The sequence below is a fragment of the Glycine soja genome, chromosome 20 (genome assembly GCF_004193775.1).
Source record: "Glycine soja cultivar W05 chromosome 20, ASM419377v2, whole genome shotgun sequence".
Taxonomy (NCBI): Eukaryota; Viridiplantae; Streptophyta; class Magnoliopsida; order Fabales; family Fabaceae; genus Glycine; species Glycine soja.
In genome coordinates this window covers 48,306,154-48,447,717 of record NC_041021.1, presented here as the reverse complement: position 1 = coordinate 48,447,717, position 141,564 = coordinate 48,306,154, and the positions used below count along the sequence as shown (strand labels likewise).

General features: G+C 32.3%; 13 protein-coding genes and 1 long non-coding RNA gene across 21 annotated transcripts; 8 read left to right on the top strand and 6 right to left on the bottom strand.

Moving 5' to 3' along the window:
- Positions 1-16: 16 nt before the first annotated feature.
- On the top strand, positions 17-4,163 carry LOC114402842. Its single transcript, XM_028365531.1, has 6 exons — positions 17-375; positions 451-619; positions 692-868; positions 945-1,028; positions 1,819-1,900; positions 3,351-4,163. Exons 1-6 carry the CDS (start codon positions 152-154, stop codon positions 3,791-3,793), a joined length of 1,179 nt encoding a protein of 392 aa, XP_028221332.1. The 5' UTR covers positions 17-151; the 3' UTR covers positions 3,794-4,163.
- Positions 4,164-6,326: 2,163 nt separating this feature from the next.
- On the top strand, positions 6,327-10,970 carry LOC114401655 (granule-bound starch synthase 1, chloroplastic/amyloplastic-like). Its single transcript, XM_028364230.1, has 13 exons — positions 6,327-6,841; positions 7,498-7,578; positions 7,682-7,780; positions 7,900-7,989; positions 8,348-8,411; positions 8,502-8,602; positions 8,690-8,799; positions 8,915-9,158; positions 9,259-9,435; positions 9,537-9,728; positions 9,832-9,918; positions 10,000-10,128; positions 10,411-10,970. The coding sequence occupies exons 1-13, from the start codon at positions 6,515-6,517 to the stop codon at positions 10,525-10,527; spliced, it is 1,818 nt and encodes a 605-aa protein (XP_028220031.1). The 5' UTR covers positions 6,327-6,514; the 3' UTR covers positions 10,528-10,970.
- Positions 10,971-15,457: 4,487 nt separating this feature from the next.
- Positions 15,458-16,970, top strand: LOC114402286. Of its 2 annotated transcripts, XR_003664408.1 has the most exons (3): positions 15,473-15,626; positions 15,704-16,182; positions 16,757-16,970. It is a non-coding gene; the product is annotated as an uncharacterized LOC114402286 (long non-coding RNA). The 2 variants fall into 2 exon arrangements; XR_003664407.1 differs by lacking the exon at positions 16,757-16,970 and having other exon boundaries at positions 15,458-15,626; positions 15,704-16,316.
- Positions 16,971-18,227: 1,257 nt separating this feature from the next.
- On the bottom strand, positions 18,228-28,208 carry LOC114402285 (ubiquitin carboxyl-terminal hydrolase 9-like). The gene is made up of 14 exons (XM_028364799.1): positions 27,954-28,208; positions 27,628-27,832; positions 25,109-25,363; positions 24,505-24,649; positions 24,069-24,128; positions 23,860-23,958; positions 23,166-23,552; positions 22,890-23,030; positions 22,204-22,374; positions 21,569-21,826; positions 21,349-21,494; positions 19,400-19,942; positions 19,031-19,301; positions 18,228-18,905 (listed from the first exon to the last, which is right to left on the bottom strand). Exons 2-14 carry the CDS (start codon positions 27,777-27,779, stop codon positions 18,747-18,749), a joined length of 2,787 nt encoding a protein of 928 aa, XP_028220600.1. The 5' UTR covers positions 27,780-27,832; positions 27,954-28,208; the 3' UTR covers positions 18,228-18,746.
- A 12,494-nt stretch (positions 28,209-40,702) lies between these two features.
- On the top strand, positions 40,703-51,165 carry LOC114401213. Of its 2 annotated transcripts, XM_028363675.1 has the most exons (8): positions 40,707-42,379; positions 42,837-43,213; positions 43,744-44,820; positions 44,937-45,092; positions 45,237-45,588; positions 49,312-49,382; positions 49,497-49,619; positions 50,275-51,165. In XM_028363675.1, the coding sequence occupies exons 1-8, from the start codon at positions 41,182-41,184 to the stop codon at positions 50,614-50,616; spliced, it is 3,696 nt and encodes a 1,231-aa protein (XP_028219476.1). In that variant the 5' UTR covers positions 40,707-41,181; the 3' UTR covers positions 50,617-51,165. The 2 variants fall into 2 exon arrangements, 1 of the variants encoding a protein (XP_028219476.1); XR_003664238.1 differs by lacking the exon at positions 50,275-51,165 and having other exon boundaries at positions 40,703-42,379; positions 45,237-45,565.
- A 3,288-nt stretch (positions 51,166-54,453) lies between these two features.
- LOC114401705 (probable lysophospholipase BODYGUARD 3) lies at positions 54,454-58,685 on the bottom strand. The gene is made up of 4 exons (XM_028364281.1): positions 57,578-58,685; positions 56,974-57,293; positions 56,685-56,887; positions 54,454-55,112 (listed from the first exon to the last, which is right to left on the bottom strand). The coding sequence occupies exons 1-4, from the start codon at positions 58,191-58,193 to the stop codon at positions 54,776-54,778; spliced, it is 1,476 nt and encodes a 491-aa protein (XP_028220082.1). The 5' UTR covers positions 58,194-58,685; the 3' UTR covers positions 54,454-54,775.
- Positions 58,686-74,219: 15,534 nt separating this feature from the next.
- Positions 74,220-83,040, top strand: LOC114403936 (protein HLB1-like). The gene is made up of 14 exons (XM_028367178.1): positions 74,220-74,768; positions 75,053-75,175; positions 75,342-75,411; positions 76,024-76,137; positions 79,187-79,270; positions 79,465-79,515; positions 79,717-79,746; positions 80,601-80,663; positions 80,793-80,858; positions 80,971-81,099; positions 81,250-81,285; positions 81,619-81,738; positions 81,877-82,068; positions 82,771-83,040. Exons 1-14 carry the CDS (start codon positions 74,371-74,373, stop codon positions 82,879-82,881), a joined length of 1,587 nt encoding a protein of 528 aa, XP_028222979.1. The 5' UTR covers positions 74,220-74,370; the 3' UTR covers positions 82,882-83,040.
- Positions 83,041-83,135: 95 nt separating this feature from the next.
- On the bottom strand, positions 83,136-86,774 carry LOC114403935 (metal-nicotianamine transporter YSL1-like). Of its 2 annotated transcripts, none has more exons than XM_028367176.1 (7): positions 86,606-86,774; positions 86,035-86,445; positions 85,736-85,908; positions 85,343-85,437; positions 85,076-85,210; positions 84,680-84,984; positions 83,136-84,576 (listed from the first exon to the last, which is right to left on the bottom strand). In XM_028367176.1, exons 2-7 carry the CDS (start codon positions 86,411-86,413, stop codon positions 83,651-83,653), a joined length of 2,013 nt encoding a protein of 670 aa, XP_028222977.1. In that variant the 5' UTR covers positions 86,414-86,445; positions 86,606-86,774; the 3' UTR covers positions 83,136-83,650. The 2 variants fall into 2 exon arrangements, with proteins under 2 accessions (XP_028222977.1, XP_028222976.1); XM_028367175.1 differs by having other exon boundaries at positions 83,136-84,579; positions 86,606-86,769.
- Positions 86,775-103,576: 16,802 nt separating this feature from the next.
- On the top strand, positions 103,577-113,399 carry LOC114402553 (serine/threonine-protein kinase BLUS1-like). 3 transcript variants are annotated; one of them, XM_028365178.1, is made up of 19 exons: positions 103,578-104,433; positions 104,535-104,579; positions 104,830-104,911; positions 105,036-105,104; positions 105,497-105,667; positions 105,761-105,826; positions 107,111-107,179; positions 107,260-107,328; positions 107,402-107,676; positions 111,149-111,285; positions 111,393-111,487; positions 111,563-111,601; positions 111,693-111,752; positions 111,915-112,016; positions 112,139-112,190; positions 112,278-112,333; positions 112,515-112,579; positions 112,672-112,723; positions 112,898-113,399. In XM_028365178.1, exons 1-19 carry the CDS (start codon positions 103,889-103,891, stop codon positions 112,961-112,963), a joined length of 2,115 nt encoding a protein of 704 aa, XP_028220979.1. In that variant the 5' UTR covers positions 103,578-103,888; the 3' UTR covers positions 112,964-113,399. The 3 variants fall into 3 exon arrangements, with proteins under 3 accessions (XP_028220978.1, XP_028220977.1, XP_028220979.1); XM_028365177.1 differs by having other exon boundaries at positions 103,577-104,433; positions 107,266-107,328; positions 112,672-113,399; XM_028365176.1 differs by having other exon boundaries at positions 103,577-104,433; positions 112,672-113,399.
- Positions 113,400-115,948: 2,549 nt separating this feature from the next.
- On the top strand, positions 115,949-117,260 carry LOC114402527 (mavicyanin-like). Its single transcript, XM_028365133.1, has 2 exons — positions 115,949-116,331; positions 116,469-117,260. The coding sequence occupies exons 1-2, from the start codon at positions 116,139-116,141 to the stop codon at positions 116,861-116,863; spliced, it is 588 nt and encodes a 195-aa protein (XP_028220934.1). The 5' UTR covers positions 115,949-116,138; the 3' UTR covers positions 116,864-117,260.
- A 1,016-nt stretch (positions 117,261-118,276) lies between these two features.
- Positions 118,277-120,569, top strand: LOC114402739 (protein yippee-like At4g27745). Of its 3 annotated transcripts, none has more exons than XM_028365406.1 (3): positions 118,277-118,466; positions 118,569-118,692; positions 120,135-120,569. In XM_028365406.1, the coding sequence occupies exons 2-3, from the start codon at positions 118,600-118,602 to the stop codon at positions 120,360-120,362; spliced, it is 321 nt and encodes a 106-aa protein (XP_028221207.1). In that variant the 5' UTR covers positions 118,277-118,466; positions 118,569-118,599; the 3' UTR covers positions 120,363-120,569. The 3 variants fall into 3 exon arrangements, with proteins under 3 accessions (XP_028221207.1, XP_028221206.1, XP_028221205.1); XM_028365405.1 differs by having other exon boundaries at positions 118,552-118,692; XM_028365404.1 differs by having other exon boundaries at positions 118,282-118,466; positions 118,600-118,692.
- A 1,108-nt stretch (positions 120,570-121,677) lies between these two features.
- Positions 121,678-126,625, bottom strand: LOC114403530 (plant UBX domain-containing protein 10-like). The gene is made up of 4 exons (XM_028366548.1): positions 125,837-126,625; positions 122,850-123,020; positions 122,476-122,679; positions 121,678-122,145 (listed from the first exon to the last, which is right to left on the bottom strand). The coding sequence occupies exons 1-4, from the start codon at positions 126,521-126,523 to the stop codon at positions 121,915-121,917; spliced, it is 1,293 nt and encodes a 430-aa protein (XP_028222349.1). The 5' UTR covers positions 126,524-126,625; the 3' UTR covers positions 121,678-121,914.
- Positions 126,626-130,311: 3,686 nt separating this feature from the next.
- LOC114402562 (aluminum-activated malate transporter 10-like) lies at positions 130,312-133,235 on the bottom strand. The gene is made up of 6 exons (XM_028365187.1): positions 132,797-133,235; positions 132,548-132,688; positions 132,143-132,415; positions 131,860-131,978; positions 131,464-131,607; positions 130,312-131,041 (listed from the first exon to the last, which is right to left on the bottom strand). The coding sequence occupies exons 1-6, from the start codon at positions 133,110-133,112 to the stop codon at positions 130,547-130,549; spliced, it is 1,488 nt and encodes a 495-aa protein (XP_028220988.1). The 5' UTR covers positions 133,113-133,235; the 3' UTR covers positions 130,312-130,546.
- Positions 133,236-136,198: 2,963 nt separating this feature from the next.
- On the bottom strand, positions 136,199-141,162 carry LOC114402857 (transcription factor bHLH157-like). The gene is made up of 10 exons (XM_028365541.1): positions 140,867-141,162; positions 140,557-140,646; positions 140,286-140,382; positions 140,145-140,186; positions 139,863-139,922; positions 137,518-139,053; positions 137,222-137,323; positions 136,973-137,128; positions 136,749-136,874; positions 136,199-136,616 (listed from the first exon to the last, which is right to left on the bottom strand). The coding sequence occupies exons 1-10, from the start codon at positions 140,968-140,970 to the stop codon at positions 136,491-136,493; spliced, it is 2,439 nt and encodes an 812-aa protein (XP_028221342.1). The 5' UTR covers positions 140,971-141,162; the 3' UTR covers positions 136,199-136,490.
- Positions 141,163-141,564: the final 402 nt, after the last annotated feature.

Sequence of the window (141,564 nt, the reverse complement as noted above, 5' to 3'; positions counted from 1 at the left end):
AATAATTAATTGGGGAAGATGCGTTGTGACCGCTTATCTGGTAATCCTTATCCGTATCGGTCCGCAACGCAATTGAGTGAGAGTGAGGCCCTTATTTATCTCTCTCCGCCAAATTCTGGTTGGGATTGGTTCTTCTTCCACTTCCAACGCCATGCCTCTTTTTGGAATTTTCCAGATACCCTCATTTATGGACATAATCACTGACCTCGCCATGTTCATTACTCCGCTATGGATTGCGGTTATCGTCGGCGTCGTCGTGGGCTGGGCGTGGAAGCCCAAATGGGCCTTTCACCCCAAAGACGCTCTTCTCAAGTTTCGCTCTCCTCGCCCTCCCAATCCCCAAAACGACACCGCTTTTACCTACTCCGCCACCAGGTTTGCAAATTGCCGAATTCTAATGCTAATGCAAATGCAAATGCAACATCTCATAATCTTCATTTCTAATTTCAGTTCCTCCGCGCGTGAGAAAGACGCGAGTGGGAGTCCTGTGGTGACGGAAGACGATTTGCTGCATCTGTGGAAGTTGGTTGAGGAAAAAGACGGAGGGCGGGCATGGATTCAGATGATGGACCGTTCTACCCCGACCATGACCTATCAAGCGTGGCGTAGGGATCCTGAGGTACGCCTTACCTTTCATTCTTCCCTTTTGCAGTTTGTTAGAATTGAGTGAGTGAGGGTGTATGCTTGTTAGAGTGGACCGCCGCAGTACCGGAGCAGAACGGTGTTCGAAGACGCGAGTCCTGAGTTGGTGAGGGATTTCTTTTGGGATGATGAGTTCAGGTTGAAGTGGGATGACATGCTTATACATGCTTCCACCATACAAGAGTGTGTCCTCACTGGAACAATGATGGTGCACTGGGTGCGCAAGGTTAGTGGTGAAAGTTGTTTTGTGATATGTGAGTTTGTTGCAGTCTCATGTTGATCTTGTGCAATTCTGCCTGCAGTTTCCCTTCTTTTGCAGTGACAGAGAGTATATAATTGGGAGGCGAATTTGGGACGCAGGACGAATTTACTACTGTGTCACTAAGGTTCGAATGAAATTAATTGCTAATTAAATTCCTTCTCTGTTTGGATAAACTTTTCCATCAATACTTATTAAGGGAATAAAATAAGAAGGAAAAAAAAACGAAATAAGTTTTTTCATAAGTAAAATTTAGGTTGTGTATAAGTTTAAGTTAATTTGCAGACATTTTCTCATATTAGCTTCTCCAAAAGCTTATATTTACCTTATGCACAAGTTAATTTTAGTTCATGGAGAAACTTATTTATTTTGTTATTGGTCTCATTTTCTTCTCATATAAGTGCTTATGGAAAAGTTTTCCCAATTAGGGTGTAAGAGTTTGATTTTACTCTTTTCTTATGTCCATTCTGAAATTAAGGTTGGGTGGGTTAGCTGGATACTTAGATCTTGTAATGCTTCAATTGGTTTGTGTCTTTGGTTGAGTCCTTCATACTTGTTTAGTTTGTTTATTTGGACTGGACTGTGTGTTGAGATGTTATTTTGTTGTCTTGGTTTGTCCGTAAAGAGTTAACGAGCTAGTATTTGCTAACCTTTTCATCAGCCTTGTTGTAATGCAAAGACTTTAACGCTATATTAGTAGAGGTTTGTTTTTTAGGAACACTGCATGGTCATCTTACACTTGACTTGAACCTTAATTAAACTGAACTTATTCGAATTAAAGTAAGTTATTTCCAATTTGTAACAATAGCTGATTGGTAATTATGACTGTGTTCTCATTCTTTCCGGAACAATCTTTTTACGTTATACATATACTTCTGGTTTGTGATATTGACTTGTGGCTTGTTTTGCTTCTTCAGGGAGTACCTTGCCCCTCCATGCCAAGGCATAATAAACCTAAACGAGTTGATTTATTTTATTCAAGCTGGTGTATTCGTGCAGGTAACAGGCAGTTTGGAGCTAATTCTTGAAAGCACTCTTTATTTAACTGGCATTTCACGTGTTAAGAAATTAAATTGATAGGGCAGAAATTTGAATGATGAGTCGCCGGCACAAGGGTCATGCGATCTGATGAGTTATCATGAATAATCAAAGCAACATGCTGAGCTTGTGTTGACCTTTTATCTAATAAATGCATCCCTTCCAGAAGTCGGGGTTTGTTGCATGTATTAATGTGTACATATTGAAATTATAATCTATGATGTTAGAAAAGCTTACCAATATGTAGTTTGGAATCGAGTACTGAGACATGGAAGTTTCTTCCTTATACATATAATTGAGAACAAACTCAGTGACGGCTTTCAGATATTCTATTTGGAATGATTCTCTTGTCTTCAGAGACATATTATGGTTCTACTTCAAAACCTTGAAGTTCACATTCAACCTATGCTTGATGTATAGTTTACATTAGACATATTAGTCTGTTACCGTTTGCTATCTTGGTGATTTTGTTTACAACCAAGCCTTATCTCACCTTAAATGGATCAACTCAACGTCGTTGAGCTCCATTAAAAACCACAATTTTTAGTGAATCCATTTAGAGCAAGGTCATTTTGGTAGTTTCTCAATTTTTTTCTGAGGTCGTGTTCCATTCCTTTTAATTGGGCTGGCTACCATTTGTTACACTTTCTCTTGTTAACATTCATATCATTTTTTATTTAATTTTCTCTTGTATTTTCATTCATTTAGCTAAGAAGCCTCATCTCTGCTGCAAGTTTTATTTTTCTTCCTTTGACACTTCACTGACCAAATTTTGCTACCATACTTCATGTTGGTCTTATAGATGTGATAGAATTCTGATAGACTAGTTTCAAATTATATTTAAAACGTGCAATCTGTGGTTATGAATTATGATATAATCCCCAATTCTCATCTCTGTAATATTACCAGCTTGCATCTGACTGAACTCACATTCCATGTTCTGTCTACTACTACTTGGACTCAATTTTAGAATTTGTTCCTCTCTAATTATCAATTAAGATTTAAGACTTAGTTATTGTCTCAAAAGAACTTTCAAAATCTGGAATCCAATTGGGATTCAATTGAACTGGTTTTGGTTTGATATAAATGATGGAACATAATCTATACTCTGTTTATTTTCCTTAAAGTATAATTTTTAGCAACATGATGCCCGAGAAATCTTTATTGGGTTTTCTATTTTGTGCTTGTTGGCACTTAGTGTGAAAACATTAAATACACCTTATTAAATACTTTAAATTACTTAAAAATAAATATTAAATGACTGTATTTTTTTATATAATAATAAATACTTCTCATCATGTGCCAAGGGGAACATAGTAGAAAACCTATTTTTCAATTTTGTATTGTTTTCATTAATTACAGTTTTATAGACAGTAGAAACTTATGTGCATCTGTTGTGGTCTATATCCAGTTAAATCAAGAAAAGATGACCAGCTGACTTCATGTGAAGTGTTATTGTTTCATCACGAAGATATGGGAATTCCCTGGGAAATTGCTAAGCTTGGAGTTCGACAGGGTATGTGGGGAGCTGTCAAGAAGTTTGATCCAGGACTACGGACATATGAGAAACAAAGGGTTTCTGGTACCCCATTGTCACCCTGTGCACGTGCTGCTAAGATCAACACTAAAGTAACCATGGACTATGTGAGGTCTCTGGAAAACACGACCAGTGACTTGTTGGAGACTGAAAATCAGGATTCTTCTGACAAACCAGGTGGAAGGAACATACCTAAGCTTTTAATTGTTGGTGGAGCCATTGCCCTTGCCTGCACTCTTGATCAAGGACTACTGACTAAGGCAGTTATATTTGGAGTAGCCCGAAGGTTTGCAAAAATGGGAGGAAGGAGGTTGTGATACATTATGCTTTTTGCTTTGAGAAATTGCCAGGCCAGCCAATTCCCTCTGGCAGTAGAATTAGAAATTGAGATGTCACTTCTTGCTTTGGGGCAAATGTTTATTCTGGATCTAGTTGGCAGCCATGGTTCAAGAAGAATGGTATTATTCTTTCTCCATTTGTTTGATCTATGAGGCGGCTTTTAACTGGAAATAGCTACATTGTATCTTTATGTCATTAAAAAAAGATTGTCATGCTGCAGGAATAACATCAATATTCAGGTTTTTCTTTTAGTTCATGTTTTTTTTACTGTTAGCTCTCTCTGCCCTCTTCTTTTTCTACCGTTTGATTCTGAGAAATACAGTGAACAAGATATGGTAGCTCTCAAAATTTCGTTGCATGAATGTTTATTGTATTTGCCAAGTCTCTGTAGATAAAATGAGAAGACCGGCAGTTGATGAATAATCACAGTCAACACTTTGCAGTTTGCAGGGTAGGTGGTTGTTGAATTACGATTTAATTATTGGTCCTTTAATCGTTATAGTTAATATTCATTTTTAATATTGTATTAATCTATAACTATTATTATATAAGAAATAATCTTTTTTGATGTCATCTTTCTTTTGAATATTTTTACTTTTAATTATTATAAATTATTACAACATTTTATTTTAACTTCCAATAACAGTTATATTTTTTAAAATAAGTTACACCCATTTAAACATATAGGTAACTTTGAAGTTCAGGGGAGTGCTTTTTTTGCACTAGTATATATTTTAATAATGAACTTAGATAATAATAGAAGAATTGAAAGATAGATAAAATTTGGTTTTTGCTTCTCCAAATTTTTAGACTTTTAGTGACCTGACTGGTTAAAAAAAAAAAGTTAAATTGGCTATTTCCAATCATTATTTAATGTAAATTTAATTTGGAATAAAGTAGAATTAGGGTTCATTAGAAATGGAAATTTCATCACAAAGATATGTTAAGTTCAAATTATATATTCTCGCTTAATTTTTAAATAAGTATTTTAAAATGAATATATAGCTAATTATATTTATATAATTTTGGCCAATTCAAGTAATTGGAAAACTAAAAAATCTAATATGAATTGACCAACTAATTATATATATATATATAGAGAGAGAGAGAGAGAATTTGAATTGGCAAATTCATATTATATAATTTGAATCTATAGAGTTATTGGAAGATAGTATAAAAAAAAAAATCATTGATCGTGAATCACACTTTTCACATGATTTTTTTAATATATCTATAATTCTTTTGCTTTGAACTTTTGTTGTGTTTCATGATTTTTATGTAATGAATTTAATAGAAAAAGTTTCACATAAATCAATTGATAAATTATTTAAAATTATGTGTTAAAATCGAAGATAATTATTGGTTCAGAAGGAAAAAATCAATCCAAATTTAGAAGATAAATAACTAAATTAAATATTTTAAATGATAAATAAATAAAAAAATAGGTGAAGATATGAAAACTAAACAAATTGTAATATATACTGTCAATTTCAAAATTAGATAGCATGCATTTTTAAATTTAGATAACACATAATATATACATATATATGTCACATTGTCTAATAATCAACACAAAATAAACTATAATAGAAAATATATTCATTTTTAAAGTGTTTTATTTTATTATATAAAAATAATTTAAAAGGTATATTCTTAAAATTTTGAGTAAACAGCAAAAAAAAAAAATACACGAACTAAATTGGTATGATGTATCAAAATTCAAATTTATGAATATTACATATATCAATATGAACAATTTTAATATTAATAACTAGATAATTTAGAATAGATCAAATTAAAGTAAAAGCGTTGAAGGTAAGTTTGAAACCCCACCCTATACACCAACAAAATACCAACCACCGAGCCAATAAATTATTTTCTTGTATTATTAAAAATACGTTTAAATTGAAAACTGAAAAAAAAATTAAATTGAAATGACAATAACTTAAATAAATGTTTTAAGCATGAACTACAGGGTATAAAACAAAAGAAATTATATAACGTGAGTGTATATTTATAGTATTTCTTCAATAAAAAGAAACTTCATTTATATGGTTTATAAACAATGGGATACGCCTTGAAGTCTTCAATTAATTCATTCTGTGTTTTCCAGTTTCCTAGGAGATGTGGTCCTGCTGATAGACAATTAATGAATCTGTATCTCTTGGTGGGACTTTTGTTGGTCCTTTCTGCCTGCCACTTGATTATTTTTCTCGAAATCATAGTAGTAGTATTTGTTTTTCAATTTATGTATTTTTGAAAAGAAAAGAAAAATCAAAATCCGCATGAAAGAAACATAAGGTGGGGTTCAACAAAAGATCTTGGCAATTAATAACAAGTTTTTGACCATAAAAAACAATTACTCACATGGGATTCATCAGAATCTGGTATGGCCCACAAGCCACGATTTCGAGGTGTGTGTATGCATGAAATCCCTCACTGAATGCCACGCGTCGCGAGGCTCTGTACAACTAGTTTGTTGTTACTTACCACTACAACTCCTATCTATCTCACCGGTGAGTCACTGTATCTTTCTCTCTCAGTTGTTCAAACCCACGTCACCATCGGATCCTGATTTCTCGTTTACGCTCAAGACTAGCTCCCTCACACGCACACTACTACTGCAGTATATATAGTATTCACCTTCCCTTCACTTGTTTACATCATCTTAAGCTTCTAGGAGAAGAAGTAATTAAAGCATGGCAACAGTGTCTTATGCGGTGTCAGGAAGCGCGTGCCAGAGCCACCGTGGCGCGTCGAGAACAGAGGCCAAAGTGAATTATTCGGCTCAGGTAAGTCTCAACTGCCAGGGATTGAGATCCTTGAACAAGCTGCACGTGCGAACCACCCGTGCGGCCAAAACCAAAACCTTGCTGTCTGCGAAAAGTAACAAGAGTGGGCGTGAGGGAGTTTTGGGGAGGATTGAGTGTGGGATGAACTTGATCTTTGTGGGGACTGAGGTGGCACCTTGGAGCAAAACTGGGGGGCTTGGTGATGTTCTTGGAGGACTTCCACCAGCTTTGGCTGTAAGTGGATTCAATATTCTCTTACCTGTTATTACTTTCATCCTCATGTTACCATTTATCCCCTTTTCTTTTCACGTTTTCTCCGATTATTCTTCAACTATCATTAAACCCATTACAGCTTCGGTTAAATTGCAAAATAATACCAACAAATATTCATCAAATTGCTAAGAAATAAATTTATATCCCACAAGAGCATCAGTTGAATTCGATTTTCACTCCTAATGTGAATATTTTATGAGTTTAACTCAATTTACCTAAATTTTTATTATAAAAAAGTGCACAAAAATATATATCCACCTATCACAATTAAAATCATCACTAAAATAAGTCCAAATAACATACAGGATCTGATGATAAAAATATAAAAAATACTAATATATGAATCCCGCATCATAAATTTTATAATAAATATTTTTGTCATTTTTAGTCTCTTTCGATTGCATTACATTTTTGTGTTGACCAAACATTTTTCTTAAAAAAAATACAAGAAAGTTTGGTGTATCACTGTCATACAGAGGAACGAATCACATAAAGTTTGATTATTTATTTTTTAAAGTAAAAAAGTGCGATTTATTTTTATTGTTATTATTATAAATATAAAATAGATGTTTTCTTCTTCTTCTTATCTGACCCCTGTTTTGTGCTAATTAATATAGGGAAATGGACACCGTGTCATGACAGTGTCACCGCGTTACGACCAATACAAGGATGCATGGGACACTAGTGTGACGGTGGAGGTAACTGTTTGGTTCTCATCATGTATCGGTATAAATCTAGGTAATTCTTAGTAAATGATTTAACTGTTTCGTTTTTTTATTCTTTTCTTTTTTGTGTTGGTAGGTCAAAATTGGAGATAGAATAGAAACTGTCCGTTTCTTTCACTGCTATAAGCGAGGAGTGGATCGTGTTTTTGTGGACCACCCATGTTTCCTTGAGAAGGTTATATACTTTTGTTGGCATCAACCATTTCACACAATGGAATATTTATAGGACAGAAGACTGACTGTGACACCTTGAAGTTAATAAATTGACATTTTTCTTGCATTTTGATTTAAAAGGTATGGGGCAAGACTGGGTCAAAACTCTATGGCCCTAGTGCTGGAGTAGATTATGAAGACAACCAACTTAGATTCAGCTTGTTATGCCAGGTAGCTTATTGTCTTAATTTTTTTTTCCCTCCCTAACTGCTAATCATAAGCAATTGTCTCGATAATTGCTCAAATTTCCATGTCCTCTGAATCATAACTATCCATACCCTGTTTGTTTAATTGATTTAATTTCTCAACCAAATTGTAACCAAAAAACTTTCTCAAAGATATGGCCACGATTCTTAAGACATGTATTTCAGGACATTGCTGACTACATTTATGTTAGCTGGGATTTGAATGACTTTAATGTTTGTTGAGAGTACTCATTTGGTACTAGTATTTGATAACTGAAAATTACAACACATTTATATTGATTGACTCTGGAAATGACATTATCAATATGTTGAGCAACTTTCAGGCAGCACTTGAGGCACCAAGGGTTTTGAACTTAAACAGCAGCAAATATTTCTCAGGACCATATGGTATGGCTCTCTGGTTTATTCCTTGATCTTTAATTTCGGTTTAGAAAAAACTTTAAATTTAGTTTACAAGCTTTTTCTGTCTTCCCGCAGGCGAAGATGTAATTTTTATTGCCAATGATTGGCACACTGCCCTTCTTCCATGCTACTTGAAATCAATGTACCAGACCAAGGGGATTTACAAAAACGCAAAGGTGAGGATTTATTTACTTTATGCATGTTTGTCTTCATCAGTCATTCATTCTAGGGAAACTGACTTTCCTTTTGACCCATCATGGCAGGTTGCATATTGTATTCATAACATAGCCTACCAGGGTAGGCATTCCTTTGCAGACTTCTCTCTTCTCAATTTACCTAACAAATTCAAGAGCTCTTTTGACTTTACTGATGGGTATGACACCATTATCTGTTCAAAAATAACTTATAACATGTTTGTGGTTTATTAGTTTATACACTTGACTTTTATATATTCAACCATGTAAATATTTCTCATGTTTCGTTTTCAGGCATGTTAAGCCTGTCAAGGGAAGGAAACTTAACTGGATGAAGGCTGCAATATTAGAATCAGACCGAGTACTCACTGTAAGTCCATACTACGCCCAGGAACTTGTTACCGGAGAGGAAAGAGGTGTAGAACTGGACAACGTAATTCGTTCACGTGGCATCACTGGTATCGTGAATGGCATGGATAATAGGGAGTGGAGTCCAAAAACTGATAAGTTCATTGATCTACACTATGATGCAACAACTGTAAGTAGTATCTTTCCTGTTATTAAATATGGTTTACTCATTGATATTGAGTTATGGACCATAGAAATTAGCGCATGCTCATCAAAACTGTCATTATTAGGTCACCCAAGCAAAATCACTGCTGAAAGAGGCACTTCAAGCAGAGGTTGGCTTGCCTGTTGACAGGAATATCCCTCTGATAGGTTTCATTGGTAGGCTTGAAGAGCAGAAAGGTTCAGATATTCTTGTGGAAGCTATTCCAAAGTTCATTGACCAGAATGTTCAGATTATGATTCTTGTAAGTGTCTTGATTCTATTGTTGGTATCTTGTTAATCCATATTACTGATTCTGCTACCAGATCAAAGTTATGCTGATGGTTCATATCCTTTTTTCTTCAGGGAACAGGTAAAAAGATAATGGAGAAGCAAATTGAGCAACTAGAGAAAATCTATCCTGACAAGGCCAGAGGAGTAGCAAAATTTAACGGTCCCTTGGCTCACAAGATTATTGCTGGAGCTGACTTTATAGTGATCCCAAGTAGATTTGAACCCTGTGGTCTTGTTCAGTTGCATGCCATGCCATATGGAACGGTATAGACTATGCCCTTCTTTTTCTCTATTTCCTTCTCATCTACACCTTGGTGTTCCCTTACAACATTATTTTTACTCTTTAAACATTAAATGTCTGTGAAAGGTGCCCATTGTTTCCTCCACTGGTGGACTTGTTGACACCGTTCAAGAAGGGTATACTGGATTCCACATGGGAGCATTCAACGTTGAAGTAAGTAGAGTAGAAACATAGCCTTGCATAATTTTGATAGAGGAGTGAATCGGAAAGATTATAAGTAGTGTTTTTCTGTAGTGTGAAGCTGTTGATCCAGTTGATGTGGAAAAGTTAGCAACTACTGTAAAGAGAGCCCTTGGAACCTATGGTACCCCAGCCATGACACAGATGATCCAGAACTGCATGTCCCAAGACTTTTCATGGAAGGTAAGCATGCAATTTGCTGCTGTGTGAAACGTTTGTTTTGCTCACGACTGACCCATGAGTAAAACAACTAAAGTTTGAGCTTTAGGCTACCAACAAAAAGCTATTTTGCCTTCAGTTTTTTAGAGTAAAAAAGGATTTTTCTTTAGGCCTCACTTTCTGTTGGGTCGGTGCTGATTTTGCTTATAACTCACTGCAACAGAAAATGTTATACTTTATACCTCTAAGGCATGAGCCATGGAGGGAAATGCAGTTTATCTCATCATTGGGGTGATTCTGATGCAGGGACCAGCCAAACATTGGGAAAAGGTGCTGTTGAGCCTAGAGGTTGCTGGCAGTGAACCTGGAATTGATGGTGATGAGATTGCTCCTCTTGCAAAGGAAAACGTTGCCACTCCTTGAGCATCATCATTGATAACCTGGTTTTGAATATGGTCAATTGGTCATCGTGGTCAAGAACACTTGCCAGCATCTGATTGTAGACACCTACGCATAATTGGATTAATAAGTTCTAACGAGGGAATGGAACTTCAATTTCAAGCAAAGTATAAAGCTAATTTTCATAAGCAAGGTCTTGCAATCAGTGAAATTTGAAGCATCTTAGTTGCAAAATACATCATAAATGAATAAATGTCAATCTAAATGTATGCTTCCAAATCATAAGGGGCATGGCATATTTTTTATTTTCTTATGTTATTGGCATTAGGCTCGCTCTTTATGTACTCTGGAAAAAGTTTTAAAGATGTACACCATTTCGTGAGTTCAGCCTAGTGCAAATCAAATAAGTTGTATGCAAGCATCGAGATTTAACATATTTATATGGATGCTGATTTCCTTGCAGTTTATTTTAGGATGCCCCCTAAAGAATTTGACCATAAATTTTAACCGGTAATATACTTTGGAAGTCAAGTAGTGTAAAAATATTTTTATGAATAAACAAATTTTATTTTAAGCCTTTAATTTTATCATTTTATACAACAAAGAAATGTACCCAAAAAATACACCAAAGGATGATTTAATTTTGATATCTCTTTTATAATTCAGGAACCAGAAAGTAATGTCCTTTATATATTTTGAAAGACTAAAAATAAAATTATCCCCAAAAAATGGTATACGCTTTGAGAAACAAATTTTAAATATGTGGTAAGTTTATTAATTTAAAAAAATCTTTTTTTTTAATTTACAGAACAAAAAATAACTATTTTTCAAATTTAATAAAACATCTGAGTTAACAATGTTGTGTGATTTATATAACCAACCATCTTAGCCAGAAGGATAAGACTTTATCAATATTGTTGATTTAATTAAACAAGCATATTACAAAGTGCAGTAGTTATCATCTATATAATGAAGGGGGGATATTATATGAAACAGTGTAAAGTGTAAAGTGTAAACTCATAGTGGTGCCTGCAAAAAGAAAAATAAAAAATTGACACGTTAATGTTAAATGTTTTATTACAAAAATACAAAATAGAACTTGGAAGGATGAAGATCTCTCGGTAAATATATACTTATGGTTGGAGCAAGGGTCTTGGTTTTCGGATGAATCAGAAAGGACATGAAAGGTGTCTCTTCCGTTAGATTAATGAGCGGCAGTCAAACGGAAAGAAAGTTCACAATGCATCCTTCTGAAAATTCCGAAATCAGTTTATAAACTTTTAATGTTTGACAGCTACAAAGCATGTGATGTGAGTCCAACAAAATGAACTACAGTTTTCCTAATTTTCAACATTAATCTGGGCAAACAAGGCAAAATAAATTATAAAAGCATATCAATTAAAGGAATTCTCCTCCTCCCTCTGCTTTTTTTTTTTCTTAAGTCCATATTCCTATAGCATGTGGGATATTGTCCACTCATAAATTGAATGGGTTTTGTTGCTTTATATTTATCTCTTAATAAAAAAAAATTAGAGTCAGATTGACTAGATGCAGAGCCATTAAAAATGGCAGATAGAATCTTTGATAATACACTGTTGCACTGAACTATTTATTTCTACTATCTTTGGACTAAAATTTCAATCAAATAACAACGTAGAATCTTTGATGAAGTGGCCTAATTATGCGTTAAAATTTGGCCCCCTACCCATTTTTTCTTCGTTCGTCCCTGCCTGTGTAGTTCCGATTGCCAGATTTGATCATTATATAATACTACTAAGACTAGAGTAATAATGGGAAAATAATGAACCATTATAAAAGATATGATATTTCCTATGTACTTTATCTAATTTATTCTCCCTTTATATTTTTTTTTATCATACGCTGATTTTTCTTTCTTTATCACTTTTCTATATTGTAAAATATTCTGATTCGTTGATTTCTTTTGTGCAATATCAGACAAATAAGCGAAGGTTTTTTTTTTTTTTGTTTTCTAATAATAAAAAGGAGTGTTAATCAAGCTTCGTAGTTGTAAAGGCATGCATCCAAAATGAAAGGCATCCGTTTTCGGTTTCCCAGTGATTGGGTCTGGGAAATGTTGATCACCGTTCTCACAAATCAAATCAGTGTGAGCTTATCCTGAATTTATTATTCATTTATATGATTTTAGTATACTCGTGTATGTCAAACAATTAAAAAGTTAAGACCTAACTTACAAGTCACATAACATTTTTACTATCCTGTTTTTTTATAACAGCTTGCTTGACAAAAGGTTTGTGCTTGAAATTGAAGTTTAGGGAAATCGTTAATGTTACAATTTGATTTGAATCAAAATATATATGGATTAAATATTCCTTTTTGATGAAATTCAATTGGCTTCTAAAAAAAACTTTAAATTAAATATTTAAAAAATATTAAATATTCAAATTAAAAATATTGTCTATTAATTTTAACTTTGAATCGTAATATGTATTAATGTTATTAATTTATTTGAATCAATATATACCAATCATAATTAGATTAACTTAATCTAATTATATATTTTCTGAATTAAAAGGATTAAAGTAACAATAGAAAATTTTAACTGTAGAGAGAATAATGAATGAGATATTATTTGACATCTATCAAGAGAGAAAATAATAGAGTATGATGTATGAGTTACTATAAAATTTAGTGATATTATTTTAAATTTTTATGGATAAAAAAATAGTTAAATTTATTTATGCAACAAAACCTTATATAAATTTATAATACGTATATATTTCTATTATTAAATCAAAATAAAACTTATAAGATCTCTTAATTTAAATATAGTATAAATTTGAATATAAATATATACTAGAGTAATCAATTAATCTGAATATAAATAATATTGTACTATTATCCACTAGAATATTCAAATTTTGTTTGATTACGTAATTAAATATATCATGATTAAATAAGTTATTTTATTTATTATTTTGATCACTTGTTAATTGATTTCCGTAATTATAAAAAAAAGAATTATAGAAAATCAAATAAATTAATTGTCATAATATATTAAATCAAAATTTATATAAGATTCAATCAGTTAATTGATTGATTTAATCAAACACTATATTCATTATAATCCTTTTAATAATTTTAATTTTGTATTTTGTGAATAAAAAATAAAAAAATTCTATAATGTTTTAATAATATAATTAATAATTGATAACTGATCATGTGTATATCCTTTTTAACCCAAAAAATAAGATGGGCAGCAAATACTATTCCAACCCATTGGCGTATGGTATGGCCGCCAATAAAACATCCTGCACAGACTGAATAATAATTGTAAAATAATGATACTTTTACGCTTTATTTTTTAAAAAAGGAAAAGAATGATATTTGATTTTAATTATCTTGCATTATCAGTTTAAAAATTAGGCAAAATTGTAAAATTGGTTTCCCATTTTATCTTGAATTACAGATTTGGTCCCCCTATAATTTAATTCACAAATTTGGTCCACACTTTTATAAATCCTTGCAAAATTGATCCTGGAAGCCCGATTTGGACGTTGACCGTTAACCTTAGACGTTGACGGCCACGTGTCAATGTCACATGTGACTGTCACATGTCAATAACACGTGTCAACGTCTGAGTGATTCCCTGTAAATGTTTCATTTTTTGTAGGTAAAATTGTACTTTTGATCTCCCAGTTTTACTTCAATTTCGATTTTGGTCCCCCTATAGTTTAATTCCCACATTTAGTTCCCCAATTTTATAAATCTCTTTATAAATTGTTCCTACAAAATTGGTGTTTTGAATGGTTTAGACTGGTGTTAGAGACATGGTAGGTCTTGATAAATCTCGTACTTATTTTTCAGTAAGTTTTTCACTCACTTGGAATTCAGAGAAAAATCACTCTTTGCCTCTCTTCCACTTTCGGGTTGTTCAACTTGGAAAAGTGATGCATAAATCCCAACTTGGGTATGAAATTTTCAGATCTCTTACTTTAACATGTTTTGTAATAACCCCCTATTTTATTTTTTTTTGCTCCCTCATGCGGTATTATGTGTATACGACTGGTTAAGTGGCCTATTTATGACAATTGTATTTTTGTTTGAAATTTGAAATACAACTTCTTCCGTAATAAAATTTGGCTGAATTTATAAAGGGATTTATAAAGCTGGGGACCAAATGTGCGAATTAAACTATAAGGGGACCAAAATCGAAATTGGAGTAAAACTGGGAGATCAAAAGTATAATTTTTCCTAAAAAAAAATGAAGCCTTTACAAGGAACCACTCAGACGTTGACATGTGGCAGTTAACGTCTGAGATTAACGGTCAACGTCCAAATCGGGCTTTCAGGACCAATTGTCCTGGGATTGACAAAAGTGGGAGACTAAATTTGTGAATTAAATTATAGGGAGATCAAATCCAAAATTGGAGATAAATTGGAGAACCAAAAATACAATTTTGCCTAAAAATTATCAACTAATTAAAAATTATTTATAAAATATATTTTTTTATAAAAGTGAATAATTCATTATATATGTTAATATTTGATTGAGTCATAGTAAAAAAAAAATACTCAATATTTAAATTAAATTTATAATATTTTTTCTCATAAACAAGAAAAAAACGTATAAAAATATTAAAGTGTAAGAATGAAAACAGACCTGATACTTTTAAGAGTCACGGCACGGGTTTATACATATCATCACGCACGAATGCAGACTGAATTAAGGGCGTGAATGGAATGGACCCGATAAATTTTGAATTGAATCACAAATCAATTTACTAGTATTTTTTTGTGTTTCTTTATGAAATTTAATCCAATGAATTTTATTTTCATGAATTTTTTGAGTTTAATTATGCATAGATTAAATGGGCAATAAATAAAGGGATTGAATTCGTTTCTTTCCTCTCTTTTTTTTTTATGACAATTTTCTTCACTCTGATAAAAGTAAGCAAACCATGAGGAAGCATCTCATTCGTCTTGTTTGTAAATTATGGAATTTTATTGCGGCATCTTTCCCATTCTTTTCGAGCGAATATTTTCTTCTATATATTATTTCCTATCTAAAATAAAAATATCTATTATCTCCCATGTCTGCATCCAAAGATCCATGGAGCACCATTGGCGCTTCTTCATTAGCGGTAATTAAGCCAATTTTATTTTAATTTTACTCGCTCTTGCGGAATTGAAATTGGCAATGTCGTAAATTGTAATGCAGTTGTAGCTGTTGGCGCAAGGAGCGTTGCGTCTTTCGGAAGAAACTAGGGTCAAATAGCGAACAATCTCCCCTCGCAAGACGACGCGTTGCGTTGGTGAAATCCATGGGAGCAACGAAGGTGAAGCTCTACGACGCAGATGTGAAATTAATGGTAGGCCTGGGAAACGAGTACTTTTCTAGAATGAAAGATCCAAAGCAAGCCCAGGCATGGATCAAATCCAACCTCCAAGCCTACCCCTCCAGTAACCTCCACTACGATAACGTGCTTTTTGCACAGATCGATGCTGTGTATTCCGCGTTGGACTCGTTGGCTTTCCAAGGGGCATCTGGACGAAGCCGGTGCGAAACTCGAGAACGCCAAGAGCTATAACGGGAATCTTATTAAGATGGTTATGAACAGCACGAAGCAGAATCCAAAGGAAGACACCGGGGCATGGCAATGGGGAGAAGAGCAAAGGCAGAATTAGAACGGAGTAAAGGTAAACCCCACAACACAAGCTACATTATTAATACTAATTATTTATTTTTCACTTTGATTGTTCTTTACTATTGGAATTATTGTGACCTTTGTCATAAAGTGCCATATATCAAACGTCACCATCGTTCGTATCCATTCAAATTTTGAAATTTGCCTGTTAAGGGATAGTTACATTTGGATGCAAGCAACAAATTTGCAGCTTTTGATCGTTTAATCCCTGTGATTGGCCAACTCGATTTGTCTAATAAGTGTCTGTTTGAGTGAGAGTAAAATTGAATTTGTGAAAAAATTGGCAATTTATACTCCATAAAGTAGCTGGTACGTAGCAATAATTGGGTACCCCTAACCCTAATAATCATCAAGATTGGGTTAGGTTAGCATTGACGAACGACCATCTTAAGTAATTTGTTGCATGGTTTGTCACAAGTAGTATCATTATTTATTAGCACCGTTGTGGGGACAAAACGACACGTCTGAAAAAGGTAGCCATTAGCAAACAGACAGCATCACGCACTTTTTTTGTTGGCAGCATAAAGAATGTTAACCCTTTTGCTCTGATTCTTTTAATCTTGAAGGCAGTACACGTCGTCTTTGCAGTGCGATGTCGCTTACTTGCTGGTCTAGGAAGTAAAGGTAGTTGTTTGTGGACTTGAGGAGCTTTTGTCACTCCCCACCCCCGGGACTATCTATGTATTACAGGAATAGATACATTGATTGGTATTTTTATCAGACATTATTTCATAATAATGTGATACGGTCACATTTTGCTTTTGCAGTATTCATTTCTCATACGCAAGGCTCCTGCATCTTCTGAACGTAATCTTTTAACAGCTATTGAGGGAAATAGAAGGTAAACGCCTAACGTTCATAGGAGTTACAAAACACGTAGTGGGCTGCCAGCCTGACACTAGATTGGGAAATTGAAATTATTGTCGAAATTCTGGACCACGGAAGTTTCTCTATACAAGATGAACTTCGTATGCTATAGATAAGAAATAATGGGAGTGAAAATAAGTACGTGAGAAAAAGAAAAGAAAAAATGTGAGAAATAAGATGAAAGTACGGGTTGTTTGATTTAAGAAAAATAAAAAGTGTGAAAATAAAATTATAAAAGTTTATTTTTAGTAAAAATGCCATTTTACCCTTACTACTTTACTACATTTGGTTTTTTCTAAGGTTTAATGATTCGTGAGGGTAAGTCTGGCAAACTTTTACAAAATAACAATTTCTCCACTTCTCCTCTAAGTTTACAGATGAACTTCAACTGCATGAGCCCCAGATGCACTGGAAATAAGAGATACTAAAGAAAAGATCATTTTTAAGTTTTAAGGTAAGATAATCATATCATTCTTATACAAGTAAATTACAATGATACCTCGAGATTTCGTATAATTTTACTCATCATTTTTTTTAAGTCATTATATTCATCTACTTTGTAAGGAGTGTTAGTGTAAAATTTAAAGACATGAAAAAATATCAATGTAAATATTTTTAAACATATAAAGAAATGTTTAGTATAATATTTTCAAACTTAAGAGTTAGTATAAAAAATCAAAAAGAATAAAGCTATGTGTAATTTGATAATAATCTTAATTTATCATTTCATTTATTTCCCACTAAAAATTGTCAAAGTATAAAAATATTAGAGATGAAAATTTTGTTCTCAACCTCCTTTTTAAGCTCTAAAATCAAATTCCCAAACATACCCAAAAAAGGCAACATGGTTGCAGCCTTGCAGGGACTTCATTTTGCCTACAGCAGAAGACGGCATAAATTTTCAGTAGGTCAAGCAAACCCTACGGAAACAACCACCGCATAAAACAGGAATCAAACACAAACTGACGCCCAATCAAGGTAGATTAACAAGAACTCCAGGGTCTCATAGTTTGCAGGCCTCGAACTAGAGGCAGAAAACAGACTGTAGGTGTTCAAAATAAAAATACGACATTTGCTCAATTTGACCTATATTACCGGACAAAAATCTGAAAAATGATCCAAAAGATCCAGGCAGCTAAGTCATACACATAACCGAAAATGCACCAGATATGAAGTAAAGACAATACAAGAGAAAGTGGGCAGTCTATTATTTTAAAAAATAAACAAATAGTCAGGTGCTAATCATCTTTTCCACATGATACTGGGTACTGGAATCCTAACAACATAATAACAGGAGGGCACGATTCCTTTCACAAACACAAGCGTCGCCCTATTAGCACGACACCAATACATACAACTGTCAAACAGCAATTATGGTGAATTCATGATGATCTGTTTTAACCTCCAATGAAATGAAATAACAGAAATATCTCAAGTTCATAGACTGCCAAAATTTCTCTATCAAAAAATGATATCATTCATGTAGTGATTAAGAACTGAAAACTACCAGAGCCTCACCTAAACATTTTTGTTTAATTGCTCTTTTCACTACCGGAACATTTTGTCTCATATTTTACCTGGCAGTCTTGCACTGCGAAGTAAAATAACTATCCAGGACAAAAGCTCCGCTTTGTGCTAACTGCTAAGCATGTAAAATAGGCATCAAGCAACAAAATGCCCCATCATGATCTATACTGTATGAACCTGAGATGTCTCCCCTTCCATCTGGCCTTTAATTCTATTTCTCTGATAAAATAACACATATGCAGCTGAAGATTTAATTTCAGCTTCAGTAACAGAAGAGACATGACTATCGTCGAAATGGAACCATTTATTTTCATCGATCAACTGTTAAAAATTCACAGAACAATTAAACCCAAGGTTTAAAACAGAAACATCTAAAACAGCATAAAGAAATCACAAATTACAAAAACAAGACTCGGCATCACAGCAGGTGCATGTTATGAACTTACCTTACAATACGCAGTGTAATGCCCACCACCTAGACCACCATAATGGTTGCTGATTGCATAAAGGTCATACACATAAGACGGTCCATCCTTGCTTTTCACATATTTAGTTAAATCCAGATTGTGAATGGGAAAATTCACAAAAGTGTCAAGTTTGTTTTTCAGGTATCTACTGTATGAGAACCGTTTCAAGTGAAAAACAAGAATCTCCGGCAATTTCCACAAGTCAAGCTTCTTTGTAGCTTGTCTGTGTTCCTTGCATCTAGGGCAGTACCTAGTTATTGAGAAATAAAAAGTAAAGCAGCAATATCTCTCAAAACACAGTAGAGTCTAGTATGAAAGTCCATTTCAAAAGCATGAAAACAATCTTACCACATGTCATCTGGTCCAAGAGGTTCTTCAGTCAAGAATGCCTCCAAGCAAGAAAACAAAGAAATAGCTTCTTGCCGGGTTTTTTTCACAGTGAATCCAGTTTTGTGAACTTCCGGGAGATCCCTCAGGTAGCTAGCATCATATAATTCATGTTCTTTGTCAGTCCAGTCAAGAAAGACTCTTACAACTTGGTTGGGTTTTATAAAAGAAGCCTTCTCAATGGGTTCACAACTCAAACAGCATTCGTTAGTTAAAACAAGTTGGAAAGATGACTCCCCACAGGATGTTCCCTCTTGTTCTTTGTTGCCAGTTGTTAAACTCTGAGATTCACTTTGAGTATTGGAGATGTTTGATTGCTCATCACTGCCAGCTGAGATGAAACCATTTTCCTTCCCATCATGAGACTTACTTGAGGAATATGCTTTTCTTAAAGGTTCCAACATTTTATGTACAGATGCCTCAATGTTGGCTCCAAATTGAGGATCTTCTACCAAATAAGTAACCAACGGGGTCCCAAAGAGCTTCCTGTCTCCAGCCTTCATACTGTCCAGTGAACATTGAGGTAATTCAAAAATCAAATCAATCAGTAATAAAGACTTTGAAGCATTATCATTTTCCAAGTCAGTGCACCAGGAACAACTGGGTGAAATCTCTACAATTGGTTGAGGAACAATGCAATGGAAGATTTCCCTAAATGGTTTATTCATACCTTGAGTAGCAGGTACCAACTTGAATGGCACCTGCAAGACTCTGTAGTACTTGAAACGCCCAATAATGGAGAAAATAACCAAATCACCAGAAAAATTACAAGAAATGTTCAAATAAATATCCAAATGGTTTTGGTTTATAGAGTTACTCTATAAACCAAAACCATTTGGATATTTATTTGGCACCAAGACATGTGGCATTAATCACCATTAACAATCTCTGGATTATTCGTTCCCATTTGTAATCTGGAAGAAATTAGCAGGTAGATGAAAACTGTGACTATTAACACTGACTCTCTTGGGAAAATCCCTGTCCTGAATCCGATACTTTCAAGGGGAAAAACTATTTAACCAAAAAATTCTACAAGTTACAATAGAACTCAACTAATCAAAAGGAATACTTAGTTAAAAGGGAACCATAAGAATAAATTTATCAAAAACTTAGGTAGTGTTTGGTTAGGGAATCGCAAAAAATTAAGGAATTTAAAATGAATGGATATTCAATTGCTTCAGTTAAATTCTTTTCATTTTCAAAATATTTTGTTTGGATAAAGTAATTCAAATTCCTTCTAAAATCTTTTTTGGATAAAGTAAATTAATTTCCATCATATGTAAAATTTTAGCTTAAATATTTATTTTAGAAAAGGGTGTGGAACAAGAGAGGGGGTGGGGAAGAGGGAGGGAGAGAGATGTGTGAAAGAGAGGAAGGAGATAAAAGAAAGGAGAGGTGTGGAAGAAAGAAAGGGAGACAGATAGGTGCAAATATGCAGGAGAGGGGGGAGGGAGAAAGAAGAGCAAAAGAGACAAAAAGGAGAGGAAGGGAGGTGAATCAGAGAAAGGGGGAGAGGGGTGTGGAAGAGAGGGACAGGAAGGAAGAGGGAGAGGGAGCAAGGCAGGGAGATGTGAAAGAGAGACGGGGGAGAGGGAGAACAGAGAGGGGGAAATGGAACAACAGAGATAGAGGGAGCACCAAAACTGAGAGAGTTGATAGTGAGACTTTGAAAAAGATAAGGAATTTTCGAATTCTTTCACTTTTTTTTACATATGATATTTTAAATCCACTTAAAAGAAATTCCTCTCTCAAAACTCCACATCCAAACACATTGTTAAGGAAAAAGACCACTATAATGCATCTTACGTAGATGACAAAAACTCATAACACAACCATGACTTTTTAGAGCATTGTGCCCTTTTAGTGTATACAGTATATCACACAGCATTCACCAAAAGAGGTCAACTTACTTATCCAGCCATCGATGCATTATTTCAACTTTTGTTTTCCTGGCTCCACTTTTGACTCGATAGGCCACAATATGCTCATCGTCCTTTATTGAATTCAATGGTTCCATCGGATTCTCTAGATATCGATAAATTTTATGCTCATAAACCTAAGGGAGACATATAAACCATCAACCACCAAAATCAAATTCAAGAAGAAGCAACTTTTATAAGAAGCACTTACCTCTGCAAGCAAAAGCATTTCATCACTCTTCAAGCAGCATGCAATGCCTAATGCTTGGCAAAGATCTCTACAGCTACCATGCTTCAGAACTGTCACGGTGTATGGCATGGGAAGACCACTCCCATCACAATAAAAGACAGTTATTGTCATTGTGCGAGTGACAGTGGAAGGCAGTGGTAATGATAAGTACATGAATGGATCGAAAGTAATTGAAATTTTGCCACATACTGGACAAACCAATGTTGACTTGTATTGACCCTGGGGATTTTATTGCAGAAAAATCAAAATGCCGTGCTTAGTAAAGATAACCAGAATGAACTTGAAAGTTGAAAGTCCATCTTGTCAAGCTTTTAAAGAAAATCAAGTTAAAAAATTTAGAGAAATCAGAGAAGGATTATTGGAGAAAGTTGAAAGTCCATCTTCTCAATGGGTTCACAACTCAAACAGCTTTCATAACTATAGGTTCTTCTCTTTCTTTTCTTCTCTTTTCCCATTTTTTTGTGCCAAAAGGGGGGAGGGGAGCATAGAAACAATAAGGCAGAAATTTTAGTTATTCAGCTTACCAATGGCAGATCAATTATAATTCATGGCTTCATGCAATAAGTGTCTATGACACAACATGTACATATTCTCACCTGGCATACATCAACAATCAATGAATCATTCCGAGCCATATGATTTTTCCAACACTCAGATGCAACTTCCTCATCTGGCCTACCATCCGAGTCCTTCATTTCAATGTAAGGCTTTTGTTTCACACGATTCAAATCTTCATGCAATCCATCCAATAAAAAGGCAAGCAATTCCTAAAAAAACAAATACATTACTCCAAGAACAGACAACACTCATAAAAGGACTTAAGTTCAATGACTTCTAAAATTTAGTGGTGAAGGTCAATTTTAAAATAACAAAAATCTGTCACTGAGAAATTCAAGCAATAATCAAATTTTCTCTAGTCCAATTTTAACGCAGACCAAACTCTCATTGATAGGACTACGATTGCTACATCTGCAAATGTAAGTTAAGCAAAGGCAAAAGATAGATTACATAAGAAAACAAAATTAACTGAGTTACTCTCAAATTCAATGATCAACTAAGGGTTGAAACAGATGTAACCAAAGATGGTGTACTGACAGAGACAATGAATGCTGAATAAAAGGCATTTCATATTACAGGAAAATCAGCGGAAGAAACCCTAAAGTTGTCTAGATGTTGCACAAGGAGATAATGTTCTGGTATTAAGTAATAATAACAGCACTTGAGTTTATTAACTTGACAATAATTTCAAAATTAGGAACTTTGACAATTTTCATAAACTAACCTGAGAATCATGCTGGTTATAACCACTGAATTGTGGAGCAAATCGGGCCAATTTGCTCTTGAATGCACGGGGTGCAATAGCAGTTCGCCCTGAAGACCACAATTTCCTCAACAAGTCACCAAATGCAAGTGCTAACTCACCCTGCATATCAGACACTAGTTACAATTTCAAAATTAATTTAAATTGCCTTCAAAGTAAAGCAATCATGGTACGCCATTTTATAAACTGTTGAACACTAGAAAAAATACATATAAGCCAATGGAAATGGTCACGTACACACATTCCTAAAGGATTGTCCATGTTGATTTCATCACTGTAATCTTGTAAGAAATATTCAGAAAGTGGTGGAGTGTGGACTAAACATTGAATAGAACTGTTCATGAAGCAGGTATTCCCCAAGTTCTGCAGCCCTGCCAAACCACCCCTTTCACCTTTATAGACATCATATCTATCATCCATATTGGTCAACGATGAACCTACAGAACTTCCCTGATACAAACTAAAACTAGACCCAGTCGAGTGACCATTTGACATGGTAGGTCCCCCAGCAATGGACATAGATGACCTTGAAGGTTCTAATGGCACCAAAGCTAATTCATTTCCCATTGAATCCATGCCAGAATGAGAAGAGCCATCTCTATCAAGTGATACTTCTAGAAGAATCTGTGAGCAAGAGATGAATCAGGAGCAACAATATAGAAGAATCAATACCAAGCAAAAAGCTAGGATGTCTTAGTATCTAAACATAAATTTAGAAGAAAGCCAAAAGAATATTCAGTTCATATCTCTACTTAAATATAGCCAAATTACCATATATTGGATGTATGTTCCTTGTAATGGAAAACCACATTTATAGCACTTCATAATACCCACTTTGTAGGCAAAAGAAGAAATTATTAAAGCTTTGGAGTTCTATTTCCAGCTTGAAATCAATTACAATTAAAGGCCTATACAACTCAAGATTACTCACATCTTGGTCCATTATCAAGTTTGCATCCTCTAATGTCTTCGGGTCTGAGACTGTCAGCAATGATTGTTTGTTCAAATTGAAGTAATCCCAAATACAGGCCTAATTGACAACCAACAAAAAAGGAAAAGGACAGAAGGAGAAGTGTAAGATTTTATAATAAAAAAAAAAGAAAAAAAAAATAAAATAAGGAGGCTAAAAAAGACCAGCACCTTGTTTTGTTCTACTCCTTTAATTTTGCACACCAGCTCATGAAGTTCACCAATGGTCGCCTAAAATATATTACAGGAACAGAAAGACAAGAATGTTACAACCAAACATAGCCCTAATCCAGATTAGAAGCACAATGTGTCAAGACACCAGCATAAGCATGTATATGTTATCATTTAATTGTATGGTATGCACTTACAATTTTAAAATTTTTATGGGCATTCCTCAACTAAACAGAAAAACATATCAGTCTTACATTTCTCCTATTCCAAGTGAAATCCCATTTTTGATGACCTTATTTAAACATAAAATTACAGGAAATAAAAATTGATTATTTTAAAAATGCATACAAATAAATGAACTAGCACCCTTTCTAAACATTGGCCTTACTGCAAAGCTAACTAGAACAAAAGAGTCTGCAACAAAATCAATCGGTACCTTTCTGCTTAATTTTACAATTGACTGCCTCTTATCTCTCGCATCAGTCACCTTTAGACTAAGTGGGTAAACCTCAACATTGTATTGCTTATGTTCATGACCCTGAGAAATTAACTTCCTTGGTAAAGCAGGTCCACCTTTGTACCTAGACAATTGAGACACAAATCTATTTACACACAACACAAATCAAACATTTTTTCCATGCCCAAAATGCCAAGAGGTTTCCATATATCATGCTTAGGTTAGCTTCAAATTTTTAATATTAAACCTAGACTTGTAAAAAAATCAACAAAAACAAGAGTATACTGCCTATGAGGATTCAGGGGAAATTTTTTTAAGTTAAACATGTTTTGGCTCTTCTTTCACTATGTTCCAAAACCCTGTTCATATAAACTACTAGAAAATTTCTTCATGAAACATAATTTGTGGTACTAAATCTGGGTTCTCAAATTATCCGTTGCATAAAAGATGGTTTTATGCCTCTTTCTTCAAAGAATACAAGATCAAAATAATTTATGCATTCTGGCTCTTCTTGTAGCTACAAATCACAAGATCATTAATTTTTTCCAAATTATAAAGCAACATATTTATATAATAAATTTACCATTCCAACAGCCTTTCCCACACTTTTTCAGGAACTAAAACATAGTCTGTACCCTCTTCCAACATTCGATGAATATCTAAATTATTGTTGTCACAGCTATTTCCCTTAGAAATAATGTCAGAATTATCAATAGGCCCAGGTCTATCTGCAATCTTTGGGTGAGTCATGTTGGCATTATGGCCATCAGAAGATTGCTTGTCGACTGAAAGCATACCAACACAAGGCCCAACATAACTCTGCCACCTTGAAAACCACCTGCATGGGGTAGCAAAAAAACATGATTAAAAATAGATACATGAGAAAAGTAATACACTATAGGGTGCATTTAGATAAGCTTGTGGCAAAAAGCACTACTATCATATAGTTTTTTTTTCATTACTTTTTTCAGAATCTACTCATTCTAGCTTATGAGAAAAGAACTAAGAACATGTCTGGTTGAGATTTTTTGGGGAGATATAATCACTTATTTTTCAAAAGTTCTCTAAACTGGCAAAAATAAGTTGAATCAAACATGCAATAAAACTGTTTTTTTATAGTTTTTAGCTTCTTTTTTCAAAATAATAAAACTAATTATCTTTTATTTTTTTTAGACATTCTTAATTAAAAAATTAAGAAGAAAAAAAACAAATAAATGAGCTCATAAAACCACAGTTGAAAGTTTGTTGTTCAAATTTATGGCAAGATCAGGATGCAATACAAAAATGCACAGATATGCATTAATACTTTAACATAACAATCCGTAAACATATTATGTATAAGGAAAAACATCATGTGATTTATGAAGGATGGTAGTAGTCAATCCCAGACAGCAGGATAACTATAAATGCTCAAATATTAAAAAATTGCCAAAAATTATATATTTACCATCATTAATAATTAAAATGCAGATACACAATCAGCATCAAACTAAGTCATAATTAACAAGTCAATAACAAGATAAGGCTGAAGCTGAGGAGCTGTGTTGGGCTGGTTGTGACTGAGACGATGCCATCACTCCACCAAAGGGGTCGGAATTAATAATTAATGGCAAAAAGAGACAGTACTAAGGACGGAATCATGGAAGAAGTTGCAGCAAAACAAGGAGCAGACCTGCAAGTATGAACTATGAGCAGAGTCTGGAAAAAAAAGCAGACTCATCCGAGGTTACGGGGCAGCCAGAAAACATGTTGGGGCTGCTGGAAAAGCAAGAACTTAGCCAGGAAATGCATCACCTGCCATACAGAGTAGCAACCTAACATGCCATTCTTTGAAGAATGAAGGATTTGGAATGAACCCTGATTCATTTTGAGGGTGGGGGCAGGGGCATAAATGTCAAATACCATCTTAAAAATCTGAGAACTTGCAAACAAAGAGGGGACAAAACAAGGATTGAGTAAGATTTGTTGACCATAGTGGCTGCAATTTGTCCACTATTAGCCTTTAATTCAGGCCGCTGCCTCTGCTCCACAATTGTAACACAATGCCCCTTTTGCCACAGCCAGGCCATATGACAATTGACACATCGCTATAACCTGCTATTAACTATTCTACAAAGGATCCAATACACAACAATAATAATAAGATGGTGATTACTCTTGTACCCATTCTTTTTTCTCAAAGGATTTGGCACCATTGTGATTTGTCAAACATTTATTGCTTGTTGGTCATATTCAATCAAACTTCAAACATTTATGATAATACCCGCCAGAGTAGTTAATACCATGTGATAGAGACACTATTGCACCATCACATCACATTGCAGGGTCACACCACTCTCTTCTCTGTTGCATCACCCCTGGCCATCACAACTAGAGCAGCGCAATTCACGGCCAAGATCATGCCATTTTGCAGGCGTCATGGGAGCGACTGGGTTAGACGCATCTGAATACCTCCGAGCCGTAGCTCTGTTCTGACTTCTGCACACCTCTTTTCTAGCCAATCTTCGGCATCCCGCATCTGTTACAATCTCTGGCCAATCTCCAGACTTGAAACAACAATGTCCAGCAGCTGTTACAATCTCTGCTCAATATACCGCCTTGATCATTAATGAGGATTTAGGGCTCAAAATAGCAGCCATCCTGCTATAACGTTTTTCTGGGACTACCACTGTGTGCCACTATTTGAGATTGACTACTAATGATACCAGCAATAATCAACAAATATTTGACAACTCATCTCAGCTCTCAGGTGTCATAACGCTACCCTTACAAACCCCATAGCAACTCCCTAATAAGATTTTCAAAAGAGCAACCCTAGCAGATTTTTTTAAGGAGGGTGAATCCAAAAGAATAGATACATCGGAGCAAACATACAATCATATACATGTCTAGGCACAAGCACAACACACGATGATCCATTCACTCCATGATAGAGACACAAATTAATTGACTACATAAAAAGTCCAAAAGACCAAGGGGCGCAGGCGCCAATCATCATAGATTTTAACACGATAATTATATCCGAAACCATGACGCACAACATAGCATAGCATAGATTCGTTAAAATTAAAACAACAAAAATAAAAGAAATAAGATTCAGACCTGTTAGAAATAACGTAATATAAGTTGCCTTCTTTCAAATTAAGCTCCGACTCCTTGATCAACTCCGACACGATCCGGTTTTCCTCCTCCGGCGGAAGCAGTATGCAACTGGCCACATTATCCATCGGAAAAACTGAATCGGCGATTGTCATGGTGGATTGTATTTGTATCGACGCGACGAACAATAAAGATCTCGAATAAAGCCCTAAATCGTGGATATTAAGTAAGCGATAATGCTCAAACAAGCGTTAAATGGAACAGCGGGAATCAAACAGAAAGCCATGTGAAGAAGAAAAGGAAGAAGGTGATTGAAGCACGGCAAGTACCTGAATTGAACAGATCGAGTGGATGAACAGTGACAGGGAAACCAAACGAAAGAGATGTGTAAAAAGGCTAATAAGGCACGATACAGTATATTCGAAGAACCATAGATTGCAGGGAGTGCGACAAGGACAGGGAAGGTAATGTGCAATGTAAACCAAAAATGAATTTTTATGATCCCATTCACTGCACAGACCTTTACCGTCTTTTCAACGGCTGCTTCTCGCTTTTATATTCAAGTTTAATTCTCTCACCCATGTAGAAATTTTCCTCTGCCATGGTATCGTTTTAAAAAGCTTTTACTAAGATGATTTGCGAATTTCTGGTTTGGGTAAATTAATAATGTTTTTAATTAATTGTTGATTTAATGTTATCGATTCTATCAAACTTGTAATCTCCAAGCGCCTGTCTTGGTTTCTAACTTAATTTAGCATGAGAATCAACTAGAATGGCTCAAAAAGTAATAAGTGATGTGATGGAAAAAAAGAATGAGTGTGCATATTTATAATGTTTGTATAAATCAAATTGTTTGGTTAGAGTCGAAGAAAAATATTAGAATTTATCCATAATAAAAAATATGTAGTAATTTAAAGGAGTATATTTAATCAAAATTATTAGAATTTTTGAAGGAGAATAACTAAATTTAGTGGATTTTTTTAAAAATAGATTTTAAGTGATTTTTTAATAGGATGTACCACATCCTTTAAATAATTTGGCACAAACCATTGAGATGTTATTAGACTCTCTTTTTTCTCTCTCGTTACACATTATTAATTAATTTTTTATTGCAGGCTGTATAAATTTTCAAGTGAACCAATGGACTCTTTTCAAATGCAACTCAGTTTACACTAAGCTCGAGCCATTCAAAGCATATACATGGGTTAAGGCTTTGTGATGTGATGTTAACTGACTTTGTTACAACGCTCAACATAGGATCTCTAAAGATGGGATTTTAACCCCTTCACAGTGATGCTAGGGCAACCGTGCCGATGATAAGCACATGAACCCCAAGACTAGACATGTTCTTAATTTATTTATTCTTGTTATGTACCGTAATATTCATATTTATAAATGAAAAATAATTATTATATGTGTGTTAGATATATAAGGTTGTTTTGGTAATGGAATAATAATAGCCCTTTTTTCACCGCTAAAGGGTGATAAGAGGTCATGTTAAAAAGAAAATAAAGCATGTACAAGACTTATTTTTATACCCCTTTTTTTGTAAGTGCAGGATTTTAATTTCTTTCAATACTCGAAGAGTGGTAAGGGAATATCCTTTGATAATGGAAGAATGTACAACAAAGAACAAGATGTTCCCTTTTGAATATTATGAACTTAAATATGACATATAAGACGAAAAAAGATAACATTTTAATGCATATCAGATTCTAGACCATGTTTATGTAATTTAAGATATCATGCCTTAAAAACAAAAGGAGGCTATGATTCGTGCACCTTGTATGTTTAAGTTGTGTCTATAGTGCACTCGTTGAGACTTCGGTTCACTAGTTTAAGTTTAAATTTTCAAACTAAGCAAACCATGGAGCAACACGAATAGCAAAAGTCGTGTTATGATATTACATTTTGTTCGACCCTTGCATTTAAAATGAGAATTATGTTTTGTTGTTAAGAATTGACCTGTTTGATGAGGCTTAGTTTCTTGATAGATTTATGTTACCATTCTTTGGAATGTTTTGTATGGTACCTTGGGTATTCTAAACACTGAGAATTACAGTGAAATACCGGAATTGTTACTCTATTTTGATGTTTTTTTTATGGAATCATGTTCATTTTTACTTAAATTTAAATGTTTAGTTTAAGTAACGCTTGTTGAGGTGTTACACCAAGGGAGACATTAATTGCAACCCATATTTGGCACTGAGACAGTTTGGGTATCCTATAACGAGACCACCAACAAATTATGTAATCACTTGTTTTGTCTCATGCAACTTTGAGGCAAGACATATTTAAATACTCAAATTAATTTAACAATCACAAGAGAAAGTCATTTAAAAAGGCAAGGAACTCAAAAAAAAAAAAAAAATAGTTGTGATGTTAAAGATGGTTACTTAGAATGACTTAAATATGGTATAAGATAATGGATTGTCATTTCAGGTTTTAACTTTACTAATTGAAACAATATCAATAATGTCTCCTATTGACACTAAAAAAGAAAAAAAAAATTGGAGACATAACTACAAAAGAAGATAAAAGAAAGATTTAGTTGGAGTCGAAAAAGACTCGTTAAGTGTAACACCCTTATACCTTAATAGAAACATGATTTTATATTAGCTTTGATTGTGTTAAATTGACTTGTAATAAGTCATTGAAAACACCTAAGATTTTTTTAACTTAATTGAATTCATGTTCAAAACAAAATAAAAACTTGTATGCCATGAATAGAATCTTACAAGTGGAATGTTGTACTTCATAAACACTTTTTTGACAAGAGTGTTAAGTGATTTATGGTAGAGACATTTGTGAAGTTGTGGTAGCCGAGAAGCAATATGACGTGATCCTGACTAGGAGCGGATCGCTTAATACATGCTACGGAGATTTTGGATGACGTCACTTCCAGTGAAGGAAGATAAGTCAGGGTAGACGCCACAAGGATTACCTTTATAAGTCTGAGATTGGTTTAACAAGGAACCCAGAGAGAATCTCTCACCAAATTTTATGAAAATGCCAAAAGTTCCTTTATTGAAAACAAAACCAATACTTATAGTGTATCTGAACAAAAGATAAAAATAGGCATGGGCTTTCTAAACAGTTTGGGCCCAAAATTACAATAAATAAAAATTATAACTAAAAATCATATTTAATTTGGACCTTCAAATTAGTTTGGGTCTTCAGCAACAATTAATAGTCTTGGTAGTGTCTATGCCTCTGGGCCTTCATCTTTCTCCACTTGGACCTTCAATCATTATCAATGGCAGCTATACAAATGACCAGCCTTGTCTCTATGACATGTTGGGCCTGTTTTAGTCTGCTTCTAATCATGGGCCCTTCAAGTGCTTCATGGTCCTTGCCCTTAGTTGTGTCTTCATCACTGTGTTGGGTCTGTTTAAGTCTGTCTCTGGTCATAGGCCCTTCAAGTGCTTCATGGTCCTTGCCCTTAGTTGTGCTCTCATCACAATAGGGGGGCAGAGATTCGGAGAGAGGAGTCCCAAATCTAGGAGGGTACCGTAATTATTGTGGTTGTTGTCGTTGGCGATGTAGACCAGGGAATGGTGACGTTGGAGCAATCATCTAGCAAGCAAATGTGGAAGACGACAATCTACTCCTATTTGGACTCGTTGGCGTTGATGGGAGGGAGGCCGCTGAGGTATTCATCGTCGTTGGTAGAGTAGCAAAACATGTCATCAGTGGAGTTCTCATGCATAGTGGTTGAGGGAGACAAAAGAAAAGAAAATAAAATATTTGGTATAGAGACTCCACCTTATTATTGTGTACATCAAATGAATATAAGGGTGGAAAAAAGTTGTCCACCATAAATCACTTAATCCACTAGTCCACCCAAAACATCATCTATGATTAAATATGAAAGTTAAAACTTAAATTGCCTTATTCAGAATAATTGAAATTACAAGATATGAATATAGAAGATACATTACGCGTACAATGGTGCTTACGAGCTCAATCAAAGGTCTAATAGTGTACCTTTAAAGGTCAAAGTACTGCCATTATAACCTTGACAGTGAGATATTGTCCTAGACAGTAATGCTTCACTTGCATAGAGTGAAGTTTCCGCTATGCATTTTGATGTGGCCATCAGAGGTCTAGAAGGATATTTGATATCTTTATGTCCTACCTTGTTATACCACACATTCTCAGTCACGAAGATTACTCTTGAGCTCGCTAATATTGCTTTGTATCTATGTTTATTTTGGCATATAAAGATGATAGAAGAAAGACGTTAGATAGTGGTGATAACAAAATGTCATGAATAAAAATCAATAAAATAAGATCAAAGCATTTTGTTGATACTAATGTATTATCATCTTCACATCTAACACAATCATCATAATCAATTAGCATCAAGTTCAATATCATAACTAAACCCAACACACTAGGTCTATCACAAATACTTTATGGAGATTGACAATGATCATCACCAAATGAGCAATAGATAGTCCATACTAGTAGAACATGACAATTGTGTTGGCTCCAATATCAATATCATGATCATTTTTCTGGGATTTCCACAACAAACCTCTAAGGTGTGTCCTCCATAGTGACAACAAAAGGCAAGAGTAACCTGTCAAGATAGTCAGGTTCCGATAAGTAATACTACCTAGAATGTGGCCATATACATCGGACCACTTAAGCATTCTCATACTTGACTTAGCATCTCTAATACCATAAGTAACCCCCACTGTGTGCACCAATACATGGCTTATCTATCCTCAATTCTGACAATCATAATTAATCACCATTACTAAGGGATTTGTTATAATTTAGACTTAAGTATATTTTTGGTCTCTAAAACCTGAAAGTTGTATTTTTAGTCCCTCAAATTAAAAGTTACCTTTTTTAGCCATTCAAATTTGCAAAATGTTTTATTATTCATTCTTGGACGATTTGTAGCATTTTGAATGCATAATTTGTGACAAATTTTTTTACAACGAAAAGGACTAAAAAAATATTTCCCAAATTTGAAAGACTAAAAATATATTTAAACTTATTTTAGACATGCATTCAAGTTTTGGTAACATGACTAACTTATGGTTGTGTTTGAGTGGAAGTGGTCTATTTATGAGTATTCTAAACTTTTTGCATAATGTACACTTAATTTTGATTGTGCATGACTTATGTTTAGTTAGCTTTTGCATATTTAAATGCTTTAATTTTGAATTAATTAGGTATTTTAATTTTCCAATTTTTTATGATTTTTTTTTAATTTTGACAATTTTTAATTAATCAACTTGATTATCCAACCCAAACCAACTTGATTGAAGTTTGGTCGGGCAATTAGGTTGCTTAACAATAAAAACACAAAAAAAAGATAAATGACCCAATTAGGTGTTCATTGGGTGAGTCTTAAACTATATTAATGAACTCCAACAAATAAAATCGTATTGTCATGTTCCCAACATAGAGCAAAGTAAACAATGTCGCTTCTCTATGATACTAGTTGTAGCTTCATTGAATTTGCTTCATTAATAAGATCACAATTCGATCCGTTAAAACGATTAAGCCAGTATCCTGATCAATCCTGTGGAACCTAATACAGGATCTCGTTTGAGGATCCTCGGCATTCTGAGTGGATGCATGATTCTTGTAGAAAGCCCTAACCCATTAATCACAAGAGAAATGCATCAGGACAAGCGAACCCAAATCAGGTTACTTAAAACCCTAATAATTAAATATAATATCTTCATATTCAAAACCATCATTTATTATAATAACAACAACAATGATAAAATATATAGTTTCTTTCAGATTACAACAGATTTTACAAAATAAGCAACCCTACAAACCAAAGAGTTGAAACAATTTAAGTCAAATCCGATCCATATCGATATAAATAATATTTTATTAAGACCAACCCAACCCTATGTTATGCTACCATGCCAAATCAAGCCAACTTGACTTGATTTAAAAACGAATAAAAATAATAATTTTAGATAAAAAAATGGAAAATAAAATAAAATGCATCAACATGTAATACAAAACCAAATTTCCATTAAATATAAAATATACAAGTTAAAGAGTTATTTTATTAACTTTAATAATATTAAGTTAAAAAACTCAAAGCTTGATTTAAAGTTTCATAACCTAGGAAAACATAATTAGAATGTGTTGAATAAGGAGAAATATTAGAATGTGAGTAAATAATAGTGCATTTAATAATACGTTTCTATTATTAATATTAAAAGTATTATGTAAGTTATTTTTTTATTAATATAAAAGTTTCTACTTATTCAATTGACATTATTTTTATGTCTAAAATATTTAGTGTATTTTTATGAGTATATTTAGTGTATAATAATATTATACATTAAACACTAAATCTAAAATTAATTTTGTAAATATTTCAAAAATACTGTGATTTTTTAACCCTAAAACATGGACAACCCAGGGAAAAAAAAGAAGAATATCAATAATCATTATTAGAAGTAAAAAAGAAGAATATTCATTGACAAATCTTTTATAAGAGAATGATAATTTTATAATGTAATAATATTTTAGAATGAACAAAAATAAAATTATAAAATATTCAACCAAAACAAACATCTAATATTTATTTTTTTTAAAAACAATTGTTAAAAAGAAACAACATATCCTAGTATGATCATCCAAATCAATATCAAATTTGTTTATGTTATCTTTCTTAGAGTCACTCATAACATCCAAATAAGTTATTTGTTCATTGAGTGTGATCACTCCATCGTCCCATTAACATTAATTGTTTATTTATTTATTGACAAAAAGAAAGTAAATTTTGAAAATAAAATATACATCTTGACATCAATTTTAAAATGAAACATTATTTGCCTTTATTTCAAATATATAATATTAATTTAAATTTTTATTTAACTCAATTAATGCCTATTAATGCACATGTTTTGATATTTTTTTATTCCATTTTTTCTCATCCATTAATGCTTATTAATGAATATGTATTGATTTTCTTTTCATTCAATGACACATTAAATGCTTATTTTTTTTATTCATTTTTTCCCATCAGTTAATGCTTAATGTATATTTGGACATCAATTTTAAAATGAAATGTTATTTGTCTTTATTTCAAATATATAATATTAATTTAAATTTTTATTTAACTCAATTAATGCCTATTAATGCACATGTTTTGATAGTTTTTTATTCCATTTTTTCTCATCAATTAATGCTTATTAATGAATATGTATTGATTTTCTTTTCATTCAATGACGCATTAAATGCTGCAAAATATATTTCCACAAATACTCCATCTAATAATTATTTTTTTTAAAAAAATTTAAACAAAAACAACATATCCTAATATGATCATCTAAATCAATATCAAATTTGATTATATTATTTTTCTTAAAGTCATTTGTAATATATAATTCAGTCAATTGTTCATTGAGTGTGACCTTTCCACCGTCCCATTAATATTAATTGTTTATTTTTTATTGACAATAAAATGTGAAATTTGAAAATAAAATATATATTTGAACATCAATTTTAAAATGAAATGTTATTTGTCTATATTTCATATATATAATATTAATTTCAATTTTTATTTAACTCAATTAATGCATATTAATATTTTTTTGTATTCACTTTTTTCCCATCAATTAATGCTTATAAATGAACATGTGTTGAAAATATCTTCATCTAATAATTATTTTAAAAAAAAAAATTGTTAAACATAAACAACAATTTTCTCATATGATCATTCAAATCAATATCAAATTTGTTTGTGTTATTTTTCTTAAAGTCACAAGTAACATCCAAATCAATTATGTGCTCATTCAATGTGACTTCTCCACCGTCCCATTAACATTAATTGTATATTTATTTATTGACAATAAAACATAAAATTTGAAAATAAAATATATATTTGGACATCAAATTTAAAATAAAGTGTTATTTGTCTATATTTCAAATATATAATATTAATTTTTATTTTTATTTAATTCAATTAATGTTCATTAATGCACATGTTTTGATATTTTTTTTCCATTTTCCCATCAATTAATGCTTATTAATGATTATGTATTGGTTTTCTTTTCATTCAATGACACATTAAATGCTCCAAGATATATTTCTACAAATATCTTCATCTAATAATTATTTTTGGTGTGATGATTCAAATCCATGTCAAATTTAATTATATTGTCTTTCTTAAAGTCGTTAGTAACACATAATTTAATCAATTGCTTAGTATAACCTCTCCATGGTCTCATTAGCATTAATTATTATTTATTTATTGACAATAAAACAAATTTTGAAAATAAAATATATATTTGGATATTAATTTTAAAATGAAGTGTTACTTGTCTATATTTAAAATATATAATATTAATTTCAATTTTTATTTGACTCGATTAATGTCTGTTAATGCACATGTTTTGATATTTTTTTTATATTCACTTTTTTCCATCAATTAATGTTTTTTAATGAAAATGTATTGATTTTCTTTTCATTCAATGACCCATTAAATGTTGTAAAATATATTTCCACAAATATCCCATATAATATTTTTTTTAAAAAAATATTGTTAAATAGAAACAACGTATCCTCGTGTGATCATCCAAAAAATATCAAATTTGATTATGTTGTCTTTCTTAAAGTCATATTGGTTTGAGGCGCATGTTGACACATGTGCACACATGAGTAGATATTACTGAGTCATACTTGGTGCTACTCAACTTTGAATGGTGACCTGATTGACTTGACGAATCTTGCAATTTTGAGTTTTTTAAAACAATTGAATAACATTTCTTATATGAGAAAATTTAATTTATATCATACACTTGTGTTGTTTGTAGTTTTGCTTATATTTTTTTTACCAAACATAACCTCATTTAAAATTTGAGATGATAAAATTGTCGACACTTTCAATTTTTTCTTGGCTAATTTTTGTGTGTATGTGTGTGTATATATATTAGATTATGATTGACAACGTATAATAATGATAGCTTTAATAAATAGAGGATAACAATATATTTTAAATTTTAACTTAAGATTGTGTGTACTGAATTCTAAAAAAATGTTATTTTCTAAAAAATTTAAACAAGTTCATAATTACACTTTAAAATATGTTGAGTTTTGTTAAAGTTTAAATATTCAATGTACAAGTTTATAATTTATGAAATTATTTATTTGTTTTAACATAGACCGAATTATACAAGTTAACTAATGATTCACTGGATCGACCCATGATTCAATAAACTAGTGTCTTGATCGAGTAAATAATCTATCCGAGTATGGTACTATTATCTACTACTTTTATATATAAAGATAAAAATAAGAATATTTTTTTGTTTGTCTAATACTGGGCAAATACAAAAAAACTTATAGTTCAGCCCCCTGCACACATTTTTCAACTTTTCTTTGTTTACTCTTTCTCATGCTTTACTTTTTGTTTTTGTGAAAAGCATATGTGTTCATCTAGTTATGTGTTATGTTCACAAAAATTAACCAAAAAAATTAGTTTAAAGTTAAAAAATTAGTTGGTAGTTAAAAACTAAAAAACTAACTTTTTAAATTATAAGTATTCGATAAAACTAGCGGTTGAAGTATTTGAAAAATATAAAATGATATAAAAAATTATAATTTTTTAAAAAAGGTAATAAGAAAATTAGATAAATATATTGAGGATAAAAATGAAAAAAAAATATAAAAATCAGAAACCAGTGTTTTAAAAAATGTCACTTCAAATTACATTTCAAAAAACATTAGAAGCTACTAAAAAAACTTAGTTATCAAATAATCAAAGAAAATTTTCAGTTAGTAAAAAAAATAAAAGTTAATTGAAATATTTTGTCAAACATAATCATAATAATAATAAAAATTACAACACCACAACAAAATATTAACATTTTTAAAAATTAGTGAGCAAAACTTTTATATATAAATTATATATCCTTTAAAAGTGTAGTTTACAAAAATTATCAGCGGTATTTCCAAGAATTTTTTTTACAATGAATTGTAATTTGATATAAAAAAACAATTTTTAATTTTTTTATATATTTAAGTTATATTTTTTTCATATTTAGGTCACCTTAATTATAAGTTGACTGTTTTGTATTTTAACACTATCTATTATGAATTATGAGTGTTGACCAATTTTTCACTAATACTTTATTTTTCCAAAATACCATTGAATTGATTTTAATATTTTATAATGCAAATATTAAATAATGAATAAATGAATTTTATATTTTAAAATTTCAAAATCTACATAAAAATCCTTATCACTATGTTTAACATATAAATTATAATATCTGAATATTATTTTTTAAATTTTCAACACATATTCAATGAAAAGGATTTACTATTAGAATCCACATGCCATCATTAATGAAGAACTTGATGGCATAAATAGAAAGAATTTTGAAAAAAATATAAGGACATTTTTTTAATTATTAAATAATAATATTTGGTTTTATTCTAAGATAATCTAGTCAATTTTTCCTTTTTCTTATTAATATTATATCTTCCTAAAATATCATTCAAATAATCGTAATATTTTATAAAACAAATATTAAATATTAAATGAAATACAAATACATTTAATATCATATAAGGACAAATTTTACATCAAAATCCTCACCAGGGATAATTAGACAAAAGAACTCCTAAAAAACGAAATGTATAAAGTTATTTAATTTATAACTAAAATTTAATTTGTTTCATCTTTTTTTTTAATATTTTTTTTTCCAAATTCGCCTAACTCTAATGGAACTTGTTATTTGGTAGAAAATTATGCTCACGATTATTATCCTTTCATGCTCGTGGGTAACTTTCTCATAGTTCAATCATCTATAATCATAATACAAGAGAACTCAACTTGATATATTCTCATTTAACTTTTGCATTATATGGTCATTTGGGTTCTAAAGATGGATTAAGGTTTAAAGAATTAGTTTGAACAAAATTTAGAAACGAGTTAATATCATACATAATCCGACCAACCCATCATTTGCTCACCCTAATACAAATAAAATATCTAAGCAAAATCATTTGTCGAATCATTTTGAATTTATCTTCATTTTTTAATAATATTATCACGCTCTTTAGTATATGCAGGTCAAGTCTAATATAAAATCTCAAGTTAAAAATAATTTGGTCATAAGTATTTGTTTTTTAAAATTTAGATAAGTATATTAACTTGGTCTATTACAAAACAAGAAGCATTCAACTAATTAAATTCCGAGTTAGATTTCACTACATTTAAAATGACCAAGTTTAAGATATTAAAATTAAACTCACTTTTCATATTAAATTATTGGTTAAGTTTGAATTTTGTTCCTTTATCTATATTAGGGTTTAAATTTTTTTAAGGCTTTAAATTTGTTTTCTTATGTTTAAAATTTTTTACTTTGATTTCTTAAAGTTTTTACCTTACACTAGATTGAACCTTTTGTTAGTTTTTTACACTAATTTGGTCAATAAATTGTGTAAGATATGTCATGTCAACCAAAATTAGCATTTAGCCTTAAAAATCGAAAAAAAGACCAATTCAACCTAATAGAGATATTATAAGAGATTAAAGCAAAGCATTTTAAATTTAATAGATTAAACTGAAGTATAAAATATAAATAAGTATCACAATTCTGATTTAGCCTAAATTATTCAATGAATTGCTTTATCAAGTTTGGTCCACTTTTCTTTTATACATAGTTTTGTGCACTTTAACGTATTCAATAAATAACTGAAAAGTATATATATATATATATAAAGTTCTCTTAAAAGTATATCTTTCGTTCGGTAAAAAAAACGTATATCTTTCATATTCATATGTAACTACAACATATTATTAAAATAAGTTTTAGAAAATTGTAAAAAAACTTTTTGAGACAAGTTAAAAATGACCTATAAAGAAGTTATAATTTTTTTTATAAATACAAAAAAACTATGTAAAATTTATTCTAAAAGCTATCCTAAATGAAGATTTCATTCTTTTGCCAAAAATTGCTAAGTTTTTAAGAAAATATTTTGACTCATAAATTTTTCATCTCTGTATTGAAAGGTATAAAATATACACTAATTTGGTTTTATTTTTTTATTAATTATAAGTTTCTTAAAAATTAACATTTTAAAATTAATAATCAACTTTAGAAGGTAAAGTAAATAGTTTCAATCATTAATAAAACTATTAATTGTTGATATTACATGCATATGCATAAAAAATATTAAGGCATCAAAATATTATTTGTTGATTTTCTTATCAACTACTAAAAAAACTCACTTGTTTTAAAAAAAAACTATAAATACTCATTTTATTATTGCTCATTTTAGAGGAGTCAAAATTGTAGACTTTATTTTAATTGTTCACGATAGCCAAATTGCAAAATACTGTGAATTTGATAAAGTAAATAAACTCAACTATTGATAAAAAAAAACCTGAATGATAATCCAACACATTCACAATTTAATAATCAACGTGCATGTAATATAATTAATTAATTTCCACATTAACAAGGTTACTTTCTTAAGAGTGTTGGCAACACAATTTTTTAAACACATGTTACATTAGTTAAAATTTATCAAAAACTATAAAATCTAAGAGAAAGATTCATGAGAAGTGAAATTCCTTCTTTTTAAATGGTCAATTATAGAAAATGTGTTTAAAAATATGTTATTAGCATTTTCTTTCCTTATTATTTCTTATGGACGATGTAACTTTATTAGGGTAAATTGCCAATGAGATTGAAGTGAATTGTTTATTTTAGAATAATGAAAATTTTCTTTTGTAATTCTACACATGCTAAGTGTTTTGAACATGATAATTAGCTGTTTTTCAAATCAATTTTAATTTTTTTATAGATTATTTCTAAACATTAAGTTGTTTTTTTTCTAAACAACTAAAATAAGAGACTATTTAATATCTCTAAACATATCGGTTAACATTACATGTTTTATTTATTTATTTATTTACTATATAATAAAATGATTATTTATGTGTAGCGTGTTATATACGCATATAGTCATCTGTTGACTAAAAACACATCCGGCGAATCCATTTTTGTTCTATTTAACTATTTCTTGTGTATTGTTTGATCAATTCACTAATCTTTTTGAACCTCAAACTCATATCTTCTTTTCACAATTCTCGCCACTAAACTTGAAAACCTTCCATCCAAGGCTTGCTATACACAAGTGATAAAACGCCTTTGTTTCACTTTCTCACGGTCTCCGTCGGACTTCAGATAGCGTCACCTACATAAAGTAAATAATCCTGATTTCTATTTTAGGTCAAAAACATCTCCAATCCCTTTCGCCCGACACTCGCTACATGCAAGCGGGCAAAACACCTTCATTTTCTCTTTTTTTTAGTCTTCTTCAAATTTCACAAAATATCCCACACAATAAGTAGAAAAACTTTTCCTATCCTTCAATGATCCATCCTAGTCCTCTTGGGTAAAGGGTAGACAAAACCTCAATCAAGATTTTTTTTTAGCCTATAGTGTAAACCCATAAGTATCTTGTTAGTTCCATAAAAATATATTTTTTTATATCCCCATTTTTCAATATATTATTTTATTGTGGGTGGGGTGGTTTTCCTTTTCCCGGATGGATGAGAGCAGCGTGGATTCGAATGATGGACCCGTAACTTTCGGGTCGGACTCAACGGGATCCGATTCATACGAGTCCGATCCAAGTCGAAATGTGATATACAACAATACCCAACCCCGAATATCCCCTTCATTTCCAGCTTCACCATCTCCCTCTGTGTTCCCTGCTGCTACCGAGAGCGGAGATTCTTCTCCCCCTTCTGTCACCTTCCCCACTCCGAACCAATTACAAAACCCTCACCGTCTGAAGTCCTTGCTCATTTCCGTGCCCTCAGTTACAGCGAGAATGAAAGGGGGGCGATCGCACCGCCCTCGGAGCTCGGACCCGCCGGACGAGTGGGTGGACGGGTCCTGGACGGTGGACTGCATCTGCGGCGTCACCTTCGACGACGGCGAGGAGATGGTGAAATGCGACGAGTGCGGCGTGTGGGTCCACACGCGCTGCTCGCGCTACGTGAAGGGCGACGACACCTTCTCCTGCGACAAGTGCAAGGCCAGGCACAACAAAAACAACACCACCACCAACAACAGCAACAACAACAGCAACAGCACTACCAACCCCATGGAGACCGAGGTCGCGCAGTTCCTCGTCGAACTCCCCACAAAAACCATCTCCATGGACAATAAAAAAGCCCTCCCCTCCAGGCCCAGGCTCTGGACCGACAAGCCCATCGAGGAGCGGGTCCACGTCCAGGGCCCACCGGGCGGCGACCCCTCCATCTTCGCCGGCCAAAGCGCCTCCTCGATTTTCACGCCCCAGCTCTGGAAGGCATGCGGGTATGTCCCCAAGAAGTTCAATTTTAAGTACAACGAGTTCCCTTTCTGGAATAATAACAACGATAAGGAGGGTGTGCCAGCAAAAGATGGTAATAATAACGATAATGGGGTTGGGGTGTCTAAAGAGGCTAATAACACTGCTGCTGCTCCCCCTGTTGCGCCTTCGGTTGAAACGAGATCTGGTCACGCCAAGGACGCGGACACGGGCAAGTTTGGGAGCCAGGATGTGCCGCCACGTGTCCACGGTGACGTCAAGAAGGAGCGGACTCTGCTGAGGCCTCCGGTTGTTCATAACAGTAAACGCAGTAAAGGGGATTTGGGGAATTCGAGTTCCAAGGAGAGGATTGGGAAGAAACGCCTTAGGACTTCTGACAGGGAGGTAGATTCCAGGAAGAGAACGCTGCATTCCTCCAAATCAGGTTATTCCGTTTTTTCCTTCTTTTTTTTTTTTTTAATAATCTGCTCTGCTATTTGATATTGTTATCTTGGAAATTGAATGCATTAAATTGCGGTGGTGACGGTTTTGTTGCGGTTCTTGATACTTTGGACTGGTGTGACTGCAATTTCGGTCACAAAGATCCTAAAACCTGGCTGCAATTGTTGTGGCACACTGTTTTCTTAAAACCATTGTATTGAATTTTCTTAATTTTTCAATGTCCATATCTTTATCAAGATCTGTGCTCAGTAATTTCCTTTTGTAACTGTTATTGAATTGCTAGTTACTAGGAATAAAAGTTATCTCTGTTTTTGTTTCATTATGTGGCCATGAGGCATGAGCAAACACCATCAGCTATGGTGGTGTATCACATCTTGGCATGCTTGGCGTGTGCTTTTGTTGACTCCATTTCTTTGTTTCTCCTTTGTTTTGGTTACTAGCGTTTACGCCCACCGGTGATGGAAAACAATTGGACTTTTATGAGGACAGAGGATCAAAGATGTTCAAGGCTGATGCTCGGAGCATAAAGAATAAAAACTTAAAAGACATGGTGGTTCAAGAGCATGTGTCTGATGATCCTGTTGCTGTGGATACTATCATGGAGGAGTCAAATAACAACTTAACCACTACTGAGGACTCCTCAGAACCGTTATATCCTGACATGACTAAACATGGTGTTTCTGTTGGAGATGTTGTAGCAGAAGAGAAGGCTAGTCGTAAAACTCCTACTTTGGTTGAGATGTCTTCTAAGACTGATGATGCTGTTACATCAGCTTTAAAGCAGAATTATGTTGGAAATGCTTCAGTTAAAGAAAAGGTATGGATTACTGACACTGCCATAATCAAAGATTGGCATGTGAAATCTATGTTTTGCGATTATCATGTGTCAATTAGAGATGCTCTGTTTCTGTCCATTCCATGTTTAATATGGCTGCATTGAGATTGGTTATGGTCTGCCAGGTTCTTGTATTATTGCATACTACTTGTTTGAGTTGTTTCTGGGTTTAAGAAAACAAAATTTGAGAGAACTGCTTATATCTCGTGAGTACTAATTGAAAATGCTAGGCCTTTATTCCTCCCTCCCCCAAGAGTAGGATCTTCCATCAATGCTTCAGTTTTTTTGATTCTCAGAGCTTGTAATCTTACCAGATTATGGGTTACTTAAAATTTCAGTTTGGGAGCCATCAGGTTATTTGCTAGTGTCTGAAGATTTTATTTCTAACCCTTCAAAATTTTTTTAATAGTTTTATACATGCATAATTTTATGGATGTTTTGTCTTGTCTTGTATGCCTTTAGACTTGATATTACACTGCATTTTGATGACATATATTGCTTCTATAAACTAGGATGGAGATTGCTTGGTAGCTGATAATGCAGATGATGCTTTAGTAGTAAGAAGCGCTGCTAGTCCTCGCACAGAAGGTCATTGTGTTTCTGCACCAGAACTTGTGGATAACCAAGTTTCTCAAGATCTTGGCCGTAACATGCGTCCTAGCTCTGCAAAATGCAAAGTTAAGATGGGGAGAGATGATAATGTTGATAATTTTCGGAAGCCCTCAAATTTTCATTCTTCTCCTATCAGTGATCATAAAAACAATGAAAAACCATCTGATCACACATCTGATATTGTTAAAGTGAATGATGCTCCAGTTCCCAGTTTACCATCATGTGAAAGTAAGGTGGGTGGTGTTGACATTTCATCAGAACTAATCCCTGCTGATCATACCAATAAACCAATTGAATTATCTGGTGATTTTTGTCAAAGAAAACTAGAACCGGTGGGGTCTGAAGGTTCCTTGGAAACACAAAAGGGATTTTCAGAAACAAAAGATGGTTTGGATGCTGCTAAAGATCCATCAAAATCTGAAGCACTTGGATGTTCGCCTAAAGTTGGAAAGTCATCTCCGACTTCATCAACCATGAACTCCAAATCATTGGGTCATGACTGCAGATCTGAAGATACTGAAATCCCTAATTCTTTTACGAAGCATGGAGTGATGGCTGATAGTAACATTCACACAAAGAATGAAAATTGTCCAAGTGTTGCTGCCAGGGATGAAAATTCAAAGAAGTCTGTAAAAGAGCGACCAAAATCCTCTTTGAATTCCAATTCAAAAGGATTGCATTCAAGCAGGAGTGTGCAAAATTCTGTCTCAAAGCAAGTGAACTCAGATGCGAGAGATTCTGTTCATGTTTTGTCTTCTAAACCTTTGATACATCAGACTGCAAGTATTTTAGGCTCTAGTGAGTCTAACCATCAGAAGGTTTTACAAGTGCAGAGTAAGATTTCTTCTTCAGCGCCCCAGAAAGTTGAAAAACTTAACCAAACAAACATCCACACTTCCTCCAAGTTGAACCAAAGTCATGTTCCATCAGTGAATCCTTCTTTAATATCGAATTCTTCAATGCTGAGTGATGAAGAGGTATGATCTGTACTTCTACTTTTCTAGTTAAGTTTCAAAGAAGTTTCTCTACATAATATCTTTTCTTGTTTCCTTTTCTCTATTAACTTTTCCCTTAATTTATCTTTTGTTGGCAGCTTGCTCTGCTATTGCATCAAGAACTGAATAGTTCTCCTCGTGTACCTCGTGTACCCCGAGCACGCCATGCTGGTAGCTTGCCCCAGTTGACTTCCGCTAGTGCTACAAGCATGCTGATGAAGCGAACATCGGGTGGAGGAAAGGATCATTATTTTGTAGGATTTTGTGACAACTAAAATTGATAAATCTTGCTTCTTACACCAATTTTATTTCTAGAATTTTCACAAGCTTTCACAATAAAGATGATCAATTTGGCTCTGTAATGTGACTAATTCCATTATAAATTATAATTTGCACAGGCATCTAGACGAAAACACAAGGATGCATCTAGAGATGGGTCTGGCAGTTCTCGTGAACTTGAATACGAAGCTAAAAGGATAGAGAAGGAGAAGGGTCCATCCTCGTCTGATCAGAGGAAACAGGATATGTCATACGCGGAAGATGCTCCTGCAAGGGAAGAAGGCCTTGCATCTATGGCAGCAGCAAACTCCATCACCAACAATACTGTTTCTTCCACCTCTGGAATTGCAAACAGTGATGCATCCACTCCTCCTGAGGATCAGAATTTGTCATCTATGCGTAACTCACCTAGGAATGTATCTGATGATGATACAGCAACTGCTGGAAGGCCAGTTCATCGCACCTTACCTGGTAGCTCCCTGTCAGGGAAATAATGAATGCTATTTTTGTGTTTGTTTAAATCTCATTTTGTGTTTCTGTTATTTAATATCTGGACTATATATAAGATCAAACATTGTTGGTTTATAAACAGTGATTTTACAAATTTTGATTGCTGGCCTTTTGAAACTCAACCAATTATCTAAGCTTTAGTTTCAGTTTTGGAGTACATTGACAAATGCTGTTAGAAGTGTCAATTCCAAATTTCCAACTATTAGTTCAAGTGAAATTTGAGATATAATAAATTGATAAGTGAAAGGTTGTGTCTATTGGTATGCGTGTGATGATAATTTCTAAGAAAGGTGACTTTAGAATTGTAAGAAGTAATTAATTATTGCTTATTCAAAAAGTCGTTAGAAGTCATCACCACCAGTATCAATAGAGATTCTTGAGATGAAAAGAACCACCCCAAGTTGAAGAGGGTTCATGACTTCATGTACCCAAGTAGAAGAGATGTGAGACGGTCTCTTGCGAGTGAGACAATGTTTATCATTTTTTGCAACTTTTGAGTGGAAAATTTGGATTTGTGGGTGACAAACGATTTGGAGAGGGTTTTTAAATTGTGTAGAAAGCTTGTTAACACTTTTGAGTGGTTTTGTGGACGTAGGCGAGTGATGATGAACCACGTTAATTTGTGTTCTTTGCTATTTCTATTTGTGATATAGCTTTGTGTGTTTTTTTTTTTGCTCTGCAAAAATAATATTATATTACTGAGTACCAGTGGTACTAGAGGTACATATTACATTCAGATATGCTCCCTTGACATTTTGTATGCCCATGGAACCAATCTGACATAAGTTAACATATTACATAAATCTGCGCTATTTCTATTTGTGATATAGCTTTGTGTGTATTCTTTCTTTTGATCCTTATTGTGTGTTCTGGGGTATTTTCCCCAATAGTGGTATCGAAACTAATTACCTCCACTAAAATAGAAGTTCTTGAGATGAGAAGAATAACCCTAAGATGAACCCAAGTAGAAGAGATGTGAGAGGGTCTCTTGTGAGTGAGAGTGTTTATGATTTCTTGTAATTTTTGAGTGGTAGACTTGATTTGTAGGGTGATATACTATTGGGGAAGGTTTCTCATGTTTGTCCTGAAAACTTGTAATCTTATTTGTTATAGTGAAACACTTTTGAGACAACTCCTTGGACATAGGCAAGATGTGTCGAACCATATTAATTTTTGTGTTCTACTATTTCTATTTGTGGTGTGGCTTTGTGTGTTTTATTCTTTGATCCTTGTGTGTGTGGTGGATTTTTACCCAACAGTGGTATCGAACGTCATCACCACCACTATAAATAGAGGTTCTTGAGATGAGAAGAACCATCCCAGGTTGAAGAGGAGATCACACACCTAAGTAGAAGAGATGCGAATCCAAAAGATGTTGGGGATTCTCTTGTGAGTGAGAGAATGTTTATCATTTTTTGTAGCTTTTGAGTGAAAGATTCAGATTTGTTACGTGACACTATTTGTGGAGGGTTATTTAAGTTTGTCCAAAAAACTTTCTTATTTGAGATAGTGACACACTTCTAAGACAGTTGTTAATGTAGACAAGAGGTGTCGAATCACGTTAATTTGTGCTCTTCTGCTGTTTTTGTTTGTGGTGTGTCTTGTGTGTGTTTCATCCTTTGGTCCTTGTTTTTGGGTACGGGTTTTTTTCCTCCAACAATGGTACAAAGTTGATGGTGTGGCCAGGTGACCAATTAGACGAGTATTGAAGTGAAATAATGTTGATGGTGGATCCTTGCATTGAAGATCTTCTTGGTGATGTGGAAGCTAAGTGATGTGTTTTGTTGGTGGCAGCTAATAGTGGTGCAAATAGAAGTAGTGTCACCATCCAATACTCATAGAGGAACATTGAGATTAGAGGTATGACAGGGAGCAAACCAAAGTTTGCGCAGCAGAAACATGATTTGGAAAAAAAATTAAGATAGTTGTGATGAACTTCCATGATTACAGGATTTAAGAGGCTAACGATGAGGGTTGGAAATTTTAATTGAGAGATTGTTGGGAATGTCAATTCCAAATTTCCAACTATTAACTCAACTGAGTAATTTTGAGACATGATTACTTGATAAGTGAAAGTTTGTAACTATTATTATGTGTGGTGGCAATTTCTAGGGAAGGTGATTCTTGGAATTATTAATTGATGCTTATTCAAAAAGTCTTTAGAAGACACCCCATCACTATAAATAACGTGTTCTTGAGATGAGGAGATCTACCCTAAGTTGAAGCAGGTTCACGTATCCAAGTAGAAGAGATAGATGTGAGAGAGTGTTTATCATTCCTTATAACTTGAGTGGAAGAATCAGGTTTGTAGGGTGATACATTATCTAGGGAGGGTTTTTCAAGTTTATCCAGAAAACTTGTAATCTTATTTGAGATAGTAGAACACTTTTGAGACGGTTTTGTGGATGTATGTAAGAAATGTCGAATCACACTAATTTGTATTCTTCCACTATTTCTATTTGTGATACGTCTTTGTGTACATTCTATCCTTTTTTACTTATTGTGTAAGCAGGGGTTTTCCCTCAACAAATACAACATAAATTTTGTTGCAAAGATTACTTTTATATAGTCAATCATAAACCATACTTGCATGTAGGTTTGGGCATGACCATCTCTTGTAATCTACGAGGCATGGACTTTGGTATAGCTAGTGTTTAAAATGTAGGACACCAAGACACCACACACATAATATATATATATATATATATATATATATATATATATATATGTGTGTGTGTGTGTGTGTGTGTGTGTGTGTGTGTGTGTGTGTGTGTGTGTGTGTGTTTTTCTTAATAATAATGAGCCTTGAAAAGAATATTACTCCCTCCATTCCAAAACTTTGGGTATTTTAGCTTTTTATTCTTGTTTTCAAAATTTGGTTGTTTTAGAATTCCAATATATAATTGTGCAACTTTTTCCAATTGTATCCTTGTATGTAGTTGAGTAATAAATACCTATTTAGTGGAGTATTGATAACTTTGAGTTTTACAAGGTACTTATAATGGAACATTAATGTTACTTTTTAGTGGAGTAGTACAAAATATTGTTTCATAGGAGGATAAATAGAGTGATTGAAAATAGTATGGAAAATTTTAAAACAATAAATGAGGGTAATGTAGTCTAAGTCTGCATAAATTAAATATTTCTTAATTTGTGTGCAAAAACCTTAAACACCCCAAGTTTTGGAATGGAGGGAGTAAGAGACATTAGTTTTATAACGAAAGAACTTGGTCTCTTTACAGAAATCCCAAAAATAAGAAAATGAAGTTGTATCTTCTAAGAAATGTATATTCACCTTAAACCAACTTTTTAAGTTTTTTCAAAAATTTGGGAGATATTATTTTTAATATTTTATATGATATTTTAAGCTGACTTTTCTACAAATTAAAAAGTAAATATTTTTTTTTATATTAGTTTGTGTCCATCCATATGGAAGTGTCAACTCAAATGCCTGACAATTTTTTTTTTTTAATTAAACACAGTGAGAAGTGTTTGACATGTGTCAGGAACTTCAAATTGGAGTGGCATGTTTCGTAGCTTGTAATTTGTAGGCAGGCAAACACTGAATATCTGAGTTTAAATTTAATGTTTTGGGTGAATCTTAAAATGAAAAGAAAGATAGTTCATGGGTTTATTGAGCAATTTGTGGATAGTTTCTTACTATACATATGTATCCAAATGCAGGTTTAATCAATGATATAATGAGCAAAGGCAGGCGTATGACATATGAGGAACTCTGTAATGCTGTGCTACCGGTATGGTTCTTTATTAGTGTTGTTTTCGTGGTTTCTACTTTTATTTTTTTATTGTCGTGGGTTGAAATGGGTTGTTTGTGACTGAACGTTTTTTATTCTTGTGTTTTGTCACAGCACTGGCATAACTTGAGGAAACATAATGGAGAGCGTTATGCTTACTCAAGTCACTCTCAGGCTGTTCTTGATTGTTTGAGGAACCGGCATGAATGGGCAAGGTTGGTTGATCGTGGTCCAAAGGTATGCATCTGTAATTATCATGATCACTCTTTAACTGTCTATTGCTTATTGAATAATGATGAAGATTTCATTTTCAAAAACCCTATCAACAGGGATTTAAACTTACCAAATTATCCTATTATGTTTTGTTTAGAATTCTGTGCCACATCAATTTGTGAACAATGGGAATCATGGTTGCACTTGTTTTTATTATTGCCACGTAAAGCATTTGACTTTAGCCAGGATGTGAGATGTTAGTCCTCTTTTATCATTCTGCTGCAATTTGGCCTCCATTTCCGTTCTGTTTGTCTCATTGTATATCTTCAGATTATTATTAATTTTGAGTAAAGGAAATGGCAAAAGGGGACTAGAGTAGATAATACTACCATAAACTACGTATGTCTGCCATGTGTAATCAGCAGTGTGATTCTGTATCGACCAATTTGAATATCTTCAATTTTCTTCATTGAATGATTTAGTATTTGGTTGGAGAGAAATAAAGGAGAGGGAGGGGAAATGAAGGGGACTAAAAACATATTTCAACCAAATTTTATTCATTTAGTCTTTCCTTACAAGTTACAAGATGACCTGCTTTTATCTTTGTTTACTTTCTGTGACATTGCTGTATATGTACTGTCTAAAAACCTTTCAACCTAAACACGAGTCGATGTTTCAGACAAATTCTAATAGGAAAAGGCGTAAGCTGGATGCTGAAGAGTCTGATGATAATGGATATGGCAAGGGAAGAACTGCAAAAGATGTTGAAGGGAAGAACTTTGAGTTGCAAAAAGAAGAGTTCCCTAAAGGCAAGCGTAAAGCTCGAAAACGCAGGCGCCTTGCTCTTCAGGGAAGAGCAGTGAAGGATGTCAGAAGGAGACAGAAAGCTGACTCGCTAACGGATGAGGATCTCGGTCCATTCTCCAATTCTAGTGAAGAGAGCATGTTCAGTGAAGATGAAATTCAGGCTGGCAGAATACGTCCAGCAGGAAGTTCATCAGATGAGGCAGGTAGTGCCTAATATGAATATGAGCCAGCTGAATAATTCAACAGGTTTGTTTTTGCAAGAATAAATAATTGTTGGCATGCAGTCTTTGCGAGCTTGTTCAGTGGAGGATGGATTGCGGGTGCTTGGTGCAATGTCACAGCGTATCAGTAGTGTAAATATTTGTAGCATTAGTTGTTTCTTATGCATGAGGAGAACTGAACTGAGTAGGTTGTGTAGAATTTTGTAAGTGACTAAGGATTCGGTTGAAGAGCAAGAAAGAATGTACAATTGGATTTGACTAGGAAATAGTACTAATTTAGAAACTACCCTTGGTCGCTGGGAGCCTGGTATATGTTAATCTAATTTAACACTCCCAGTGGTCTTAACTCTTGAGACATGGGTGGGTATACAAGGACAAGTAGATGTGGTAGCTTTGCCAAGGTCAATGTATAGGATAATTACTGATTGGCAACTGTTATTGATTGATTTTGTAAAGTTCTTATTAGTTATTGTATAACATTTAGGCTTTGCATTTGTCTCTCTCTTGTTGGTCGTCTTTATCTTGTAAGATAAGTCTTTTCTTGTTGTATTTCTTATTACTCATGCTGCTTCTGAAGTATTGGCATGAAAACTATGATCTTTATGTGTTCAACGAAATCGATTACTTGCTGTTCAAGGCCCAATCAATACCAAAAAAAAAAAAACCAAAACCGATTACTTGCTATTTCAAGCAGGAGAGATTATTGGAACACATTGATCTCTGAACGGTTAACGTCCTGATCTTTTTCAAAAGGGTCTTATTAAGCATGTGATTTAGTCTAAAATATAGAATAACCTAAAAAAAATCATAAATAACATAATTTTTTATCTTTTAATAAAAATATTTCTAATTTAAGTTTGTTAACCTCTGCATTTAAGATACTTATTAACATTTACTCTTTTGAAAACACCAATGCGAAAATAGAGCTTGAATTTTTGGAAGACATTTAGTAAGTAATACGAGAAGTTCAAAAACCCACTAATATGTCTTGGTTTAACATATTACATGTTTAGTTTGTTAAGCACCATTTTTACTCTAGGTATTTACATTTTATTGATAATTTACCATTCTGTCATGAACGAAACGTTGGAAGCAAAATCCATTGTGTGAACCATCAGAGGAAAATTTAACATTCTTTTATCAGTGGGGGATGATTGAAAGTAATTACAACTCGTATTTTTTTCTTTACTTCCAACTCATTTTTTTAAAATGTTTATGGTATGAAATTCATTTGTTTGTGTTTTAATTTTAACCTTTTAACATGCAAATTAAAGTCTATTTTTTATTGGTTTAATTTTGATTCATTGCTAATTAATAATTTAATTCTTTTATTTATTGGATTAATTTTGTTTCAGTGAAAAAATAATATATTAAAAATAAATCATAAATTTCTAAGTAAATTAGAATTATTCAATAAAAAATTAAAAGTAAATTAGTGAATTGAAAATAAAAAATAATATTAAAAGCAGTATAAATTACTCTTCATAATATATTAAAAATTAAGAATAAATTATATTTTCAACTATCATAGAAAATATTTGCTATAGTTGAAAATAAAATTTATCATTTAATATTTTTTAAGAAAATACATTATACTTTGACATTATAAATATTTTGTAGGACTTTTTTTGTACTTAGAAATAAATACATTAATACATCAATCCAATAAAAAATATTTTATTTACATATCAAAATAAAACTCCAAAAATCAAAGTCAACAAAATATTACATGTATGAAGTTATTATTTTAATAAACAGTATAAAGTATCTCCATTAAAAAAATGTATTATTTACATCAAAATCAAATTCCAATCGTCAAAAGTTATATATATATATATATATATATGGATTGGTTAATGTATATATTTTTATTTTTTTTAGTATAAGTGCGTTAGTAAATTATATTATTGGTTTATTTGAAAATATTCTTTAGTTATGATGTACTAACACACTGGTACTAAAAAAAAAGAGTGTGTACATTAACAATCCAGACAAGCATTTACTAAGGTACACAGCATTCTTAGTATTACACGACATGGTATATTTTAAGATATATTCTCGTTAAAGAATTCACATAGTATGAAATTAATTATTTTTAAAGAGTTCAAAAATAATATCTAGTTATTTAAATACAAACACAATAAATAACAGCAAAAATTTATCTAATTAAATTATGTTGAAAATTCGTCTTGTAACTAGAAAAATATTTCAAATTCTTATTTGAATTTTTTTTTGTAATATTTTTATTACTTAAATGCAATTATATCATTTGACATTAATACATTAATCTCAAGTAATTATTTTAAATCAATGTTCTAGAGTGACTTCTTAAAATGTTTTTTTTATCAAATGATATTTTATTTTGAACTATTATCAATAACAAATATATTATTTACATATCATAATTAAATTCAAAATTTCAAAGTCAACAGAATTATATATATATATATATATATATATATATATATATATATATATGTATGTATATGTATATGTATGTGTGTGTGTGAGTGTGTGAGAGAGAGAGAAAGATGCATTGATGTAACTTTGACAATTATTACATAATTTTATAATTTTCAATTGGATAATATTTTCTTAAAACTCACCATTAGATTGAAAGTTTCTTGCACATATGTAAAATTTCATATTAATTTAAAATCATTTGATACTTTGTTTATATAAATTAAAATTGATATAATATAAATATTTTAAAATATACTAAAATATGAATCATTTAATTTCTTTTTTAATGTTCAATTTTGACATTAATATATTAATGCAAAGTGATTTTTTAATTAGTATTAGAAAATAACTTCTTAAAAAGTCTTTTATTAACTTGTAATTTTTTTTGAAATAACAAATATTTTATTTAACTATCGCGTCGTTGATCCATATAAACTTAGATTTGGATTCTTTTAAGCAAGGTGTTGAGTTTGAGTATGTGAATGGAAAAAATTGTAATTAAGAGAAAAAATTCCACTAAAAGTGTTTAGACATATCTCTAGCAAAACAAAAGAAATTATATTTAACATAGTTTGCTTATTAATATATATTGTAACTCAACCAATATGACCATAGCATCCGTTGATTCACATACTTAGTAATATTTTGTTATGCATTTATATATAATTAGTGTAGTATTTTCTCTCCTTTTGTTGTATTCAACACACATTAATTGGATGCATGCTTGCATCTCATACATGCAAATATATGTATTTAATTAACGTGTGTCCATACCTAATGATTCTCAAATATTTTAAGTAAGGTAAATGTTGACTAATGCATTTAAGATATTGGTTAAGAAATAAAAAATAATTTTTTTATTGGAATACGTAAAATTTATTGCCCCATGATTTTTTTTTATACTTTCATATAATTTTTACAATAAATATTTTTTATTTTTAGTTTCTTAATCAATGTATTAAAGACACTAGTTAATAAGACTCTAGAAGTAATTATTAATTTGTTTTTATTGACGACATTAAATATGGATTTACTTAATTGATAAGGATATTATTTTTAATTATTTTTTCAATAGGCTTCTCCATGTACAAGGAAATCCTCCCGGTTCTAAGGCCAAAGTTTGAACACATCCATGATGATTCAAGTGATGGTAAACAAACGAAAGTGACGGTAAGTGTTTTTTTTTTTTTTTTCCTTAGTAAGCAATTTTATATTGATCTAGTATCAGGATCTTATTCTCTATTTTTTTTAAAAAAAATCTAAGCTTTAATATATATATATATATATATATATATATATATATATATATATATATATATATATATATATATATATATAAAGAGAGAGAGAGAGAGAAAAAACATTTATTGAAAGGCTAAAATCTGATGTGATGTAATAATAAAGTTACTCTAGAGGATGCAATCCCCTTAAATGTGATTTATAAAGAGTTCCAATATTTTGATATCACTTCTTATTACACTTGATTCATACTTCTCTCTTTTGCTTTTTAGCCGGTTATGTGATCCAATTATCCAAACTAGTGTTAAATAGACATTTTTCTTATAAGAAAAAAGATACAAACACTTGGGTTGACGACAGAGGGAAAGTTTGAACATGAATTTAAGCTAGCTAGTAGTAGTAGTAGGTCTGGACGTAAGTGCATTGGCACAACGCGCAGCATATCATTATCTAGTTGTGGTTGGTAGTAGTAGTAGTGCTCCAAATCTCCTCCAACTCTCGAGCAAAGGCTTTCTGTCTTCCAACAACAATAGTTATGTGGTCTTTGTTGTCAATAACTCTAACTTGGGCACGTGGAATTCGTTTTTGCACCTCGTAGCTGCATTCAACTGGGATCACTTCATCGTTTTTGCCATGAAATATGGTCACTTTACAGTCACGGTTTTCTCTCACAGCGTCCAAATAAGATCCAATTTTCCCTGCGGTTCCACATATAATGTTGTGTAGGGTATGCCATGCCGCATTGTGAGTGTGGCAAAAGAACCCTTCAAGCAAGAACGTCCTGACCCTGTTAAGAGAGTGTATTAATATCAAAGTTTTACCTTAGCTAAAAAGTCTCCGTCAGCAACACACTTGAAATTAAATTACTACTACTCATTCATTCATGGCCATCAAACCTAGAATCATTAATTAAAGCAACCATAAAATTAATAAAACCATCTGACGCCATCTACTGCATGCGCTCAGATTCTGACGCGTTTGACTAGTGCTAGCTAGTGCGTAGCTCCCTGAGCTGTGGGGGCATGGCTATTAAATTCTATCAATATTGTTTGTACCCTAATACGGTTTTAAGTCAAACAAACCCAACGAACGGAAGAAAAACACGAACAAGAACAAGTGTACGAAAGCATTAAGCACGGAAACTGATTTATTAAGTTGGTTGTTCGTGTCTTTGAACGCCATTTTTTGCGATTCTTAGATGGGGTAGAATAATAGAATGAAAGGATCAAACTGATGGTTACTATAAATGTATTTGTATTAATTGAGAAATCGGTGCATTTATCATGATTGTATGACTATATGCATGTATATCAGTACTTATAATTGCTTATCTTAGAATTAAAATTAAAAAAAAAATGGATTTTTTTTATAAAAAAAATACGTTTTCAATCAAAGAAAATCTAACTCAATACGTTTTCAAAAATGCTTGACGTCTGATTTTTTATTTTCTTTCTTTCATTTTTTAAAACAAAAAAAGAAACGGGTCTGTGCCTCTCAAATTAGTGAAATTGAAGATCCCGTCCTACTCCTTCAATCGACTTCAGAAAGACACGACATGTGAGTTGTGCCTCTTAAAGTTTTGCACAGTAGTGGCTTAAAGTTTGACAGCACGATATTTGTAGATTGTGGCTTAAAGTACAACTCCGATCTTGTGACGTAGTGGTGTCGTCTTCCCTCAATATTAAATATGTTATTTGGGGTAGTTTTGTTACCACACGCATTTATCACATAAATGATGATAAATAGACTTTCATATAATTTTTTTATATCGTCAATTATTTGAATTTCAAATATCTGTTTATTTTCATATAACTAAAAATGTGACAATATAAAACTTGAATTTTAAAGAAAGAAGAGACAAATAGATACTAAACTTAGCTTTTAAAATTGTTTCTTCTGATAATCTGATTCTTGACTTTATTATTGTATGAGTCAGTATTTAAAATTGATATAAAAAAAAGAAATCCATACACAATATCATGTATTAGAAAAACTAAATTTATACACGTCTTATAGTTATAAATTAAAAAAAAAAAATAAACAGCGAGTACAGTTGCATAAATTAGGTTACCTATTTTTGGTAGGTAATTAAGCTACCTATTTACTCAAAAGAAAGGAAAGTGTAATAATCCCGTTATTATTGGGGCGTTGAGAATAGCAAGGGTAAAAAACTGGCCAACTAAACAGGGATGGATGAAACTTGGAAGAGTGATGGAATGTACAAGATAGATGGAAATGGGTAGAGTTAGAAGAGAAAAAATATCACAAGTTTGATTTCATTGTTTATAAAAACAAACATGTGTGTGTCGATAAAGATAGAAGAAATTAAGGAGATCGAGAATTGAAGGCATGAGTTTACCTGTTCCGAGTGATGAGTTTGGCGAGAAATTCCCAGAGACGGTGGTTCTTGCAAATGAGGAAGCAAATCACCCTAGTTATGTGTTCGTACCAGCATGCCAAGGACGCTCCAAAGGCCATGGGTGGCCACACGCGCCTTGGAGCAACCTTTCTCATAACATACTGAGTAGCCTGTGTTTCACCCTTTGGCACCGGATAGAAGGGCTGTTCAAAATGAAATCATATAAATAAATAAATATTCCCTTAAGACAAAAATGAAGATGAAGATGAAGATGAAGATGATTTATTACTGGAGCAAGCAAGGTGAGGGACTTGACGGATTGAGGGTGTTTGACGGCAAGGGCAAGTGCGAGAATGCAACCAAGGGAATGTGCCACAATGTGAAAGGACTTAACTTTATGGGCCTCCAACACCGACCTCTCTATCATCTCTAAATGCTCTCTTAATGTGTACAGCGACGAGTTCGGCTTTGGACTCCTCCCAAACCCAAGTAGATCAACCGCAAATAATCGGTAACACGACTTCGACAAGTTCGGGAACACTGTCTCGCTCCAAAATAATGACGATGAAATGAACCCATGTATGAACACCACATCCTCTCCCGCTTCATCTACATCATTATATGTCATGTCACCTTCAATTCTTTCCACCCATTAACTAATAATACCACAACTATCGCTCATCCTATTATATTTACCTTCACAAATGCTACGTTGCGTAACTAAAATAAGTTGAAAAGATGAAATCACATAATTGATTGATTAATCTCCCCGTCCATACCAATGCAAAAACATGTTCTATTAAATGAATATTAATACCTCTTTAGTCAGTCTTGGCTCTTGCCGGAATATCCTGAATTTAGAAAAAGAAAAAGTTAATGACAAATTTTGGTACCTGTGGTGGGGCATTGGGACTTCAGAAAGAGAGTGGCTTTGGCATTGGTGTTATCGTTATGAGGAGAGGAAGAAGAGGAGATCCAACTTGTGCATAGTTTGCAATCACAGTCGGACCATCTAGGAATGGGATGAGTAAGGTGCCTTGCAATTTTTCCCTGAAGCATTTCTACAATGGTGGTGTTGACAGTGAACGTGGAACAGCGCGAGTTGGTGCCTCTCTTGGACTGCAAAACGGGGTCCTCCAGCTTGAACCTCTTGAGCTCATTGATGGTTAACCTCGAGACCTCCGAGACCAAAGAGGGTCGAGAGTAGAGGGTGTCAGAGATGTCCTCCAACTGAAGCTTGGTTGAGCTAAGAAGAGAAACGATCTTGGATTCTCCACCTTGCTCAGAAACCAAGATCTTCCCACTGCTCGTGATTGCTTCCTTCGCGGAGGAGCAATAGCAGGGTCTCAACTCTGCCTCAACCCACAAGTCCACAGCTTTGAAAACAAAACATAACAGAAAATCGACAAGGTCCAGAACACAGAAAGCAACGAAGCTCACTGCCTCGTTCAATATTCTCCCACCCATTGCCGCAACGGATCTTGCCTTGCCCATCACACCCATTTGCATGCAATGCAGATCACAGAAACAAAGAGATGAAACGGTGAAGAAGATTAAAAAAAAAAAAAAAAAAGTGTGTGTGTATTTATTTATGGTTGATGTATGTATGCCAAGTAAAGTAGAGTGGAGAATATTGCCATTAGAAAGAATGAACGGACAAGTGAAAATGAGGAGCCAAAAGAAGGTTCCTAAACTTGCAAAGACAACAGAATACGATGTTGGCACATCGTATCTTAAAGGGTGGGTTCGTGGACGGAACGAAACGAAAGTACCCTTCTTTGGTTGTGTTTCGTTTGATGAAAGCGTGTGGGATTACCTCTCTTAAATTACTAAAACTCAAAGAGAAAAAGAAAAAAAAAAAGCAGCCAGAGAGAGAGAGAGAACAGATAAATGAATTGATGGTTCATTATTAAACAGCATTTGTTGGCCAAGAAGAAAAAAAAATGTAGTTGGTTGTTGAACCCCCCAAGAGAAGAAGCAATTTCCCCTGCACCACTCTGATCTCTATGCTTTAGATGAAGTGTAGACAATCCAACTCAAGTGGTATATATAACAAGAATGTCTAATTCTACGAAACAAGTCATAGTCACTTTCTTGCCCATACGAAATTATCGGCACCATTTTTCCCACTTTGCTCACCCGCTTAGTGATCAGTTTAATTACATTGTTAATTTAGAAGGCCAGCCTAATTACTGCGTGATTATTCTCAACGAATTAATGAATAGTTGAATTCGGACCAAAACCTATTGTGTATTTAATGCAATCTGTCTCTGCCACATGAGCCCCATGCTATTAGGTACCGATTTTAAAACCGTCCTCAATTACTCGTCAATCACAATGCTTTCGAAGACTCTGTCAAACCTAGTTACCCAACTTTAATGTCAAAGAATGATTATGTTCCCGTATGGATTACGTTTTGCTGTTTATATGAAATATAGTGTATGGTTTAACGAATTTAGTTTTGCTTTAAGTTATATATAACTTAATAACAAATAAACTAAAAAAAACATCCCATACTATACCATTTTCACATTTATAACTCATATAATTTTCATCACCGTACCCCCTCCCGGCCAAACTCATATAATTTTGAAATGCGCTAATCTTTCATTATCAATTATTTAAGTTCTACGTATAACAGATTCAGGTCTTTATTTTCTAGAAGAGGTCAATTTATTTTTTATCTGTCTAGAAGGGGTCAATTTATGCATGCATTCTCGTCAAGTACTAACGCTATCACTACCATTTTATGATACAAATTATATATTCATGCGATTGAAAAACTAATTAATTTAATTTGAAACGAAAATTCATTAAATTTGATACAAAAACTATAAACTTTATAATCTTTGCCACCGACGGCTTTCATTTATGACCCTCAAAATATCAAGCAAAATATAGTCGTAACATTTATTTAAAATAGAAGGACTAATGTAAACCAAGTTTTGAAAAATCAAAGAATAAACATATAGAATTCTTTCGACAAATAAAGAAGTTACTTTTTTCTCTTCTTCTTTCCCCCCTTTGAAAAGGAAACTATGTGGTCGTAGATTTTTCTAAAAAATATAAGTTCGTATTATTTTTAGCCGCTAATTAAGCTTTTGCTTTTCTTTTTTAAAGCCTGTATAGTTATTATAAAAATTCATTTATCATATTTTTTAATCAAACACAATTTTTCTTCTATTTTTTTCTTTTAAAAAAAAGCTGAAACAAAGTTCTAAACTTCTAATATACAATCTGCGCATCAAGCATATTATTAACCTTTTTTTTTATGTTGGATGATAATAGACAATTATCTTTTTTACTTCAGTTTTCTTACATTCACAATATATGAATATTTTTACACGGTTAATCAAATAAAATTATTCCAAATATGATTTTTAAAGTATTTATTACAAAAAAAATAATGATGTGAAGAAAAAGTGCAAATAAATGAGCCACTACCTCTGACTTTATAGTAAATAACTTGTGTAACTAGTAAATATCTTTGCATCATATAAATATTTTTAAATTTCATTAAAATTTAAAAAATAAATTAAAAATTGATAAAAAAATAAGTTGTAGAAATAATAATAATAAGTATAATTAATTTAGGTAAAATTTAAAATACATGAGTAAGTTTAAATTTCTAAAAAATATATAAAAGTCAAACACCAAAAAGAAATTAGTAATTATTTATAGACAATTAGGATAATCCCCAATGACATATATAAATGATAGAATATTGAGTTGTTTATTGCATATGTATACTAAGTACCCACTTTGAATTAGACTTAAACTTAAATCTTTTTTCATTATATCGAATTTGAGAATTTCTTGCAACTATTACTAAACATATGCATTTAACTGTGAAGCAGATGTAGAGACTTTCTATCCCCTCACAGTACTGTTTTCCACCACACTGTCTGAATACGCATTCAATTTTATCAGTAAATTTCACATATAATTGCCTAAACACTCTTGTTTGTAGTATCAATTATTGCCGACAAAAGAATTTTTTAAATGACAATTTTTAAACAAATTTAACTGTTAAAACATATCTAATTTTGGATACATACTATTATCATATATATTAGTTTTAAGGCATTCATTGATTTTATTTTTTTTTTGAAAAACTTGAATTATGTTAACTTGTCAACACGATGAGTTTAATTTATGAACAGTTCATCCTGATAATTAATTAAATTATTCATGGTTGGGGACATTGCACAGATGCCCTAGGAGAGAAGACACGTACGTAAGCTCGAAGATTTTGTTACCTGCTTTGGCTGGCCATGCGAACAGTGTTTGTCTCAACATTTTGTCGCAAAATCGGAGTGCTCAAAACAAGCCAATATATTTTAGTGTTAAAAAACTTTCGATAGTGATATGAATCCAAACGAAATAGCAGCGCTACATTTTTTGGTCATTCCCTATTTGTAAAGCTGACAGTTATCTGCTTTTGTGTTATGCCTGCTTCTCTTTCTTTCACCTCTCGAGATTTTGTGCTTGTAGACTCTCATCAATTGTGGAAAACAATGACTCCTTAACCCATTTTTCACCCTTTCACAAACGGATCCTTGTTTTTGCTGTGACAAATCCTTATGCAGTTATACTATCCATTTCAGGCTCTCACCTACATCATGTACAAATGGCCCAAACCATGGAAAAAAGTCATGTATACATCATTTTTACAAGGTTAAATAAATGATTAATAAAATTGATTTATTTTTTCTCTAAATATCGTGTAATTAGTTTTCTTGTAATAATTTTTAGCAAAACCTTTCATTATATGGGATTCGATAGTTTTAAATATGAAAATAACATAATTTAGTGAGGCTCGTGAAATCCAACCCTGGTGCTGCTATTAAATCCATTCTGTTTTGGCATGCTAACTGCTTGAGAAAATATCAAAAAGAGTTTTAGTATTTTAGACTTTATTAGAGTTTAAATTCACTGCACTTTATCTTAATTTACTCAAATCCGATTTATATTATTCTCCAGTCTTAGTTAGTAAATAGTCACAAATTGTTCAAATATAAATAAGTTGATGTGGAGACGATCTTACTTATAAAAAACATTACATATGATTAGTATTACGCTTTCCAACTAAGGAACACTCTATTGGTTTCCACGATTTTATATCCTAATAACCATGTTTAATTACTTATAATATATATAATAGTTAATTGACATGATTTCGTATTTGTTGTCAACTTTGGTTCGTACATCTGAAAATACAAGTGATCCGTGCCGCAGATAAGGACACTGTTTCGCTTACAAGAGGAAGTCCATGTAGAGTTTCTTTCTTCCTAAAGCACTGATACCCTCAATCAAGATAATCCTATTTGAATTGAGAGAATCATATATCATTATAAATGATAAAATTATTCCTTTTTTAGTATTTAATGTGATAATATTTTGAAGATTCGAACTTGTAAATTCTGATTATGTTAAAATAATTTTCTGCTAATTAATTAATCTAGATGCTCAGCAAGTGATTTATTACAAGAAGGTTACGTTAATTAATAAAGCACGAATGTTAAATACATTCACTCGTAAATATATTAACTCACATGTACAACAATTTTCTCTTTTTGAATATAATTGGCCACGCCTCTTTCAATATTTTTAGGAAATTTGATTCCTGAGAATTATGTTTGTGCATTTTATTTTTTGTGATGGCTACTTCATAACATTAATAAATCTAGGTACAGGCCGAAAATTATTCCTACCTAACTCACTTGTATCACATTACGAGAATAGGGTATCTTTTATCAAATTTATTTCTCATACGTGAAACTAGTGGCAGATGATGTTGATATAAAAGAAAATGTTAGTTGTGCATGCATGTCTTTAATTATTTCTTTTTCCAAATTAACATCAGTTACTAATTTTAGACCTTTCTAGATTTAGATCAAGTATTTAGTTTGAGGTCACAATTACTAAAGTCTAGGCTCTAGGCACTATTCACACCACAAATTGAAGATTAGAATTAGTCATATATAAATTATAGCTAGGCTCTTATTTTTAATATTTTATTTTTTTAAATATTTTTGTTAGACGTGTTATCATGCCAACCTAGATTAATTATTATTCCTTTCATTTTTTAATGAAACTCGATTTATAAGTTTGGCTTGATTTTCTTTATAAGACTTAATTTAAAATGTACATTAATTATTTTTTTACAAAAAATATCCTTAATTATGACTCATTTTCTAAGTTCAATAAATAGTAAGCACAAACATTAATATCTTATTTATTTTAAAGTCTAACTTTGTCTTCTATAAAAATATTTTGGGAATCTTAATTTGATTATTCACATGCTTACCAAATAAAAATTAAAACGATGAGAGATTAAGAGAACTAAAACTAATTAAAAAATATGACAAAGGTGCTCTCCTATATATTTTTTTCATTGAAATGTATAAAAATGTTTCTCCTATGTTCCCTCATCCCATTATATATAATCATCGTGTAAGAAGAAAAAATAAATTTAAAATAACTGTCATTTTAACTTTACAATGTAATATTAATTACTTTTTTATTTTATGTTCCATGATATATTGATGATGACAACAAAAATTAAAAAAATAATAATAAGATTAATTATATAAAATTATTATCTTTTTCATTTATTTATTATATTTTTATTGTTCGTATAAAATAACATAAGACAATAATTATAATGAGATGGAATGAGTAGTTTATTTAATGTGTTCCTGCATTAACATTTTCAACTGTTAATTTTTTAATCAATATCCTTAAGGATATTAGTTAAAAAGATAATTTTTTTATTTGTACTGATTAATAAGATCCTAAAAATATTTGAATAAAGAATTAAAGTATATGTTTTATTAATGTTAGGAGTAATTTTGAAAAATATATAAATGTAAAATAAATTTAATGCTATTAATTAAGTTAATTGTTTTTCTTAATTTTGATGAATTATTAGTTCATTTTCGTAATTTTCAGCCCAGTTCTTAAAATTGAACAAATTGATCCAAACTGTTTTTGTACGGCTGAATGACTATTGTCAAATTAGATGAATCGGATCCACAACCCATTTTATCAACCCTTTAGGTTTTTGTCACAAAGTGTTTAGGCAGATATGATTAATCCGTGAGTAATGTGAATATCAAATACAAGCTTATAAGTATATTATTTCACACTGGACAATTATAGCTATCTTATAGATTAGGACTAATTATACGTCCTTTTCTTTAGATGGAGATTCCTGCATGTACGTGGACTTCGTACTTCGTTAATTCCAAGGCAGCTAGCATAGTCAAAAAGTTGTTAAAATTTTAACAACAAAAAAAAAATCGTTATTCAAGATTATAATGTGAATTTGTAAAAAAAAAAAAGAGTTAAACTTTCAAGTGGTGTTCAAATGAGAGGGTTTTTTTTTTTTCTGAATATGAGAGGTCTTATTTAACTCTAACTATATAGAAAGAATTGTTTATAAAAAAAGATAAATTTTAAGATTTAATTAGAATGCAATTAAAGTTAAATGTGTCTATTTTGTAAAAATGGTAAAATCAAGGAATTAGAACAAAATTAATGTTTAATATGGGGTTTATTTGCAAATGGGAATAAAGTTTAAGGATCAATTAAGATAAAACTAAAATTTACGGTATCTGTTTGAAAAAAAAAGTAAAAATTAGGGGGGTTAAATATTTTTTTCTGTCTAATTTAATTGAGTTCAATTTACATTTACCGTTAGTGTAAAACATTTTTCACAAACGTTTGATAAGAATTTGCCCTAATGAATAAGACAAATATAAATACAGTGAATGCCTTTTACTTTGGAATGAGGTCACATGTTTTTTTTTTTTATAAAAGATAATTTTGTCCAATGACAACTATGAACGGGACAACAGTATATGCTTTCCCTCTCTATATAATGAAGTGAATCCATATTAAAACTATGTATATATAAAACAATTAAAAGTGCATATAAATTAAATTTTGTTTAAATTTAATTACATTTTTATCTCCACAACTTTTTTTTAATTTATATATGTGTAATAAAAAAATTATCTCCCAAAAAATAAATATTACTCATATAAGATAATCATTTTTAAATGATATAAGGGAAAAAAATGATAAATTGACACGAATTTCACTACTTTATTCTCTTTATTTTTATAATATTTACAATGAAAAAATTATAAAATATTTCCAAAATATGAAATTACGTGAAGAACAATTATAATTTATAAAAACTTAAATAATTTAAATTTATTTAGTCATGATATTATGTATTTTATAAAAAATATTATAAACTATTGGGTTAAACTAATTATGTCTTTCATTCTAAAATTTTTGTAAATTTCACTTGCATGTAGTTTTTAAATAATTTTTTTAACTTTTTGGTTTTTATAAATCTATTATGTTAATAGTTTTACTTTCAGAGTAACAATGTTAATTATTGTACGTCACGTCCTCATATAACTATTTCTTGTTAACAAAAAAAAATATAGATAACAAAAGTACTAAAAAATTGTTTAGAAGTTAAATTTGAAAAAAAATTAAGACCAAAAATATAATTGACCCTAAATTATTATTTTTTTCATTAAAAAAAATTCTAAATCCGTCATCATTCATGATGTCACAAATTTTGTTCCCAAATTTTTTTAGGGAACTTTGCGCTCCCATTTACAAAACATCACAGAATTTTGCCTTGACTAAAAAAAATTATCACAATTAAGACAACTTTTTGACGAACTTCTCATTAATATACTCTGACAATTTTTTATGTCAGAAAAATCTGCAATGTTTTGTAAATTAAGAGACAAAATTCATGACATTGTAAAATTTTGGAGACAAAAAATTGCAATTAACCTTATGTTTAATTTTGAGGAAAGTGACTGGGAGGAGCATATATATGTGTGTGGAATAGGCCAAGGAGTTTATATCTGAATCGTGGGAGCATTAATTGAGAGGGGAATGAGGGTTTTAAAGAAGCAAAGGTCAACGAGAGCATACCAGCAAACTGTTTTTGCAGATCTTTTAATTTGATAGAGCATAAGTCAAACCACCCCCACATGATCGATTACAGTACAAGGCTTGCGTGGGAACTCCACGAAAGCACAAACCATACGTGTCTCGCTTAATGAGGTGCATGGCATGTAAATGTGGCTCCAATTTAGTAATATACTCTTATATGCTATTGTTGGTTTTTGTTTGTAGAGAAAAAGAATATAAAATAATCAAGTGAGATTCATATTTTTATATTTTATTTTAATTCGTTTACATTTTTTTATTCTACCGAATGGACTTTATGTGATGACTCCTTTTGAAGAATTTGGTAGACCTTCCAAAGAAACAAAACAACTTAGACTCATGTCAGCACAAGAATTTAACAGCATGCACAGAAATCATGGTCCTTCAATTTCATTTCCCTTCACCTAGTTAAGATTTTGCCTTTCCAATGCTAAGGAAGATACTACTATGAGGTTTCGTCCCTTCATTGGCGACTTCTTCGTTGAGTACAAATGTTGACTTTTTTAATTACTATATTGCGAATTGCGATGCATTGCATATGTTCCCTAGCTGAGTTTCTTCTTTTTATTGTGCAAATCACAAGCATGGACATTAAAACAAGAGGTGAAGTTCTGTCACTAGCCAAGGTGTGGTGTTACACTGTTACTATTCTAATTGAAACTTAGTCAATAATTTGGGCATGTGGTTGTTAGCGGTTTGGCTTTTCATGACCAGTGTGATCCATGTGTACTGTTTCTATTCTTCTACACGACCTAACATTATGCATGGTATTATTAAATAGTTAGAATCAACCTTTTTTAATGTCACAATTAAGATACAAGAAAGACTTTTATACTAATTAACGATTCTCCAAACCGTTTGGTAATGATTTTAGTCGTGAAATATAAGAAACAAAAATCAATCGGAATAAAATAATATTCTAAATCTTCAGAAACATATTTTCTGTTTTTAATATTGAATATTTATCATTTTAATGTTTTCTTTATAAAATATAAAAAAATGAATAAAAATATATACCGTAAGAAAAGTATAAAATTGTGTATTGGGATATGGAGGCGCCACTTTTGGGCACACTCCAATTGCTGAGGCAGTCCTCGCATACGTTACTCTCTCGGAGGGTGAGAAATGGAGATTCCCACTCTGGCAAGTTACAGGGCATTCTCATTCTAGGATGAAATGAAGAACTAAGTTGACTATGGCTGTGAATTATTTTGCATTCTGAATTTTTAAACAAATATAGAATGACATTTAAAAAAAAAAATTATTTAAGAAATCGACATTTAGAGAGGGGAAAAAGTTGTATCCAAATTGTCCATTAATTGTAATGGAAGCAACCATGAGAGCTTACGTAAAGAAAAGAAAATATTCTATAGGATTTAAAACTAAAGTAGGTCATTATACGTGAACTAAGATAAAAGTTAATCATACTGTTAGGATGATTAAAGTAGGTCATTATACGTGAACTAAGATAAAGTTAATTTTTCAGCTTTCGATTATTACTCGGATGCATTTTGAAAAATAATATATATATATATATATATATATATATATATATATATTATATTTTGTTGATCTCATTTTTATTTATTTATTTATTCTATTTTTCCCTTTCTTCTTCTTCATATCATATATTATTTTCATCATTCTTCTTTCTTCTTTTATTTTTATTTTCTTTATTTCTCTCATTTTCCAGCTATATATTTGAAAAATAGAGTACACATTTGTCACTACTTATGCAGATATAATATGCATCAAAAGTTTTTTTTTAAAAAAAAACAGTTGCAGATGACACATTTGTATAATGTGTCTAAATGCGAGTGTCTTTTTATTTCTATGATAATAATAATAATTCAAATTGGGCGGTCAAACTATAGTGGAAAAATCTTTTAAGTGATTCATGATGAAGAAATTTTGTTAACTTTTTAGATTTATCTTATCCTTATAGTTGTAGGCTACATTATTCTCCACATGTAATCTTTTTTCTTCCCAGCCATTTCTCTCTCCATCCTCCACCAATCTGAACAATGAGGTTGAGGATGGCGCCAAAGATACTGAGTAGGACCTCCTTGGTGGCTTCTAGCAGCATGGAGGGGAACTCACGACGACAATAACAGTCATTGGGAATGAGGTTTTCTTCCACGGCAGATGACAATGACAAAATGATTTAGACCTAAGTTCTCATGATGATTGCATTGTAAAGTTTATTTCTTTTCATAAAACTGTTTCTGCTTTTGGTTGCCAAAGGTTCAAACATTTTCTTTTTATGGTATGTTTGAAAAGTGTTCCTTATGAAAATAGAGGGGGACACCTTTATTACTGTTCATTCATCTGTAGATTATTGTTCGCTTTCGTGCTGAAATTTCCATTGACAAAATCTCGTATTAATAAAATATGAGGCAAGTGGCCATATAATTGATAAAGGATATCTTTAATTTCTACCAAAAAAACAAATTAAAAGAGACTACGAAAGTGGAGTGGTAGCTGCAGTCAACAAAGGGTCTCGGAGAAGGTAGTGTGTCCGTTTATTTTAAATGTTGATAATTTTAGTTTCAAATTGTTAAACGTGATTAAAATGCATGTTTAAGTTACTAATTTTGCAGTAAAAAAAGTTATAATTTCCATTACAAATTTCAGACGTATCCGTTTATTTTGAATGTCGATGATATTATTTTAAATTTGCTAGCTAAACGTGTTTAGAATACTCTTGGAGACAAATTTTAGATTAATGAGAGAGTTTGATTCTTTAGCAGGATAAACAAGACTTAAGTCAGAAACAAAAGACCACCAAATAAGATTATTCTAACTTAACCAAGAGATTTTAAATTCGAATTATGCGTTAAATATTCTACGAAAGAGTTTGTCACTTATAATAATCACACAAGATTCAAACAAAATTATTTCGTGAAAGATACGCATGATCTATATTAAATCAGCAAAAAGAAGGAGATGGAGCTGGTTTTGATCGACTAGAACAAGCAATTGAGCAAGCATTAAATCCCGAGAGACTATCGTATAAATTGTGAAGTAGTTATGCTCTTCACGCTTAACCTCAAGCAAAGGGAACTACACCCACAACACAACTAACTATTGTGCTCAATTCCGATATCCTGAATGGCAACACGTGAACAGAAAATGCTCTCTACTAGTCCCTACAAAAATAACAAAGAGAAGGGGTAAAGCAAGTTATTTCCGAATTCACTTATCCAACTATTGAAATAAAAGCCTCGTGAGACAAATTAAGCCCATAAAATTTTAAAATTAATTGTTGGTTGGTTTAATTATTAAACTAGGTGCCATTAAATGTTTGGTTATTAAATTATGACACGGATTCGTCGTGCTTCATGCAATAATTTTATTCCTCATCAAGTGTCCCGCACACCTCACTTGTTGGGGAGGCAAATTGAATGGGGGCATTAGAATATATGAAATCACGTGCCTGCTACCGTGCTTTGTTCCCTCGGCTTGGTCCATACTATTGACACCCTATTTTTTTTTATTTTCGCACAATCCAGCTTTTTGAATTATTCTGATAAAATCTGTTGAACGTTTTTCAAAAATACTTAATGGATCCCATTATGAATCTTGATATAACAAAAATTAGTCATCAAATTAGCAGCATGTGAAAAAAAAAACAAAATGCTTTAGGAGAAGAAGCAATAGAGGAGCAAAAACTCATGAAAAAGATAATGGATGACAAAGATGAACAATGCTTTGTAGAAGAAAAAAGTGAGAAGATGTTTGAAGAAGACGAGGAGATGGGGCTGAGGAGGTGTCTAGATGCCTCGAGAGTAAAGAGAGGGGTGTGAAGACAGGGATAGAATGGGAGTTTCATAAAAAGTTGGGGTAAGAACAGGAAAAAGGAATTGTTAATAACATGGGGGCCTTATGTTCATGCTTTTATTGTTTGTGACCAAGGTAATTATTTAATGCACCTCATTATTTACTTGTATCCCAAGTGTATTATGGATTGGATTAAATAATTACCTTGTGTCCATTGTCTCCAAAATTAAGATTTAATTGTATTGATTTTTATTCTTTTGTGGCATTTGGACGGAGAGGAGTTGAGTCATATTAGGTCGACATATGGTCTTTTGCCATTTATTTACACTCTCATTTATTAAGTACACCCCTTCTAAAAGAGGAGGAAGGTGTAAAAAGCAAAACCATGACATATTTGAGTAGATAATCATTCTACTTGCAAAGTCTTCGAGGGGTATATATTTTTCTCTTTTAATTTTTAATTAGCTTGTTATCAGTTTTTAATCTTGCTTTCTTGAATTATAGTTTATGGTGTTTATCAAAAAGTATAGAGATTAAAATTGATTGAAAGTAACTAAATCTAATTCTGAACTAAAGTTTATAATTTTTTATTTTTGAATGTAATTTTTAAAATAAAACACATTTAATAAAAATGGAGTTAAATTGATTTTTAACTCAAATTTAAAATAATTTTATATTTATTATCAAAGTACAAAAAATTGTTAATTGAAATTTTAGTTTTAAAAAACACATTCTAACCTTCACCACCATAATTATCATCACCATTATTGCCACTGCTACCATCCCATTATTGTTGCCTTAACCGCCACCATTCCACTACAACCACTACCGTCATCGCTACCATCACCACACCTTGTCATTATCACATCGTCACTATCACCACCACTATCACATGGGCCTTATGTCCATGCTTCTATTGTTTATGACCAAGGTAATTATTTAACACATCTCATTATTTGTTTGGATGCACTAAAACAAATAATGAGTTGCCTTAAGTAATTACCTTGTGACCATTGTCTCCAAAATTAGGATTTAATTGCATTGATATTTATTCTTTTGTGACATTTGGGCTTTGGGCTCAAGAAGAGTTGAGTCTTATAAGGTTGACACATGGTCTTTTGCCATTTATAGTCTCATTTATTAAGTACACTCCTTCTAAAGGAAAGGGAAGGTTTAAATAGCAAAACCATGATATATTTGAGTAGATAATCATTCTACTTGCAAAGTCTTCGAGGAGTATATATTTTTCTTTTAAAAATTATAATTATCTTTTTATCAATTTTTAATCTTACTTTCTTGAATTATAGTTTATGGCGTTTATCAAAAAGTGTAAAGATTAAAATTTGATTAAAATCAATATTTTTCTTGTTCCTAACAAATATATAAATCAAATTTCGAATTGTACTAAAACAACTAAAAAACGTTGGCAACAAAATTATAATGATAACATTAGGTCTCATTTAGGGTGATTGTGAGTTTTTTATTTTCGAAAATAAAACACATTTGGCAAAAATGGATTTGAATTACTTTTTAACTCAAATTCAAAACAATTATACATTCATTATCAAATCCAAGATTATTTTTTTTTTTGGAAATTTGGATTTTAGCTTTGAAAAGTACATTCTCCACTGCCACCATTCCACCACAACCACCACTGTTACTGTCATTGTCACCACTATCACACCTCGTTGTGCCACCACCACCATTATCGCTTCCACCATTCCACCACCATCGTCACTACCACTGCAACTTGACTTTGCCCTATTCACCACCACCACCACATCATCGTCGTGACCATTACACCGCTATTACTGCCACCATTTTCGATGCCTCCATTACCGTTGTCACCACCATTGCTAATATTCCACCCTAACACCACCCATGATTTTAAAGAATGAACTAGCAATTTACCTTGTCAAGGCATTGGACTGTTGGGTCAATGATCGAACCAGTGTGTCACTAACTGACCTGCATGACCTGATATTTATGAAAAAAATAAAAACTTTACACCCAATTTTAATTAACCTGCATGGCCTTGCGTCATCCCTTAGGCGTGACTTGACTTGGGTCAACGATTTAACTACAAATCCTATCAAGTCGTACCGGGTTGCACCATGTTCAATACATGGTTGATTTGATAAGCAACTTGACCTAGCTAGACCTCAGGGTTACGGTCGAATCGATTTGATTAGTCGGGTCAATTTGAATTTTCAAACAGAGTCATCACCGTTTCACTGCTACTACTATGCCCATCATTATATCACCATTATCGTCGCCACTATTCCACCCCCACCACCATTATCATCGATACTACCACTATTGTCACCATTATCACCACTGTCAAGCTCACCCTACTACCTCTGCCATCATCATTATTTCAAAGTAGAGCGAGATAAGATAAAACAGGTGATTCATTTTATTTATCTTTAATTTGTAACATTTTTAAAAAAAAGTAAAAACAAAGAATATATCTAAATTCAAAACTCAAAAACTAAAATTGATTTTGATTTTTAAATTTTTTTAAACTAAAAACGATAAATCACCCTGAACAGGGCCTTGGTTAGTTAATGCTAATAGGGATGTTCATTAACCACTAAGCACATGGATCAACTTACGTGAGGTTGTTCCAGCTTAATCAGAGGTTTTTGGTTCGAGTCTTAGGCACACAATTGTATTATATATATACTTGGAGGGAGAGCCTTTGTCGCCTTTAGTGATTCTATTTGACTCAAACATGATTGCCTTAAGTAGATGATACATGTTGTTTAGATAGAAAAAAAAAATAGTGATGTTTGTTGAAGAAAGTAGTTATTTATATATTTACACCAATTAATCATGTTAGATTAGTTGTGGAAGATTAAAAATATAATTTATTTAAAAAATTACCCATGTGTCTCATTAAATTTGTTGATGACATATTAAGTTTTTAAATTGTCAATGATTATTATGGCATTAGTTAGTCAATGATACTAACATTGGTTGAAAAAAGTAGTGATTTATACACCGAGACTAACTAATAATAAATTAAAAATTACAATTTATATAAAATAATTACATTTGTCTTGTTAGATTCTTTGATAATGTGACAAATAAAAAAATGTTTAAATATTTTTTAATTATTACAATTTAATATTTTTTTGCTTTTAGTCCTCGTAAAATTGTTTTTATTTTTATTTTTAGTCCTTACAAATTATATTTATTTTTGTTTTTCGTCCTTGTGAGTTTTAGATAACATTTTTTTTTACTGTTCAAAGTATTATCTAAAGTATTTCAAGGACTAAAACTAAAAGAAACATAATTTGCAAGAACTAAAGACAAAAATCATTTTGTAAGGACTAAAAGCAAAAAAACAATAAATTATAGGACAAAAAATGTATGTAAACAAAAAAAAATTACATGGGTGTAAAAAAATCTACATGTAATTTTTAGGTTCTTTCATGATGTGACAAATAATTAGATTATTAAAATAATTCTTGATTAATGTTAAAGACTAAAGTTATTAACAAAGAATAAAAAATAAAGTGACAACAAAAGTTAAAAATTTTGTTTATAGAATAACTAAATTTGAAAAATATTTACGTAAAAAAGTATAAGATTTGTCACTTTTGATTCATTATATTTTGTTTTGTTATTTTAAGTTTTAAAAGTTTTATTATAGTTATTTATATTTTTAAAATGTATCATTTTGATTATTTTTTTTAATTCAAAATGATACATTTTGAAAACATAAAGGATTAAATTAAAAATTTTAAAACTTAATGTACCAAAGTGAAACAACGGTAAAACATAATAAATCAAAATTGACATTAAGTCTTTTAAAATAATTAACTTTACATAACTAAAAACCACCATTATTATTTTTATTTTATTAAAAAAATAAACAACTAAAACAGTCATCATCTCCTCCAACTTTTTCCATATGAAAAGGTAAAAAATACATCATCACACAAATTGAACGATGTCAACACATAATCTCGTTGGAATCACCGAAAATTCTTATACTCCTCATTGAAAAATCAAAACCTTTAACAACTATTGAAAACAAAAGTAGGAAAAATTGGAGCAAGAGTTATCTTTGATGAAAGACAAAAATATGTTCCTAACTCATCAATCAACTAATATCTAAAATCATATAAACAAGAAAATCACAATGCGACTCTTTGTGAGACCTCCGAGTAAGACTTTCCCAGATAAGTAAAGAATTTCTCATCTAACATCTACAATCAAGCTGGGCAAAGGCGAGCAATGTAAGGATGGGTCGAATAGTGTGTTTCATTGGACCAAAATTGACATTAACATTTTTAACAACAAATTGACAAAAAAAAAATCAAAATGATACATTTAAAAAACATAAAGGATCAAAATAAAACTTGTAAAACACAATATACCAAAGCAAAATAACTGTGAAATATGATTAGCCAAAAGTGACATTAAACCATTTTAAAATTTAAAAGTTAACATAAATTAATGTTTCTAATAAAAAATTAAAGAAAGAACTAAAATGATATATTTTTTAAAAACATAAAAGATTAAAATAAAACTTTTAAACCTTAATATACCAAAATGAAATAACTAAAACAAAATAATCGACCAAAAGAAATATAAGCAAAAAGTATAATGAACCCTTAAATAAATTAAATTATTTTTTTAGTAAATTCTTACTGTCCAATTTTTTTTGTTGTAATTTATTACTATCTTTGTGTCACAGAGTTCTTCCTTGTTTTCCTACCTTAATAATTAATAACAGTGATTTAAAAAAAAAGAAGAAAACTGTACTAATTAAAAGTGGTGCTCTCCATTTACCGTTTCTCCTTCCTGCAGTACTCGCAGTTCCCTTCTCCTCGACTCGGATCGGAGCAAAGCTCTCCTCTGTCCACAATCCTCCGTTTCACTCTCTCTAAAATCCTAACACTCCGAAATGCCCGAACCGGAATCGCAAAACGGACACGAGCAAGACCCGGAGCCGCAGCCAGAAACAGAACCAGTGCCAACAGAGCGAACACAACCACAATTGGAGCCGAAATCGAAATCCACGCCCGAACCAGAACCAAATCCGCAGCCAGAATCGGAGCCAGTGCCAACAGAGCAAACGCAAGCACAATTGGAGCCGAAATCGGGATCAGAAGCTGATCCAGCGGTAAACGACGCAGATCTCAGGGAAACGACGATTCATTCCAATGAAACGTACGCCAATCCTTCTCCCACTCCTCAGCTACGTAAAGACGAAGGAAGCCGAACGTTCACCATGAGAGAATTGCTGAACGGATTGAAAAACGATTCCGAACCGGAGAGAGAAGATGGCAACTCCCCCTACAGGTTATAGCTCTTTTTCCTAACTGAATCAAGAAAATGAAAAACGACAATGCGTTCAATTTTTCTTGTTGATGCAACTACGGAACAGTAGAACACAAAAATTGTAGATCGCAAATGGCTTGTAAAATATTTAATTGAGAAATGGTTCTAATTTTAGCTCCTGTTAATGCATTCCTTTTTATACAGCTATGGTAAATCAAAGTGGTTTAGATTTAATGGTTTGAGAGTGTCTTTCTCTTGTGCACGCATGAACTGCAGCTTACATTGTAGTGTTTCGAAATTTTCAGCCCAGAACAACAGCAACAGCAGGCAGACCAGAACAACGCTGCAATGGATTTGATAAACAGCGTTGTAGGTGTCGACGAGGAAGGCCGGTCCCGACAGAGGATTCTTACATTCGCTGCCAGGAGGTAACATGACTACTTTTATTTGCTACTGGGAATTATCCGCACCAAAAACTTCTTGTAAAACTGCAGTCTGCATTGTAATCTTTTGCGATTAGTAGGAGCTCAATGGCAGGGTCCTGCCATTGTTGATATTTATTCAAACTTGTAACTTCTTATTTGGATTTTCTAGATATGCTACTGCAATTGAGAGGAACCCTGAAGATTATGATGCATTGTACAATTGGGCATTGGTACTCCAGGTCTGAACAACTTTCTCACTTTGTTTCTGTAGCATTTATCTGGCGGAAATATGTATTGTGCATTTTCTGATGTAATGGGATTACAACTTCATATTATTTTATGAAATAAAATTCCTTGTATATCCATTACAAACAGAAATACTATTGGTTTGTGTTAAAGTCGAGTAAGCACACTGAATTTTGTATTTATTACTGGAAACAATATGGTCTTTTGGTCAGAATTACAGTACAAGACATAGACAACACAAGGTTCCCCCTGAGCCCTAACCAGACTCTCCTCCTTCTGCTTTTAGCAATTACTAAAACTACCCAATGAATAACCACCCCCAAGCCCCATACTTATAATGCATCACACACTAATTGTCATCCCTACATAAAGACAGAAATAATACAGAAAAATAATAATTCAGATCCATAGCAACCTAAATAACTGCCTAAAGACACAACTACTACACAAACACTCATAATTCAAGTCTACTAAGTCTCAGTTTGCTCTTTATCCCTTCTCATGTAAACTTTCCAAGCTATATTTCTATCTGTTTAAATTGTAATTATGCTATACTTGGTTCAAGCTTTACATAAACTGTCCATTCAATCTTTTTTGGCATGCAGGAAAGTGCAGATAATGTTAGCCCAGATTCCACTTCACCCTCTAAAGATGCTTTGCTTGAGGAGGCTTGTAAGAAGTATGATGAGGCCACTCGTCTTTGTCCCACACTGCATGATGTACGTAAGGATATACTTCTTTATGATGTTTTAGATGAATGGGTAGCAAATTTTTAGCTAGGATCTGGATAGGGTGTAAATGAGTTCAACATTGGAATACTTGGGCTTGGGTAAGAGCAGTCAAGGCTAAATGAGCCTGAGCCTTGAATGAGACTCAGTATAAAGTTTAAATGGGAATGCACACACATCTGAAGAAGTTAATATTATATGAGCTATTAACAAGCTGAGCCAAGTAGTAAAATTCTTAAGCTCAGTAACTTATTGATTGAGTTTCAGTCCTTTTGGTTAATTAAAAATGTGAACTTGACTAACAAGAGAACCGCTTATTTATTGCACATCAAACATTCCGACTTATTAAAAATGTGAACCTGAGCTATTAAACATTCTGTCTCTCTCATTCTGTGGTATTCAAGAGACCCACTTATTTATTGCCCACCTATTCTTTAGATACACAATCCACTGTTCTAATCTAACTAATTGTTGATAAATTTATTGAGTCTGTTCTAAGTTCCAACTAACTGGTAATGTATGGACCGAATATCTAACAGAACTGTACTGAGTCAGTGATAGAAACCAATTAGTTAGTTAGTTAGTTAGGTTGGTGGGTTGAAATAGTTCAAACAAGGCAGGCTGCCTATAAATGAGAGGGGAGGTTGAGAGAGAGATCATATTATCATTTGTGAGAGGAAATTGGGGCAATTTGGTGGCATAGGGAGCTGCAGATCACCAGATCCTCAAAGTTCTGTAGTGTGTGTTTTCTAGTCTATAAATTGGGGAGTTCTTTCTTCCCTATTCTTTGCAGTAAGATACTGGGTTTCTTTCAACTGATATGAATACGAGAGCTCTGATCTTCAAGCTATGGGTAGTGTAGATGGGAGGATCTAGGGGCTCTTCAAGTTTGTCAAGAATGAAGAAACACTTTCTTAACATTCTTGAAGAAATGAGGATAGAGATAGAAAGTTTCAGACTTTCAGTAGGGAACTCAAGGAAGAATGAGAATTGTTGGTGAAAAAATACATAAGAGAAGGTAAAGGTCCTTGGAAGGAAGAAAACAGAGGGGATGTGAAGTCTTGAAAGATGGAGGAGAATCTTAGGAGCATAAAAATAGAGGGAAAGAGAAAGTCTTAAAGGATGGAGGGACCACTGATATGGTGGAAGCAGAAACAAAGATAAAATCTGAACTAATATCATCAGAGGATGGGAGCAAAGGAGTAAAGGACTGCTTCCTGTACATGAAGAAACAAGAGAAGTTTGAAGGAAAAAAAACAATGCTTCAGTCCAAAAGATAGGAGAGAACATCATAATGAGGCAGGATTTGAAAAAATTGAGGGTGAAAAATACACAGATTGATTGAGGCAGAGATTGATTGAAGGTAAATCAAATTTCGCCAGTGAGTTACAAGCCCCAAAAGGAGAAGAGCTGCAGGTTATCTGAGAAAGTGGTAGTTGGGGACATGGAGGGGTTGACCATAGTGGGTGAATATGAAGCACTGGTCTGGCATGGCTACAAAACTTGGTATCTCAGGTTGTCCAGTCAAGATATTGCCACAAAAGCCACCAGATTTGTGTTCTTCCATGGAGCGGGATGGTCACTGTCTAAGATGGATCTCTGGTCTCCCATGTGGGCTGACCCAGCCTCCACGGTTTGATTGTGACACTCGTAAGTTGGTTGATGTTACTCTATAAATAGAGACAATGGTGGAGAAAGGCACTGTCTGTCAATTCCAGAACAACGACATGATAACCACAGATAGACCTGAAACAAGGTATAACATATTAACCAAGCTGCCATCATCAAAACCTCTGGATCAAGGTCTTCACAAGGAAAGGACGACGAAGGGAGAGTGACCGACAAAGCAGGAGAAAATAAATTTCTGAATTTAATGGGCCAAACCCAAACCACTAAGGACAGTGAGTACCAAGACAAAAGTTGTCATATTACAACCCAGGAACTTCCATCATGTGCAGCAGTGCAGTTCACCAGGGAGCCGGGAGATCTCATTACAACTATAGCAGTGGTGATGATGCTCTGTTTCATGGCTAAAAATACAGAAGAAAACAGAGCACTAGGGAAGCATGGGAGTGCTCACATATTTGTGTTTGACACAGGAGAAGTGAAAGTTAATTTTGGGATGCAGTGGTCTGGTTGACTTGTTCATGATGCTTCAAACAACTGGAACAATGATGTGGGCTTTCTTTCAGCTGCCACAAGCTGTCCACCTCGAGGACAAGGTGAATGTTTAATAGGGGTGGGGAGTATTGATAGCTACCCAATAGTTAGTACTTAGTAATTATTAGTTACATTAACGAGTCAATTAGTTACATTAATGAGTCAATTGATTAGGTTAGTGTGCTGAAATAGTTTAAATAAGGCATGTTGTCTATAAATAAGAGGGGTGGCTGAGAGAGAGAGATCAGAGGGAGATCATCTTTCCATTTGTTAGAGGAAATTAGGACCTTTTGGCATTGAGTTCTGCAGTGTTATCTATTCTACACTCCTAGATCTGTGTTTAGTATCACCCTTTGAGCTCCTTGTTAAAGAAAGAAAAGTTTTGTTGTTCATACATAAGCAACGTTAAAGTTGTGCCTTGGTGACCAATTGGTCATGAGTTTGAATTCGGAAACAATCTCTTTGCATAAGTAAGGGTAAGACTGCGTACAATGACTCTCCCCCATATCTTCACATAGCAAGGAGCCTTCTAGCATTGGGGTACATTATACATAATTTGTTACCATGTTATCCCACAATTCTGTTGTATTAGCTACATTTTATACCAGGCATGCTTTTCCAAATATAAGTATCCTTACCTTGGGGGAAGTAGTCACCTCTGCTATCTTGCAATCACTTCAGTATTGATAGCCAATCTATCTGTAGGAAAATTCTGTCCATATTGTGATGATACTTGAGTAGTCTCCTCGCCAAAGTCTATTGATATAGTTGGAAAGCTCAAAATAATTCCTATTTGGATTTAAGTATGTTTGTGTTTTTATACACAAAATGAGAGTCTTTACTTTTTATTTTTCCCCCCCCTACATTTGATTGTATTCAGGCTTTCTACAATTGGGCTATAGCAATTTCTGATCGGGCAAAGATGCGTGGCCGCACAAAGGAAGCTGAAGAGCTATGGAAGCTGGTCAGTAAAAATAAATGCTGCCTTTTATTAATGGTTTCATGCATATTTTGGATAGTGCTTTATAAAGAATTGAATTCATACTGAACTTGAATGGAAGAAATTTTCACATTTTTGGTTATAGTTGTCAAGTGTTGGTTGATAGAGATCATCACACACTCTATTTTTTGTTGAATTTAACCTTTTTTTTCCCCCAGGCAACACGGAACTATGAAAAAGCAGTTCAACTTAACTGGAACAGTCCTCAGGTTCTTCTCAATTAATTTGTAAAAGTTTGTCTTGCATTTTCTTATAATGTGGGAACATGATTTTGAAACAGCCTTTCTTGTTTCCTTAGATAAATATTTGCTTTACTCTGTACACTTTCTGTTCAAACACTTTTGATTTTCTTCACAAGCATGGTCATTGCATATTGAGCCCTTGTTACTGACTCATGGAATCTATTACAGGCGCTCAATAACTGGGGACTTGCTCTTCAGGTATATTTAACTCGCCAGTATTCAAGCATTTCACTTCTATACACTAACTACAATTAAAAGGAAAAGTGTATTTTTATGGTTACATGCTTCTAACTGCATGTTTGGGTTCTCCCCCCTCATTGATATGCATGTATATTGCTAGGAATCAAAATAGAACTTTAAGTTAAGAGAAGCTTCATTAAATAAAATGCTCTTCAAAAGGCCATTTTCATCTTTCTGCAAGACCTCGATCTTTTTACTTCACCTAAAAGATTTCTTTATACCAAAAGCACTTTGGGCTCTTGTGAATAAATCTCATTCAAACGTGCAGTCATAAATAACTTTTCAAGTATTATAATTTTTAATCTAAACTGAAACATGGTATAGCACTTCTATCTCATTCAGTGCTGTACTCAAGCATCCCTGTGCTGCAATACTTAGGTAATGACCTAGCATTAGCACAATTGAATCATTAATCCATGTCAGAAAAGATTAAACTTAATTTTAATTTGGCTGTGGATGGTCTAATATCTTTCCCCCTCTTTTATTTGGATTTGGAACCTCTAATGTAAATTTTGGCAAAAAAAGCATGACACGGGCAAGATTATCTCAAAAGCTTCTACAGATTAAAAAAAAGAATGGGATAAAACCTTCTAACCATTGGAACAGCCATATGTACCTGTTCCCTTTGTTTTTTTTGCTAATCTTACCCAACTCTCTTCTCTTCTTCAGAATACATTTCCCTATACCTTGAGAGTTATTTTGTAAACTCTGTATTTAATACTGTTGAAGAATTCATAATTTTCCACATTGGAAATTCTCAATTAATGTTTTTGTCTTTTTTTTTTTGTTTAAAAAATTGGTTTCCAATTTAGGAACTCAGTGGCATTGTTCCAGCTCGAGAAAAGCAAAAGATTGTGAGAACTGCTATCAGCAAGGTAACAAAAATATTTGAGGGAATCAGATGGAATTGACAAACAAGTGTTTTACATCAGCTATGTTCTCTGAGTATTAACTCATTTCCACTTCCACATTTGACATTTCCATATTCTTTGATTTTGATGCAGTTTCGTGCAGCCATACAGTTGCAATTTGATTTCCATCGGGCAATTTACAATCTTGGAACTGTTCTGGTCATATTGCTTTTTCATTTTACACAGTGACACATTATGCTTTGGTGTCTTGTATTGGCATGCATGTAATAGTATGAAGAGTATATAACTGACTCACTTAATGCCTTTGCAGTATGGATTAGCAGAGGACACTTTAAGAACTGGGGGATCAGTGAGTGCTCAAGAAGTTTCACCAAATGAATTATACAGCCAGTCTGCAATATACATTGCTGCTGCTCATGCATTGAAACCAAATTATTCAGTAAGAAGCCACAGTCTATTTGTCTTGCCTTGTACATATTTATTGGCTTTATGCATTTTTTGGATTAGAAATATTTTTAATCTAGTTAATTTCTTCCTCCAATTTTAATCATGCAATCAGCTCATTATTATTATTAATTTGGTGTAACAGGTTTATAGCAGTGCCTTGCGGTTGGTGCGTTCTATGGTGAGTACACATTATTCTAAATTATGTTAGTGTACCAGGATCAACATTGCAATGTGCAACACAATTTATCATTTAAATGACCTAAAAAAATTTGCTCTATCAAGCTTTCTGAATTTTGTTTCACAATAAGTAACCATGCCGTTGTATTGGATTTCACCCCCTTAAGTAGTACTTATAGTGAGTCAACCTACTTTTTATTAGAAGTCAACTATGTCTTCTACTTGAATTGATATGTGTCATCCGTTATTGCTGTTTCATTACTATGCCAATGGAGTGTTAGTTGATGGAATCATTCATTTAAATACTAACTTAGACAGAACTCAATTTTCACAGCTACCATTACCACACCTTAAAGTTGGATATTTAACTGCACCTCCTGTGGGGGCATCGATTGCACCTCATAATGACTGGAAACGATCAGAATTCCTTTTGGATCATGAAAAGCTTCAGCAGGTAAGATGTGGCTGACAAGTTGAAATGTTTTAATAGGCAAAGTCACATTTAGTATTAAAATCATTGCATAACCTCTCGGATCTAGTGTCACAACTGCTAATTTATGATTAAATGACTTGCATTCCTCCCTTGGTTCAGATACCCAGAGGAGAATATAAACAAGTACCACCTCAAAATCTCTCAGGCAGATTGGTAGATGCAGTGAGTGGAGATAAGAAGACTATCAAAGTAGATATAGCAGATATTATTTCTGTATCAGCATGTGCTGATCTTACCTTACCACCTGGTGCAGGCCTCTGCATAGATACAAGTTATGGATCAGTTTACTTGGTAAGCAACAGTTTCATTGATCTTGGTTTATCCATATTGTACAAATTTATTGCTTCCTTCCTCCGCACTTATCAAACATTGTTTAATCAATTGCACAAAATCAATTTTGATTGAAGACAAGATAGAGCAATTTTGGACTGACAAAGCCATGACCTTTTTCATAATCAAGTAATCATGACACCCACATTTAATAATGAAATTCCCACTTCCGCATGCTTGATTGTCCCTACAATTTCTTGTAACTATAGTTCTGGTTTTATTTCTTAGTCAACCCTGTTGTTATCTTCTGACAACTGGAATTTTTTTGTGATGGCTTATTGTGTTGATAGTGTATCTGATTATGTCATGAGATTATCAGCTTTAAATGGAGAAGGCAATTACTTGCACTATTGCTGTTCATTCTGTCTTGAAAAAGAATACACAGCTCCTAGGGGGCATAACCTCCATGCTTCCATTAGTTCTCTCTGTGCATTTGCATAGAAAGGCAAAGTCCATTCATGTGTTTCAGTGTTTCCGAAATAACCCCTCCCCTGCTCACCACCATTGTATTTTAAAACTTGCTCTCCCAAATCCAAATTTAATTAATTTTTCAAGGGTTCATGAAATCTTTGAAATGTGATTTCATCTCAATCTATAAACAGAAGAATCTCTTTAGATTTTGAAAATGCACCTCTAATCTTCATTTTTACTTGGATTATCAAGGTTGCTGACTCTTGGGAATCATTGGATGGCTGGCTGGATGCACTTCGTCTAGTTTACACAATTTATGTGCGAGGCAAAAGTGATGTACTGGCTGGTATAATAACAGGATGAATATAAATTTTAATTGTACCCACCAATTTGATTTGATATGCCACTTTTTGTAAGAACTCATTATCCAGTGTTTTTCACTTCGCAAACTTGTGTATAATATTGAGTAATGTATGAAATAATTACAATACCATTGAAAAATCTTGGTTTACTCATTGACCAGTTTGTTGAGCATTCTAATTTTTATCAATATATATTTTACAAGAGTTGCTGTATTAGATAGATTGAGAGAGAAGTTTTTGTGTAACAGAGAGAGAGAGAGAAACTGATATTATTGAATATCACACAAGTTAGTTACAAAGAGATATTTATAGAACTCTGAACTAAGAGAGTATAGCTGTTAATAGCAAAGAGGGAGGTGCTGTTAGCAAAAGCTAGCAGCCCTTACAAAATTGTTTTAACATTCATACATATACTCTAATATGCAGAATTTTGGGAACTGAAATTTGAATCAATGTATGTTGGTGCCTTTCCACTACACTTGCAATTGCATGAATTTCTCGAGGTTCAAGCCTATTTTTTGTTGTTTAATCCTCTGCTCGATTGGCTTTCATTATTATTATTTTTTTTTTTTGGGGTGGGAGGGGTACCTGCAAGAGCAACTTCAAAATCATACGTTATTTTTGTCAAATTTTATGTTGCAAATTGTATGGGGTGACACTGAATCTTCTGTAAAGCATTTGGATAATGTTTGATGTGCTCCAATGTGGGTGGGAAGGGTGCACTAACTAATAATTCCTATAGAATTGTTTGCTCTATTGTGGGTGAAGCTCTAGGTAGGAACGAATTTCATGCAGATAGGAGGTTTAATTCTTGCAAGAGCTAGAATCGCAGCTGGTAGAGTCCATAGTCCTTCCCCACAAATTAGTCCAGAGGCAGCTGCTGGAACCATCAACTCTGCCTTCTTGGAGTCAAGCTTCTGCCAAGCAAACACAACCACAGTACCTATGAACATATCGATTGCAAAGTATGCTCCAACCAGAAACGGTACGGCCATGACCATTGGTAATGGCATCCATTTCCCAATCTTTTGGGGTGCAAAATCTCTTATCATGTTTACTCCTATGGCAAAAGCAAAGAACCCAAAGCATAGCTGCAAACAATGCTGTGGCAATGCTGAGAAACCTTGGACCCCGATGATTGCCATGTTTCTATAAATTAACGCATATGGAGCTTTGAATTCTCCATGCGGGTTTCCCACATCAAATGCCTTGTAGTATAGGAAGAAGCTGAGAGGAGCTGTCACACAACCCATTGCAATGCCAATTACTTGGCATATGAACATTGCTCTAGGAGAGGTACGTGTGTAATGTGCAGTTTTGAAATCTTGCATCAGAATGCAAGACACTGAGATCACGGATTTAATGAGACCACAACCCACAAGTCCAGCCACCACACCATTTTCTTTTCCTGTAACAGCTGCCAGCGTAAAGAGTGCAACCTTCCCATAATTATATGCCATGTTTATGTCAGTGAGACCTGCTCCGAAAGCATTGCAGAATGCCAGAGATGGAGCAAATATATAAGCTACCACCACGTAGTACCATTTCAGCTGAGGAAACATGCGTGGAATTATAATTATGGAAATCATAGTGAAAACAACGTATCCAATGACTCCAATCCGCAGGGGAATGGTCTCCCTTAGAAATTCATCAGTTTGTTTAAGGTCCTCGGTAGGATTCTCGTGCCGATCAGCAGCTACTGTTGCAGTAAGAAAACGACCTCAACATTAGATATATATTTTTATTATTGAAAAATAAAAAAGAAGCAAACTTGAGTGTTTGGATGTGACTGCTCTTACCATTTTTATTATTCTTGCTCCTCATTCTTTCATTAACATTGAGGACTGTAGAAATTAGAATCTTGGTGAAATTGTATATGCCATCACCCAGGATAAGAGCAATGGAAACAAAAACCTTGTAACCGTATAAGCCCTTCATGTTAGTTTCTTCTAAATTGTCAGGGAACCAGTCTCCTTTAAGCCGATCAATGAGCGGATACATGACCCCAAAAGAGAGCACAGCTCCAAGGAGCAAAGAACAGTTCACAAGATGGGAGCAAATCATCCCTGCTCCCACAAAAGTCATACTAAAATCGAAGTAGAATCTGCAAAGTAAATTCAAAAACTAAGATCAGTAATAGTTTGGATGGAAGCCTCCATTCCTGAAGCAATTAATTAATATGCTCAAAATCATACGTTTGCTTCCAAGCTTGCAATCCGAAGGTAGGGAACTGTTCGAATCCACAGTCCTCTATCCCTGAGAAGAACCACTTAAATAAACCCCACAAGAAACTGGTACAAAAATACTTCGTGAAGCCTCGTACTTGCTTCCTGCAATATTATAAAAACATTATTATTAATAAGTAGTCTTTTTGTTGATAAAAATATATCATAATATATAACTCTTGCATCTACAAATTGCAACAAATGAAAGCTGATGAATAAAAGAGAAGTATACTGTACTTGGCCATTTTGTCACCCTGTGTATGGAAACCATTGATGAGAACCGCTGTTGCCAAGCCACTTGGATAAGTTAATTTGAGGTCAACTATCATGATCTGCAGCAGGAAAAAAATGCAGTAAGCCAGAGGGTTTTGGAGTCTTGTGTGAGTTTTCATCACATGCAACTCAAACTGAACTTCAATACTCTTGGCAAGTCAGGCAATAGGCACGTCACAAACGTAATGGAAAATTTAGTAAGATAAAAATAAACATCTGGGTTCCATTTTGTTGATGAGTGATTGTAAGTTTGTAACAAGTTCTACATATGCATCCAATATTACAAGTCACAAAAAGAAGTGCATCAAAGACATCCAAAACAAAACTTCGCAAAAAAAAAAAAAGTGTAAAATATACCTTTCTGAGTGGAATCAAGACAAAGAGACCAACAAAACAAACCACAAAAAGGAAGCCAGTCATCCAACCAAATCCAGGTTCTTTAATAGCACCTGGGTTGTTACCCTCGTTTTCCACTCCTGACAACTCATAAGTTGTCCTGTTTAATCCCAACAGATAAGAAGCAAATCCTCCTGCCATATACACATACATAGATCAAACTCTAGTATACAAAATAACATATACAAAGAGTGAATAAATTCATTAAGTAATATGGAGAAGACATGTATTTTCAAAAATATAAATTACAAGCCTCTAACCTCCAACAGCAATGCTATAGCACGCAACTGCACAAGTCTGTATGATGGTGTTCTCCTGGCGACTGAATGGCTTGGCTACAAAGCCGGCCTTGTGAAGCAGTTTGGTCCAGGTTCGGATAAACACAAAGGCTAGAAGTGCGGCCGAGACATTACAGTTAGGAACCATTCCAGTTGTGAGGTTGAGCTTCATGACTATTATGCTGAATGTGATTCCAATAATCATGCTCACAAATAATCCTCTCACTGTTATCTGTTCTGTCCATGGCTGAGGCTCGACTTCAGCAGCAGCAGGTACCTGCTCCTCCAAGTCCTCATCTCTTTCAACTATTTCTTCTTTCTTCTCTTCTTCCATGTTAAGGCCACTTGATGGGGAGATCATGATCTCTCTATCTGTAGTAGCAGCTATAAGGCCTAACAAGTAACACAAACTTTGTACATATCAGAGAAAACTCAACTCAAGCACACCAAAATAGATATTGTCTGGTTGATATTAATACTGAGTTTATTAATTGTGATGTTCATGCATAGATATATTGAAAAGTGGAATAATGATATACTATTACTATCTCACCTTAGTTTATTTGTTCTTTCTCCTTTAGACTTTTCCTGGCCAATTGGATGGAGCATGGAAGATATTAAGATATGCTTTCTTAAAGGCACAGCTAGCTACTGTATGGATTGATGTGGGGTACATATATAGATCAGTGTTAACTAATAACTGGATGGTATGTTTGGTAGAGGGAAAAGAAAACCAAGTAAGAAACAAAAATTTGAAATTTTATTTTTGGAAGTTAACTATTATTATTGTTTTCTGTTCATTTTCTCTTCAACTAAACACAATATATATATCATTATACCTGTTTTATTTTTCTGTCGATTTCTTTTCCTTCTACTTTCATCCCTTCTAAAGGGACCCTTACTTTCCTTGACTTGCTGGTTGTACATTATAACAATAACAATGCCGATTCTTTTGAAGTCAACTAAGTTTAACATATATCAATAATGAGTTTAATTCCGTAGATGTTTTAACAAGTTGCAGTGAAATTGGTTGGTCTATCATTTGGCTATGGCTGGCTTCTAGTGTTCTAAAAAATCGTATCAATAAATATCGGATTTAAAACACTAATAAATTAATAAACATTGCGTACTTTTGAAAACCAATAGTGTGTCCGCCAATCATAAGTTCAGATCGATGACAATTCACTACAATTATTATTTTGAGATTATTTATTCATACAATAATATGCAACATTTTCCACAACATTTTATCTCTTTCACATCCACTCTTTTCCTCCTATTTTTCTTTTTGTTGTATAACATTTTCTACAATATTTTCGTATCAATACAATTATTACTCGAGTAAGAAAACATCCATAATACGTCTATAATCTATAATAATAAATTTATAGATATTCAATTGGTAAGTTGATCACTGAAAAAAACATAAAATAAGGTTATTATTTAATTTAAATGTAACATCAAATTCAAATCAAATCAAATCAATCTTTTACATTTTGATTTGGTTTGACGATTTTTTATTTTTTAATCTATTATCATAATTTAAAACCTATCAACTAAACTTACCTAATTATTATGTTATATTATTTTAAAAAATAAATTTTAACTTTTAATAAAAAATTTAACATATTTTAGTTGAAAATTATTATTTTCACTTCTATTTAGTCTTAATACAGAATGGTATTGTGCATCATTTGATATTTAATACTATTTTTTAACGATATAAATATATCTTTTTTTAACATATGAAAGTAAAATATACATCTTAATTATAAAGTAAAAGAAAAGTAAATTATTTAATACTTATTATTAATTTCCACAATAAAAAGTTAATATAATTATAATATGTGGTTTGTTTAATTTGGTTCTGTTTTTAATAATAAAATTCAAAAACTAAATCAAACCACAAAAAGTATGTGGTTTTTTAGATTTTTTATTTTTGTGATTTTTTGATTTTTTTTAATCGATTTGGTGGTTTGCCAATAGTTTGATTCAATTTTGAACACCCCTAATTATGATTGTTTAAAACAAAACAAAATAAATATCAATAGAAATTTAAACTTCCTTATTGTAACAATAAAGATTAGGTGAACAACAAATGGTAAAAAAATAAAAAATTATTGAATTGTTTAAGACTACCATATGTCAATGGTTTCAATTAATTATAATTCAACATATAGTTGATTTTTTCAATTACGGAATAGAATTAATAAAACTTAATTAAATGTGGTAGAATTATAGTGATCTTGGACCATATAATAATTTATTCGGAAACACATCTAGATTATCTTATACTAACCTTCCTTTGCTCGCTTAACATTCTTGTGATAGTGTATAAACACTTTTGTGCACCATATACATCTTTGCTAGATAAAATTTTATCAATATAATTTATAGAGACTATACTTTCAATCTAAGAGCACCTCCAACCAAGTTCTCCACCAAAGTTTCTCTTTTATTTTTTTTAATAATGTTTCATACTTCCTTATAATGTCACATCACATTTCTTATTTTAAACAACCCAATCAATTTTTTACTCCAACCAAGAAACTTACTAAAGTTTCTCAAATGGACCCCACAATATACTTTTTTTATATTTTATTAGTCATGTTAATTTTAAGTTAATATATTTAAATGACAATAGGTAAATATTAAATAAATATATAATACATTTTAATTAAATAAAATTTAACTTTCAAAATTAAAATACATAAAATATAATGCAAATTAAAATTATTAATAATAACTTTTAAAATACATAAATAAACACAAATAACCTACCATTAAAATGGAGTTCAATTTTCATTATTCTCAAGTCCAAAACGTTCCCAAATATGTTCCACTAAATTTGCTTGAAGATGACAATGTATTTTCTTTTAATGCATATGTGCTCTTATTTCTAAATATCTTCTAAAAGCTTTATGATGTTCATTAAGAACTTCAGGTGTGGAAACATCATTACTTGTACCATCATATGAACAATCAAAATTTACATCATATTCATCTCGTTCATCTTTGACAATCATATTATGCAATTTTATGCATGCGTCCATTATTTTCTTCAATATTTCAATTCCTAAAATTGAGTTGGGAAATGTATAATTGCAAATCGTGACTGAAGAACTCCAAAAGCTTTTTTGACATCTTTCCTTACTGCTTCTAGATGTTGGGAAAACAATTTTATTTTTTCTCCTAGTGGCTTTGGGGTGGTTTTTACGAATGTAGCTCATTCTAGATAAATACTATATGCTAAATAATATCTCGTGTTGTATGTGATTCTATTTATTATAAATTAGACCTCAGGAGCTTGCCCTTGCAAACCTTCATTTAAGGACATCAGATTGGTTAAGGACATTTATGTCATTATTTGAATCAACAATACCAAAATGTGCATGCCAAATCCACAAGTCATGTGACGTCACTACTTCTAGCATAATAGTTGCTTTTTCGCGATCTCCTCTTTGATATTGATCTTTCCATGTTGTAGGACAATTTTTCCATTCCCAATGCATACAACCAATGCTACCTAACATTACGGGAAAGCCGCATGCATCTCCAATTTTCAAAAGACGTTCAATGTCGTTGTTGTGGGGCCTTCTTAGGTACTCGATCCCAAATACCTCATTCACTCCTTGGACAAACTTTTGTAAGCATTCCATTGTAGTGGTTTCACCAATACGCACATACTTATTCGTGCTATCTGTCAGTGATCCATAAGCCAACATGTGAATTGCAACAACACATTTATGCAATGATGAAAGGCTTATTCTCCCAATAGCATCATTCCGCAATTGGAAATACTCGTCATTGTTGCTAACTCTTTTGAAAATGCGTAGGAATACATGTCTTCGCATTCAAAACCTTCATCGAAATTGATTATCATTATATACTAGACTTGCAGAGAAGTGATCATTAAATAAGCGAAGATGACATTCTTCACGATTTCTTGGTATATGAATTCTTTTACGAGCACGTTGTTTGGAGTTGCTACCTTCTTCTTCCACACATTTATCAATTAATTTTTTAATACACTTACGTTTCTTTAGATTTCGCTTTAGCCTTCATTTTTGTCATTTTTGTTCCCATTGGACGCTATAAAGGAGATGATATTATGTCAAATTCATAATCAGTTGTCATGTCTGATTGAGATAATGACGTGTAGGTCCCTGTTGTCGATGTCTTTGTTCGTTTAGAAGAACCTCCACCATACATTGCAAGCCATTTAGCGTGGTTCCTCACTTCACGCCATGCATGCTCATGACTAAACGACTTTTTGTGATCTTGATAAAAATGGCTTAAGTATTGTTGATGACATCATCCTCATAGCTTCCACTTTTCTTCAGCTCTAACACTTTGGTCCTTTGCAACATTCAGTCATGCACTAATGAGTAGTTTATCATCAACCATTGAAAACCTTTGTTTAGTATTTGCACGATCACTCAAGCTTATATCTCCACTGGTTGTAACCTTTTCCAAGTTAATTTGGGAGAAAAATGAAGAAACTTAGAGACTCTAGTGTGGATTCCGCTAGTGTTTGCACTTGTTGATGAGAGTAATTTCCACCACTACTCATCATTGAAACATCGTTAATCATAACGGGACTAAATGTTTGGAATGAAGAATTTATTCCACTTTGGTCTTGACATTACATAAGGATTATCCATATATGACATATTTGATGAAAAGATACCAAAAATTGGAAGATGGGAAAAATTTTCCATGCTTGGGTTATTTGGAGAATTTGAAGATTGAGGAGAATGTTGAACATTTTTTAGCATTTGAGAGTTGTCAATTTGGCATCAAATTGTAGTAAAAATTGAAATTATATTGATTAGGATATCTCATTTGTGTATACAAAGAAAGGTTAAAAACAAGCAAAATATAAGAGAGAAAAAAAGATGCAATTGAAGGATAATTGTGTGACAAAATATTATCAAAGTGTTACAATTTATACTAAGCAATTTTACTGTTCATTTTTTACCGTTACATATATTGCAGGGAAATTTGATTCATAACGGTCAAATAAAAACGGTCATTTTTAAAAGAAATAACTTGTCCAATTTATTTGCAGGAAAATTGCATGCCCAGTCTTGAGAACACCAACACACGGTCAATTGTGCAATTTTATTCACAACCACAACAAATATTATAATGTTAATTTGTACTATGGATCACACAAAAATTGAAGAATAATAGGTGCTCTGTGTAGCAACCGAAACCAACATGTGATTCTGCACTGTTTCTCTCCAACGCTCACAGTTTCCTTGTTGCGTTACTGTAACTGTGCATGTCAGAAGAGCACCCAATCCTTGGAGGTGCTCTAATGGTAGATTGTCAGATAAAATTCTTCAATGAAAAGTTATTAAATAGGATAATAATTAAATATGTTATAATATGGGTATAATTTGAATCCCCCATCCTTAAGATTCTTGTCATTTGCTATAAACATGCATACGCATTTACAGTTCTCACAATATATACACACACGCAGATACAGTAAAAAAAATCAAACTTGAAACGAATAATTGAATCTAATAGAGTAATAGTTAACCAGACAGCACTATATATTAATAAACTATATGAAGGACTACACTTTTTACTGTTGAAGATTTACTTTTCACAGATACGCCCCCAACTACGACAGATAGCACTTTGAAAAATCAGAAGGTTCATCCGAGTGAGTGAATGAATCACTGTCCAAAAAAGAGCAACTATATGCGTTCAGAATCAGAATATATACATAATAGGCACACGCACAATCTAATAATGAATTTGATGCACTGGCAACAGTGAGGGGTAGAATCAGCAAGGAGATATATAGCAAAAACTTTTTTAACTTCCATTTGGTTTGACTAGCTAACCTTCTCCTATTGACCCACCCTTTTTTCCAGGTTTGCCCTCGCATGAGGTTCCGATAACATAATTCTAGTGGCAGAGATTCTCTTCCCATGAGGGGACTAAGGTGAGCCATTGAAATACATTGATTGCAGCAGCTGTTAGTGGATGGGTTGGGCTGTCAACATTTAGCATCGAGTTTGAAAATGATGGAAGCATAGAGATAAACTTGGATCGATGCCTTTTTTTTCTTTTTGTTAATTGATTTGCTGATTGATTTGTATATCTTATATATAAACTGTATAATTCATGTACTTTAGCAGTAAAGATGTTACAATTGTCTTTCAAATATTGTCTCATATATATACTCTAGCCATGTGTGCTGATTTCATCTTCATGTTAATGATGCAAGTGTCATGAATAAGGTGCTGAAAATATATATGGTAAAATTTTCTGCATAGATGATGATGATGGTGATGGTTTACTTGCATCATTAGGACCGTTGAATATGGGCACTAGTTAGGTTTGAAATATTCCAGACATCACATCGTGAACAGATTCTAATTGTACAAAGAGGAATGGAAACTAAGAAGAAACAATGTAATGGTGAAAGGGTGGTTTTTACATATATATGTTGGCATCAATGCATATATATTAATTTGTGGCTGGCTATAGCTGTATAGTGAGCATCTATCTAATGTTGAGAAAGTAAGGGTGAAGTATTCATTTGTGATGACCACTAACTCCGTAGTGGATACTTGAATTGAATCTAGTGGCTAATGGCTCAATCGATCATTGCCATTATCAACTGATACACGACACTGACACGTAGCACAAAATCCTACCTTAGCTAGTGAGGAGTGTGGTCGACATGTGCCTGATTCGTACACTTTTGCCAATACCTGATTTTAACATTAATTGTTTTTGTCTTTTTGGAACCCTACAAAATTCCTGTTTCTTTCCCGTGTGAATTCGGAAGTAGAAGATTAGCATTGTAGGGTCCTCGTCGTCTACTACTACTACTAATTATTATTAGAATGTCAAATAAGGGTTGTAAAATCAAACCCCGATGTCAAACAGACTGTATATGTGAGCTTTAATAATTAGAGGATGGTAAATGATTGGTTTAGATAAGCATCATTGATGACGAAAAATAATTGGAAAAAATGTATATATAAAGTATGATTAGTCAGGATATGTTTTATAGGAAAGAAAAGAAAAAAAAGGAGTGAAAAATGAAATGATATTAATTTTAAGTTATTTTTTATTAGAAAAAAAGGAGAAAAATATATATTTTTTTTCTTGCAAAAATTATATATATTAAATAAAGAATGAAATGTAATATAAATATACTTATTTTTTGTCTTTCTTTAAAAAAGAATTCCTTCCCCACCGTTTCCATTCATTCAAAGTTGGACGGAACAAAAACGTATGTAGGTCCTATATGAAACTATTATTTCCTTCTTTTATCAGCCAATTTCAAACTAAATGTAGAAGAAATGAATAACAAGTAATTTTCTGTCCATCCATAATAGTTCTTTTCTCTTTCCGCCAATCAAACAAAGAGTTTAAGTCAAGCAATAAGGTTCTCGGGTAGTGACTGAAATTCATCATAGTATGTCAGATCACAAGTCAAGCAAGAGGAGCCTGAGCTTGCAGAGTTGCCATATACTAGTATATTCCCATTGGACATTATTTGATAATATATTGCTGGGCTTATCTAAGATTATTGGCCCATACCAAATCCGCATCTCAGCTTTGTCTTATCAATTACTTAATGCATTCTATTTTTGCGTGCTACACCCCCAAAATTCTGATATCCTTTTTTTTTTTTTTTATCTTTCTTCTCCCAAGCAAAACCCTAACCGTCTCTCCCCCAAACCTCTACGATCGCCTCACTTCACCTCCACCAACACTACTGCCACACCCAAGCATCATCACCGCAACCACCTAGAGTCACCTCCACATGACATGTAGTGCAATGCGTTGAAAGAAAAAAAAATATATAGAATACACCACAATGTCAGCAAAATTGATTAAAAAAAAAAAAGACCTAATAAATGAAAAATTCATTAAAAAAGTAATATTAAAAATTATAAAATATTTGCAAGACTTATAAACAAAGATTTAATAAAATACTATGTAAAATTTACATAATTATTTAAAAAAATAATGAAAAGAGATGCATGGAAGAGAAGAAGATTACCTTGTTATATCTCCTTTTTATTTTGTGTCTTGTAATGTTATATTGGGTATGATTAGACATGACAAAACACTCACATGCTAGTATTGTTTTACTCTCGTCTCGACTATGACCAAACATGGGATATAGGTAATACTTGACTTTTAAGAACAGGATGGAGACACAAATATCCGTTCCGTATCTGACAAATATAATTATTAAGATATCCTTATTTTATTCAAATTTTTTTAACTTTGTTCATTTTTTAAAAAATAATCTTACCTTTGTTCAATTTTTTAATTTTTTTTTAAACTTGACTTCTTCAATAAATAACATATTTGGTTTTGTTCAATTTTTTAAAATTTATTTTTTTATGTGTTATTGTTGCAAAAAATAATATTTTTTAAATTATAGAACGGATACAAGTATATCGAATATCAACGGAAATGGGGATAGTGAAAAAAAAAAAAAAAAACTATACTCATTGAAGATGGGGACGGATACAAAATGGTTTTGAAAAAGCGGAGACAGAAAACCACATACACGTTCTCGCCTTATCCCAATTCCATTTCTGGATAGGATAGAAAGAAAATAAGAGAAGAGATACAAATATGAAATTTGGATTGAAAAGAAAAAAATCACTTCTAATTGATATGTTTTTTTTCATTTTCTCGTTAACTAAAAGAAAATATATTATTAATTCTATGTATTCTCTTTATTCTGTGTTTTGTTTAAACATACCATAAATGTTGTTCAAGGGAAGAAGTGTTGTGGTTTTGTCCAACTAAAAAACTGAATCTTTCCTCCTTGTGGAACATTATTTACTACTATGCTCCAATCATTCTCGACAATATCGATGTTCTAAGCGTTTGTCACAATGATTTTGCTACACAGTAATCAATGGTTTAGGTTTTCAACCTGCGACCTTAACATGTAAAGCATGGTAGAATACAAAATACATAAATGGTCTCCAAATGCATTAGAAATAATATTTTTCAAAATTCAAAATTTTCCTTGTCTAGTTGGTTTTGCTTTTTAGACGGCCATAGAGTTTATGGTCATTGATTTCATCCATGATTCCGAACCGCACCACCCTGGCACACATGTTTCTCTTTTAAGAGTGTGTTTCAAGTCTGTTATGAGTTTCTAAAGATTATTCTCAAGTATTGTTCATTTTCAGAAAAGTAATTGTATTGTAATTCTTATTTCAATGGTGAGAAATGTGAAAAAAAAATTATTATAACTTTCATTTTGACTCTTATTTTTCATTTTAATTATTTTAAATTTAAAAAAAAAGCATTTCTAGCAATGTTAAAATGTAAACCAAATATATTTTTTAATATTCTAAAAAATATTATTTCTAATTATAATATTGTTAAAAATGTTACTCTCAATGAAGTATAATACAATTTTTTTTTATCAGCAAAATCGAAATATATTATAATGAGGGCACGAGAGATACCCAAAGAAAGACACCAAGTAACATAGTACAAATACATCCGATAAATTAAGAAAGAAAAAACAAATGACAGTAGCAAAGAAACACTTCTGCTACCTCCCGAGATCAATCAACACCATCACCATCATCTGCTATGGAAGTGGAAACAAATGTTCCCTTGGCACGCACCAAACTTGTGGCTATAAAAATAAATAAATATTAAGTATTAAAAAATTAAAACAATGTCAGTTATTGTATGGTAACCCGTGATAGTAGTAATTTTCAGTGAGAGCATGGATGCTCCAAATGAGTGACCACTCTAGATCACGGGGACCCTTATTTTTCCTGATTTTATATATATGCATACTGGTGTCTGATTGATGTCTGCTAGTGTATAAACAATTCCGAAATTAAATTATCTAACTTAGTAAAATACTACCATTTCCTTTCAATCCGTGACTTGTCCTCCCAATTACAAAGTTACAATTTTGGACTTTTTGGAATTCATAAATAAGAGAATCAATTATTTCACCTCACAAGTTGCATTTCTTTGTTGGCAACTTGTTCTCAAATAAACTCATCTCAATTTAGGGAACTGGACCGTTTGGAGATATGCAATGTATCTTACGTAAAAATGCTGTGTCTTACGACTGAGGAACAACCAACATAGGATCATTAAATATTGATAATGATATATACTGATGGATTCCCACAAAGAAGTTCAGCGGTTGGTGATGCAACTGCTGCTGCAGATCGATCGTTTTTTTGTTCAATTCTGCCTCTGTACGTTGTTGAAGATTTTTTGTTTTTCTTTAACAACTCTATCGTGGGCCGTTCATCTGGGTTTGGCTGTGGGCTACCCACCAATCCATGAATCAGATTTCCTATTCCTACACAAGTGCATAACTAATTTTTTATTTAATTCACCCGGAGATAATATTGCTCGAGTTATTTGGTTAAATTAAAATAACTTCACATCAATTCACACATGCAGTAATATAACTATTGTGTTTTAAATCTTATAAATGCACATGCTTGTAAAATATAAAAAAATATTCCATTCAATCTCAATTGTAAAAAAAAAAAAATCACATTTATTAAAAAAATTAATTAATTTCATTTATTTTCAATTAAAAATTAAATACTTTTTCTAAACTATCTTTCATTTGAATTTGATATCAAACAAAAAAATCTAAAACTTTACTAAATAAAGTATATTTTAGAGATAAACTCATAAAATAAGCATAGATAATTGAAACCAAAAGAAGTAAAGGAGAAGGCTTTTTATAGGTTCAATATCCAAGTTACATGCACTGCGGTCTTCAGTGATAAGTTGAGTTTGGATAAATGATAAATTTTACATCAAAATGATTATATTATTACAATTTTTTTTTAAAAATAATTTAATATGTGAATACTTATTTTTTTTAAAAAAAAATCTGCAAAACATATTTTATGCAAGTTTAGTATTAGGAAAAACGTTCGCACATCGTAATTTGATTAAAAACTCAATAATAAAGAATATAAGGAACTCTATCTAACATAAAATAAATTTTCTGTAAAAAAAAACTATTATAAATTTATGAATTCATCGAATCATGGCCTAATTGTACTTGTTTTATAGATCTCTCGGCTCAATCAATTAAAAAATTCAACCCAAATCTCTACTTTCATTTTTAATTTATTTTACTTTTACCTAAAATTTGTATTGAGAAAACAATTATAGGTCTCAGCTCACCAACATAATATGATATGATCGAAAAATAATCAACCTTTAACATGTGATTAGGTATGGTATGATATGAATGAAAAATAACAATGTTGATCATGCATACATGTAGACTAGCAAGACTCAACACATTAAAGAATAAAAAACTCAAACCTCATGTCAACTTTGATTTTTTTTTTGTTAACATAGAAGATCAAACTTATAATATTTTTTTTAACTATCTAACTCACTTTATGTCTTTCCGCATCAACTTTAATTTAGTCACAAAACATATGATTTAGTTCATAATTGATTAATAACGCAAGTAACTTGATTCACCCTTATAGGTGGTTTCTCATGTTTCATTATATAATAATCACTATCATAACCTATGAAAGAACAATATAAATAGGCCATTAAGGCCTCAAGTATACTGTTAAACTTCTACAAATACTGACTCAAGCATCCGTGTCCTTACAAGTATAATACCAAAGTGAAGGAAATCATACAAATATGTTGTCAAATTTAAATGCGTAGTGGGTTGTCATGATTAAAGTCCAACAAAAATGGATATTACTATATTTAATGAAAGTGCAACAATTCAAGAACATTGAATTAGCTAAAGACCAAATATAACAAAAAGGCACTTGTCATTCTTCTAAGCCATTATATGGCTCAGATAAGTGACGATATTGAGTTAGTAGTTTGGGACAATTGTTCTTAACCTCATCCAGAGGACTTCAATACTTCTATGTCCGACTGTAGGTAGATCTATAAGACCCAACACGTTGAAAGAATTGATCCCACACCAACTCCCATGTAACCGCGAAGCATATGACCAAGTACACAATTCATTAACAATGTTTGGCACAATGTACGGGATTCACACCTAGAAGTGTTTCTCACATTTCATCAAGTAAGAATCACTACTATAACTTATGAAAAAATGATATAAATAAGTCATAAAAACCTCAAGTATACTCTAAAGCTTCTACACTCTTTTGAGTATTTTTTTTACCTATAAGAATCAAACTCAAGTAACAATAAACTTACAATAACTCTTATATACACTATCCAATAAATTGAAGTAGATTCTCTTAATTTCTACACTAACATCCTCTTGCAAACACTTAGTTGATTAAGTCCATGTAAACAAACTACCAAAAATTAGCTCGTACAAACTAAAAGAGATTCTATTCTAATAGTTCAAAATATGTTCACGAAAAGTTCCTAAAACTAAAATATATGAATTTACTGATTCAGCGCAAGCAAAAGCTACTTTGCTTCTTTCTTTTCTTATAATTTCCATTTACTTCAATGTTCCATAAAAACCAAATCTAAAGACAACTTCTTTGGGCTATATTGCATAGGATGGCAAACTTGTTCCGTCATACTATATATTAATATTAATATTTGTGTAGCAAGCATACCGACAAATATGAAAAAAATAGTCTTAAGCTACATGCTGCATTTTTTTTTCTTTTGCACCTGCAGTTAATTAGGGAAAACAAAAAGACATACCATGGCCATGTCGGTGGGTATTTAATTCAAATTACGTTGGATCAAATATATAAATTTTTTTAATATATATTTTTTAAATGCAACTTAAATCAATTGTGTATTTTCACAATTTTAAATATATTTTTTATTTTATTTTTCAATTTAAAAATATTAATTTGTTAAAAAAAATACTTAATAAACAAATGTGTATAAAAAAAGGTTTTTAAAAGGAAGTGAGTATATACGTTTTAGTGATTATATTTGCCATTAAAAATTAATTTACAATTGTCGATTGAAAAAAAAAATCATAGTGAAAAAAGTACACATGTGTACATACAAGCGTCGCTAATTTAGATTGAACTGCTCGAAATTATAAGCATGAATAAAGAGAAATTAATAACTTTACCTTGAGTTATTTTTGCACTAAGAGTTGTTACTCATATGAGTGGCTTAATTTTAATGGTGTGTTCGGTAGAGTAGAGTAGAATAAAATTGAGAAAAATAAATAATTGAAATAAAGTAGTGTAATAGTGATGTGAGATTCACGCTAACTTTAAAAAAATAAAATTACTCCATTTTATCTCTATCAAACACCATAAGAAACATTGTTTAATAATTTTTTTAGCATTGGAACAAATGGTGTGGCATTGCTTATACAAATATTGTTGCTTATATATTATAAAAAAAATAATTGTTGCTTATATAAGCAACATTGCTGAGCCAATTTCAAACAATAAAAAATATATACAAGACTCATTTAAGCAACTCAATAAACAATACTCTAAAATTGGTACATACATTTATAGTGAGAGAGAGGGGAGAGATTAATTTACTTTTTAGGAGTAAATCATGCTTAACTTATTTTTTTAATAACTTCTTATAGACATTTAATTTCATTAACCCAACAGTTAATTCGAGAGATTACATTCAGTCAGTTAAGTATAAAAAAATGCATATAGTTTTAAAATTATATGATATTTCATCAATTAATTTCATTTTAGTTTACAATATAATTTTCAGAATATAAGCAAATTAATTATGATATTAAATACATATTAATATATAATTTGACATGTATGATCATGAAAATGTTATCACCTTATTTAATGGTAGGATCAACAAGTTTTACATTTTATTAAACTTTAAATGCAAATTAATAGACAGGGTTCATAAAATATATTATTAATTTTAAAATACGTATTTTATAATAAAATAAATTATTCTTACTTTTAAATATGTAATTTCATTGGTAACCTTTTAAACATTTTATAAAAACATTTAAATGAATTACCTTTGAATTTTTATTTTGATGTTAAAGTTTTTTTAACTCTTTTTTTTATTCCCTAAAAATATTTCATTCTCCTTCATTGAGCAAGTATACCCTTAAATAATACATTTTAAAATGTATAATTGATGCATTTAAGATAAACTATGATGATGTGTCTTAAAGTTGAGGATTGATTAAGGTGAGACTTTAGAGTAAAGAACATTGACTGAAACAATTCTTGAATGAACGAAATATGAAATCATTGTTATTATAGGTAAATTCTTTAACAAATCTAAAACACGAAAGACATTTAAATATCCAAGTTAATAAAAATTTCACCATACTGATAATATATAATAAATGTTGACATGCTATCTTGACATAAGTTGCATCTATAAGTGTCTTAAATGTGTTAGATTTCCTAACACAAAGTCTAAAACCTATTGTTGGCCATAGTATAATGTCTTAGTGTTATGTCAAAGTAACTTTATTATTGCTCATGCGTGATATATTATTCATGAATGTATATATACTTAAAAGTGTTGTCAAGGCCAACAGAGGCAAAAGATGGCCTAAGTATTTGTGCTAGTATCTTAAAAAAATGGTTATTCAGTATTAGTATTTATACAATTTTTATTATTATTTGGTCTAGTATAACGGTTACTAAGATGTATGTCTTTTTTTTAATAAAAAACAAGATTTATGCTTCTTTTTTTTATGGTGAATGAAGTTTGAACTTTTGTTGGAGGAAAAACTACCTCTATTTTTCATAAAATCCCTATTTTCTATGTTACTCTCTCACTTGAAATTAATTAGTTGTTAATTTTGATTAAATAACTTGTCTCTTGTTGTATAAATTCTCATCAACTAAAATTTATAAGATATTCATGAATAGGTTGTATTTTTATTTTTTCTTTTATAAAAAGTATTGTTACTAATTTTAAAAGGTCTCACTTCAAAGTTTGTTTTAGCCTTGAAAATATGTTGGATCGATCTTGAGTGTTTTATTAATGTTGACTTCGATGAACAACATACAATATGGATTAATCTATCATTTGGATGATCAAGATAGATCATTATGCATGTTGGACTTCAAGTTCAGCTTAGAACAATAATATATTATTTTAAGAGTAAATTATCAACTAAGATATATAAAATTTATATAATTTTTTAAGAAAAAAATAATTTTATTTAAGACTTTAAATTTTTTGTATTATTAGTGTAATTTTTTTTTCATTGTAACTATTATTAACTAATTAAAAATAATCATTTATATATTTTTAAAAGTAAACATTGTAAAAATCAACAAATTTATTATATGGATCATTTGTGATTAAACAATTATATTTTGTACACTTTTATAAAAAAAACTATATCTTCTACACTATGAATCCATATTTTTTTTCCTAATCTTCTTTGTCCTTCATAAAACGCTACACGCTTTCCTTTATCTCGAGCATATTATGTTTCCCTTGTTTTTTTTTTTTATCAAACAATATGGCATAATTTAATCAATTTCAATGTATTTAATATTTAGTGCATTTTTTATACTTATAAATTCAAAAATATAAGTTTCTCACATTATATCGAATTCATAGTTTTTTCATTTTCTAATTTTAAAAGTTTTATTTTCTCTAATTTATATTTATCTATTTTAGAAAAAATATTTCTTATTTGAAAGTTTAAAATTGCATCAGTTACTATATTTTTATTAAATTATAACTCAACTTAATTCTCAAAGAAGTTAATAGCTGTCTTAAAAATATTATTTGATGATGCCTTTTTATATTTTTTATAATTAACAATATGAGAAAACTAAAGTATATTTGTCATCAGATAGTTTGGTCTGAATGACATTGGACTCTTATCTCTTGGGGATAATTTGGTTTTAAAGGAAGAGATGAGTTCTAATGGAAGAGAAGGAAGGGAATGAAGTTTAATTAGATATTTTGTTTGATTTAGAGGAGGGGAGAGGAAATATTTTAATGAAAGGAAAAATAAATAACCTTTTTTCTTGATTGATTCACAAAGGGAGGGAGGAAACTTTAAGCATTAATTTACTTTTCTACTCTTAAAATTTTAAATTTCAAAACATAAATAAAAACATTCTATTCATTACACTTGAAATGTTTTTAACTACGTGTTTAGATGTTTACACACGTTAGACCTAAATATTAGGTCAAAATTAATAATGGAGGTAAAAGTTACAAATATGGATTTGAATCTCCTCTTATAACTGGTATCCCACGAGTCTCATGTGTATTTCTCTCTTAAATGGGAAACTTTAAACTGAAAAATTCTGGTTAATGATCGAATAAGAGTTTTTTTCCTACAAGTATATTGCTTCTTTGTGGCATGGATCAAAGTAAATATGATTTAATTCTAAACACATACTAAATCCCTTTTCCTCTCCTCCAAATCCCTCAATATGGAAGGAGAGCAAAATTTAATTATAAAGAATTTTGCTTCCCTCTATTCTTCTCTTCTCCCATCCTAAATATCAAACCTCAAACAACACAAGTTTATAAAAATCTCTGTCGTTCCCTTCCACTTTCCACAACCAAACATTAGTAAAATCTCATATTTAAGCTTTGTTGATAAAAATGACTAAAATCTTATTAAAAATGATCAATCAGATTTTCTAATTAAAAGTATTTATTGATAAAATTGATAAATACCTAACCTAATGTAATTATAACTAAAAAACCATATTTTATAAATGAAAGAAAAATAACAATGACTATCATATTCGAAAGACACAAATACTTTTAATATAAATAATAATATTTTTACATTTCTTAATTTATGTACTATTTTCTAAAATGAACTAATAAAAAGGAATGGAAGAAGTAGTCTTTTAATTGATTCTTATATAATAAAATATCATATTTTTTTAACAATAAAGATATAATTTATCACATTTTATTCCATTTTAAAAGAACATCACTTCATATTTTTTTAGTGATAGTAATATGGATTTTTTATTATTTTCTCACTCTATAATTCTATACATTTAAAATTAAGTTAAATTAAAAAAAATCTATGCAATGAATAGTTCTACCCCTAGCTAACAAAAAAACATGTACGTAGTTTCTTTAAAATTATATTTTTCTTTTAAATTAATTATATTCACATTTTTATAATCATAAATAAACTAATTCACACTTAAGTATAATTAATTATATAAAAATAAAATATATTTAGAACGAAAGCGATACTTAATAATTATTTAATAAAGTGTGGTAAAATAAATGGAATATATAAGTGAAGGGAAAGAAAGAATTATTGTGTAAAGTTGAGAGGTACTAGAATGAGTTTAATAACTATAAACTAAAAATGTCTACTGTGATTCAATTACAAAACACGTTTGAAGTTACCTTCAAATAATTATTTTAAAAATCTTGATAACAAGTAACTTAAGGATATTGATTATAAAATTTTAAAAAATATTTATACTTTGAATTATTTAACGAATATCCTTAACATTTGTCTTATTTTAAAATTTAACAAACTATTACGTACATGGTTAAGTCTAATCGGATGATATTTACAGTGTCAGTGGAAACCATAGGAGAGTATATATATATATAGAGAGAGAGAGAGGCAGTAGAAAGTGAAAAAAGAGAGAAAGAGGGTCCCACTGGAAGAGTCCGAAGCGGAGGGGAGAGGAAGAAGGAACATGTCAGGCGTTAGAGATGATGGGCGTTGTTGTTGGTGTTGGTGTGCCCACCCTCACTCTCTAATCTCTAAGACTCTCTACTCTTCTCTTAGTGCTCTAATCTAATTATTATTATCAACATAAGTCACAACACCACCATTCTTCCATTCTCTCTCTTTCTTCTACACTATTCATTCAATCCATGCCGGTCAACGTGAGGTGCTGAAGGTCAATCGTGGTCTTTCGAAATGGGGAACGGGAGCAGAAGCTACTCGGCGAACCGGAGCGACTACAAGCTTCTAGAAGAAGTCGGTTACGGCGCCAGCGCCACCGTCTACCGTGCAATCTACCTCCCCTACAACGAGGAGGTCGCCGTCAAGTGCCTGGATCTGGATCGCTGCAATATAAATCTGGACGACATACGTAGGGAGGCGCAGACGATGAGCCTGATAGAGCACCCCAACGTGGTGAGGGCCTACTGCTCCTTCGTGGTGGAGCGGAGCCTGTGGGTGGTGATGGCATTCATGGCGCAGGGCTCCTGCCTGCACCTCATGAAGGCTGCTTATCCCGAGGGATTCGAAGAGGCCGCCATCGGATCTATCCTCAAGGAGACTCTCAAGGCGTTGGAGTATCTCCACCGACACGGCCACATTCACCGTGACGTTAAGGCCGGGAATATTCTCCTCGACGATAACGGCCAGGTCAAGCTCGCCGACTTCGGCGTCTCCGCTTGCATGTTCGACACCGGCGACCGCCAGCGCTCCAGAAACACCTTCGTCGGAACTCCCTGCTGGTACTACTTTTTCTGCTTCCGTTGCGGTTAACGTGTCTTATCGGTGTGTTTTGTGATTTGATTTTTATGTTTTGATGTTCTTGTTGTTGTTGTTTTCGCAGGATAGCGCCGGAGGTGCTGCAACCTGGAACCGGTTACAATTTCAAGTCAGTTAGTTGTATTTTTGTTCTGGATGAAATTTAGATAACGAATTTTCTAGGTGCTTTTATTTAGAATTATTGACCTTTGATGCATAGACTGATTACTGAGGTGAAACTCTAATTCTAATTGAAGAACAATGTTGAATGCATCTAAGGATTTGCATCTAATTTTTGTCGGTTTGTACTTAATGCTTCGGTTTACCTGTGTGATTCTGACTTGGTTTCTGATTTGTTTGGATTGGATTGGGTTGGACAGGGCGGATATTTGGTCGTTTGGGATTACTGCGTTGGAGTTGGCTCATGGTCACGCGCCTTTCTCCAAGTATCCTCCCATGAAGGTAGGCTGTAATCGTTGTCTGTTTGCTGCATGTGTTCAGAATGGTTCTGTTCTTTGAGTTTTAGGTTTCTTGTGATTTGTAATGTGCTGGTGTGATAGGGATTCACTGTTTGTTTTGTGTGTAGGTTCTTTTGATGACCATTCAGAATGCTCCTCCGGGGCTTGATTATGATCGTGATAGAAAGTTCTCCAAGGTATGGGTGTTCTTTCTGCCTAGACGGATACATCGTTATTGAATGCATTTGTGGTTTTATTTGGTTTATTGGTCATGGTTTATTAATTGCAAAGGACACATTTATTAAATGTGCACACACAAGTATGATAGTGCCTATCTTTCTGCTAAATAGACATGTATTCAGGACAAAATATTAAACAATTTAATATACATGTCAATGCATAATAAGATAATAAGATAAATCTTTACAATATATCAAATTTAGTGCAATAGCAATACGTTAGCCATTAGCACGATAGAAATGCCAACATACAGACGTGACAGTGCTTTTGTTTCCACTAGTGATAATATTAACAATAATGATTGTAGTAGTAGTAGCAGTCTAATTAAAGTATTTCCAGTTGTGACCAGTCTTTCAAGGAAATGGTTGCTATGTGCCTGGTAAAAGATCAAACAAAGAGGCCATCCGTGGAGAAGTTGCTCAAACACTCCTTCTTCAAACAGGCTAAGCCACCGGAGCTTTCTGTAAAGAAATTATTTGCTGATTTACCGCCTCTGTGGAACCGTGTAAAATCCCTCCAGGTTTGATATCATGCATGCTTCACTGCATGCCTGTTCTATTATTTCACTTAATCTGTTACTTTTGCTTTGCTTGACATCACAAAAACCTTGCAGCATAAAGATGCAGCTCAGCTAGCACTAAAGAAAATGCCTTCTGCAGAACAAGAAGCTATATCTCAAGTAAGGCTGATAATCAAATTTCATTTGTCATATAATGTGATATATATCTAGTCAATGGTTTCAAGGAGCATTTTCATGAATGGCTGATGGATGTTATCCAAGTTTGTGCCCCCCCTTTCCTTGATACTAGTTTCCTTCTCTACTTGAAACCTTGATTTGTAGAGCATATTCAAGTCTGGTTGATTGATAGAGTGCATTACATACTTAAAATGGTAGACCTTTGGTTGATCTTACTTCAATATTTGTAGATCTACTCTTATATTATAAATTAGAATACACAACTTTGAGAATGACTCTCACTCTCCTCAGTTTCTTAATTAGGCATTCCCAATATTCTCTTTCTTCACTTCTTTGGATGTCCATTTATCACACTACTCCTGCATTTGGCTAAAAAAAAATATCTTTCAACCATTTTAAACTATCCTCCATTTATCTTTTTTCTGTATACTTAATCTTCTTAACCACCTATCCTTTTTAATCTATCCTCTTTTATTTATATCCCTGAATTAAATTTTAATAGTTCTTTTTAAAGAAATTATCAATAGTTAAAAATAACCTTATATGATAATTTAATTGTTCATTGTAAGTCCAAAATATAGTTTCTGTATTCAAAGATATTTATTTATTATGAGTTTTAAATATTATATATATATATAATTTTTTATTATTATGAATTTTAATTATATAAAAATAAACTTTTGTTTTGTGCAATATACAGACTAAAATACAAGTTTTTACAATATCTACACTTATTTACGCTAACGAAGTTTTCATACTCATTTGGCCTTGCTGTGAAGTTTTTCTTTTTTGAAAAGTGCTTTCTTGAAAAACATTCCTCTAAAAAGCTTTATTATAAAGAAACAATTCTGTGAATAGATAATGTTTTTTCCTGCTTCATTGGAAAATCTCCAGTTTATTACACCTCTTTAACAAAAGTTTTTCTGCTTCCTCCCCAACTTAAAATCATCCCTATCATGTTTTAGCCAAACACCTAAAAAATTATTATCAAATAAATAAAGTGATTTTCTTTACTGAAATGCATCTGTTAATTCAAAGCTCTGCCAAATTCTCCAGTATCTACAAATGAGAGGGATTTTATGCAATTGGTCCCAATTCTGAAAAGGTGTTTTCAAGCAAGATAAAAGATAACCATTTTCTTTGGAAGCTTGCCATTTTGAAGTTTCTCGGTTAACATAACACCTATAGGTTCATGCAGAAAATAAAAAAGCCTTGTTGCTTTTATAACCATTGAAATCTAATCCACTTATATATTTTACTTTCTAGAGTGAATATCATCGAGGAGTTAGTGCATGGAACTTCGATATTGATGATTTGAAAGCACAAGCGGCATTGGTATGTTATTGTGTTTTCAGATTGTATTTACTTGGTTTTTCTCTTTCTTTGATCTGAACAAATGGCTTCAATTTTACTAGATGCAGGACGGTGATGATATTGCAGAGATGAGGGAAGAAGATGAAAACAAATTCTTCAGCTCTTACAAGGTTGGGTCAACTGTTCTAAGCTTTCTTTTCCTTAAAAATAATCTATTAAAATCTTTGTTGTTTGTCATGACAGGGTACAGCTGATTCCCAGTTTATTGTGGATGAAAAGAATTCAAATAACTTGCAACAATATGAGTTCACATCACAAGTAGGTAGTAACGACATACCACAGTGTGAGAAAAGAAATGGATCAGTTGCTGAAGCAACACCATCTACTTTAGAGAATGATGTGGGAACAAGCAAAGTTAAAACTCAATCAGTGAAACTTGGTAAAACCCAAAGTGGACCCCTGATGCCAGGCTTAGTGCTTGGTCATTCTTCATCTGAAAGAGGGCGTACATTTGAAAGGTACATTGTATTTTCATATTATATCTTTGAAAGGGGGGAAGGGAGGGGATGGAAAACAATTGTCTTCCCTATGTTTGATGATTAAAGATGAAAGGAAGTGTAAGTTGAAAAAGGTGGCCCAGTGCATGAGGTTACCACCGAGTAGGGTCTGGGGAGGGTATATGTAATTATGTATGCAGCCTTACCTTCACAAGCTGATAGGCTGTTTCTAGGATTTGAACCTGTGATCTTCAGGTCTCAAAGTAGCAACCTTACTACTACCAAAGCTTACCCTCGAAAGAGTGAGCTAAAGAGTTATAATTATAAGTGCAAAATTTCAACATAACCCTACCAAAATTTTTGGAACTTCTCAATTTATTGCATAAAATAGTAAATGAGGTAGTTTTCAAAGTAAAATTAAAGCTATTCTCCTTCATTACCCTGTTTCCCCTCAAAATCTGAAGAGAATAAAAGATGAGTTTTCAGAGGGGGAATAGTTCCCCCTCATATGATGCCCTTTCCTTCATATTGTTTTAATACTCAAGGAGCTATTTCCTTTCCATGCCACTCATTGTTCCTTGTACAATTAGGCTCTTAGTTGAGGAAAGATAAAAAATAGTAGGCTTTTATGTGTTTGTTAGTGCTGAAAATATACTGTTTTATATAAAATATGGGACCCATGACCTGGTACTTAATTAGTTTGCGATTTTGAGATATTTTTTGGTTTGTCATGACTTTTCAGACTTGGAACTATTTTGTGCTTGCTAAATTTGTTGAAAGTGTTGGTCCAAGAAGTCAAGGAAATCAATTTCTGAGTTTGAAGGACAAAAGTAACACTTAGAAGTTACCAGTTTTCTCAGTAAACTAATACCATCAATTATAGTAAAAGATTAAAAAAATAAATACCCTTAGAAAAGGAGTTTGCTACATGATATATCTCAAGAGATGGAGCATTTACTAACAAGACTAGCTCGAAGTATTATCAGTGGAGGATGAGTTGGTTATATTGGTTTATATCTTTGAAAGCATTTCATTTCTAAATTCTTTTTTTGGTTTGAGTCTGTGTAGAAAAGACCTGTAGAATCCCTAGTAACGAAAGTAGATCAGATGGAGGGTAACCCTATTGTGTTAGAGGTAGAAGAGTCCGAGAAAAAAATAGGCAAACTCAATAAGGATTTAGAGGTCAATGGTTTGTATATTAACATGACTCAATAGAATATTATGACGTCATTTAATTCATGTAGCCGATCCTAATATGAAAACTTGAAAAGGCTTGGTTGCTGTCGTTGTTAAAGATTGTAGAACTAAATGATGCTAAAAATATTTTTTGAGAGTTTTGTAAGGGCAATTCACCTTCATATTTGTAAGGAATGAAGATAATAAGGCTGTAAATGGGTTGAGCTGTTCATAAACTTTTTAAGCTTGACATGTTAAATGTTCAAATAAACTTGTTTGTTCAACTAAACAAAGAAGTTCAAGTTTTTCATTTCAGATTTGTTATATAAATCTTATAGGATTGACTTTAAAACTCATAAACAAATAGCTTGTGTTTTTTTTTTGTATCAATGGCAAAAAAATGTAACTTTAGATAAGATAATGCATAAATAATATTATTGCTACTTAGTAAATTATCAATCCATCTTGAGAGTTGTAATTTTATTTATTGTTACTACATTGTTCAAAATGTTTTACACTTTCTTCATATTTTTTCTTCATCTTCTAGAGCGATTCTTGTGTCAACATAGTGCCTATTAGGCACAACCAATTGAAAGCTCTGGATGTGTTGGAATAATAATAAAGTTTGTGTTGAAGTTATTTAACTATTCTAAGCTTTTGATTGGTTATGCCTATAGGCATTGCACTCTTGCAAGAACTGTTCCATCTTCTAGCATAATATGCCTACCGAAAATGATGTTAATAAACTTAAAAAGTTGATTAAGAGGAAAAAAATCTATAAATAAGCTAATGATGCCGAACTGAAATTTTATATTTTTAAGGTCGAATTACTATTTTGGTCCTCTAATTCATTTTTGAGGTTCAGTTTGGTCTTCTTAATATTAAAAGGTTTAATTAAGTCCTGTAATTTTGAAAAATGGTTCAATTAGGCCCTTTTATTTTTAAAAGTTTCAATTAGGTTCCTTATATTTTGAAATGAGTTCAATTTGGTCCCATTTAAAACCAAATTTGGTCCTATTTGCTAAAATTTTCAGAGCAGATGGAAGAAAAATGAGACCAAATTGAACCCATTTTAAAAGTAAAGGGAGGACCTAATTGAAACCATTTTAAAAAATTATAAGACCTATTGAACCTTTTAATAATAAGTGGACCAAAATGAATCTAAAAAATAAATTTGAGGACCAAAATAGTAATTAAAACTATTTTTAAACAAGGCAAACCTAAGTTTTTAAATTTGATTTGTTTAAATGAATGAATCTCAAGTCTAGTTGGAGCTTCAAGTGCTCGGCCTGGCTCAACTTACAACTTTTCTAACAAGATAATAAACTACACATATGTCAATTAATCTCAGGTGTCAAATTTTGTAAAAGAACACCTCCAATAACTTTTTACCAAAAATAAACTTGTTCAATCTAACCGTTAAACTAAAAGTTCATATGAGATGGATATAGTCTAAAACATTTCATACAATTTATAATTCAATTGATACTTCATTGCATGAATTTATAACTTACAACATTCTATTCAAAATATAGGTAAATGGTTACTTTTAGATTACATATCTATGAATGTTTAAATCATGTGAAACACTACGATTCTAAGTAGATAATTTTATGATTTTTAATTTCATATATTTCAAAAGTATATATTTTGTTAATTTTGAAATATATGCTGATGAGGTATTAAATAATTTTGGATTAATCTAAAAGTTTGCAAATATAATATACATAATAGGAACTTTTAATCTAATGCTAGATTTTGGATAATATTGTCCAATAAAGTTAGAGTTGTAAGAGTGTGTAACTCGCATAAGTGTAAGTTGATCTCCCCTTTCTCTCTTTTTCACATACTAGCACTAGTGTGTGCCCACACACATGTGCTAGGTTCGGGTACATTCTCCGTTTGGAATTGCAGGTGATAGTGTGGAACTGAAAAATAATTATTCAATTGTTTATCAATGGTTAATGTACCATTCTTACGTCATAGCTTTTAATTTAGGAAGTACTTTTGGTGACCTATATAAACAAGGCAATCAATCACGTTTATTTTATTTTCATCGAGTTCTAGTAAGTTCAAAGTCTACCTTCGTAAAGTGTGTATTTTCTGGAGAATCTTCTTTATCCCTTCTATATTTCTTGAGTTGTCTATAAATATTCTTTGTAAAAAGTGTAATTTCAATTTTGAATAAATAAATTCAATGTTGTGAGTGTGTCTCTTTCTGGTTCTGATCTTTATGCTGCTTGGTGATTGAGGTTTTCTTGTTATCACCAGCATAATCTTTTGCTTGTTAAAATTTGTAATGCTTTATTACTTTTAGGTTTGAGAATGAAAACCAGTTAGCGGGTGAGAAAAGTAATCGTGATATACGACGAGCTCCAAGCTTTAGTGGTCCATTAATGCTTCCAAACCGAGCTTCAGCAAATAGTTTATCAGCTCCAATCAAATCTTCTGGAGGTATTTGAATCATCATGTACACCGTAAGGCTGTGTGCAAGTTTTAGTATTTTTCAACCAGCCATCTTAAACACTTGGTTTTGATTTTGTTCACCCAACTCCTGCTAGGATTCAGAGATTCCTTGGATGATAAGTCTAAGGCTAATCTAGTGCAAATTAAAGGACGATTTTCAGTGACATCAGAAAATTTAGATCTGGTGAAGGTATGCTTTTTAGTTTTTTTTCTTATTAATCAAATTGTCCCTATCGACAATTTTAACTGACTTCATATTGAATAGGATATTCCTGTAAGTTCAGTTTCGCGCCGATCTTCACAGGTTAGTTGATGATCTAATTGATTATTGTCTATATATATATATTTCCCCTTATTCCTCATTTGATATTCTCTTCCTGTTACATTAAATATAGGGATCACCAATGAGGAAATCTGCGAGTGTTGGTGATTGGATGGTGGATTACAAACAAATGGTTTGTACATTTGTCATTTGCTCTATACCCAACTTTGTTTAAAATCAATTATGTGAATATTCGGATTCTGTGGTTGGTTACAGAGTATCTAGGATGTTTCATTTATTATTGTATTTGATATATAATGCTTGTCTGTCTTGCATTGCTTGTATTTCTCTTCAGCCAATTGGTCAGTCCTCCAATGATTCTGCCAATATCAATATTCCTGCATCACTTTTAGTGCCTCATCTTCACAATCTTTTTCAGCAGACATCTATTCAACAGGTGAGGGAAGCCTTAAGTTTGAGCAATGTCATATAATTTGCTAGTGTGTGCCTGCTGGAAAGCTGATCATTATGTAACTTTTCCAATTTATAATCATACTGGAAAGTTCTGTTTAATTCCAGGATCTTATAATGAATCTGTTGAATAGCTTGCAAACTGCCGAGGCAATTGATAGTGAGTGATGGATTTTCCATTGATTATGTTTGAGGATTTTTTTCCTTAGTATTGGATGAAATAATGAACACAATCAAATTTTTGCAGCTTCTCAGAACGGGAAGTTACCACCATTACCTCGCAATTCAGAGAACAACGGAAGTGTAAGCAATTTTTGTTTGATTTATTCTTTTCACTTATATGCTTAATTGTTTTTAACTACTGCCTATCTCAATTTTCTGCTAAGAACTAATTGCCTCTGTTTTGGTGACAAACCTGTAGCAAAACATGCAACGATTTTTCATCAGCTTGATGTTCTTTTTTTGACATTTGAGTCTTTTATAGGCCGATACAGCAGTTTCAGAGAGGGAACAGCTGCTGCTGGGCAAAATTTCAGAACTCCAATCCCGGTTAGTTAATCAGTTTGTAAAATGCTTTCTTGGTAAACCCTTTCTCTCTGACTTTAAAAAGTTTACCTACATCTTCTGTCATGTGTTAACAGGATGATTAATTTGACCGACGAACTGACTTATGAGAAGTTAAGATATGTGCAGGTAAGTTTCTGTACAAGCTTTTATATTTCATTATCCGTGCAGGATTTTGCTTCTGCTATTTTATTTTCTTGCTTGGATTACATACATGTTACGTCCAACTTGGAATCCATTTAAATTGAAGTTTTAAAGGTGTCTGTAAAAACTAATTATCAATCTGGTTATCGCTTTGAACAGTTGCAACAACAGCTAACTGGTCTCTACAGCCAGGAACAAAATGGGGAAAGAGAGGAATTTGCATGAAAGCAGATAATTATGAACCTCCAGGCGAGTGATCAATCATACGTTGGGCTCCAATTCTTTCTCTTTGCTGAGGAGAACTACTTTTTGGATGTTTATAGTCAGTCCTTGATAAGTGTCATATATATATATAGATATATATATTCTCTGATCCAGCCTTGTGTTCAATAAACTTTTGTGACGATCTATAATACCCAGCTAGTGCAAATGAGCAAGATGATGATCTGTCATAGTTAATCTCATTATTTATTTCATTTAAAGATTCAGATGTAAATAAGCTTCTCTGTTGTATCATACTGCAACGTGCTATGTTTGCAGATCAATCCGAAATTCTCGTGATAACTGATAAGAAAGTTGTGAGTACTACCCCGGGGGAGAAATAACATCCCTACATATTGAACTGTTTTTGTTATTACTATATATCGGATTTGAACTTGTATAGGTTTATTCGACCACCTCAATAATAGGTTCTGTATCAAAATGAGTCAACATGGTAAAATATTCTCATACCAATATCGTGTTATGGAACCGAATTTAACAGTTTAATAATGTTACCTGAACCTAGATTAACCAATTGGTTGTTTATTTAGGACCTGTTTTTCAAGTTAAAAAGAAAAGTCTTTTCATGATGCAATATTTGTTTTCAAATTTTTTCATATGCTATTGTTTAGTTTGGGATGAAAGTGTTAACATAACCTTTTGAGGTCTTTTTAATTGAAAAGAAATATTATTCTTAAGAACTCAAACAAGTGGATCTTTATTAAGTTATTTAAAAGTGAATCTTAATAAAGTTATTTTCTTCAATAATTATTGGTATCTGTTGAATTTTATTAATTTAATTATTGAATTTGTTGATATTAACTCAATGATTATGTATACTAAATTTTAGTTAAATTAAATATTTGTAATTATGTAATTTTATAATTAATGTTTACTTATATTTTTAAGAAGATATTATATGTTAAATTAAATTTATTTACTAAATTGTTTTTAAAATGTTATAAAAATTGTATATTTCATCTGCTTAATAAAAAATTTAATTTAATCATTGAATTAATAAATTTTAAAAATTGACGGGCAAGCTAAAAATTGAAGAATATAACTTAAATACAGGACACTGTAAAGGTTTTGTGAGATATATTATTATGTAAGTTTATATATATTGTTAACTTACCTTAAAAGTCATATAAAGTAATTTTAAATTGTTTGACCGAGTAATTTTTTTATACAAACAGTGCATTACATTCGTGAAGGAATTAGTGAAAAGTTAAACAAGTTAATTCTTAACTAATTTTTTTTGCAGGTAAATTATTGTATTATAAATGTTTGATAAAATTAGTTTATAGAAACATATTCGATAATTATAGTCAATAATTTATTTAGTTAATTTTAAACTTTTAAGGATAAACTATTTGATAAAAATAAAATAAATAGTATATTTAATTAATAAAATAAATAACGAGTTGTAAAAAAAACGTAATTTTAAAGAAAACGGTAAACCATGAATTTTTTTAACGTAATGAAAATAAATTAATACTTCTGTCTTAATCAAATAAGTTACAAGTGAGTTGAAATCACCAGCGAAACACATTCTAGATTCATAATTGGTAGTTGATATTAATTATACTACGTCAACGAGGGACGACTCAAATTGTAATCTGAATGTCAGTGGAAGCATATTGAGGGGAGGCAACTTCACTCTCTTTAAATTTATAACAAGAAAAACCTCGTACTACTTTTTTTGTTTTACCGAAATAGGTGGCTGCAATGCAATCTGTTGAAGCTTTATTACCGGATTGGCTATGCAGTGCAATGCTTTTAAAACGTACTACATACGTTATTCCTTTATCAAAGTACCGTAAAGTAAACGTTGACCTTCTTTTTTGGGGTGCAACCACAACGAGGACAGATTTTTTATGTAAGCTTTGATTCCTCACTGGACGTCGTTTCTTGTTCATGTTTCGGGAATTTTATGTGTAATTTTCGTTTTGAATTCTTAAGGAAGGATTGTTCTAGTTCAGCTCTCGTTGCCATATAGAACCACATGCACGAAATCTCTTCAAAGTTCAAAGCAAATAACATTGTGATTGGAGACCATTTCACTGCTTGGCTTAACATTGTGATTGATAGTAAGGGTTACACTCCACGTTAGCAGAGCCTCTCATCATTGAAGTCCATTCTCGTAATGTCCAGATCAATGTGTTATGTGGAAAGACAAAAACTAGTTAAAATTTATTAAAAATTACTTTTTTTTATAGATCTGATTTCTTATTTAATAAATTTTATTCATGATTGTATAATTTTTAATAAATTTTAATCGATAGTACTAGAAAAAAAATGTGTTCAAAAGTGTTTTATTAGTAATTTTCTGAAGAATTGACTTTGTTAATTTCTAATTTGCCCTAGTTTGCTAATATCATTAGCCCCATTTGCAATTCATCTTTTCTCATTTTGCTAACCATGTGATGTGCCCGGAGAAAGCTAGCTGTTTATCTGCCCTGCTGCACATGATAATGCATATTGTGACACAATTATACAGACACTCTTAAGATAATAAAAAGAGACCACCCCAAGTCCAAAATTCCAATATTCCAAAATTCATAAACAAATATAAACTGCCAACTGGCCCATGTGCACATTATTTATAGTTGTCTAGTTGATCTGTTTCCCTGCCCTAACCCTCTAAACTCAGCACAAATTCCTTGCCATCACATTAATATTCTTCTTGTCAGCCTCATTGCAAGTTCATTTTGACTTTAACCATCTTTCATTGTTCGTACTCAGAAATTTTCAGTTTTCTAAGTTTTTTTGTGTGTGTGCTTTTAATTAGAGTATTCCCCAACCAATTCAGTTTTCATTTTAGATCCAGGTCTCTTTAAAAAAAAACAGAAATCAATGAATGACAACCCAACTAGATTAATTAACAATAAACTGTATTATGGAGGAATTATAGTACTAGTAATTATAAGTAGTAACGAAATTTTGGACTCGTGAAATTATAGAGGAATAGGGGGCACTCAAGTAAATTGACATTTTTAGGTGGCTTCTTTCTGATCTCATTATCTACTCCTCTATTGGCCAGAGCCAGACTCGAGCCAATAATAAGTCCTTGGCGAGATCACTATATCTAAAGAAAAGAGTGAAGATTAATGTGAGTGCAATTTTGAATAGAACCAAGATGGCCATTTTTTCAAGTCACCACAGAATGTTGGTGTCTCTCTTGCTTACGTTGGTCCAAATCCAAGCCAAGGTGTTTTGCTATCAATACAAAGTGGGAGATCTAGATGCTTGGGGCATACCCACATCAGCAAATCCACAAGTCTACACAAAATGGTCCAAATATCATAATCTCACAATTGGAGACTCCCTTTGTAAGTTTACACTACTTTCTACATCATAATTTTTTCAATTTCGTTTATACAACTCTACACTAATGACCCTTTTAGAGTAACAAAAATGGTACAAATCTGATCTCATATGTTGATCATTGTATATGCTTATTACGCAGTATTTCTATACCCACCAAGTCAAGATTCAGTGATTCAAGTTACAGAGGAATCCTACAAGAGGTGCAACATTAAAGACCCGATATTGTACATGAACAATGGCAACTCTTTGTTTAACATTACATCAAAGGGCCAATTCTTCTTCACTAGTGGTGAGCCTGGCCATTGCCAAAAAAATCAAAAGCTTCATATATCTGTTGGTGAAGGAATAATAGAAACTATGGATACAGCACCTGGTCCAAGTTCGTCATTGCCTGCATCTGCACCCTCCTATCCCACAGTATTTGGCAATATTCCAGTAGCTCCTTCAACCTCAACCTCACCTCAACTCACATCAACTTTTCAACTTCTCATCATTGGATTTATGATATGTGCGCACTTCGCTTCCTTAATGTGAAATTAAAATGTCCATGTCTTTGTTGCCATCGAGAGCGTAGATCAATTGACTCAAGATTATTCAAGCTTAATTGGTAATGTTGAGGTGGAATTTTGGAAATGCATATATGTCAAAGAGAAAACTTTATCAAGCATCATGATCTACTTGATTCGAACAAGATAGATACACTGTCTTTACCTAAAATAATGTCCATGTCTTTTATTTTTTCTTGCATTTTTTGTCAATGCTCAATACGTCTCCATGTTGATTTTTTTTTTCTTTTTCAGTTGACCCGAATACGGGCGTACCCAGTACCTATATATTATATTATAATTCTTTTAGCAATGTAATTCTTTGTGATTGGAGATTTCCGTAAAACAGCGTCAATTCTTCATTTATTAAGGAGGAATTTGGCAAATGTGGTGCGACTACAACCATTAATTTTGTCTCTTATGAACGTGATTGTGAACTGGCACAGCTAACTTTTTGGCATGGGAAAAAATTATGGTGCATTATTCTCTTTTTTTTTTTTTTAATTACACATGTCTCTTTTTTTTTTTTTTAACTTACACATATCCCTTTAAATATCGTCTAAACATTTTAAGTGTATTAACAATTTTGATAACAAAGTTAAAATATATTTTTTATTCTCATAAATATGAAAACATTCATCATTACAATAAAAAAATTGTCTATTTTTCATTTTTGCAAAATTTAAATTTTTATTTTTTGTCTAAAGCCAAGTTCAATAACTTATATATATATGTTATTGTAGAAAGTATTAGATTTTTTAATATTTTTACATTTTTTTTTAGATTTTTTTAGTCAAAATTATTAATGTATGCTACTTGTTAATGTTAAATGTTTAGATAATATTTAAGAGATTTATGTAGATCTTTAAAATAAAATAAAAAAATGTGTAATTTTTTTAAACATCAAGAGAGATAAGTGTAATTTTTTAAACTGCTGCAGAAATATATGTGTAATTTCTTTAAATCTATCATGTCTTGTGTAATTTAATTTTTTTTCTTAAAAAAATCTTACAATTAAAGTTATGAAATTTACCTTTGAAGGTGAGTAGATGTACACTATTTCATACTCATTAATTATAATACGAAGAAAAAAATACTCATTAATTATAATGATTTCATCATTCGACCTTATTAGACAAGCTTAAAATTTTAAAATCACTTCTTTATACTATTTTTAGACAAAATTTTAGTTATCTAAGTTGCAAACAGATGATGACCCAGAAAAAAAAAGGACCATCTATTTTCTATTCTTTAAATCCGTAAACCAAAAAAGAAAATTTTATTCTGTTAAATAGACAAAAATACACGTGTTAAATAGACAATTTTTATTTATTTTAAATAAGTGGCACTTAAATTCTAGAGACTTTTCATACTACTGTTTAGTGATAGAAAATGCTTTTAACTTTGCAATTAAATCACTGTACTAATCAAATCCGACATGAGTAGTAGCATGCTTAGCTTGTAAGAGAGAGAGAGAGAGAGAGAGAGAGAGAGAGCAATCCCACATTCTGAGTGATTCAGGAAGCAGAGAGCCCTAAAAAGGAGAACTTGAAGGCAAAGCAGACTCAATCAGCTACTGTTAAGAGGAGCAGGTAGCTACAAATTCAGTTTCAATTTGTAATTGAAAATCATAATTGATTGAACACTGAAAATGCTATGTTCATGCTCATGGTAAAGTCTTTTTCGTTGGAAAGGATTGATTTGAGATAATATTTTATATCTCAGATGGAGGAAGTGATTGGACCCAGATTGTACTGTTGCTCTAATTGTAGAAACCATGTTGCCCTTCATGACGATGTGATTTCAAAGGCCTTTCAGGTTAACACTATTCTCAGCCTTAACTTCTAAATTCTGTTCTGAATTCATTTGATCTGTTTACTACCTTTCTACCATGATCAAACAAGATAACCAATCTGCTATCATATAATATGATTGGATTTGGAGGAATTTCAGTTTACTTCCAATTCATTGTTTTAATAAGTGTAAATTAAAATCACCTCTGTTTCCAATTCATTGTGAAGTTGAAACTCCTCGTATAGTTGCTGTTTAGTTCCTGTTTTCTTTTTGGGCTTTTCAGACCCGTTCAATAAATAAAAAAAATCACTTCTATTTCTAAAACTAAAACAAAACTTTTTCTTATTTTATAAATATGTTACTCTTAAGCCCATATCTTTTATTTTTGTGTAACATTGATAAAAATATTCTTACTATATATTTTGTTTCATTACGATGCATATCCCCTGCATTTGTTAAACATTTGACAAAACTCCTTTTATTTTTTAAATGGATTACAATTATTTTTTTTTCTACTAATAAGTCGAAATAATTAAATTCTCAAATGAAAAATTTTAAAACAACATTTGAGTAATTTAAAAGAATAAATAATACGATTAACTATCATTCCAGATGCAAAATAAAAAAAAAGATCACTTTCAAAGTTTTGTAATAAAAATTTAATAAAAACTTAATCATGAGTTATTAATAAGATGGAATTCTGATTTCTACTAAAAGTAAAGCCATATTTTATTGATTTAGTTATTATTCACATGCTTAAGCTTTTATTGAATTTTATCGCAATGTTTTTCAAACAACCCTTTTTTATTGATAATTGTGTCATTAATATATTTTTATTAATTACTTTCTTATATATTTTAATGTTATCTTAAAAAAAGTATCATTTAAATATTGATAAATTTTAAAAATTGTAGAGATAATTAAAGAAAATTTGTTAATTGTATTTAGAAATAAAAGGTTTAGATTCAAATGTATGTAAGAAGGTTTTTGTATAGGTTTTAATATAAATAGAAGGTTAAATTACATTTGGTTCCTATTATAATTTTTATCTTTTTAGTTTCTACAGTTTGAAAGTCATCTTTTTAGTCTTATAGTTTATATTTTAATTTTCTTTTAGTCCCTATCGTGTTCTTTTTAGTCTCTATAGTTTACATTTAATTCTCTTTCCTGTAATTTGAAAATTATAGGAATTAAAAATGTAAGAATATAGAGACTAAAAAAATCACTTTCAAAACTAAGGGACTAAAACGAGAATTAAAATATAAACTATAAGGACTAAAAATAACACTTTCAAAAAAGTAAGAATCATGAAATTATAGGAACCAAATGAGTTTAACCTTTAAGAATGATTTTTAAAAATAAAGAATAGAAAATGGTCGGGTTAATTTACTTTTTGTGTGTGTGTGAGAGAAAACTACTATTTCACAAATATTTGGGGAAACTTGGTGATTTGAATTTGATTTCAGGGGAAAAGTGGACGGGCTTTTCTGTTTACTCGTGCAATGAACGTTACAATAGGACCAAAAGAAGACAGGGAGCTCATGACGGGTCTCCACACTGTTGCTGATGTCTACTGTTCTGACTGCCATGAGGTGCTTGGTTGGAAGTATCAGAGAGCCTATGAGGAATCACAGAAGTACAAGGAGGGCAAATATGTACTTGAAAAGGCTAAATTTGTCAGGGAAAACTTCTAGTGCGTATTTATCAATCTTATAAATATAATCATTCCAAAGTGCTTCTTATTGTGTGTTGGTGCATGTATTCTATTCTACATGTTCATTTGACGTGTATTCATATTATTGTCATTCGCTGTGTATTCTCTTATCAATTTATGTGTGGATATTTGAAGACCATTCACTTGTTTTTATATAAATTGTATTTGTGGGTGGGCAACATTGAAATTTTCGATCAATGAAATAAAACTTTTAAGAATAAAATCCACGTTTATTGAAAAGACCGATATTTTGATTCACCATATCGAACAAGAGTTGGGACATTTTTACTTACACCTTTGGCCAATTGCTCCAGAATATCAAGTTGGAAGGAATAATTTAGATATATATTGTTTTGTGCATCTTGGGGAACCTTGGTGATGCAACGATCACCTTTTCCACGGAGAAACTAGATCAAACTGTTTTAAAATTAAATTTAAAAAAAGGGTGAAATTTATATCGTATCCAATATAGGAAAATATATCTCAATGACAAGCTTATCGAATCAATAGATGTGATGTGATATCGTGGTACACCACGATTTGGTTGTCTTTTGGCATCTTGAAATTACCACTAGGTCCAACAAAGAACCTTGAGAAAAAGAGAATGTAGGACGAAAAACTTGTATCATGATTCCAAGAGCCATGCGACGGCAAGCGTTTTCTTTAGCATTTTTGGTGTAAAAGAAGCTGATGGTAAAGTTCTTGATTTTAAACATTTAAAAGATATAAATTATTTTTCTTTTATTTTTAATATAACATGTTTTCTTTCTCAATTTGTTACTTTCAAATATTAAAAATCAAATTTAAAGACCAGTATTAACAAATCATAATATTAAGCTTCAGAATTTATCCGAGGTTGATACTTTGCATTTCCTATCAACAAAATTTTCACTTATCCTCTATCCATGTAGCACGAGATAGCTAGGTATTAGATTATGACAAACATCAACACAATGGTAGAGAAATCTTACCACATACTCTTTCACATATTCTTACCAACACACTATAATTAGTTGAAATTCAGCAACTCTCACTGCATTTATGAATCCCACTTCCTATTCAGTGGTCCTATTCCTAAAGCAGTGAAGCTCATGAATTTCGACCAATAATAATTAGAAAAAATAGAAAAGATGTATTAAAAGAATTTAGTACTAAATATGAGAATAAACCTTCCAACCTTGGGCTTTCCATGATGTGAGTCCAATAGCTGCTCCCATGCTCTATCAACATATTTGATCGGAAACAAATTATACCGATAAATAAAACGAGGAGCTTCCTAATTAAGGGAACGGCCAAATTCCAAATATGTATATTATATATATCATTATTCTAAATCATCTCCATGTAACGCTATCCGCTTGATTGATTCAATTGAAAATAAGAGAAATCAAAACTACATAAACCACGACAACCTATTTATCTAACGTTTATAATTGTTCAGCAAGTCGATTCTTTTAAACAGAAGAATGAAACATCAGAATTATTTGCAGGCCACATCTTGTATTCATAAGAACATTAGGCAAGCTTGATTTTCATGAACCGAGCTCCACAAACAGGCTGGCCTGAGGATGCAATCCAGCTTCCTTCAATGACAATGTCAACTTCTCTTGTCCATAAACAGTCCGAGGAAAATTGGAGACCAGGCTGTAACTCTCGGCTTCTAAACATCCAAGTGAGTCAACATAGTCATACAAAGACTGAATTGTCGCTGTGCTGTAGAACCTCCTTTCCTTGCGTTCACCAGTTGGAAACCGTACCAAAACCTAGTCATTTTGATCAGGAAGTGAAAAAAAAAACATAGATGTCATGTAAATTATAACATAATTAAACAAAAACTGAACTGAAAAAGACGAGAAACCAAAAAGGGAGGCTAAAGCAATTTAAAAAATACAGGATTAGAAGTAAAGACCTTACATATAAGTAAAACCATCTATGAATTTTAAGAGGGGAAACCATGTTATATGAATTAAAGTTGAGATCTTAATGTGTAACTATATAAGCTGAACAGATATATGAACTAAATTTAACTAATGAAACATGCCAATAACAGAGTAAAGGCAATAAAGGAGAAATAAAATCTTGGGATACCGTACCTGTGTAACATTAGGTCCTTTTTCAGGTTCTTCACCAAGAGATTGGGCTTTCTCTTGACGTATTTTAGCCAATGCAGCTTGTTTCTCTGCAGCTTCTTGTGCTGCTCTTTCACGAGCCGCCTCCTCTTCCTTGTGCTTTCTCTCGGCTTCAGCAGCTTCCCTTGCAAGATGTTCTTCTTCTTCTCTTCTCTGTCGTTCCCTAGCCTGGACACACATACAACAACATTAATCCACACTAACAGTAACAGGTCAGTTCTTTCTAAATAAAGGCCTCTGCAAGGGATGTTGAGATTGGAAAAAAAAAAGCCATGGAGTAGAGACCACAAAAAATGATAAGAAACAAGCAGAACAACCATACACTACAAAAAGCATACTTGATCAGCTTCAAGTGCAGCCCTGTATGCAGCATCTTGCTCCTCCCTTAAGCGCATATTATTTCTTCTTTCTTCTGCATCAAGCCTAGCCGCAGCAAGGACGGGGGAGCTTTCTTCAAGCACTCTCTGCAGTGTCACCAGCAGCTCCTCACTGGATTTTGGACCTTCAACCTGTATTACATAAAATAGATTAAATTTATGTTCTAGTGCTGGAATCTGTATACAATAAAAAAATGGAATTCATGCAGATAATTCTATTCAGCTTCATAACAAACTTAATAATACGGAGACAGATAGCATACCAGCAACAACATGGGAAAGTGGTTATCACCAATAAAAGGATTCTGCAAAGGATGTTTCTTTTACTGTCATTGTTTGTGTTTAATATTGTGAGTGGCAACTGGCAATATTATTTTGCCCCTTATCATTATTCCTAGAGTTTTGCTCTGTAAGAATATAAAACCTCAAACACTTTTTTTGGGATAAAACCTCCTTGTGGTTTTTTTAATCCATATTATAACTGATTATGAACATAATTGTCACATTAAGTGCTAAAATCCTAAAGAAAACTTCATTTTTCATCATGGTCATATGAAGCCAATCTCATTGTCTGAACTATCATAACTTACCAATTCTAACCTCATTATAGGTGTAAACTTTTATCTTAAATGCAACAAATACATGCATATTTACGAGAGTGTTTCATGAAAAAGTTCAAACATAGTAGGGCTATTGGCTTTGTAGTTGAGCTACATCTGGAAAATTTATCATGCTTCAAGCAAAAATTCATCCTTCTAGAACACTACATACACACATTGATGACAAACTTTAGGCTTTGAATAAAAAATGGGGATGTAAAGTAATACTACAACCATATTTCCTAATATAAAAGACTAGAAAGACTAAAGAAAACATATATTGGTTCAGAAAATCATATGCTAAAAAACTATTTGCATAGATTTATAAGATAAATAATTGAGAGAAATAGACATAATTGATACAATTTGAAATAAATTATATTAGAAGTATATGCAGGGTTTATATTTCTGTTTCTGGGCAATTCTGGTTTGCAATCAGAACCATGATGCTGGGAGGTAGAATTCCCTGGTAGTAATGAGTTCTCTCCATTTTTCTTGTCTATAATACCAAGTACTTATCAACTTGTCTACTTGGTATTAGAGCTCCCCATTTGGGAAACCTGAATGGTATTATGGTAAAACAAAATTGGAAGGGAGGCTCAAAGAAATGCAAAGGAAAATTGAAGGCATATAAGTAGGAAGTCAGAGGACATTTTTCAAAGGGAGGAGGATATGTCAGCTGAACTGCAGTGCCAAAGGAAATGCAGAAAATTGCAGAAATCCAATAGTCCTCTATAGTCTATATCATATAGTGGATTTCATAGCATTGCGGGCAAATAGCAGAAGTCACTTAGCAGTTGAAACATATGATATATATCAATTATATATGTAGAAAAAAAATGTTGTATGCAAATAAAAAAATGCATAAAAATAGGCATGATATTAACTCAAAAGTCCAATTGGCTGGAGACTCAAGATGACAAGATGTAGGACACAAGGAGCAACCACAACACCAATAGCGGCAGCAACAGCAGCCAGAGTCGTGATAGTGCATCCAAGTAATTCCCAATGTAGTCAATGCAGGATAGTGATGCGGAGCGGTCATCCCCAAAAAATGCTATAGTGGAATGACTGCTATTGCGAAGTCTAGAAAACAATATAATAATTTTATATCACACATATAGTTTATAATTGGTCGTTCACTTGGTAGCTTAGATGATGCCGTGGTGGAAAAAAAAATAAGACGTATAAGAAATAGGGGAAGAATTGAGAAGGAAGGTTAACAAGTGAGAATGAAGTGCGAACTTAAAAACAAGGGCAAGTCATTCACATCCACTTAATTTAGAATTACAGGAAATTTGGAAAACATTCACGTTCACTTAAAATTAGGGACAAAATATTATTGGGGCAATTTCGTAATACACATACCATGGAAAAGGGACACAAATTAGTAAGAGGGTCAAAACCGAAAAGTTTTAACAAATTAAAAACACCCAAAAGTGAAATCAAAATGGTGAAAAACGGGCTATTTCAATGTTTTCACCCTGAAATCTGACATCGCAGCTGCTTACACACGACCCCACCGTGATCTCACTGCAAAATGTGGTTGCACTTGCCACGACCATAAACCCACACCACAACAAGGTATTGCATTACGCATATTGCAAGAACGCAAGTGCTATCCATGAATTGCTGCTCTCAAGTGCCGCTACTGATTATAAAGGTAATTCCACAGTGCAATAGCACTAGTGGCTATTTAACACCACTGCAACAGAGATGATAAAAGAGAGCTAAGGGTACAGCAGAGGCGACAGTAGATGGTCGGCAAGAAGAGAAGACGAGGAGGCCAGAAGTGGAGAACTATAAATCCATATCAATCAAATTCCAAAAGTGGAGAAGATGATGACAGAAGCCATCTGCTTAAAGGGAATGTAACTTACATAACTGATTAAAGCTTTATTTTTTCTTATGACTATGCCAAGGTTCGAACCGAAGGACATTGAGTCTGAAATTCTCATTTCGAGCTATCAAGCCATTTGGGATGGTGGCAACCTATTAAAGCTATTAAGAGGTATATAGTCGCTCCTCACTACTTAAATCATGCAGCGGCAAAGTAAATAAGTCCAAAGCACAAGGAAAAAACTATAGCTTTCCAAAGACTAACTATGGCATTAAATATGAATATTTTCATTTCATACATGTTTCGCCAAGTTGGCCAAGTTCACTCAAATTTGCCAAACCGAGAAATTCACAAGAATTAAAACCATGAGACTTGTTTCTCTTGTTTCAACCAGGCAAGACTATAATGCAAGAGAGACTGCTATGCTACTTAAAAGTCGGTTCATCTAGGGTTTAATTTCAGACATACTCACAAATAACATAAATAAGCAGTTTCAGCAAAAAAATAACCTGTTGAAGGAGCGCGATCCTCTGATTGGTGGCGGCCATGACGAGAGCGCAGAAGGGGAAGCGAGAAGCCTTTAAGCTGTTACTCATCTTAAACCCTTCGCTGGCGCGAATGCTGCCACCCCAGCACACGAAATTCTCGTTCACAAACGGCGCAATGGTCTCAGAGCAGAGCGTCCTCTGGCAGAACGACGGCGTGTCGGGGTGATCGGGGGAATGCAAGTAAACGAAGAGAAGCTTGAACGAGTTCCTGGATCGCTGAAGAGCGTCCATGAAGCCCTCGCCCACGAAATTGGGCCCACCGGAGCCGTAGTCCCTCTCGAAAGCGGCCACGAAATCCATCGCCTCGGAAGCGGCGGCCGTGACGGAAACCAATGGGGCCGAGGGCGAGCCCAGGCCCACGAGGCCGAGGGAATAGGAGAGGACGCCCCCCGCGGCCCATAGGCCCAAGCCGATAGCGGCGGAAACTAAGCCTAGACTGGCGGAGATGACGGAAACGGGTAGGGTGATGAGTTTCCAAGCCAGAGCGGGAGGCGGTGGAGGGTTGTTAGGGTTTGAGGAAGAGGTGAAAGTAGAGATAGCGAGTTCCAGGTCCCAATTGTGGGCAGCCAGGATTTCTGTGCAGAGCTCCGGATCTTCTAAACCGGTTATCGCTTGGAAATACGCCAATTTATCTGCTACGTCTCCCATCTTTCTTCTTTGATGCCCCGAGACTCACTCCTCTATCAATCATTCAATCAATACTAGTTCCACTTGCTCCTTTAAACTACCATCTTCTTGTCAAAATACAACTCATATAACACACATACTTATACCAATTGAGATCATTATAAATTTATAACCAATATAGATTCTTATTTAAAGTAATTAGTATATTTTTTATCCTTCATTTCTTGTTAATTAAAATTAGGATTTGTACGATTTAACGAGAACAAACTTTAATAGTTAATTATTTGTGACTAATTAGTTTGTGATTAGGAATTCTAGATTGAAATTGAGGTGCTTATGGGATTAGAGTTTTGTGGTACTTCTTTATTTAAACGTTTTGAAAATTTTAGGTTGAATCTCCTAAGTTGAAAGTGTGTCCATATTTTTTGCATAAGAACTATATGTTTATTTCTTACATGAACTGGGCTTGATTTTAAATTTCTTCTGAAATTAGGGACTATTTTTGTCATTTCTTGTATTAAGCAAATCAAAAGGCAAACCAACAAAAATAAAGGACTAAAAAAAATTAAGAAAAATGTTAAATATATTCATTATTTGAAAGTAAATCACTCTAAAAATCAAGAGGCTACACACCGACTAAAGAATATGTTATTTAAACATGGATCATGAAGGCAATTGGGATTGAAGTTGAAATTGGTGTGTTGTCTTGACATTAATGACGTAGCCACATTGTTTTGAGGATATCTTGAGTTGTAGATATAAAGACAACATATATAGGATTGATCGATGTCATTTTTTGAAGGATAGAATTACTATAACTTTTATGATGGCACCCAAATCTAATCCTGCTTGTAAAGTGCCCACAAGAGGAAAAACCATAAGCATCCTGTATGTACCAACCTGACGGGTCCGAGTGCTCTCCTAATGCCAACACGGTGATTTTTTCAAAAACAATGTTTTCCAGCTGCCCATTGGTTAATATGCATATGAGATCCTCTAATGCACCCAGGTTAGCTAGGTACCCCAAGCGTCAGACTTGAAAAATTTTAGACTTATGTAAAGAGATAATGACAATTCCTAAGCTAACGCAGTAAAAATTTTTGAAGATGAAGATTTGTGTTTAACAACTATTGAGAAGGTTGTTAAGTTAAAATTGACAATTTTAAAACACATTTATAGAGATCAAATGATATTTAACACTTAAAATTAACGCGGAGTTTAATCATTTCAAATTAAAAAATGGTGAGGAGATAAAGGTCGAAACATTATAAGTATAAGAATAACACTTTATATAAAGTGATATTATTATTTGAATTTTCAAAATGTGAGATCTGTATTTAGTGTTTCTATCCGTACTATTTTATTGGAGAAAATGACATCACAAGTATATAAGTATAATGGTTTAAAGTAGAGATGCATGGTATACAATGTGACATTTGGATTTAGTGTTGTGAAAGCAAAAAAGAGAAAAACCTTTGCTACTTAGAGGTAAAAGCTTTGAGAAAGGAAAATCATTGTGATAGTAACGTTGAGAAGAAGGTAAAATTTTCTAATAAGATGGTTGTTCGAAAATTTTAATTGAGGAAAGAATTGTTGAAAAAATAATTCAAATTTTAGTGTGTTTGTTGTGAAGAAATGGAGAAAAAATTTCAAAATTATGTATGAATAAATCTTATATTTATTTCTTTCTATTTTAATTCAAATATTTTTTTTCTAATTTTGTTCAATTATTTTTTATTGGTTAAATTACTCATTTGGTCCCTATAGTTTCATGATTCTTACCTTTGTAGTCCTTATAGTTTGAAAATGATTTTTTTAGTCCCTATAATTTATATTTTAATTCTCATTTAGTCTCTGTAGTTTAAAAATATTTTTTTTAGTTCTTATAATTTGTATTTTAATTTTTTTTAGTTTCTATAGTTTGAAAGCGATAATTTTAGTCCCTATAATTTGTATTTTAATTACCTTTTAATCCTTATTACAAAAAAAATAATTAGCTACAAATTAGTTATAAATTATCAATTTTTTTATTATAAATTATCTTACGATAAATTAATTACTAATTACTTGCTAATATTTTTGTAGTTAATTGTAATTGATAATATTAATCATATTTTGATAATAAGGACTAAAATGGAATTAAAATATAAAATATATAGACTAAAAAGACTACTTTCAAACTATAGAGATTAAAAAATAATTAAAATACAAATTATAAAGATTAAAAAAATCACTTTCAAAACTATAAGGACTAAAAGAAAATTAAAATGTAAACTATAGAGACTAAAAAAATCATTTTTAAACTATATAAACCAAAAAAGTAAGAATTATAAAACTATGAATTAAATGAATAATTTAACCTTTTTTGTTGCACGTAACTAAATTCACCCTTAAAATAAATGTAGAGGGTGGAAATTCAAAAGATGTTTTTGTAGTTATGTTTCAAATTTTTAGGATGTTATGCTTAGATAAGGATAATGATAATAATTCTTATCATTTGTTCTATTTAAGATCCTTGGATGTGTGGTAATTCTATTGTGAAGGAGGGAGTTCCCGATCGATAGTTGATAACATAAAAATTTAAAGAAAATATGTGATTGTAAGGTCTTATAGATAGTTTGGTATGAATATGCGAAAACCTACTTTTAATTATGATAGTGAAAGTGCATTGAGTTTGGTTAAAAAATTTGCCTATCATGAAAATCATAGCACATTGATGCCAGGTTGAATTTCATCTTAGATGTTATTGCAAATAAATTATTCTCCATAAAGATAATAGCCACAATAAACAATCCAACAAATATGTTAACTAAGCCATTTTCGACTGAGAAGTTCAAGCATATATAGTTTGTGAAAAAGTATTATAAAATGTAACTCCATTTAACTTGGTAAAGAATATATAAAGTAAACGTATAAATAATTATTTATTTGATCCCCAGCTATGATTGCAAAAATATCTTCTTTTGGTCTCTATATTTAAAATCATCTAATTTTAGTTCTTATATATATATTTTGAATTTCTATACGTATCATTTTAATCTCTTTTAATATAGTTAAGTGTAAGGATTAATGTTTAATATTTTTAAGTATAAAGAATAAAAGAAAAATATTTTGGAACTATAAGAATAAGATGAATTATTAAACCTAAAGTAAAGATATTACAAATCTAAATTCTTAAGGCATTTTAGATAAATAAGCAAGTTTGAACCTCACACCAATTACGCATCTAGTAACTTACTCTCTCACTTATTTTTACAATGGTTATTGTTATGGTGTTTGTCACAAGGTATGGAAGGTTCAAGATTTAGAAAAGATTGAAGAAAAAAAATAGAGAAGTCGGAGAGGATTAGAGAAAAAAGTTTCTTTGTATTAATATGTATTTATGCTAAAATGAGCATAATTGGTTACATTCAGTTGGTACGTACTCTTGTATTTATAGTGATTGTTGCCCGACATCTCATGCCATGTGTCTAATCCTTGTTTGTGTTGGGAATCTTATTCATTTGGTTAAGTCGTAACGGTAATTCTGTCATCGCAATGACTTCATGCCTTACATCTACTTTACTAATTACGTTATTGAATTAGGATGATCATTTTATGTTTAGTCGAGATTTATCCTAGAATATTGGTTGTCCCTGAATGAATCGATATTGTTTTGTAAAAATAATATAAGCTTTACAAGTAAAATGAAAATTTATTTCGGAGCAGTTACCCCAACCCTAAATTGATATTGTTTTATAAAAGTAATGTCGGTTTTACAAGTAAAATCAAGATTTACTCTAGAACATTTACAAAAGTGGCCGTGCTTATTAAATAATAATAGTAATAAAACTTCTGGTCTATCGATATAATATATTATTTGGAACACATGCATGTATGATTAATAAGCTGAATTACTAGGGGCGTAAGTTTGGATTCTCGGAGGTAAATTTACACGTGTTGATGGGCCTGCAGACTAAATGATCTCATATACATTATTCATATATATTCATGGATCAAAGAATATGCAAAATAGATCTCATATATATATATATTCGTATATCTTCAGACCATTTGGAGTGTTCTAACGGGTTCATCATCATTCTGTTGGTCAGGGGAGACCTTGCTGTCAGATGTATGTTGTTTGGATTTGACACACATTTCTGCTTGGAAATTAGCCAAAACTGATAGTTCTTCAACATTTTCCACAATGCCTTCCACACGAGCCACAATTTCAATGAGCAAAGAAGCTACAGTTACAACTTGAATGATTTCCATAAGTGGGATTTCTATTTTTGCAGCCTGATCATCAGGTGAAGCTGTTTCTGTTTGTGTACTAATTTTGGCATTATGTGAAGGTGCGTTAACCAAGTTTGGATAAGAATTTAATAAACTTCGAAGCTCTTGTGCAGCACTATTCATATCTGTAACCAGAATATCAAGTTTAGATGATTTTGCCATTTTCCTTATTGTAGTTGCTAGCTCTCTTATGACACTCGCACAGTTTGCGCCCAGTTTCATGGAGATGCTGCTCATATTCTTCTTCATGTCATCCGAAGCCTGCTCAAATTAATCAGGTCAATTAACTGGATGAAGCTCAGGATATATATACACTGCCCGTGTCTTACTTCGTGCATAACTTAACTACCTAATTTGATAGTTTTTCTTTTTTCTACATGTATCAAGATTTGTATTAATACACTAACATAGCGATCTAAGTTAATTAACACGGTTACCTCATCAATCACATATGAAAAAATAGATTTGCATCAAAGGTATAGATTAAAAATAACTATATATATTGTACGATTTCCATGAGCTTTTTAAGATTTGATTGATATATAAACATAAATATTACAATAATATTTGCCTTACATTACTTTACAGGGCGTGAAAAAAAATAATAAGACATTTAACATTACTCATAGATTAATTAGTAGCAAATAGTTAATGTAGTATTTGATTAGAAATTCAGGTATTACCTGGTTGTCTGAATTTATGCATCCAATAAGAGCATCTAAACAGGAAGCACAACTACGCATTGATGCTCCAATTTTAACATATTGCCTCCACGGGTGGCGGAAGTTGAAGCGGCCATGGGCAGGTTCCCATCTAGCAAAATTTGCCTACGTACAGTAATGATAATTGTATAGTCACACACTATAAATACAATAGTAATTTGAAGCTTTGCATTGATTTTATTTTATTCGTTAAGCTTTGCACCACGAACACATAACTCTCCCGTTGATTATTTTATTCTATCTTTTGTTATTCACATATTGAATATTATGTAAACACTATCTACACATGCAAAATAAATTGAAGTAATTAAATAACTGAATATTTACATAGGAAAAGAGTTACACGTATATATATACCATAGTTTCTTCTGTTGCTTTGGAACTTAGCACACACTTGTAGCCTAGCAATTTTTTATCAGACATCTCATCACTATCTTCTGAGGCTTCACTACCACCGAAGTACTGAGCCACACAACCTGAAATACGTATATGCATACAATTATATATACAGCGTAGTAGTGGTAGTGCATGGGGCTGGAGAATCAAGAATTTCCATTCTATATCAGTGGAAGAAATTAAAATAATATGATAACAATTTTAATATGCAAGAAAATGCAAATAATCAACATAGAAAACTCACATTGCAAGGAGTTGGCCAGTTTGTCGAGGTTCCCTGTGACTAAAACAAAGAGTTCGAAACCAGCCCAGATGGGACGAATGATCACGCTAATAATTATGCACAATATGCTGCCAATTATAATCGTGCATATTCTGTACTGTGCCATGACCAACAATTCATCTACCCGATAACCCGATACTGACACCAAGCTGAATGTGAGGATGAATATCAAAATACCATAATCAAAACGAGCCTTTAAGGTGGGGATGAATCTGGAGAATGTTGCTGCAGATGCTGAACAAAAACATTTACATCAATTAATTAATTTAACTATCATCAATTATATACATAAAATTAAAACACACACTACATATTATTTGTGTATGCACATAAAATCTGTTTTTGTCAATATATATCTATATATACCTAAAAGAAAGAGAGAGACTCCAACAATTACGGGTTCCCATTGCTCTCCTGCCCTACTAGCTACCCAATGTACACCAATGCCTAGAAATCCAGCAAGGGAAGTTCCAAACATTCTGTTAACAGTTTTACATATCGTTGCACCTGCAATTTGATTGACATTAATTAATTACTATGAGGGACATATGTCATATGAATTGTTACAATTAAAATAGTAACTACCTAGCTATATATACATGTACCACTACCTACCGGCTGTGTACTCAAAAACTACAACCACAGTCATGACAGCCCACATAGCATTTCCTCCAACTCCATCATACAAAGGCTTCCAATAGTAGAAGAGCGAAACTGCTGAAAGTGCAATGCCTACTTTCAAGCAATGGATGAATTTTCTAGGGTCATTCACCCCCAATTCCCATGCTTTCTTCACAAACTTGCACAACTTCAAAGCCACACCTGCTGTAACTGCCCACATGCAACCAACAACTGTTTTCTGCAGTGTCTCATCTTCTTCTACCTTGATTCTCCATTCTACTTCTTTCACCACTTCGTTGCCACGAGCCATCTTCTTGATGAGTACTAAAGCCCTAATTAGCAAGCTGTGTGCTGGAAAATATTGTTAGACCAAGACTAGTGTGGCTAATAAGGCCCTAATTAAATGCCTTATGCCACACAAAACTATGGCAGAGCTAGAGAAGTAACCTTGTATTTATATAAAGAGAGGCTCCGCATGTCTTAACATGAGGATATTTAATAGTATTAATCAGGACAAAATATTTTATATTTAATTCAAGTTAAATAGGGAGGGAGTGTGTCCATTAACTTTTTATAAGTCGGTGAGATTATATTCTATTCTTAGACGTAGCTGATGTAACAACAGCACAAATCCCACTCAAGTATTGTTCTATCTTTTTAATTAGTAGGTAAATGTTCCCAATTAATTCAAATTGTTGGGCATATTATATACATCAATGATCATATCTTCTTGTATATATAAATATGGACGTGAGAGCAGAAGAACAGATGCACGTAATTTAAATGCAAGTTTGTGTCAATGCAATCAAAATTTAAATAACCAAGCTTCTAACTCAAAGCATGCAAGGTATATCTTTTAGGGAATTATTATTATGTATTTACCTTTTCTTTTGTTATAAATTGGCAATAAAACATATACTGCACTTTTATGTTACATATTTCAATATATTATTGCAAAAATAAAGTGATACAAAAATCTAGTAATGGTTATTTTCGTTCATGTTTTCTGTCCATCCCCGGACATGGGCATGCATGCATTACATTTTTAATTTGAGACGAATTAAAAACTTATAAACTTTGTCGTGTCACTTCCACTCCTAATTTATATAGGCACTTGCATATATTTTACGCCAATTCACATTATGTGTTTCCTTTACTTGCTGACCTAACTAAAACCAGAATCTGGGATAGCAACTTATATATGCAATCTCATAGTAGCATAGTGACTTGGTCCACCATGTCTAGCATTGCATGCCTGTTGTACCGCACACACACCTGATACTTAGTGGCTCCGTTATCAGATCATTCTTCTACTGTCTAAATATGGATACTAAAATTAGGAATTAGGAAAAGAAAACGGAATGAATTAGGCCATGAGTAGGACCTTTTATTTAAAAACATTAAAACATTTTTAGACAAATGAGGGTTGTGGAATTTACAATGGGGACTCCATGTTGGGCGTATCTTCTCTTAGCATTTTGAAATGACAGGCATATATATATATATATATATATATATATATATATATATATATATATATATATATATATATATATATATGGGAGAGCCCTTATCTAACTCCTTTTCGGTGTTGACGCACTATTTTTGAAATGTGAATCCAACTATCAAAAGTTGCTTTATAAATAAATATATATAGATAAAGTACTTGTGTCACCATTTTCTTCCTGTCCTAATTTGGTTAATTAATCAAGGGTTTAAAATTGTCAGTTGCAGCAACATAACTTTGCCTACTTTAGTTAACTATTGGTACAAAGCATGCGTCCGGATTTATGTGGAGGAATATGCATATCACATCATGTTATCTATTTTTAAATTTTTAATAATGGGTTTCGAAGAGTACTACAGCTATCAAGGACCAAATTTGTGATTAGTGCAATCTTTTGTTCGCCATTTGTTAGCTTAATATAAACTTCTGCAAACAAACAAGCTACTACCTAATAATTGTTACTATAAGGAAAACAATTTGGATGCGTAATGCTGATGAAATCGATTATATTTGGCAATTGAGATACCATTACTAACTATTTTTTTTTTCTTCTAAATTAATGTGTGTTGCATTTTGCCTTAAATTTTTTAGAATTACATTGAAATATCACCTAATGTAATTTTAGATACACGTTTTGCACATCAAGAATTTGATTTTAGGTTAGAGTTAATTCTAAATTGAAGTAAATTCAGATAACTTTTACATTAGATCAATAAATTTATATCAAATTACTTTGTTAGTTTCTAACTTTTAAAAGGAAAAATATTCAAACATAAATCACATAAAATCAATTTTATTTAAAATCAATTTTAATCATACTTATCCAAGCACACTTAATTTCATGTACATACTATTTAGACATATGTGAATCTAATAATAAATTGTTGCCCGGATTCCTTGAATATACAAAATGAAAGCATTTCCTATGGATGTTCGTTGATCACCCTCTAACTAGTGCTGAATATAAACACAATCTAAAGGTATATACCATAGATTCCCAAGTTAACTCAACATAAGGAACAGAATGAATTAGGTCATGAGTACAACTTTCATTTTAATTAAAAGCTTTCAAACATTTTGAGATGAATGTGGGTCCATGGTCCATGACATTGTGGAGAACTTATTAGCTACATCCCCGGATCCGCACTCTTGGTGAAAGGACAAACCATCTATTAAAAGTAGCTTTAAAGTACTTTATTGGGTCAGCATTTTCTACAAGTCCTAACATTGGTCATTACTCTTGGCCAAAGTTATTTAAAGTTGTCTTGCAGCTACACAACTATGCTGCCTCTTTTAGTTAATTCATAATGCATATGCTCGGATATATGTTTGGATGATTCGTCATCTCATCATTGCATATTGTTTAGCTTTTTCGTAAAAGGATTTAACCACTACACCAAGAACCATATCATTAATTTTGTAATCCTTTTTTCACCTTTTTTTACAACTTCTGCTGAGAAGGGTTATTTGTAATTTGTAAATCAATATCTAATTAAGTGCGACTGCAATAGGAAATCATTTTGGGTATCTGCGCTGGTGAAGTTGATTACATTTGGCCCTTAATTGAGATACCGTTCCAAGTATTTTATTTAACATCTTCATGGACACATAGGAATCTAACAATAAATCCTAGAAGATGTAAAAGAAAATCCAAATATACGCATTTGGATGCTCATTATTGATAACTACAACTTTTGTCTCATAGAAACATAAAGTTGACAAGATAAAGATTTGAATTTCCTAAGTTAATTCGAGAAGAAAAGCGGCCACTATGCCAAAGTCAACAAAATAACAAGGAACCAATCATGTAAGCAATTTCAACAAAAGATCGATCGAGACAATCTTCTATTCTTTTCAAGTATTATATATAATTATTAAATGAAACGGCGTGAACACAAGAGGAATTAATACATAGACCAAGTGAATTATCTTGTTCACTCCATTAACATGTCTTGTAGGCAGTTGTAACACCTCTTGCATGCTCAGAAATTTTATCATAGATAACTTTGCACCTCAGATTTCAATTCATCACTAACACAGCCTCTTCCAAGGGAACTAAATTGGGCACAGATCACCTACAATTTTTGCTAAGTGTATTCTAAGTTCTAATCTATCATCTATGTACACACACGGATCCTGTTTCTAGGAACTGTGGAAATGGGTTGGTAATCGTCTTCTTTCCTAAATATTGGCATCAATAACGTCGCAATTCTTATTAGAAGAATCAATGCCAGAGGTGTTTGTTTGCTGTAGAAAACGGATTAGGGACAAAAACACATCTATCCTTGTCACGTGTCTGTTGTTTGCCTGTTGCACAAAGTTAACCAGTGTTAATTCTTTTATAAATGAGAAAGAAAATTCAAAATTGCAACCACATGCCACCATTTAAATGTTGTTAATTATTTGTATTCTGATATTGCAATCAAATATTGGATCTACCTCAACAATAAAGCGTGCCCATAGTTTGTTCCTCCTTCTTTCCATCTTGGCTTTCAAGATATTCAGCCCGAAATGCCGAATAATGTCAATTATCTCAAGGAAGAAACCTTGCTCCTCACAAAGCATCTGCAACAAAGCAATGCCAATGGATTCAATGTTGCATAGGCAATCCAAAGGATAGCAGATGATAAACAAAGTAACATGCATTCTCAATTCTATCATACCTCTATAAGCATTTGGCCAGGTAGACTCATGTCCTCAACTATAATTGGGCATAGCATTGGTTGGTGTGCTACTTCATATGCCCATGTAATGCCACAGTTTTTGCCATCCGCTGCACCACTGTCTTTTAGAACCACTTTATTTGCCTGTTCAATAAGCTAAACATCCAAGCAAGTCCAATCATATCTGAGCTGACATGTTTATTTTCTTCTTAAAAGAAAATATTGTAGAAAAGTAGTCTGATCAGTTACCTTTGGCTCATTTGGTTCCTGTAGCTTGTCTGAATACTTGACGACACTTTGTAAGAAAAGCATGTATCTGATGGTGCGGTCTAACAAAGAATCAATGCTACACTGTCAAATCAAGAAAACATGTCATTTTAATATCAAAACAGTCTGCAGCACAAAAAAAATAAAATTGTTGCCAAGTAAGATTATAAATGTATGTCACAAGTCATAAAGGATGAATGGAAGAAGTTTAATGAAATTGGAACTTTTGCATCATATATAGAGGAAATATTGGCGTAGGTCAGTTAAACTTCAGTTACCTTTCCATCATTGGGAATGAGTCTTCTCAACTCTTTAATACAGTCTTGGATCTGCTGACGATCTTTTGGCCGTGGTCGAGTACTCTCCCCCGCCCTAGCCCTCTTCTTGGGTGGCTTTGCGGGTTCCTCTGGCTTTTGAGGGTGTACTGGAACAGCCTTCCCAATATTAATGCTATGACTATCATCATTCCACATGCCTGTTTGTAATTTTGGGAATTTATCTTTCTTTGTCGGAAGATTGTTTGCGCTGTCTAAGTCACAAAATGTCTGCGTCAAGTCTGCTCTAGCCACACCAGGCCAATGAAGGTTGGTGAAAGGTATTGAATTTCTATTCACTGATGAAGATTCTACTGTCTGCCTCTTATTGGGTAATAACTCATGCTCAAGTTCTGAACTATTAAAAGGATTGTAATTTGCTTCACCCCTCAAAAGCTCATCAATTCCTAACTCTGAGAATAATCTCTTTCGGGTGCCAGTTGGGATATCAGTATTCAACTCTGAAATGCATTCAGAGAAGCCAGTATCAGTAACACCACTCACCACTGGTGTAAGCATATTCCCCCACCATTCATCAGCTTGGTCATAGCTAAAATCAAGTTTCAGGTTATCCAAGAGAGCGTTTTCAGTGCTATGCATAACTACAGATGTTTCTTTCCCCTCTGAGTTGGAATTCTGTCCAGTTAGGCATGTCACTGAAATATCATTTAAAGAACTAGATCCAACCAGATCAAAGGAAGTGGGATTAAATTCTGTTGATTCAGAAAAGGTATTATCCAATGCAATTACTGCTTTGCAGATACTATCCTTGGGAGAAGGACCAAACCACTGGCAAAGATCTTCCATGGAGCTGAATTTCAAAATTTCTTCTGACATATCAACTCGCTCTAAGTTCTCAGAGAGTCCATGCAATGCATTTAAACTCGAGGAAAAATCAACATCTGTCACAACACTGGACTGAGTTGAATATTGGTTATCGAGTGAATTTTGTAATTTGCCTTGAAATGACCCTCTGTCCATACTGCACAATGAGGTCAATGCCAAATCCTGACCTAGAAGTTCGCTGGTAGCAAATGCATTTTCATTTGTAAAACACACATCTGCATCTTCTTGTGCACTTACACAGGATACCAATTGTTGCTCCAACAAATCAAAAGAAGATAATTCGTTACCACATACGCCAAAATATGGGTTTTCGGCAATTAAATTGTTCGTAGAAGAGTTAGGCTTCAAAAGCACATCAGCACTATCCCTATCTGATAATACAACTAGAGCTTCCATGGTACCTTTCAATTGGTCACCAAGATAAGAAGAATCTCCTTGCAATGTAGCCACTGATTCTTCATAAGTGTTATATTGGGAAGGGAAGGAATTGTTGGGACTTGCAGAAGAAATGGAATCCAAGAACCCATTTAAATCATTATTTTCACAATCCAGTGGTAAAACTGCATTTCCCGGCATGTCAAACATACCCATATCATCATCCATCTCTGTGAGTACGCTTTGTGTTTGCTCCAAAAATTCCACTTTCTCTAAGATCTACAATAATGGAAGTATTATGATATGATCCATTAGCACTCAGATACGCGTCATTGTAGATAAACATTCAAGACCATTAATTAATAATCAACCATGATGAAAATAACAAAAAGTGAATGGTGCATGTCACGAGCATCATAACTTAACAAAGAAATGGCTAAATGTTAAATAGTATGTCAAAGTTGGAGGCTCTTGTATATTTCAGAAAATGCTATTCCACAAGAATATTTCTGCATTCAAAACATGGATCATAGAATGAAATGAGTAAAAGCATTGCACATGAGTAACATCCTATCGTAACAATACAGGCATGCTGTTTTTATAATTGTGTCCTAAATTTCTATGTCATGCTAGAATACTCTTCCAAATGAAACATGAGTATAAACTTCTACTCTCCAGTCTTTCAGATAAAGGGAATTCAACAACCTTATGCCAGTCAGGTCAAGCTTTGACATTGTGGAATGACATAATTTGGATTACAGTTGCAAGACTCAAGGTTTAAATAGTTAAACCTAAATAAAATGTATAAGGGAAGATTTAAGGTTCTCTGTTTCTGAAAAAATAAATTATAATAAGATTAATTGAGCCCACCAAATAAAAAATATCAAATAGTCAAGAACATTTGCTGTTTAAAATAAAAATCACATTTAATATAAACCTGTATGGCAAATCAGCATCTATCAATTCGAAGTTAGTACAAAAACCAGGGCACATTGTGCGCCGTGATCTCATTTTATCATAATAAAACTTGCCCGTACAAACTCATTTATGCATAATATCACAAATTCATGTTCTTTCATGATACTAACCTTCTTTCTGGATCCAAACTGTACCACTCCCCATGCTTTGACAGGTACGACCACAATAGTCTACAAAGCAGAAAAATATACATAACTCACGACTTTGAAGAATAAAGATAATCAAATAAGCATACTTTGTATGGTATTAAGAAACTAATTGCATGCAAACTTGGTAACTTCAACTAAAGCAATTATATTTGACCATCGGAAGAAATGTTGAAAGTGAGGGGGGAAAGAAAAATATGAAGCTTGGAACTTCAACTAAAATGCATTTTATTTCCCTTGTAGTACCTTTATCCCTGAGGAGAACTGTTGCTGCAATTCAGAATCATCCTGCAAAAAGAAAGAAAATTCTTTAGTGATAAATGGACAAAAAAACGAGCAATTGAAAGTTGAAATAAATGGTACAAATTCAACAGTTGAAAGCAATACCTCACAAGTATTTTGGCCAGTCAAATTCCAATCATGAGTTAGACCATCTGAGTGCACCCAACTGTGCTTGCCCGTGAAAGCAGCTTCACCTACAATTCTAGATAGGACATGGCAACTGTATCAGAGCCCTTTGTTTTTCATTGATAAGTAAATGCATTTAGGTTTTGCAATTGAAATGAATCTCCACTTTTATCTCACTGGCTTAGCGAAAAACTGAAAATTATGTAGTTTTGGATAAGTAAAACAAAACTTAACAAAAATTGGAGCATACCCTTCACCCAGCAAGTGGACCTGTGGATGCATGTTGGCAATCTCTTCTCCCAGATGCTCTTCATAGTATGCTTCTTCCGCAGTCAGCAACCTACAGGAATTTCAAACATGCAATGCAGTCCACGGTGAGAAAGATCAAAATGACAGTGAAATGTTGAAGCATTGGGTACAAAGATGTGACAGTTGAATAGTTTTTTTGGAGCATTTTATCAACAGAAGAAACGTTTCTACTTCCTAGTACCCTCATACAGAAAATGAGAAAAGAAAACATAATATAAAAGAGAAGGGCAGCAAAAAAAAAAAAAGCTTACAAAGAATTTCGTGGATGAAAGCGCCAGAAAATAGCATAAGACCAGCCATCACCACAAGTACAAAGAGTCTTGAGCTTATTCCTTAGAGTAAGAGGCATTGTCATTTGCCACTAACTAAAATGGTTATAAATTATCTATCTATGCATGAACAAGTATATAGTCTATATAGAAGAACAGAAATTGGTGAATTGAAGGGATGGAGGGAAGGCCAGTAAAGGCGAATATTCACTCAACAAGCTCAGATATGTCAAAGTGTCAAACACAGGAAGAAAAGGAAAGGCAAAGTCTGAACAGAAATGTTGTCAGGTTTGGCCTATTCTCAGTTACTTTCAATCAAATCTAAGCACACAATATAGACACATATTTAATAGTTTAATACTATAATGTATTCGTTGTTCTTTAGGGACAAAACCAACATCTATTACCCGTACTCTCTTCTCTTCCCTGGCTTCCAATTTCCAACACAGCTTACGACATCAACTTCCCCTCCACTGGTCCCACTCACTCACCCCCTACAAATATTCCCCAACTTCACTTTCATTCTTTATGACATCTACTTATAATTGTTCATAATTTCAAATATTCGCATTCATTGCGAAAAAAGTAAAAAATAAAAATACTGTGATATGTTTTCTTCTCCGTACTAAATTGGATTAAATTTAAATGAATCCAACAATTATTAATAAAGAATTATGAGA

Coding starts and splice junctions, on each gene's coding strand:
- LOC114402842 (XM_028365531.1), top strand. CDS start 152: ATGCCTCTTTTTGGAATTTTCCAGATACCCTCATTTATGGACATAATC. Junction 869..944: donor TGGTGCACTGGGTGCGCAAG/GTTAGTGGTGAA, acceptor TTCTGCCTGCAG/TTTCCCTTCTTTTGCAGTGA. Junction 1,901..3,350: donor AAGCTGGTGTATTCGTGCAG/GTAACAGGCAGT, acceptor GTCTATATCCAG/TTAAATCAAGAAAAGATGAC.
- LOC114401655 (XM_028364230.1), top strand. CDS start 6,515: ATGGCAACAGTGTCTTATGCGGTGTCAGGAAGCGCGTGCCAGAGCCAC. Junction 6,842..7,497: donor GACTTCCACCAGCTTTGGCT/GTAAGTGGATTC, acceptor TAATTAATATAG/GGAAATGGACACCGTGTCAT. Junction 8,412..8,501: donor ATATTTCTCAGGACCATATG/GTATGGCTCTCT, acceptor GTCTTCCCGCAG/GCGAAGATGTAATTTTTATT.
- LOC114402285 (XM_028364799.1), bottom strand. CDS start 27,779: ATGACAATCGCCGATTCAGTTTTTCCGATGGATAATGTGGCCAGTTGC. Junction 24,129..24,504: donor TTGTAAAATTAAGCAGAAAG/GTACCGATTGAT, acceptor AATATATTTTAG/GCGACCATTGGTGAACTTCA. Junction 23,031..23,165: donor ACAATCCTTTAGGAATGTGT/GTACGTGACCAT, acceptor TCTGATATGCAG/GGTGAGTTAGCACTTGCATT.
- LOC114401213 (XM_028363675.1), top strand. CDS start 41,182: ATGGATGAGAGCAGCGTGGATTCGAATGATGGACCCGTAACTTTCGGG. Junction 44,821..44,936: donor CAATGCTGAGTGATGAAGAG/GTATGATCTGTA, acceptor TTTTGTTGGCAG/CTTGCTCTGCTATTGCATCA. Junction 45,589..49,311: donor AGTTCATCGCACCTTACCTG/GTAGCTCCCTGT, acceptor ATCCAAATGCAG/GTTTAATCAATGATATAATG.
- LOC114401705 (XM_028364281.1), bottom strand. CDS start 58,193: ATGCAAATGGGTGTGATGGGCAAGGCAAGATCCGTTGCGGCAATGGGT. Junction 57,294..57,577: donor GTCCCAATGCCCCACCACAG/GTACCAAAATTT, acceptor ATAATGATGTAG/ATGAAGCGGGAGAGGATGTG. Junction 55,113..56,684: donor AAACTCATCACTCGGAACAG/GTAAACTCATGC, acceptor CTCTCTTAACAG/GGTCAGGACGTTCTTGCTTG.
- LOC114403936 (XM_028367178.1), top strand. CDS start 74,371: ATGCCCGAACCGGAATCGCAAAACGGACACGAGCAAGACCCGGAGCCG. Junction 80,859..80,970: donor ACAATCTTGGAACTGTTCTG/GTCATATTGCTT, acceptor ATGCCTTTGCAG/TATGGATTAGCAGAGGACAC. Junction 81,100..81,249: donor CATTGAAACCAAATTATTCA/GTAAGAAGCCAC, acceptor TTGGTGTAACAG/GTTTATAGCAGTGCCTTGCG.
- LOC114403935 (XM_028367175.1), bottom strand. CDS start 86,413: ATGATCTCCCCATCAAGTGGCCTTAACATGGAAGAAGAGAAGAAAGAA. Junction 85,211..85,342: donor CAGGGTGACAAAATGGCCAA/GTACAGTATACT, acceptor ATAATATTGCAG/GAAGCAAGTACGAGGCTTCA. Junction 84,580..84,679: donor GAGCAAGAATAATAAAAATG/GTAAGAGCAGTC, acceptor TTACTGCAACAG/TAGCTGCTGATCGGCACGAG.
- LOC114402553 (XM_028365176.1), top strand. CDS start 103,889: ATGGGGAACGGGAGCAGAAGCTACTCGGCGAACCGGAGCGACTACAAG. Junction 104,580..104,829: donor GGAACCGGTTACAATTTCAA/GTCAGTTAGTTG, acceptor TGGGTTGGACAG/GGCGGATATTTGGTCGTTTG. Junction 112,191..112,277: donor AACTGCCGAGGCAATTGATA/GTGAGTGATGGA, acceptor AAATTTTTGCAG/CTTCTCAGAACGGGAAGTTA.
- LOC114402527 (XM_028365133.1), top strand. CDS start 116,139: ATGGCCATTTTTTCAAGTCACCACAGAATGTTGGTGTCTCTCTTGCTT. Junction 116,332..116,468: donor CACAATTGGAGACTCCCTTT/GTAAGTTTACAC, acceptor CTTATTACGCAG/TATTTCTATACCCACCAAGT.
- LOC114402739 (XM_028365406.1), top strand. CDS start 118,600: ATGGAGGAAGTGATTGGACCCAGATTGTACTGTTGCTCTAATTGTAGA. Junction 118,693..120,134: donor TGATTTCAAAGGCCTTTCAG/GTTAACACTATT, acceptor ATTTGATTTCAG/GGGAAAAGTGGACGGGCTTT.
- LOC114403530 (XM_028366548.1), bottom strand. CDS start 126,523: ATGGGAGACGTAGCAGATAAATTGGCGTATTTCCAAGCGATAACCGGT. Junction 123,021..125,836: donor GGATCGCGCTCCTTCAACAG/GTTATTTTTTTG, acceptor TATGTAATACAG/GTTGAAGGTCCAAAATCCAG. Junction 122,680..122,849: donor CTGCACTTGAAGCTGATCAA/GTATGCTTTTTG, acceptor ATGTGTGTCCAG/GCTAGGGAACGACAGAGAAG.
- LOC114402562 (XM_028365187.1), bottom strand. CDS start 133,112: ATGGCTCGTGGCAACGAAGTGGTGAAAGAAGTAGAATGGAGAATCAAG. Junction 132,416..132,547: donor AGTCTCTCTCTTTCTTTTAG/GTATATATAGAT, acceptor GTTTTTGTTCAG/CATCTGCAGCAACATTCTCC. Junction 131,042..131,463: donor GCATAAATTCAGACAACCAG/GTAATACCTGAA, acceptor TAATTTGAGCAG/GCTTCGGATGACATGAAGAA.
- LOC114402857 (XM_028365541.1), bottom strand. CDS start 140,970: ATGACAATGCCTCTTACTCTAAGGAATAAGCTCAAGACTCTTTGTACT. Junction 140,647..140,866: donor TTTCATCCACGAAATTCTTT/GTAAGCTTTTTT, acceptor AAATTCCTGTAG/GTTGCTGACTGCGGAAGAAG. Junction 137,324..137,517: donor TCATTCCCAATGATGGAAAG/GTAACTGAAGTT, acceptor TTGATTTGACAG/TGTAGCATTGATTCTTTGTT.